This window comes from Oncorhynchus mykiss, chromosome 18 (genome assembly GCF_057628025.1).
Source record: "Oncorhynchus mykiss isolate SJ-2025 chromosome 18, ASM5762802v1, whole genome shotgun sequence".
NCBI lineage: Eukaryota > Metazoa > Chordata > Actinopteri > Salmoniformes > Salmonidae > Oncorhynchus > Oncorhynchus mykiss.
This window is the reverse complement of record NC_143039.1, coordinates 23,057,514-23,187,500: the sequence shown is the minus strand read 5'-3', so window position 1 is coordinate 23,187,500 and position 129,987 is coordinate 23,057,514. Positions and strand designations below refer to the sequence as shown.

The following is a 129,987-nucleotide window of genomic DNA, read 5'->3' as shown; positions in this document are numbered from 1 at the left end:
CTATATAGTACATATATTTACATTGCCAAAGCAAGTCAAATAGATCATAAACAAAAGTAAAATAAACAATAAAAATGAACTGGTTATTACATTTGTCTCTCTCTCTCTTGGGATTTAAAATGCACACACACACACCTGCAGAGGTGGGGGAAATAACCTGTAGCAGGGGCTCCCCAGGAGAAAGGCTGGCTCCCCCTGGTATAAGGTACTTCATTTTGAGCTGTCCATTCAACACTCCCAGTTTTCTAATGGCCCTGGTCAGCACCATGGATAGCGGCTGCCAAGAGCTACTTCACACACAGAGACAAACAAAACAACAAGTACAAGCTATTGAGGCCGGGTGTATTTAGCAAACAAGTGCTAGGCCCTCTACCAAGCATCCAGGCAGCTATAAGCCAGAGCAGGATGTGAACGTATAACCATCTGCTGGGAGTCTGGGTCAGAAGCCTGTAGAAGACAAGCTGACACAGTCTTTCTCTCTCGCTCTCTCTTCATCATTTTCCTGCCTCATGATGCCATCTATATCTATAAGTGCACCAGTCCCTCCTGCAGCAAAGCAGCCCCACAACATGATGTTGCCACCCCCGTGCTTCATGGTTGGGATGGTGTTCTTCGGCTTGCAAACCTCCCTTTTTTTCCTCCAAACATAACAATGGTCATTATAGCCAAACAGTTTCATCAGACCAGAGGACATTTCTCCAGAAAGTATGATCTTTGTCCCCATGTGTAGTTGCAAACCGTAGTCTGTTTTTTTATGGTGGTTTTGGAGCAGTGGCTTCTCCCTTGCTGAGCGGCCTTTCAGGTTATGTCGATATAGGACTCGTTTTACTGTGGATATAGATACTTTTGTACCTGTTCCCTCCAGCATCTTCACAAGGTCCTTTGCTGTTTTTCTGGGATTGATTTGCACTTTTCACACCAAAGTACGTTCATCTCTAGGAGACAGAACGCATCTCCTTCCTGAGCAGTATGATGGCTGCATGGTCCCATGGTGTTTATAGTTGTGTACTATTGTTTGTACGGATGAACGTGGTACCTTCAGGCATTTGGATATTGCTCCCAAGGATGAGTCAGACTTGTGGAGGTCTACAATTGTGTAGACCTATTAAAAATAAAGGTGTATGCATGGTTCTTTATAGATCTCTAATAGATTCTGTACAGTACGGTTCATAATAATGCCTGGAATGGAGTGAATGGAATGGTATCAAACACATGGAACAATATGTGTGATGTGTTTGATACCATTCCATTAATTCCATTCAAGCCATTACAATAAGCCTGTCCTCCCAAATGAAGATGCCACCAGCCGCCTGTGAATTCAGTGGTAGATTTCCCAGTGTGCCTTCGAGCGAATTGTAGTGTTACCACCCATGACTTGTTAGTGACAGAGAAAGGGTTGTTGCATTCATTAATTTTCAATCCTGTGGCCTTCACCAAGTAGAGATACTAAGTGAACATGTTATCTTTAAAATGTTATTATTTTAAACAATACAATACATATTACATAATGCCTTTTTATACAGTGTCCTGAAACTCAAGGTTACATGTCACGACAGACCTGCAAGTCATTTTATGCTGTTTTGCACCAGCAAATGTCATTCTTATTGGAATCCATTAAAAGTGGGGATATCCAATATTTGCAATGTTTATTCACCCACAACGTGCATTCAGAATGACTGCTAGGTTTGGGAAGACTAACGTATGAGACTACCTTAAGCATCTAAACTGGAACAACCATTTCAGTAACAGGTTCAATAAGTCCAAATAACAAATTAAATTAGTTTATAAAAATGTATGCTATTTATATTTGAGTAGCATAAGATTAAATAATCAATCAATGTACATGCAAAACATATAGATATTTAGTATTTTATAAGGATCACAATGAGCTAGTGCTAAAGCAACAGCTACTTTTCCTGGGGTCCACATATTGAAACAAAAATCTACCAGCAATAGAGAATGCTGGGAAATATGATAATGATGGGCACAATTTTGTTACAACTCTGGTTATTAACACAAACAATGTGATTATTTTTCAACTCTTCCTGTGTTAATTTAACTCTTCCAGTGTTAATGTAACTCTTCCAGTGTTAATGTAACTCTTCCAGTGTTAATTTAACTCCCGAATCAACACTAGAAATGTTACACTGAAAAATAAACACTATTAACACTGGCCAATTTGCTGTGTGCTATGAAAGGGACACATCTGGAGGCTTCCATACATTTCAAGAACCTTTTAGAATTCTGAAGAACTGTAGATGCCACATCAAGAAACCCCACTTAACTCAAAGGCTATTTATCAGTCTAGAGTTCTCCAAGGAACCTTAAAGGCATAGTTCGTGATTTTGGCAATGAATCCCTTTATCTCTTTCAACAGAGTCAAATGAACTCATGGATACAATTTTGATGTATATGCATCCAGTATGAAGGAAGTTAGAGGCAGTTTCATGAGCCAACGCTAACTAGCGTTAGTGCAATAACTGGAAGTCTATGAGAACAGCTAGAACAACAAATGTCGCTATTGCTAGTTAGCAACTTCCTTCACACTGCAGCACAGACATAAAAATGGCCTCCACGAGTTAATCTGACTCTGGGGAAGTAGATAAAGGGCATCACTGCCAAATATCGAACTGTCCCTTTAAGAGCTGGGGAAGAACTATTTAAGAACCTTATTTTTTTCAGTGTAGGCCTACTAGAAAAATAACCTATTTGGGGAAGTGAGAAAAGACGTGGTAGGCCTTGTGTAATTCAAAGTTGGCCTAAATGTTCCATTGTTGGTGCAGCATATGTCGCATTGCTTTGCATGAGATGCTATAGGCCTTTGTGTTGGAATATCTGATGATGTTATTTATAGATCAAAATAAAAAAAAATGCTGTGTATATCTCAGCGTGTATTTACAGTCATGGCAACGTATCTAGGTGAGCTGCATCAACAGCCTTGATGTCCAATTCGTATGCAGCCTTAGTGAATTCTTAATATCGACGTAAAGGGGAAACATTGCGTTTAGGTTTAGGGCCGCAGAGTGTTTGACTGGGCCAGTACTGAGCTGAGCCCGTGGAAGTGTTGCAGAAGTGAGCATTACTGCAGTGATACAAACCCGAACAACCCCGAGTGAGAACAGCGGCAGCCACAGCACAGCGAAAAGACGCAGCCTCGAGACAGTCTGCAGCTAAATAGAATTGGCATAACAGGCCCTACAATCACCCGAAAAAAGTTCCGCTAGAGCTGAAATCTATGTGTTGCTGTGTCGTTGCGTTTGAGGGATTTGTTTTTGTGTGTTGGCTTTTTTCCTGCTGCGCTTCTGGCACGCGCGCGCTCAACACACACACACACACACACACACATACACACACAACACCAGCAGCAGCAGTGGGGTCTGCGCAAATAAGTTATTCACCCCCTCCTCTCCCCCTGCGCTCACTTGGTGCACAATTGCGATTGCAGCTACAACACACCAGCAACCACAAGCTTGCGCCTAACAGTGCAGTAACAGGGGAGAAACACACACACACACACACACACACACACACACACACAGGGGGGTCACTCTTTCAGTCTCTCACTCACCAGTTGGGTTCTTGGTTTTCTTGAGACTCTTGCCACAAAGACACTGCAGCATATGCGATCCTTTGCTGTAAATGTTCCAAAGAAACCTCATCGATTTGGTCGAGGAGCGCTCCAGCAGCCTAGACACCCTCATGGGGACTCGCTCCCCCCGCTTGCATAACAGCCAGGTCCCGTTGGGCTTAGCTCTGCGACTCGGCCCAACCAGCTGGACCATAGAACAGAACAGATGAATCCCCGGGTCCTTCGCGTTGGCGCTTAGCTGCAGAAACGCTTCGTTATACCTCAGAATGAAGGCGAATGCTGCAGTTTCCTCCACTTGCTCCTGCTCCTTAACGGTATCGCTGTTGCGGGTACTGCTGCTGCCGCCTGGCCGGCGCGTCAGAAGCCCAAATAGACTCTTTAGATCGCATCTGCCGCACAGGGGGAGCGGTGCGGCAGACAGACATGCGGAGCTAGCGTGCAGTCGGCGAAACGCAGGGGATTTCTGGACAAAAAACCATTGCATATTAGTTCGTACGTTCCCGGGGTGAGGGTGGATATGGGATCGGTCCGTTAGTGAACCCGTAGGGGTGCCATCCCTATGCGAACACTGCAGCGGAGCTTCCTAACCAACAACGCATAGCCAAACGCTGGAGCCCCGAATCCAAATCTAGTCGCGTCGTCACGTTGGTGAAGGCTACTCGCTTTTACTGTAAATCCCAGCAGGAATCAATCCCTTCGTTCCTGCGTCTTTAAAAAAAACGTGTTTAATATTTAATAAAGCCTAGGCTTTTTAAAATTAATAATCCATGCTTCTCTGATAGAGTCCCAGTGCACTGCTACTGCTCTCCTATCCGGGTAGTTTCTGTTTTCTCTTTCCCCCTCTTCTTTTCCTCTCTTTCTCACCTTGTTGATGAAAATAAGCTGACTATGGCCCTCCCTTCTCCCAAAAGTATAACGCATCCGGTAGGGATGTGTGTGCGTGGTCCCGTACCCCTGCGCTGGAGAGAGGCGGGCGCGAGGAGGAGGGGGGGGGGGGGGGGGGGGGGGGGGGGGGGGGGGGGTGAGAGGGAGGAGAGGGAGGAGGGGTTCAAGCCAAGATATCCGCTTTCCATTACGTAGACACGTGGTTTCCACATCATCACCTACGAACGAGACGCTCCCCCAGTTTTGGTAAAAGTGACTCGAGATATCGTCACTTCACCGGTAGGCTCGCGCTCTCCCGTCTTTTCCAGTCACTTCCAAACTGTGATTGGAGTTTTCCATTGGGGGGAGAACATAGGCTGAGGCTCACGCAGGTGGGTAAAACGTCCAGTGCGTTGTATGTAAAATAATAGAGCAACAATTATCCTGTAGTTTATTGATAAGTGCTTTCTAGCTAGAAATCGTAATGTGTGTGTGTGTGTGTGTGTGTGTGTGTGTGTGTGTGTGTGTGTGTGTGTGTGTGTGTGTATGTGTGTGTGTGTGTGTGTGTGTGTGTGTGTGTGTATTCCAGCAGATACATTGAAGTGCAGCGCTGCAGCATTGAGCAGCATTTTGTTGGCTATAACCGCTCTCCGTGGACCTGACCTGCTCCACCCGCATAGCACCAGCTCGACATCCGGTGCTGAAAGGACAGCGCCAGGACCAGCATCATATCAGTGGTGACGCATTCTCCCATTTTCCCTGCATGTTCTGCCATATATAATTAGTTTCGATTCTAACTTTCGACAAGAGAGCCATATTGCCCAGCCTTGAACCCCCAAGAAAGGTAAAAATAATAGCAATAGAGCGGGTGATAACTCTATTCATGCAAGGCACTACCGCTTTATTTGAACAACGTTGTTTAGTCACTTCTCAGTGTTCAAGGCCAACGCTTAGCGCTATTACACAACACATAAACAGCTCAGAACATGGCAGCAGACGAAGAGGTAAAATATTGCATAGGAGGTCGGCTGTGGTGTGTATAGAACTACCACAGTCAAAACTCTTTTCCATTTTCTTAAAATGTGTTTCTAAATATAAGGTTATAATATACAGTGCCCTGGGAAAGTATTCACCCCCTTTGACTTTTTCCACATTTTGTTATGTTACAGCCTTATTCTAAAATGGATTAATAAAAATTAAAAATCTACACACAATACCTCCATTGATCATCCTTGAGATGTAACTACAACTTGATTGTAGTCCCTCGCGGTAAATTAAATTGATTGGACATGATTTGGAAAGGCACACACCTGTCTATATAAGGTCCCACAGTTGACAGTGCATGTCAGAGAAAAAAACAAGCCATGAGGTCGAAGGAATAGTCCGTAGAGCTCCAAGACAGGATTGTGTCGAGGCACAGATCTGGGGAAGAGTACCAAGAACACAGTGGTCTCCTCATTTTTAAATGGAAGAAGTTTGGAACCACCAAGGCCAAACTGAGCAATCAGGGGAGAAGGGCCTTGGTCAAGGAGGTGACCAAGAACCCGATGGTCACTCTGACAGAGCTCCAGAATTACTCTGTGGAGATGGGAGTACCTTCCAGAAGGACAACCATCTCTACAACACTCCATCAATCAGGCCTTTGTGGTAGAGTGGCCAGACAGATGCCACTCCTCAGTAAAAGGCACATGACAGCCCACTTGGAGTTTGCCAAAAGGCACCTAAAGACTCTCAGACCATGAGAAACAAGATTCTCTGGTCTGATGAAACCAAGACTAAATTCTTTGGCCTGAATCTCAAGCTTCACGTGCGGAGGAAACCTGGCACTATCCCTGTGGTGAAGCATGGTGGTGGCAGCACCATGCTGTGGGGGTATTTTTCAGGTACAGGGACTGGGAGACTAGTCACGATCGAGGGAAAGATGAACGGAGCAATTGTACAGCGAGATCCTTGATGAAAACCTGCTCCAGAGTACTCAGGACATCAGAATGGAGCAAGGGTTTACTTTCCAACAGGACAGCGACCCTAAGCACACAGCCAAGACAACATAGGTGTGTCTTCAAGACAAGTCTCTGAATGTCCTTGAGTGGCCCAGCCAGAGCCCAGACTTGAACCCATGTCTGGAGAGACCTGAAAATAGCTGTGCAGCAACGCTCCCCATCCCACCTGACAGAGCTTGAGAGGATCTGCATAGGATAATGGGAGAAACTCCCCAAATACAGGTGAGCCAAGCTTGTAGTGTCATACCCAAGAATACTTGAGGCTGTAATTTCTGCCAAAGGTGCTTCAACAAAATACTGAGTAAAGGGTCTGAATACTTATGTAAATGTGATATTTCTGTATAGTTAAAACATTTTTTTTTTTTTGCAAAAACTAATAGAAACCAGATTTTGCTTTTTCATTTTGGGGTATTGTGTGTAGATTAATAAAAAAACAAAGATTTAATACATTTTAGAATAAGTCTGTAATGTAACAAAATGTGGAAAAAGTCAAGAGGTATGAATACTTTCAGAAGGCAATGTATATATATATATAAAAATATATATACACTGCTCAAAAAAGGGAACACTAAAATAACACATCCTAGATCTGAATATTCTTATTAAATACTTTTTTCTTTACATAGTTGAATGTGCTGACAACAAAATCACACAAAAATGATCAATGGAAATCAAATTTATCAACCCATGGAGGTCTGGATTTGGAGTCACACTTAAAATTAAAGTGGAAAACCACACTACAGGCTGATCCAACTTTGATGTAATGTCCTTAAAACAAGTCAAAATGAGGCTCAGTAGTGTGTGTGGCCTCCACGTGCCTGTATGACCTCCCTACAACGCCTGGGCATGCTCCTGATGAGGTGGCGGATGGTCTCCTGAGGGATCTCCTCCCAGACCTGGACTAAAGCATTCGCCAACTCCTGGACAGTCTGTGGTGCAACGTGGCGTTGGTGGATGGAGCGAGACATGATGTCCCAGATGTACTCAATTGGATTCAGGTCTGGGGAACAGGCGGGCCAGTCCATAGCATCAATGCCTTCCTCTTGCAGGAACTGCTGACACACTCCAGCCACATGAGGTCTAGCATTGTCTTGCATTAGGAGGAACCCAGGGCCAACTGCACCAGCATATGGTCTCACAAGGGGTCTGATGATCTCATCTCGGTACCTAATGGCAGTCAGGCTACCTCTGGCGAGCACATGGAGGGCTGTGCAGCCCCCCAAAGAAATGCCACCCACACCATGACTGACCCACCGCCAAACCGGTCATGTTGGAGGATGTTGCAGGCAGCAGAACGTTCTCCATGGTGTCTCCAGACTGTCACATGTGCTCAGTGTGAACCAGCTTTCATCTGTGAAGAGCACAGGGCGCCAGTGGCGAATTTGCCAATCTTGGTGTTCTCTGGCAAATGCCAAACGTCCTGCACGGTGTTGTGCTGTAAGCACAACCCCCACCTGTGGACGTCGGGCCCTCATACCACCCTCATGGAGTCTGTTTCTGACCATTTGAGCAGACACATGCACATTTGTGGCCTGCTGGAGGTCATTTTGCAGGGCACTGGCAGTGCTCTTCCTGCTCCTCCTTGCACAAAGGCGGAGGTAACGGTCCTGCTGCTGGGTTGTTGCCCTCCTACGGCCTCCTCCACGTCTCCTGATGTACTGGCCTGTCTCCTGGTAGCGCCTCCATGCTCTGGACACTACGCTGACAGACACAGCAAACCTTCTTGCCACATCTCGCATTGATGTGCCATCCTGGATGAGCTGCACTACCTGAGCCACTTGTGTGGGTTGTAGACTCCATCTCATGCCACCACTAGAGTGAAAGCACTGCCAGCATTCAAAAGTGACCAAAACATCAGCCAGGAAGCATAGGAACTGAGAAGTAGTCTGTGGGCACCACCTGCAGAACCACTCCTTTATTGGGGGTGTATTGCTAATTGCCTATAATTTCCACCTGTTGTCTATTCCATTTGCACAACAGCATGTGAAATGTATTGTCAGTCAGTGTTGCTTCCTAAGTGGACAGTTTGATTTCACAGAAGTGTGATTGACTTGGAGTTATATTGTGTTGTTTAGGTGTTCCCTTTATTTTTTTGAGCAGTGTATATATACAGTGCCTTGCGAAAGTATTCGGCCCCCTTGAACTTTGCGACCTTTTGCCACATTTCAGGCTTCAAACATAAAGATATAAAACTGTATTTTTTTGTGAAGAATCAACAACAAGTGGGACACAATCATGAAGTGGAATGACATTTATTGGATATTTCAAACTTTTTTAACAAATCAAAAACTGAAAAATTGGGCGTGCAAAATTATTCAGCCCCCTTAAGTTAATACTTTGTAGCGCCACCTTTTGCTGCGATTACAGCTGTAAGAGGCTTGGGGTATGTCTCTATCAGTTTTGCACATCGAGAGACTGAATTTTTTTCCCATTCCTCCTTGCAAAACAGCTCGAGCTCAGTGAGGTTGGATGGAGAGCATTTGTGAACAGCAGTTTTCAGTTCTTTCCACAGATTCTCAATTGGATTCAGGTCTGGACTTTGACTTGGCCATTCTAACACCTGGATATGTTTATTTTTGAACCATTCCATTGTAGATTTTGCTTTATGTTTTGGATCATTGTCTTGTTGGAAGACAAATCTCCGTCCCAGTCTCAGGTCTTTTGCAGACTCCATCAGGTTTTCTTCCAGAATGGTCCTGTATTTGGCTCCATCCATCTTCCCATCAATTTTAACCATCTTCCCTGTCCCTGCTGAAGAAAAGCAGGGCCAAACCATGATGCTGCCACCACCATGTTTGACAGTGGGGATGGTGTGTTCAGCTGTGTTGCTTTTACACCAAACATAACGTTTTGCATTGTTGCCAAAAAGTTCAATTTTGGTTTCATCTGACCAGAGCACCTTCTTCCACATGTTTGGTGTGTCTCCCAGGTGGCTTGTGGCAAACTTTAAACTACACTTTTTATGGATATCTTTAAGAAATGGGTTTCTTCTTGCCACTCTTCCATAAAGGCCAGATTTGTGCAATATACGACTGATTGTTGTCCTATGGACAGAGTCTCCCACCTCAGCTGTAGATCTCTGCAGTTCATCCAGAGTGATCATGGGCCTCTTGGCTGCATCTCTGATCAGTCATCTCCTTGCATGAGCTGAAAGTTTAGAGGGACGGCCAGGTCTTGGTAGATTTGCAGTGGTCTGATACTCCTTCCATTTCAATATTATCGCTTGCACAGTGCTCCTTGGGATGTTTAAAGCTTGGGAAATCTTTTTGTATCCAAATCCGGCTTTAAACTTCTTCACAACAGTATCTCGGACCTGCCTGGTGTGTTCCTTGTTCTTCATGATGCTCTCTGCGCTTTTAACGGACCTCTGAGACTATCACAGTGCAGGTGCATTTATACGGAGACTCGATTACACACAGGTGGATTGTATTTATCATCATTAGTCATTTAGGTCAACATTGGATCATTCAGAGATCCTCACTGAACTTCTGGAGAGAGTTTGCTGCACTGAAAGTAAAGGGGCTGAATAATTTTGCACGCCCAATTTTTCAGTTTTTGATTTGTTAAAAAAGTTTGAAATATCCAATAAATGTCGTTCCACTTCATGATTGTGTCCCACTTGTTGTTGATTCTTCACAAAAAAATACAGTTTTATATCTTTATGTTTGAAGCCTGAAATGTGGCAAAAGGTCGCAAAGTTCAAAGGGGCCGAATACTTTCGCAAGGCACTGTATATATATATATATATATAAATATATATACTTTTTTGAATATATATTTTTTGAATATACAATATACACAGTTTGGACACACCTACTCATTCAAGGGTTTTTCTTTATGTTCACTTGTTGGCTGCTTTTCCTTCCCTCTGCGGTCCAAGTCATCCCAAACCATCTCAATTGGGTTGAGGTCAGGTAATTGTGGAGACCAGGTCATCTGATGCAGCACTCCGTCACTCTCCTTCTTGGTCAAATAGCCCTTACACAGCCTGGAGGTGTGTTGGGTCAATGTCCCACTAAGCGCAAACCAGATGGGAGGGTGTATCACTGCAGCCATGCTGATTAAGTGTGCCTTGAATTCTAAATAAATCACAGACAGTGTCACCAGCAAAGCACCCACACACCATCACACCTCCTCCTCCATGCTTCACGGTGGGAACCACACATGCGGAGATCATCCGTTCACCTACTCTGAGTCTCACAAAGACACCGCGGTTGCAACCAAAAATCGCAAATTTGGACTCATCAGAACAAAGAACAGATTTCCACCGGTCTAATGTCAAGTGCTCGTGTTTCTTGGCCCAATTAAGTCTCTTCTTCTTATTGGTGTCCTTTAGTAGTGATTTCTTTGCAGCAATTCAACCATGAAGGCCTGATTCACCTGGTCTCCTCTGAGCAGTTGACGTTGAGATGTGTCTGTTGCTTGAACTCTGTGAAGCATTTATTTGGGCTGCAATTTCTACTGGTAACTCTAATGAACTTATCCTATGCAGCAGAGGTAACTCTGGGTCTTCCTTCCCTGTGGTGGTCCTCATGAGAGACAGTTTCATTACAGCGCTTGATGGTTTTTGCAACTGCGCTTGAAGAAACTTTCAAAGTACTTGAGATTTTCCAGATTGACTGACCTTCATGTCTTAAAGTAATGATGGACTGTCGTTTCGCTTTGCTTATTTGACCTGTTCTTGCCATAACATGGACTTGGTATTTTACCAAATAGGGCTATCCTCTGTATACCACCCCTACCTTGTCACAACACAACTGATTGTCTCAAACTCATTAAGAAGGAAAGAAATTCCACAAATGAACTTTTAACAAGGCACACCTGTTAATTGAAATGCATTCCACGTGACTACCTCATGAAGCTGGTTGAGAGAATGCCAAGAGTGTGCAAAGCTGTCATCAAGGCAAAGGGTGGCTACTTTGAGGAATTTCAAATATAAAATATATTTTGATTTGTTTAACACTTTTTTGGTTACTTCATGATTCCATGTGTTATTTCATAGTTTTGATGTCTCATTATTATTATACCATGTAGAAAATAGTAAAAATAAAGAAAAACCCTTGAATGAGTAGGTGTGTCTGTATATATATTTTATTATTATTTATATTTCATAGGCTACACCCAGGCTGTAAAATCCGTGCTACTTTCTGCATTCCATTCCAAAATCATTTTTCCTTCGACTCTCCTTGCCAGAGAGAGAAGGCTTGTTTTTCACAATGCAATTCCACCCTCATCTACTTCAGTTTTCAGAATGGATTTCGGCGACCCTCTACCAGAGCGAGAGAACAGTTGGAGTGTGTGAGAGAGAGAGCTCCTCATTCATTGATCTTTGTCACAGTACTGAATGGGCAGGCCACTCCTGGGACTATCATATGGTTGCCCTGTCAGCCACCATTAAATAGCTCTCAATGACAGACCTGGCTGGTACTGGTCCTTTCAGATACTGTCTGCTTCCTAAATGGCACACTTCTCCATACAGAGTGCACTAGTATATGAACCCCCCCATTTCCTTGCTCATTATCTCTCTACCTCTCTCTCTCTCTCTCTCTCTTTATTTCTCTCTCTTCTCTCAGACAACACCTTTTACTTATTTGCAAGTCTTTAAAAACACATATTACATTCCAAAAACAATTCAAAGATGGGCACATCCCCATGGCAACAGAACAACTAAACTCAACCTTGGATAACTGCAGTGATTGCTTTACTCTATACAATCATTGTGGTCCATCAATTGTCAATATGCCCCAAGAGAACTGTGGTGTGGTGTGGTGTGGTATGGTGTGGTGTGTGTGTGTGTGTGTTTGTGTGTGTGCTGCATCACTCAGAGAATGTAATTTTATTACAGCTGAGTCTACACACCAGAGGGGGGTCTCTAACATAATAAAGCCTAAGCAGAAAGCCTCTACAGTACTATAGGCTTTAACCTCTGGTGGTTAGAGAAGACTAGAGCACTCAGATGTGCGACCAGTATATTCAATCACATGCATTGGATTAGGACTTCCAGACTGTCTGCAGTACATTGGAGAATACAAGATGGTCCTTCTATTGATGAACTACTGTCTATATGTTTGATTCATCACAGACACAATGTATAGGTGATTGTGCCGTATGTTCTTTATTCTATCATTTGAGACCAAAAACACAAACAACATTAGCAATGTATCATTATAACCATTAAAAGGTTTTGGAGTAGCAATACCTCTTCCCCTAGTTGAGCACACATGTTCTACAGCAGGCTACCAAACACCTATTAGTGAATCAAAGAGGTTTATGAGGCGCTGATTTCTGCTTAATATCACCACCTGCTGGCCATTCAAAACACTGACAGGCAGCTACACTACATATGTAAACTAACTCTGCCATATGTGCCTAACATAACTAGTCAGGTCATGGAAATGTAATAGATGATAATAAAATATCTTGAAAGTGGTTGAGAGACACGGACAGACAGACAGACAGACTTTGCTCCTCTGTCCCTCTCACATGTATTCTGGTGAAATCTGCCTGATCGTGCGATAGCTGACATTCTGTTGAAGTAAAACGAAACGAGAGCGCTGCGTGACCAGGCTAACTCTCTCACAGATGCCAGACACTGTTCTTCCTCTTGCTGTGCTGCTGCTGCTGGGCCAGACGGGAGAGCACCTGTCTTCTGTGAAACACCACCAGACGGCGCTGTAGAGTAGGGCTCACACCCTCCATAGTGACCTCACTCTGCCCGTACCTGGCCCCAGCTGTCCCCTGCGCCCAAAACCCCTCACTGCAGCATAGCTAGGGAGAAGGAGAAAGAGGGGGATGGGAGGGGGAGAGAGGGAGAAAGGAGAGGAGCAGCAGAGGGAGGGGGAGAGCTCATAAATGTTGAGCATTTTTCAGTCTGAAAAAAGTACTACTCAAAGTATTACTATAAATCATTACAATTATGTAATCATGGTTAGCCCACCTGTTGGAGCCTCTTGCAGGTCTGGGAGATATTCTTAATATCTGCCCACTCCAGGAAGGACAGGATGTTCAGGAGCAGCCAATCAGGGAGCCGGACCAGGTAGTCATAGCGATGCCAACACAGGTTCACCACATAGTCCAGAGTGTGTGGACCAAACACTCGCCCTATGTGACCTGTGAAGGAACCCCCCCCCCCCCCACACACACACACATTCTCATTCAATAAAATGTTATTTGAAATAGTAAGTTTATTGGCATATATTCTAAATAAATCATATGATCCTTGGAATTGGACAATACAAGCATTTGAATGTGTATTATTGCTATGGACAATTAAAAGGATATTGTGGGAGTAGGCTCTCTCCTTCCATGTCTAGACTTGCCCATCGGGTGACAGATTGATTGTTCGGTTTTATATAAAATAATTATTTATGGAGGGTATGCATTTGTGTGACCTAAAATAGCACTTTATCTCTAACGCACGCACACACACACACTACCTTGTGCGTGGCTATCCTGTAGGAAGTCTGTGTGTGATTTCTTGTTTTCTGCAGGTTGTGGTTTCTCGTGTCGTAGAGGACAGGACACTCTCCACACCTTGAAAACCACCTACGACCAAACCAGGTCTACATGATTACAAGTTATTAATAGCCTAACAGCTTACAAATGTAGCCAGTTAGTTACAAAACACACTCTATTCACTTGACTGTGTAAATGACTATTCCCCATTACTGTGGCATTTAAATGGGAAGTTTTGTTCTTTATCATTTTTATATTTCATTAAAACTCTACCATGTGTCTAGCCCAGAGACTGATCCACATCTGTAGCAGAGCCCTAAAGCTGATGATATTTCCAGGGTTGCATTCCCTCTCTCCCCTCGTCTGACATAGTTTATGAAACAGCTTTGAAATGCTGCACCTAAAATACATCCCGAAGTCAGTGCAATAGACTAAGCTAGGTGTTTGTACTGTTCCTGTTCCTGTAGGTGTCTGTACTACACCTGTAGGTGTCGGTATTTTTCCTGTAGTTGTCTGGACTGTACCTGTGTCTGTAGGTGTCTATACTGTTCCTGTAGGTGTCTGTACTGTACCTGTAGGTGTCTGTACCGAACCTGTAGGTGTCTGTACTGAACCTGTAGGTGTCTGTACTGAACCTGTAGGTGTCTGTACTGAACCTGTAGGTGTCTGTACTGAACCTGTAGGTGTCTGTACTGAACCTGTAGGTGTCTGTACTGTACCCGTAGGTGTCTGTACTGAACCTGTAGGTGTCTGTACTGTTCCTGTAGGTGTCTGTACTGTTCCTGTAGGTGTCTGTACTGTACCTGTAGGTGTCTGTACTGTACCTGTAGGTGTCTGTACTGTACCTGTAGGTGTCTGTACTGTACCTGTAGGTGTATATACTGTTCCTGTATGTGTCTGTACTGTACCTGTAGCTGTCTGTACTGTGTCTGTGGTTGTCTGTACTGCTCCTGTGGTTGTCTGTACTGCACCTGTGGTTGTCTGTACTGTACCCGCGTCTGCTGGTGTCTGTACGGTACCTGCAGGTGTCTGTACTCTTCCTTTAGTTGTCTGTACTGTACTTGTAGGTGTCTGTGCTGTACCTGTAGGTGTCTGTGCTGTACCTGTAGGTGTCTGTGCTGTACCTGTAGGTGTCTGTGCTGTACCTGTAGGTGTTTGTACGGTACCTGCAGGTGGCTGTACTGTGCCTGCAGTTGTCTGTACTGTACCTGTAGTTGTCTGTGCTGTACCTGTACTGTGTCTGTCTGTACTGTACCTGTAGGTGTCTGTGCTGTACCTGTAGGTGTCTGTGCTGTACTTGTAGGTGTTTGTACGGTACCTGCAGGGGGCTGTACTGTGCCTGCAGTTGTCTGTACTGTACCTTTAGGTGTCTGTGCTGTACCTGTAGGTGTCTGTGCTGCATCTGTAGTTGCCTGTACTGTGTCTGTGGTTGTCTGTACTGTACCTGTAGTTGTCTGTATCATGTCTTTAGTTGCCTGTACTGTGTCTGTGGTTGGCTGTACTGTACCTGTAGGTGTCTGTGGTTGTCTATACTGTACCTGTAGTTGTCTGTAGTTGCCTGTACTGTATCTGTTGTCGGCTGTACTGTACCTGTAGGTGTCTGTACTGTGTCTGTGGTTGGCTGTACTGTACCTGTAGGTGTCTGTACTGTGTCTGTGGTTGGCTGTACTGTACCTGTAGGTGTCTGTACTGTGTCTGTGGTTGGCTGTACTGTAACTGTAGGTATCTGTACTAGAGGTCGGCTGATTAATCTGAATGGCCGATTAATTAGGGCCGATTTCAAGTTTTCATAACAATCGGAAATCTGTATTTTTGGGTGCCGATTTGCAGATTTTAAAATATTTTTTATACCTTTATTTAACTAGGCAAGTCAGTTAAGAACACATTCTTATTTTCAATGACGGCCTAGGAACAGTGGGTTAACTGCCTCGTTTAGGGGCAGAACGACAGATTTTCACCTTGTCCGCTTGGGGGATACAATCTTGCAACCTTACAGTTAACTAGTCCAACACAATAACGACCTGCCTCTCTCTCGTTGCACTCCACAAGGAGACTGCCTGTTACGCGAATGCAGTAAGCCAAGGTAAGTTGCTAGCTAGCATTAAACTTATCTTATAAAAAAACAATCAATCATACTCACTAGTTAACTACACATGGTTGATGATATTACTAGATATTATCTAGCATGTCCTGCGTTGCATATAATCTGACTGAGCATTATACAAGCATCTAAGTATCTGACTGAGCGGTGGTAGGCAGAAGCAGGCACGTAAACATGAATTCAAACAGCACTTTTGTGCGTTTTGCCAGCAGCTCTTCGTTGTGCGTCAAGCATTGCGCTGTATATGACTTCAAGCCTATCAACTCCCGAGATGAGGCTGGTGTAACCGAAGTGAAATGGCTAGCCAGTTAGCGCGCACTAATAGCGTTTCAAACATCACTTGCTCTGAGCCTTCTAGTAGTTGTTCCCCTTGCTCTGCATGGGTAACGCTGCTTCAATGGTGGCTGTTGTCGTTGTGTTGCTGGTTCGAGCCCAGGGAGGAGCTAGGGACGGAAGCTATACTGTTACACTGGCAAGTGCCTATAAGTATTGTTGTAATTGTCATTATTAGAAAAACATTTGTAAAAAAGTGGCCGATTAAATCGGTATCGGCGTTGAAAAATCATAATCGGTCGACCTCTAATCTGTACTGTACCTGTAGTTGTCTGTGATGTACCCGTGTCTGTGGTTGTCTGTGCTGTACCTGTAGGTGTCTGTAGTTGCCTGTACTGTGTCTGTGGTTGTCTGTACTGCACCTGTAGTTGTCTGTACAGCACCTGTAGTTGTCTGTACCACGTCTTTAGTTGCCTGTACTGTGTCTGTGGGTGGCTGTACTGTACCTGTAGGTGTCTGTACTGTGCCTGTGGTTGTCTGTACTGTACCTGTGTCTGGGTGACTGTGAGTTGGTGGTAATCCTTACAGGGAGGTGCAGCCTGTTGACTGATCTCATACAAACACTCTGAGAGGAGAGAAGACATGATCTCTATACTACTAACACACACAGCCTCAGAAACTTTCATATGATATTTTGTGTGCGTGTGTGAAGGTGCTGGCAGACAAGGAGGGTGTGGGAGTGGGTGTCATGTGTGCCAACACTGTTTTCAGGACCTACTGTTTGCCAATTCAACTATTTGCTGAGTTACGAGGTACAATAAGTACATAGCCATGGGTTTGTCTACGATTGAGTGCGTGTGTGTGTGTGTGTGTGTGTGTGTGTGTGGTTGAGGGGAAGGATGAGAATTATGGAGAGTGACGTGTGATATTACCCAGCACTCATTTCCTGACGACTCAAACTGAATTCTTCCACTGTTCTATGTTCGCTACATACTTCAATCTGAGACTGCCATCGTTGAAGTCGTTAGTGGTGACGTCAAAATGAAAGGTCATGTACAACACAAAGTTGTCAGTGATTGTATTATCTCTAACCAATCAGAGTATCAAAGCCAATGACAAATTTTCACAACACTACTTTACCCACGTGTTCTGGCTTTGCTCCAACCCATCGGTTTCTGGGACCAATCAGAGCGCTTAGAATGCGTTTGCGTTCTAGAAATTGTCAGGGAGGTACTCAGATCCAGACTAATTGCAGAGAATAAACTTACATCCATGGACGTGGCGTAGCGTTTGGCCGGAGCAGGGAGTTTGGGTTGCCAGGCAACAGCATTCATTGTTTACAACAATGTCAAGGCACCATGCTCCTTCTGTTCAACTTCTCCTAGCCAGTCTCTCAATCATAACTCTTTCTGTTCCACCTTCCACACGTTTTTACTCTGTATCCGGGCCATTTCTACGTTTTGAGGGGAAGTGAGGGGGAAATAAGAGGCTTCTGGTCATAGTGGGTGTCATATGTGTCAACACTGTTTTCAGAACCTGTTTGCCAGTTCAACTCTTTGCTGAGTTACGAGGTACATTAAGTGGCCATGGATTTGTCTAGGATTGAAAGTGGAGTAGATGTGTGTGTGGTTGAGGGGTAAGCTGAGAAATCTAGAGCTTAAATGTGTGATATTGCCCAGCACTCATTTACAATAATGTCAAGGCACCATGCTCCTTCTGTTCAACTTCTCCTAACCAGTCTCTCAACCACAACTCTTTCTGTTCCGCCTTTCACACATTCTTACTCTGTATCTGGGTCGTTTCTCACATTTGAGAGGAAGTGATGGGGAAATAAGAGGCTGGGAAATACCAAAGACTACACTACTACTAAAGACTACTACTACCTGTTTGATTTTTGTGATATTTAGTTGATACAAATTTTATTGGAGATTTACACATTTGGAGCAAAATGAATCACAAGCTAAAATCAAATCTACATTTCATTCCGAAAACCTGTCCCCTCTGTTCGTCCCTCTATCCTTTGCACAGTTGACTATTTCAAAATGTCTAAAGTACTGAATGGCACTGCCCATGCTAAAAGAGCTTTTGGGCACTAGAGTCCTCTATCTCTATGAGAAAGCCCTCAGTGGCGTGTCAAAGCAGCCATTAGTGCACATACATAAAGATGAGTTAAAGATTTTCTACCTTCATGGTGGAAACCTAAATATCACTTGAGCCGTGTTCGAATACTCATACTAACCGCATTAACCGTACTATTTGTGACGTGAATTGAGTATATAGTAGCGTATTGGTCATAGTATGGATATAGTTAGTATGCCAAAAGTTCCCAGATGTCATACTCAATTCACCAAAATATGAAGTATACACACAGAGGACACTATTTCTGTACTTTAGGGCCCCTAATGCAATTCTTCAGGAAATGGGCATGGCTTCACATCGTTTTCCGATATGAAGATAATGGCGGAAAATATGCAGCCGAAGTACGAGAGCGGATAGAAATTCATTGTTTTAACTATTTAAGACAAATGTTAAGCAACGTAATAAAGTAATGATTTTTCAAATAAGTTACTTTACACGTTATGTTGGCTGACAATTTGTTAGCTATGCTGTCCTTACGAACCATATTGCATATCATTACAACAGTATGTATGTTAACTACCTACCTAACCTTAGTTGGCTACTAACTTATACATCAATATAGGCTAACTAACTAACTACCCAATGTTTATTGACGTCATTCTTAGCTTAGCTATATGGTACAGTCGTTGTGCGTCCTCAATGGACATTCGGGTGCTTTCGTGAATTCGCTCTGGCTATCTACTCTGACTTCAAAGGATCCTGTCTGAGTGGTGCCTAGTGTGCTTATGTCTGCATAACGAGGAAGTAGGAAAAAAACATGATTAAAATGGTGTCCAAATAAATAAAAAAAATCTAAATATACACATTACGAGATATTTGACAAAATACAGTGCCTTGCGAAAGTATTCGGCCCCCTTGAACTTTGCGACCTTTTGCCACATTTCAGGCTTCAAACATAAAGATATAAAACTGTATTTTTTTGTGAAGAATCAACAACAAGTGGGACACAATCATAAAGTGGAACGACATTTATTGGATATTTCAAACTTTTTTTAACAAATCAAAACTGAAAAATTGGGCGTGCAAAATTATTCAGCCCCTTTACTTTCAGTGCCGCAAACTCTCTCCAGAAGTTCAGTGAGGATCTCTGAATGATCCAATGTTGACCTAAATGACTAATGATGATAAATACAATCCACCTGTGTGTAATCAAGTCTCCGTATAAATGCACCTGCACTGTGATAGTCTCAGAGGTCCGTCAAAAGCGCAGAGAGCATCATGAAGAACAAGGAACACACCAGGCAGGTCCGAGATACTGTTGTGAAGAAGTTTAAAGCCGGATTTGGATACGAAAAGATTTCCCAAGCTTTAAACATCCCAAGGAGCACTGTGCAAGCGATAATATTGAAATGGAAGGAGTATCAGACCACTGCAAATCTACCAAGACCTGGCCGTCCCTCTAAACTTTCAGCTCATACAAGGAGAAGACTGATCAGAGATGCAGCCAAGAGGCCCATGATCACTCTGGATGAACTGCAGAGATCTACAGCTGAGGTGGGAGACTGTCCATAGGACAACAATCAGTCGTATATTGCACAAATCTGGCCTTTATGGAAGAGTGGCAAGAAGAAAGCCATTTCTTAAAGATATCCATAAAAAGTGTTGTTTAAAGTTTGCCACAAGCCACCTGGGAGACACACCAAACATGTGGAAGAAGGTGCTCTGGTCAGATGAAACCAAAATTGAACTTTTTGGCAACAATGCAAAATGTTATGTTTGGCGTAAAAGCAACACAGCTCATCACCCTGAACACACCATCTCCACTGTCAAACATGGTGGTGGCAGCATCATGGTTTGGGCCTGCTTTTCTTCAGCAGGGACAGGGAAGATGGTTAAAATTGATGGGAAGATGGATGGAGCCAAATACAGGACCATTCTGGAAGAAAACCTGATGGAGTCTGCAAAAGACCTGAGACTGGGACGGAGATTTGTCTTCCAACAAGACAATGATCCAAAACATAAAGCAAAATCTACAATGGAATGGTTCAAAAATAAACATATCCAGGTGTTAGAATGGCCAAGTCAAAGTCCAGACCTGAATCCAATCGAGAATCTGTGGAAAGAACTGAAAACTGCTGTTCACAAATGCTCTCCATCCAACATCACTGAGCTCGAGCTGTTTTGCAAGGAGGAATGGGAAAAAAAATTCAGTCTCTCGATGTGCAAAACTGATAGAGACATACTTGGGGTAAAAATATATATATATTTTACAAAAGAGGGCAACTAAGTTGTGCTTCAAATGTGTAGTCATGGCTCAGAATAGCGTATTATGAATCAGAATTTGTCATAGCTATAAGCTATATTAGCAGACTTACAGCTGTAATCGCAGCAAAAGGTGGCGCTACAAAGTATTAACTTAAGGGGGCTGAATAATTTTGCACGCCCAATTTTTCAGTTTTTGATTTGTTAAAAAAGTTTGAAATATCCAATAAATGTCGTTCCACTTCATGATTGTGTCCCACTTGTTGTTGACTCTTCACGAAAAAATACAGTTTTATATCTTTATGTTTGAAGCCTGAAATGTGGCAAAAGGTCGCAAAGTTCAAGGGGGCCGAATACTTTCGCAAGGCACTGTAGAAAGACACACATCTCTCTCTCTCATATATATATATATAGGAAACAATGGGGCGACTTCAGAGTTCCATGAGTAATATTTTGTTGTTTACATTTTAACTACAAACAACGTGTCTTATTGCCAACAATATCAAAACACGCATTGTGACGTAGAACATTCGGAAGGCGAGTTGATGCTCAATAGAACTAATAGGAGCTGGCAGGGTGAAAAATGCCCTAAAATTAGGCCTGTTTTTTTCGTGATTACTTCAAAACTATGGCAAGAAGCTGGGGCATATGGAAATATTACGAAACTGGGCTCCATGACGGATGTGATGAACTAGTTTTTATCAGAAAAAAGCATTGTTAAAAATGTCATGTGTCCGGCCTATTACAGTCACCAACGCTCTGGATAACATGAACACTGACAAACCAGGTCTGCTAGGGCGAGTAAAATGGTCAGTGGGCTCATTTGAGTCTGGAAGTAGCTAGCAAGCTAGCCAACGTTAGCTTGGGTGCCATTGTAAGGTCAGAACGCTCAAATGAAATGAAATCAAAGTTTGTCACATGCGCCAAATACAACAGGTGAAATGCTTACTTATAGGCTCTGACCAATAGTGAAAAAAAGGTATTAGGTGAACAACAGGTAAGTAAAGAAATAAAAACAACAGTAAAAAAACAGTAGCGAGGCTATATACAGACACCGGTTAGTCAGGCTGATTGAGGTAGTATATACACATGTAGATATGGTGAATGTAGATATGCATATATGATGAACAGAGAGCAGCAGTAGAGTAAAAGAGGGGTTGGCGGGTGGCGGGACACAATGCAGATAGCTCGGTTAGCCAATGTGAGGGAGCACTGGTTGGTCGGGCCAATTGAGGTAGTATGTACATGAATGTATAGTTAAAGTGACTATGCATATATGATAAACAGAGAGTAGCAGCAGCGTAAAAGAGTGGTTGGGGAGGCACACAATGCAGATAGTCCGGGTAGCCATTTGTTTACCTGTTCTGGAGTTTTATGGCTTGGGGGTAAAAACTGTTGAGAAGCCTTTTTGTCCTAGACTTGGTACTCCAAGTGCGAAACGCTCTGAATTTACGAGCGAACTCTGGCACTCCAGATGGAATTTAAGAACGCACCCAAATTCGTAAAATGTCTAACTAGTAATTTGTTAAGGTTGCATAGCAACAGCATCAACTTCTGGTAGACATGCGAAGAACTTGTACACTCAACAGGAAACAATGGGAAGACCTCAGAGTTCCATGATAGCCTGAGCAGAACCGAAACTTCTTCTTCTTAGCCAAAAGGACGAGAAGGATACTGTTCGTTTACAGTATGCTAAAATGAACTAATAGTATATACTCATTAAGTATGTAGTACACAGTATGTTAGTATGGGTTTTCGAACACAGCTTTAGTGCTTGCCTCAGTTTACTCTATTTAACACGCCGACAAGGTGCATTGTCCTGGGCTGCAAACCACCAGTTTCCACTCTTTTCCAAAAGACTACATCGTATTCCGAAAATTGGTGGGATTCGCCTCCTTACACGAGAATGGCGTGTTGAACGGCACTCAGATACGCGAGGCTCATTTCAGCAAAGAATGTTTTCGACTCCATACACCGAGAAAGTGATTGTTGTGGGATGACGCGGTTCCCACGATTTGTCCCAGCGATAGCCCGAGCAGAACCGATACTTCTTCACCATATGTTAGCCAAAATGACGAGAAGAAGCAACACAGACCGATCCAAGAAGTTCAGGATAGACCACGCGTGGATTATTCTGTTATCCAGAACAGCAGGGAGCCGAAACGGTGAGTAGAGAGTTAATGATGGAGGCTACGTCACGTCAACGTACTGAGCGTCACTTCTGATAAACCAAGGAAAGGCTCCCGAGGAAAAACTGTTACATTATAGCAGATATTTGCTATTTCATCAAATTAAACGAACAACAATCAGGCATAATCTATATTGTCACGGAAATATGGAATGTGTGTTTCATTGGCTTTTTGAGAATTGATAGGTGAGTTAAAATGTACATTTTCGAACGAACTATGTGCTATTGTTTACACAGTAAGCTAGCTTGAGTTCGGCTAAATCTATTTGGGAATGAACTAGCATACTTTCATTCTGTGAACATGGTTGGAATTATGCCTCTACAATGTCGGATGTGAATCTAGATTAAACTAGTGTCAAATGTTGACACCTGCACACTCAACGTTGTTAGTGATATAGATTTCCTGATGTACAGATGTGCTACAATGCTAGCTTGTAAATTTGTATGCATTTGGACAACTGTTAAGTTACGTTGTCATTACTAATGTATTACTAACAACACTTATGTATTACATACATTCAGTCTTATTCAAATAAACAACAATCCATAATTAAAACGGCAAGTTTTTCACTCCCCTCTGTGTCCAGTGAGCTCCAGTCAATGGATGCCGTGGTGGAGGTTAAGGAGTCAGAGACAGCCATGGCGGGTTTTAAGGAGTCAACGGAAGCCACAATGGACGTTAAGAAGTCAATTTCAGCCGTCATGCACGTTAAGGAGTCCATGCCAGTCATAATTGAAGTTAATGAGTCAGAGTCAAAAGAAGCCGTTGTGGACATTAAGGAGTCACAGGGAGCTGTTATGGAACTCAAGAGGCAGTCTTCCTCCTCTGGCGGCCAGGGGCGGGACAGAGACCGGGAGTCGGACAGCTATCTCCAGCACCTCCAGTGTCCCCACTGTCTGCTCCAGTGTAAGAGCCACTGCAGCTACCTCATCCACATCGCTAAGATCCATCCAAGCCGCCTGGATGACACGCCTGTGGGTCGCCTGGGCAACGCCATCTTCTACCAGCGCACGGCACGGCTGTTCCACTGCAGCTTGTGTTTCCACACGGCCAGGGAGTTTCCTCGCCTCTACGACCACCTGCTCACCTGCCACTGCCTCTCTGGGAAGGGCCAGGGTGAGGAGGGAGAAGGGGATGAGCGTAGGGGGGAGGGGGGAGAAGAACAGGAAGGTATCAGTGTAGACGTGCTGTCAAAAGACAGTAGTCATCCTCTCAGTGAGCCCAAGGCAGAAGAGGAGGATGAGGACAAAGGAGGAGTGAAGCAAGAGGAGGAAGGTAGGAAAAGAGGACTAGAGGAGATGGAGGGAGGCGAGGACAATGAAGAGGACTCCCGCTCAGCCGGCAGCCCCATGAAACGAAAAAGAAGCTCTACGGCAGGCAGTGAGGAAGATGATCATGATGAAGAGGAAGAGGAGCTACAGACCAACAACAACAAAAAAAGTGACAAACACAAAAAGCAGGAAGAGGCCTTCCTGACCAAATATATCCAGCGCCAGGGGGGTCGCTACAACTGTCGCCTGTGCGGCAAGCGCTCCAAGATGAAGGGCCATGCCATCTACCACGTGAGCTACAAGCACGACGTGCCCAAACCTTACTGCTGTAAAGAGTGTAGCAAGGCCTTCATACTAGAGTATTCGCTACTCAACCATATCTACCACAACCACAGACAGGGCATGTACCGCTGCCTCTTCTGCCCCTTCAGCTCTGACGTGGTGTGGGGCATAAAACGTCATGGCAACCGCTGCAATGCCCGAAGCGGGGAGGGGGAGGAGGGGGAGGGCAGCAATGGAGAAGAGTGATTGGTTAATGGTTGCTAACACATACTGTACCTTCGTAATCAGGAGAAGGGACTCCAGGCCTACATTATCTAAGTTCTAGAATCTCTTTGCATTGTGCATCTACTAGGCTAGTAACCCTAGGTACAGTAGATTCCACTGTCACAGAGGTGTAGATTCTCAGTGAAGTATGTATTTACTTCCTCTGTACACACAGTGATGAAGAATGAGGTACTTTGTCATTCTGTAGACTTTTCCTGATATACTGGAGCTGATGGACTCAAATATAGAATATGTACTTTGTGAACTCGAAAAACAGCGTTAATATGTACATGACAGCTGTTGATGACTCATAATGCTACACAATGAAACTAAAAACACGTTTTTTTTGTGTGTTTTTTACCTGCCTTTGTATTGTCTTTATTACATGGGATGTGTTCGTCTCTTTGAAAACAATACAATAAAAAGAATACATCAATTTTAGGTACAATTTAGCCGACTTCCTCTGTTATAGAAGTCTTGACACACACCCACACCTGCAGCACAGGAGGTGTGAAACAGTTTGTTTCCTGTCCTGCAGGTGTGTGTGTGTGTTTTGGGGCTGTTCCTTACCTCTCCACTGTGGTTTCCTCAACTAACAGTTTTTTTGTTGTGAGTAGGCTACAGCAGTGTCTCACAACCCATTCTGGTATTTCATACACTGAACAAAAATAAATGCCACATGTAAAGTGTTGGTCCCATGTTTCATGAGCTGAAATAAAAAAAAAATGCAGAAATGTTCCATATGCACAAAAAATGTATTTCTCTCAGATTTTGTGGACAAATTTGTTTACATCCCTGTTAGTGACTATTTCTGAGGAATATTTCTGTCTGTAATAAAGCCCTTTTGTGGGGAACAACTCATTCTGATTGGCTTCAGCTTGGCTCCGCAGTGAGTTGGCCTGGCTGCCAAGTGGGTGGGCCTATGCCCTCCCAGGACCACCCATGGCTGTGCCCCTGCCCAGTCATGTGAAATCCATAGATTAGGGCCAACTGAATATATATCAATATACTGATTCTTATATGAACTGTAACTCAGTAAAATCTTTGAAATTGTTGCATATTGCAAATATATTTTTGTTCAGTATATATTTTATATAAAAGTACTATATTGGTGATATGAGAGGAAACTACTATTGCATAGTAGTAAGATGTTTATTTCTTAAGAACAGGGAGTAAATGGTAGCTGGTTTTCTTTTTGTCACCACCAATTGTAGTGTTCAGCTACAGTATTTTCCTTTGCAGTGACACAGATAGTACCTTTTCACCACGTGTCAACAGCATGCAACCTGATACACTACAGGCACATGTTCGGTTCCTTAGTGGTGAGGAAGAGAGGGAGAGCGAACAAACTTCATTGGGCAAGACACAGAACAAATACTTTCTACCACATTTCCTGTGTGAAATTGCAGATTACACACTTGAATGTAGCAGCACTGACAGTGCGCATCACATGTGCATAAAGGTAAGTCACCAACAATACATTTCATTAATCAGTTTAGATTTTACAAATCAATGTTCTTCCATGGAGATGTTAGTTGTAAGTGTTATGTTTAATTATTGGTCACAGTTTTATTTCCATAGTTGTTAAATCACTGACACTAGCTAGTTTTCCATCCCATGGGTGACAGATTTTTATGTGAATATTCGAAACTGCGCATAAAAACTATATGCGCAGTTTCCCACCATAGATGTTTCCATCAAATTGACTTGTTGCAGATAAAAGGCTGTGCGCTATGACGTGGTCCACATAAAAATACCATTTGCAGTTAAATTCCCATGAACCGAATAAAAAATACAAGAGAAATAGGGTTCCATCACATTTTTAACTCTACTGGTGGGTTTCTCACACACAAAAAATGGACTTATATAGCGAGTGTCTCCGCTCTGGTTGTCACATGCGCTTTATCCAACAGCAAGCAGTGCGCAGATAGCGGTGTTGTCTAGAGCGCATGTATAGCCTACTTGGTGAGATTATTATGGACAAAAAAGATCTACATTATTTTTATTTGTCAAACGGCAGAAAGGATCATGTTCAAAGCACTTAAAAAAAAAAATCGGTGCTGGGTTATGTTGATATTGTCTATATGCTGGCCTCAGCAAGTACCTTTAAAACTCTGGACACAGTGTATCATGGTGCTTTTACGATTTATTTCAAACGCTAGATCACCCTACGTCATCACGCACTGATTTATATCCGCCAAGAAGTCCCTTTGTTGGAAAAGCGCATATTTTCTGTATGTGGGTTTTAGAATACTAGTATGAAAATCTGTTGCCAGTTGGATGGAAACCTAGCTATTGAAAGCAGAGTGATGTTTCATCTCAATGACCGCATACATAGCCTGGGAGATTTTTAAAATAATTCATAAATTTCACAATGCTGTTTCACAGCGCTACATCGACTTGAATCAAATCAACTTTTTGTTGTTGTTGACATATGCACAGGGTGCAGCGTAAATGGTGCAAATTCTTATCAATAAGCTTCAGCAGAAAAAAAAGTGCTAAAAAGTAAACCACTACAGTACCAGTCAAAAGTTTAGACACACCTACTCATTCAAGTTTCCTTTTAATGTTTTGCTATTTTCTACATTGTAGAATAATAGTGAAGACATCAAAACTATGAAATAGCACATATGGAATCATTTAGTAACCAAAAAAAGTGTTTAAAATATAAAATACATTTTTATTTGTTTGACTGTTCAAAGTAGCCACCCTTTGCCTTGACAGCTTTGCACACTGTTGGCATTCTCTCTCTAAACACACATACGTGTTTAGCATATGTTATTGCAGGTGAAGTGAAACACTGCACCCTGTGCATATAACACAAAAAAATTTATTTAATTTGATTTAGATTATTTTACTTGAACTCTGAAGCATTTATTTGGGCTGCAATCTGAGGTGCAGTTAACGTCAATGAACTTGTCCTCTGCAGCAGAGGTAACTCTGGGTCTTCCTTTCCTGTGGCGGTTCTCATGAGAGCCAGTTTCATCATAGCGCTTGATCGTTTTTGCGACTGCTCTAAGACATTTTCTTCAAATGTTCCGCATTGGCTGACCTTCATGTCTTAAAGTAATGATGGACTGTCGTTTCTCTTTGCTTATTTGAGCTGTTCTTGCCATAATATGGACTTGGTCTTTTACCAAAACAGGGCTTTCTTCTGTATACCACAACTGATTGGCTCAAACGCATGAAGGAAAGAAATTCCACAAATTAACATTTAACAAGGCACACCAGTTAATTGAAATGTATTCCAGGTGACTACTTCATGATGCTGGTTTAGAGAATGCCAAGAGTGTGTAAAGCTGTCATCAAGGCAAAGGGTGGCTACTTTGAAGAATCTCAAATATAAAATATTTTGATTTGTTTCACACTTTTCTGGTTACTACATGATTCCATATCTGTTATTTCATATTTTTGATGTCTTCACTATTATTCTACATTGTAGAAAATAGTAAAAATGAAGAAAATCCCTTGAATGAGTAGGTGTGTCCAAACCTTTGACTGGTACTGTAGATATGGTCTCTCCAACCCTGTTCCTGGAGAGCTACCGTGTTGTAGGTTTTCACTCCAACAATGTTCCTGGAGAGCTACCGTGTTGTAGGTTTTCACTCCAACAATGTTCCTGGAGAGCTACCGTGTTGTAGGTTTTCACTCCAACAATGTTCCTGGAGAGCTACCGTCTTGTAGGTTTTCACTCCAACAATGTTCCTGGAGAGCTACCGTCTTGTAGGTTTTCAATCTAACCTCTAGCGCACCTGATTATAATTATTAGCTAATTGATTAACTAAATCAGTTTAGCTACAAATGGGGTTGGAGTGAAAACCTTTCGAGGGTTGTTCTCCAAGAACAGGGTTGGAGAGCCCCTGTACTCGATTAGTGTTTCCCAAACTTGTTCCTGGCCCCCTGGGTGCACATTTATTTTTTTGTCTAGCACTACACAGCTGATTCAAATAACCAATTAATCATCAAGCTTTGATTATTTGAATCAGCTGTGTAGTGCAAAAACTACAAGGCCCCCTGGACCGAGTTTTGGAAACTCTGTACTAGAGCAATAGGTCAATAGCATGTAGAATACATGTAAAATAGAAATAATATGTAAATAGGAAAAAGTAACTAACTTCACCTCAAGCTGTTTATGACAGGACAGTTCCTGTTCCAATTTGTATTTCCACATACACAGATGTGAAATAGGCATGATGGAAAGTCCCATGTGAGCATTACAATAACTTCACCCCTTAAGGGAACATCAGGGGCTTTCTCCAGTTGTAGTCACAGTGTGAATAGTGAAACTAGTGTAACGTTAGTATAGTGTGAGGGGAAAACATTGTTCGTCTTTCACATGGATGAATTAGCGTCACACTGTTTCTGTATTCGACATCACTACTCTCTTGTTGCCTAACCAATATATTTCACTTCCTCTAACATAGTGTGGTTTTGGTGTATTCAAATGAAATATATAACACTCTCTTTTCTTCCCTTATCATTCCCAGTGATGCTTGTACACCAACCGAAGTGACAGGACCGGTCACCCTGGTCAACTCCCCCTGTTGCTGTGGTCAAGTTACTGTTGTGGTCTGTCACAATGAACATCTCAGTAGAGGTGGCCAGAGGGGTCAACAATGCCACCCTGGAGATGCTGGTCAGTCCTGTGATGACCGTGGCTGTGCCTGTTATTTACCTGTCTGTGTTTGTGTGCAGTACCCCCTGCAACCTGCTGTCTCTGGTAGCGCTGCTGAACGTCCATTACAAACGCCACACTCCCACGTCTGTGTTTGCCATCAACCTGTCGCTGGCAGACCTGCTCTACAGCGCCTTCCTGCCCCTACAGGTGAGTCACTGACACTACAGGTAACACACATCGCATTCATAAGTGCCATGTACAAGGTTGTCTCTGACACTCTGGCCCCGGTTACAACTAATCTGCACTGTTATTGCTGTCACATGTTACTAAGTTTCTACAGAAACGTTTCCCTTCCAGTTGGACATAGCTAATATTTGATGACCACTAAGCCCGTCTCTCCCTCCCTCTCTCTCTCTCTCTCTCTCTCTCTCTCTCTCAGGTGTTGTACCACCTGTGGGGTAATGACTGGCCGTGGGGCGCTGCCCTCTGTGGCCTCACCACCACAGCCCTCAACTGCAACATGCATTGCTCCGTCCTCACTACCTGTGCCATCGCGCTTGAACGCTACTGCGGTGTCGTACGCCCACTACGCACCAAACACTGGCGCACCGCCCGGAGAGCCGCCATCGCCTGCGTCTTCATCTGGGCATTTGTTCTGATTACTCAGACGCCCTTGCTCCTCCGTGACCTCACCCTCCGGGTCGTCGAGCTAAACATCACGACCTGCTTCGATATACTTCCACGTAAACTGTTCATTCAAGAATCAGTAGCCTATCTCTACTTCCTAGTAGTTCTGCTGATGTTCTACGTGTTGCCTTTAGTCGTCCTGGTCAGCTGTTACGTTGCCGTGGCCAGAGGCCTGCACAGGTCGTTGCCGACGGCAGCTGAAGGCAGTGACGGTAAGAGGGAAGTGTTGTCAAGGCGACGGGCTCAGACCACAGTCGCCTTAGCAACCCTGTGCTTTGTGGTGTGTTACCTACCAACCATCACCCTTCATGGCCTGCACGTAGTCTTCCATGCCCAGGGCAAGAGCCTGTACAGATACTATAAACTAGCGCTGAGCATCAACAGCCTCAACTGCTGCTTTGACCCGTTTGTGTACTACTTTGCGTCGAGGGAGTTCCGTCTGGCTCTGAGGAGGCTGCTGGGGCGGTGTGTCCCACTGGGAGAGGGGGAGGAGCTTGGGACCTCTGAGCTGGTGTCCATGACTGGGGAGCCTAGGGAATTTAAGGGCCACTACTAGGCTGTAGTTGATCACTAGATAGTCATGCTGGAATGGACAAAGTGTGCAAATGACCCAAACTGTAAATACAAAAAAAATCTACTTTGTTATTTTATGCACAGACCCTGTGCGGTCTTCATTATAAAGCTGTTTATGCAATTGTTGTCAATGCAAATTTTTATAGTTATTCTGACTTCATTTCCTTTGACATTTATTATTAAATAAATCTTAGACATGCATCATCTTGGTATCAAGTGAGTTTATTACTTAGGCATTGATAAGTGCACAAAAAGGCAGACTAATCACACTACTGTAATATACTGACGTAATCAACACAAGAAATGCCCGTTTCAAAAGCCTGAATGCCAGTTAATGTTAAATGAATACGGACAGTAGAAATACACTACATTACAATGAAATAAATACAAGGAAATACATTCAGTGTAGGCCACTTTGAAAAGGATGGGCCAGTGGGGTCTGTTTTGTCTCTGAGAAATATTATTACATACTATACTTTATACAATTCTCCAACGGTTGAAACATCTTGTTTTTCATAACCATCATCAGTGGCGACAACAACAACAACAACATGATCAGCATTCAATCATTTTAAGCTTCATAAATCATCGCCGCATTCGTCAGGTGTATAACTTGCGCTGCTACATTTAGAAGGTACAAGTTGCTACGTCGTCAAGCTTTTTACACCCCGGATCACATTTGAACCTATTCATCGCACCAAAGCTAACATACAATAATGTAACAAACCTCCGAAGTAAAGCACATACACTAAAGCTTGGGTTTATGAATAGCGACGATGGCTCAAAAAAACATCTTTCTTCACTCTGAGAAGCATTCTCATTCTCTCAGAACATTTTTTGTCGCAGTTGCTGAGAAAGGATAGGACGATGTATGCATACATACATAAAAATACACGATCACACATACTAGATCATATGCATGAGTATGTACATATCAAATAAAGCTATTCATGTACATTATTTATCCTCATACACACTGAAGGACTGGCGTGTGTGATGTCACACCACGAGGAAGACTAAATATGGGCAAAATATGAATGTCGTTTCAAATTTAGCAGCAGGACGACTGATATCGCTGGTCAGATCATTTTCAGGAGGAGATTGTGTGCTTCACCAAATGTATCAGTCCATCACAGCAATATGGTTTGTGTTCATTTGAAATACCACCTCACTTTTTACAAAAAAAAAAAAAAAAATTGTTGTTGAGTGCTTTCCTTTATTTGAGTGTTTTATGTTTCTCTTATTACGTTCTCATTGCAGTGGGTTCTAACCAATCAAATTATATTATGTGTATCGTTCCCAGTTGTGCTCCAAAGCATCACAAACAGTCAAATGAAAGTGTTCTGTGCTTTTTAGACTGAACAATAAAAGCTTAAACTGACCACCTCCCCATACTCCATCTGTATGTAAGGACAGCGATGTGTTGTGTAAGATCTGCTCGTGGGACAGGAATCATTGAACATCAACAGTAACTATTTGAAGAAGAATATGTTAAAGTAACACATGACTGGATTAGTATCCCTCAGACTTAATGTCCCTAAGAAGAGACATCATTTCCATTGTCTTCACACTACACGTCAAATACACATACTTTCCTCTTTTCATACACAACATTTTACTTTATACCTTTCATGCATTCTCAAAGAAATAATGGTATTTCCCCCTTAATAGGTGTAAAGATGACCTCTAAAAGGGACAGCTGTGAATCAGTGTCTAGTTTATAAACAGAGCGATAGACAGATGGCTGGGTACAGCCAGTCTTAAACACTGTGAGCAGAGCAGGCAATGGTGTTAATATCGATTTCCTTTAAAGGCAGGCAATCACGGTGGATAAGTGTCAGTGTTCTGTACAGGAGGACTGTATCCCTGTCCGTCTCTGCTGGCAGATCCCAATACAGCCCTCTATCCTCTCTAATTACCCTTCATTATCTCTCTATACAGTATCTCTAACTCCTCATCGCAGGCAGTGTAAAGAACGCATCTTCTTTGACGCAGATGCCAGGAATGAGATGATCTGAAGCCATACTACTGCCGTGTCCACTGGCATCTATCTAACTATTCCTTTTAGAAGTTGACCCCTATAGGGGTCAACATACGACTCCTATAGGAAAACTATAAACAATAAACTCAATCCCTTCTTGACAGATTCAACATTTCTGTAACCATCACAGCCAATTCAGGAAAAAGCACTGACCATGCAACTGGACATGAAACATGCCCATTAACTACTGAATGCCAATAATGTCAATACACTTCCAGAATTGACTGGTAATGAAACAAGTCCCATCCCAGTCCATCTCTGGTGAGCAGTGCCTTAGCTCCGTTTGACCAGAGGCCTCTCTTCTCTGACATGGTGCCTGGCGCTTCTCTTCTCGGCCCTCCCCTTCTCCCTCACCTTCCTCAGCCTGCGTGGGGGTGGTGTCCCCCTCGACTCACTGTCCTCCTGTGCACTGGACGTGTCCATTCCGTCCCGCTCCTCCGGGATATTGGGAATGGCCCCGCTGCTCCCGTCCAGAATGTTCCTCAGGTAGGGGTCTTCAGGGGTGCAGGTGGCGGTGGTGCCGCTCTCACTGCTGCTCAGGTCCTGCTCCTCGCTGTAGCGCCCTCTGCTGTGGTGGTGGAACGAGCCCCGCATGGAAGGCCTCTCTCGCTCCGCCTCCCTCACACTCTGCTGGGGCTCATTCATGTCCACGCCAGAGTCCAGGCTGGTGTCGTTGCTGCTGGGGGGCCGTGGGTGGCGTCCCTGGAGCTCTATGATGGAGTGGCGGACCGAAGCGGCTGGTTTCCCATCCAGGGAGACGAACCAGGCCCTGGGGTGAGGCGACAAGGCCTTGCCTCGGGTCAGCTCCAGGAGTGTACGCTCTGATATCCCCTGGAGTTCACTGGGGCCCCCCATCCCACTGCTGAAGGCCCTCATTCCAGCCGCCTCGTTCAGAGTACCGGGGACGGAAACGGAGGACTCCGGGAGACTGCTGTAACGGCCCCACGCCCCAGTATTAGAGGCTGGGCCTTGGGGAGTGGTCTCCTTGGCCTGTGGCTGGTCCTGGCCGCCCTGCTGGGGGTTGGCTCCCTGGGCATGGTGGGGGTTCTTAGGGAGGGTCTGGGTGTAGCTGTCATGACCGCCCTGCTCAGAGTGGGAGTGGGTGTCATAGGCTCCTCCGTTACGGGGGAAGGTGGCCGACTTGCAGCCTGATCCTTGCTGCTCCCCACCCTGGCAGCTGAAGCGCTCCGGGGCCTGGAGGTTGGCTACAGGCTGGTTGTAAAGGTGGAGCAGCTGAGTACCTCCACCCAGGTGGGCTCTGTTCCGCTCCTCTCTGGACCTCTCCCTCAGCCTGGCCACCTCCTCACTGTTGATGTAGTGGTGTGATGCCTGGGGTCCCTTGGCCCCGCTCCCCACATTTTCATACAGGAGGGCGGACCCACGCCCGGGGTCTTCCACATAGATGTTGTAGTTGGCTTTGTTGTGCCTGGGGGTGGAGGGGTCACACTGGACGCTGCGCGAGGCCAGGCTGTGGGCTCTGTCACCGGGGTGGAAGGACATCATGGCATGGCCCTCCTCCATGTGGGTGGAGGTGGTCTGGTCCTTCTTCAGAGCGGACCGCTTCGAGAACCGTGCTCTCCTCCTCGGCCCACGAGAGGAACCTGAACCTCTGCAGATGACAGTCAACACAGCAGGTTGATTGAGAAGCAGAGAAGGTAGTCAATACCCAGTGGGTCTTTTGGGGGATCTTTGTTATGTGTACGTTTAACTTCATATAATCAGCATTTGTGTCAACAATTAGTAGAACAATCCTGGCCATTCAAATGTTTTAAATTGTATAACTTACTGGAAACATTTTGTACAACCCCCTTCGCCCCACACACCCCCATCTGTGATATTTCCAGCTGCAGTTGACACACAATCAGTAACGTTAGTTAATTAGGTTGGTCTCTTACCCACATTGACACAGCAGCACAGCCAGAAACCCTAAGACTATAACCAGAGTCCCACCCAGTATTCCTACGAGCAGGTAGGTGTGGTAGGAGAGGAATTCCATTGAGCTGGCATGGCCCATATAACCTAGACAGGTACAGACAGAGATGAGTTGACTATACAGTGCCTTGCGAAAGTATTCGGCCCCCTTGAACTTTGCAACCTTTTGCCACATTTCAGGCTTCAAACATAAAGATATAAAACTGTATTTTTTTGTGAAGAATCAACAACAAGTGGGACACAATCATGATGTGGAACGACATTTATTGGATATTTCAAACTTTTTTAACAAATCAAAAACTGAAAAATTGGGCGTGCAAAATTATTCAGCCCCTTTACTTTCAGTGCAGCAAACTCTCTCCAGAAGTTCAGTGAGGATCTCTGAATGATCCAATGTTGACCTAAATGACTAATGATGATAAATACAATCCACCTGTGTGTAATCAAGTCTCCATAGAAATGCACCTGCACTGTGATAGTCTCAGAGGTCCGTCAAAAGCGCAGAGAGCATCATGAAGAACAAGGAACACACCAGGCAGGTCCGAGATACTGTTGTGAAGAAGTTTAAAGCCGGATTTGGATACAAAAATATTTCCCAAGCTTTAAACATCCCAAGGAGCACTGTGCAAGCAATAATATTGAAATGGAAGGAGTATCAGACCACTGCAAATCTACCAAGACCTGGCCGTCCCTCTAAACTTTCAGCTCATACAAGGAGAAGACTGATCAGAGATGCAGCCAAGAGGCCCATGATCACTCTGGATGAACTGCAGAGATCTACAGCTGAGGTGGGAGACTGTCCATAGGACAACAATCAGTCGTATATTGCACAAATCTGGCCTTTATGGAAGAGTGGCAAGAAGAAACCCATTTCTTAAAGATATCCATAAAAAGTGTTGTTTAAAGTTTGCCACAAGCCACCTGGGAGACACACCAAACATGTGGAAGAAGGTGCTCTGGTCAGATGAAACCAAAATTGAACTTTTTGGCAACAATGCAAAACGTTATGTTTGGCGTAAAAGCAACACAGCTCATCACCCGGAACACACCATCCCCACTGTCAAACATGGTGGTGGCAGCATCATGGTTTGGGCCTGCTTTTCTTCAGCAGGGACAGGGAAGATGGTTAAAATTGATGGGAAGATGGATGGAGCCAAATACAGGACCATTCTGGAAGAAAACCTGATGGAGTCTGCAAAAGACCTGAGACTGGGACGGAGATTTGTCTTCCAACAAGACAATGATCCAAAACATAAAGCAAAATCTACAATGGAATGGTTCAAAAATAAACATATCCAGGTGTTAGAATGGCCAAGTCAAAGTCCAGACCTGAATCCAATCGAGAATCTGTGGAAAGAACTGAAAACTGCTGTTCACAAATGCTCTCCATCCAACATCACTGAGCTCGAGCTGTTTTGCAAGGAGGAATGGGAAAAAATGTCAGTCTCTCGATGTGCAAAACTGATAGAGACATACCCCAAGCGACTTACAGCTGTAATCGCAGCAAAAGGTGGCGCTACAAAGTATTAACTTAAGGGGGCTGAATAATTTTGCACGCCCAATTTTTCAGTTTTTGATTTAAAAAAGTTTGAAATATCCAATAAATGTCATTCCACTTCATGATTGTGTCCCACTTGTTGTTGATTCTTCACAAAAAAATACAGTTTTATATCTTTATGTTTGAAGCCTGAAATGTGGCAAAAGGTCACAAAGTTCAAGGGGGCCGCATACTTTCGCAAGGCACTGTATTATGTTGATTGTGGTCAATATGTTCTCCAGGATAGTAAACCATGTTTGAAGACAATACTGAGAGTGAGACTCCATCATTTAGTTCATTCGTAAGATTCAATTCATGAAAATGTTCATTTTGGACCGTTACAATAGTTATACCGTTGGAGGAGGGTAGGGGTGCAGCGATCCAGTAACCCAGGTGAGAAGCAATGTAGGTCCAGACCAGATGATCTCCAACCAACTTCACTATCCCCAGACCCTGGTTCTCCCAAGCACCTGGAGGACGAAACGTTGTGAGGAAAATGAATTAAGTAAAACTTGGAAGACACAGGCAGATACTTCCAGTTCCACAAAGTAAGTGAACACAGGAAGTATTTTGTAAACAAAGCCTTTGAACAAGTTACTAAGGTAGTTCCAGTCCTAGTCCTTCTGTTGCTCTAATAGCTATATTCGCAAAGAACAGGAAGGCCTGGACACTGTTTATGCTCCCAATTCTCACCTCTTTATTGACAACGTTTTGATCCAAACCGGATCTTCATCTTCGTTTTGACCAGACGAAGAGCCGGTTTGGATCGAAACATTGTCAATAAAGAGGTGAATTGGGAGCATAAACAGTGTGCAGGCTTTCCTGTTCTTTACAAGTATTCTTTATTAACCCAGCGCCTGCTGTATGTTTTTAAGGACGTGCGTATGACCACAAACTTCTCTAGTAGCTATATTCCCCACCTGTCTTGGTGTTGAAGTCCCAGGCAGGGAGGGTGTCCGAGGGCCTCAGGTTGGTGGTGTGTGCCAGGGGCAGGGAGATCTGGATGGGGCCTTTCACCTGGACCTCCTGACCACCAGAGTACAGCAGAGTGCTGACCGCTGCCATCGCCCGCAACTCAACACTCCTGAACACTGAACACACATACAACAGTGGAGGCTGCTGAGGGGAGGACGGCTCATAATAATGGCTGGAAGGGAGCAAATGGAATGGCATCAAACACATGGAAACCATGGAAACCATGTGTTTGATGTATTTGATACCATTCCACTAATTCTGCTCCAGCCATTACCACCAGCCCGTCCTCCCCAATTAAGTTGCCACCAACCTCCTGTGACATACAAACACACGGGAGAGAATTACAACATGTCCAACGTTTAAAAATATGCAGGCTCTACAAACACTACATCATTAAAGAGGAATAGTTTTCAGCAGAAGTATTCCTCAATCTTGGAAGTGTTCAACGCTTACTTCCATTTATCAATACCACCTCACATTACCATTAGTTGGTGCACTGCACTCCATGTATTCGATTTGCTGAGCCCACCTGACTTGTTGTGAATGATGCCTGGGGTGCAGTTGACACAGTCCTTGCCTAGGTGGCGCTGTGGCACGGTCAGGTAGGCCATCACTGTGGAGGTGTTACTGCCGTCAGAGAGCATCAGGTGACTCTTGGGGAACTGAACGCTGGGCTGGTAGGAGATGTCTGTGGAAATAATAAGAAAAAGATCAGATGGAGTTCATTCCCTCTACCAAAGCACTTCTGCCACAGTAGACTAAAATGGTTCAAAGAGTAAGATGTTGCATCACATTTAGGGTTATGTTGAAGTGACAGTTTCCAGATGTGTGCACATACCAGGTAACTTCCCAGTGATGAGCACGGAGTCGTCAAACAGCCAGATGTTGCCTTGGTTTTGAGGGAGCAGCGATAAGGTCACTGAGGAGAATACTGTATACACATGAGGTCAGGTCAGGTGACATTCCAGTCAGGAAATCACTAGACACTATTGAGATGTACCTTCAAAAGGGTCCCTTTGTAGTGTCATGTTCCTGTACTTCTACAAAGACACCAGTAGATGGCGACATTGAAAAGGGCTTTTTATGGTCCTGCGTGTAAGACTAGAGAGAAGGGAAGTGGCTTTTGATGACGCAGAGCATAGCTTGTACCACCAGTCATCTCTATCTCAGTTCTTTCTTTGCCCCTCTCTCTTTATCTTTCTCTGTTCTCTCTCTCTCTTTATCTTTCTCTGTTCTCTCTCTTTCTTTCTCTCCTTTGCTCTGCCTTATTCAAGAGAGAGAGAGAGACAGAGAGAGAGAGAGTGTGAGAGAGAGAGAGAGAGATAGAGACAGAGAGAGACAGAGAGACAGAGAGAGACAGCATCCCTAAGAGCAGCAGTCTCCTCTTACTAAATACAGCATGTCTAAATGGTGGTCAGAGTCCCCTTAACATCTTATTCAATACAGCTGCAATTAGCTGACACTAGATATGACATGGCATTATGGTGTTACATTTCAGCACAAAACGCTTGCCTCAGACTCGCTGGCTACACGTTCTATACATAGTGAGTGCATCCTGCTTCTGACAGTAAGAAATCAATACAATTAATGCAGTGTACGGCATTAAATTGTGCTTTGCTCCAACGCAAAAACAAAAACAAACACTGATACTAATGTGCTATGTGACACAGTAGGCGAACACCTTATTTTGCTAATTGTGTCAAATCAATGCTTTAAAGGGAAAGGAAACAAACAGCTATATCATTTAGTAGTTTGGGTGAACTATCCCAGTTTAAACTCTAGAATTTAGCCACACGCGACACCTATAGGTCAGCTGGTTGGGTGCTTCTCAGGGACTCCTCCAGGTGGGGCCAGACTGTCACAGTGCTACTCACTAGGTCTCTTGGTGGTCCTCCAGGGCAACGGGGTGAGGACGTATCCCTCCATGCTAGCTACAATGGTGAGGCTGAGTCCCAGGCTGTAGGGGACCCTGAGCAGCACCTCTCCCTTCTCCCCAGTCAGGGCCTGGCTACTCAGGGTGTGGTTGACAAACACCCCCACCTGGGCCCCGCCCAGGCGCCGCCGGGTCACCTGATCCTTCACCAGGACCCTCAAGGCAAAGGGCGGCTCTGGGGAGACACAGGAAACAGGAAGTGAAACACAGGAAGTGAGGCAGTTTGTGTATTGCAATGACAAAGTAATATTAAACCTTTGTTTGTATGGCTGATTTTCTACACTAGAATTGCAGAACACTAATGTATGTTCATAGAATGTACCAGTGCAGAACACAGCCTTTGTGGTGGAACAAATCATTTACAAAGCCACATACAAAGAGACAAGACTACACTAAAAGACCAAGGAGGTGCATTTAAAGGTGTTTTCGAAGGTTTATCTGAAGGTGTATGCCGGTGTGTGGCTTTGTGAATGCAGGGATCCCATTTAAACAGTCTCTCCTCAGATTCAGTGGCAGCTCTATGAATGATCTCAGGAACCTTAACTGCACATGAACATGTGATGAGAGCTGAATCTGTGAGAGGTAATGAAAAATGGATCAAAGTGCTGTAGCATCTGTGAGAGGCCTTGTGCGGTGTCAGACGACGTTCCCTGCCCTACAACACACACACACACACACACACACACTATAGGCCAGGCCCTATTTAGCATACAAGGCTGCCCGGACAAAACTGCTTCACAACAGCAACAATGAGGAAATGTAGCCTATTTATAGACTACAATCTGTTTACTAATCTAATCTGATCATAGTTACTTGTGATAATAACTCTAACTAATATGATGAGGCTTAGTCAATTAAATAAAAGACTTCTGAAACAAGGCAATGGTGAAAAAGATATGGTGCGAGTGTGCTGTACTAAAGGATTAAAACCCTGATCATTACAGGCACAGTTTCACACTGGCCATACTGATAATCCCCTAATCTCGAAAACCTTCAAATGAAATCATAACACTAAATCCGATTAGGTGCCAGGGGAATCTGAGGGGACAGACTATTAGATTGCAGTGTAAAATACTTTATATTGAATGCGTAGGATACTCTACAATACGTGAAGACAACGTTGGTAAAACCGGTGAGCATAGGTTTACTGATAACGGTTCAATCATTGTGTACATTGTTTTAAAACATCATTGTATTCCTGCGAGTCATTTGTATGTATTATTGTTGTAGCCTATGTTTAGTGAGATAAATACACAAAATATCATATAGGTTAATATCATCATCCTATATCGTCCTATATGATATTATCAATGAGAAATTATTATCAGTTCCGTTATCATGCCCAATGTTTTATTCTCTCCACACTGAACATTTTCTCCCCACCATTTTAACATGCTGGACAGGCCCTCAAACCCGCAGCCCAACCCAAATATACCGCAAACATGTCCTGTACCTGGTGTTAGGACAGACGGAGTCTGAAAAAGAGCCGTCTGGCCGGTGATGGCTCCGTCTGGGACAGTGGCGATAGCATTGTCCTCCGCAGTCTGCAGCGTGATTAGGCCGCCGAGGACACCACCCTCAGGCGCCGCCCTCACGACACCATCCCCGCAGGAGATCACCACCAGCGAGAAAAGCAGGTACAGGCGGTCCGCAGGCATGGCGAGAGGGAGCCGCGAACCAAAGACATAACTGCGCGAAATGAGACAGAGAAGGAGGAATGGAGGCCTAGTCTCGCCGCTTTCTTTGTCATGGAAACCTCATGGTGGAACGGAGGCAGGTAACCTAAGTATGCACAGAAAGCAGGCAGGCTGGTGTTGTTGACGCGCTGGTGCTGATGCTGTGTTTTCGGGGCGTACAACAACAGAGACGGGAGATGGTGCTGTTACATCATAGATACAACTCTACAATGCCCTCTGTCGGAAATGTATTTTTGTACATAAACAAAAAGATGGTAGCCTACACGTTATAAATTGATGCCAATTAAAGCCACACTCTGTCAGATGCGCACAATCAAATTGTGCCCAACGAGCGGAACAATTTAAATAGAGCAAATACATCACATGACATTTTCACATGCAAATAGCAGAATATTTATATGTAATGTCTCTATTGCTCAGGGAATGATTTTCCATGACTGCAACATTACCTTAAAACAATATTATTTGAAGATATAGCCTAACCTACATTGTATACAAATACATTTTATGAGGAAAAACATATCCCTAAACATTGGAGTAGGGGCTCCCGAGTGGCGCAGCGGTCTAAGGCAGCATTGGATCTCAGGGCTTGAGGCGTCACTACAAACACCCTGGTTCAATTCCAGGCTGCATCACTACCGGCCCTGATTGGGAGTCCCGTAGAGCTGCGCACAATTGGCCTAGTGTTGTCAGGGTTTGGCCGGTGTAGGCCATCATTGTAAATAAGCAGTTGTTCTTAACTGACTTGCCTAGTTAAATAGCCCAGGTCATTTTCTGATGCCTTTTCTCAGAACTGAGTCTAAGAAAAAAATGTGTTCATATCTGTGTGGGAAATCGAAAGGGGCCATTAATATTTTATTTGAAGCACCACAATTCTAGAAAGATAACCTGTATTTTTACCTGTCTTGGTTTAGCCTGGTAACAGTTGAAGAATTGACCACTAAGTGGCGACATTGTATCGTTTCCCAACACTGTGGCAAGCAAGATGGTTGAACTTGAGTTCCATATCTATCTTCACAAGAGAGCAGGGTCAAGCTCAACGAGAAAAAGCCGCATCAGAATCTTTTCTTTTTCAATAATGGATATTTCTATTGGTAGTCTATATGGCTGTGGAATCTTTGAACGGAAGACATAAGCTCTGTGCAACTAGTAGCCCTAGAAAAAGTGATACCATCTCAATCAGTGTCAGAACTATGGCCAATTTCACCCTCTCCTCATATATGGAACAGGTTAAGATTTAAAGAAGTCTATTCTAATATTCTGTGTGTTGTTTTGTTATTGTTGTCATTTAGCAGACCATCTTATCCAGAGCGAATTACAGGAGCAATTAGGTTTAAGTGCCTTGCTCAAGGGCTCATCGCTAGATTTCTCCCCTAGTCGCCTCGGGGGTTCGAATCAGCGACTTTTCAGTTATTGGCCCAGCACTCTTAACTGCTAGGCTACCTTCCATCTTAAGGAGACAGCCCACTAGAGGGAAGACTGAATGAACATCCACAAAATCCCAGTCTCTTCTCCTTTTAGAATCTCTCCCAGTGTGCTGCCATCCTCTTCTGTTTGAGGGATTGTGTCCCAAATGGCGCCCTGTTCCCTATATAGTGCACTACTTTTGACCAGGGCACATAGGGTCCCATATGTAGTGCACTATATAGGGAATAGGGTGCCAACAGTGTGCCATTTGCGACAGAACCAGGCAGTGTCATGTCCGTCCACAACAGTAGCCTAATCAGTGAAGAGGATGGCAGTCAAACAACTATTATGGGTTAAATGAACAGCTTCTCCAAATGGCTCAGTGATTCATGTTTTTAATGTCCCTCTCTCCCAGTTGCAAATTGCTTTGAATGGGACATGTTAAATGAAATACATTTTTTTCAGATATGGACGATCCAGGGGGGATATTTGTATTTTCTAAACAATGCATAGCATAGCATAGCACTCTGTCATTATTGTGGAAACACAGTCCTGTTTGATAAATAGCATCAAGGTAGTTCTGCTGATGCTGATATTGTTGTTGTTGGGGACATTGGAACTTTTTTTTTGCTCATTCAGCAGTGAGGCCCATGATATTTATGGGCTATAACTTGGACTATAAATGTTATGCTACTATAAACCAAAAAGGATTTGCTCATACAGTTCAGGTCCTTTAGACTAATTGACAGTGTTAAAGGAACTTAAATCAGAACCACAAGGGGTTTCCATTACAACATGCTGCAACATTGTGTAGGTCTATAGTGTGTGTATGGTCCATGATGTACGACCATGACACTCTCAAAAGAAAGCCAGGACTGTCACCAACCACAGCAAAATTCTCCCCTTGCCCCCCCCCCCCACCTACAATCTCCCTCCCTTAACTCCTAACCATGCCTTTATCCCCATTGAACAAATCCAAGCTGCCTCTGCCTCACCTCCCCTCTATATCTGTCTGATGAATGGCTTTCCCCTCCACTGGCTTTAATGGGTTGCTGTGGGCCTGCTGCAGTCCAGACTGGGCCCAGGCTCTGAGGCTCTGAGGCCAACGCTACGTGTCCTCTTATCTGTGCTGCGGAGAATCTAAATGGCTGTTTAGATGATGGATACAGACACATAACCTGAATACTGATAAAGAAAAAACACCCCACATTACCCATTATTACCTTTAGGCCATAGTGTTACAGATGGAAGTTGTCTGTCATGAATCATCTTAAAGTCATGCTGGTCACCACCATGTTTGGTTTTACCATTGGGTGTATCATACTGCATTTGAGGTTGGTTTAAATAATACAATTTTGTATGTGTGTGTATGTGTGTGTGTCCTAGAGGTGCCAGTCCTTAATATACCATAGTGGTATCTTGTTATTTCCTCTATTGGAAATCCAGAGGCTGAGTTGTTACAGACTGTGTATTGGATGATAAATAAAGTGTTGATCAATACGGATGTCACCACAGTGCTGAATAACTGACAACCCAGTCTCACCACAGTGCTGAAAACTGACAACCCAGTCTCACCACAGTGCTGAATAACTGACAACCCAGTCTCACCACAGTGCTGAAAACTGACAACTCAGTCTCACCACAGTGCTGAAAACTGACAACCCAGTCTCACAGCCGTGCTGAATAACTGACAACCCAGTCTCAACACAGTGCTGAATAACTGACAACCCAGTCTCACCACAGTGCTGAATAACTGACAACCCAGTCTCACCACAATGCTGAATAACTTACAACCCAGTCTCACCAGAGTGCTGAAAACTGACAACCCAGTCTCACCACAGTTCTGAATAACTGACAACCCAGTCTCACCACAGTGCTGAATAACTGACAACCCAGTCTCACCACAGTGCTGAATAACTGACAACCCAGTCTCACTACAGTGCTGAATAACTGACAACCCAGTCTCACAGCCGTGCTGAATAACTGACAACCCAGTCTCACAGCCGTGCTGAATAACTGACAACCCAGTCTCACAGCCGTGCTGAAAACTGACAACCCAGTCTCACCACAGTGCTGAATAACTTACAACCCAGTCTCACCACAGTGCTGAATAACTGACAACCCAGTCTCACCACAGTGCTGAATAACTGACAACCCAGTGTAACCACAGTGCTGAATAACTGACAACCCAGTCTCACAGCAGTGCTGAATAACTGACAACCCAGTCTAACCACAGTGCTGAATAACTGACAACCCAGTCTCACAGCAGTGCTGAATAACTGACAACCCAGTCTCACAGCAGTGCTGAATAACTGATAACCCAGTCTAACCACAGTGCTGAATAACTGACAACCCACTCTCATAGCAGTGCTGAATAACTGTCAACCCAGTCTCAAAACAGTGCTGAATAACTGACAACTCAGTCTCATCACTGTGCTGAATAACTGACAACCCAGTCTAACCACAGTGCTGAATAACTGACAACCCAGTCTCACCACAGTGCTGAATAACTGACAACCCAGTCTAACCACAGTGCTGAATAACTGACAACCCACTCTCACAGCAGTGCTGAATAACTGACAACCCAGTCTCACAGCAGTGCTGAATAACTGACAACCCAGTATATCCACAGTGCTGAATAACTGACAACCCACTCTCACAGCAGTGCTGAATAACTGTCAACCCAGTCTCACAGCAGTGCTGAATAACTGACAACTCAGTCTCACCACAGTGGTGAAAAACTGACAACCCAGTCTCACCACAGTTCTGAATAACTGACAACCCAGTCTCACAACAGTGCTGAATAACTGACAACTCAGTCTCACCACAGTGCTGAATAACGGACAACCCAGTCTAACCACAGTGCTGAATAACTGACAACCCAGTCTCACCACAGTGCTGAATAACTGACAACTCAGTCTCACCACTGTGCTGAATAACTGACAACCCAGTCTAACCACTGTGCTGAATAACTGACAACCCAGTCTCACCACAGTGCTGAATAACTGACAACCCAGTCTAACCACAGTGCTGAATAACTGACAACCCAGTCTCACAGCAGTGCTGAATAACTGACAACCCAGTGTAACCACAGTGCTGAATAACTGACAACCCACTCTCACAGCAGTGGTGAATAACTGTCAACCCAGTCTCACGGCAGTGCTGAATAACTGACAACTCAGTCTCACCACAGTGGTGAATAACTGACAACCCAGTCTCACCACAGTTCTGAATAACTGACAACCCAGTCTCACAACAGTGCTGAATAACTGACAACCCAGTCTCACCACAGTGGTGAATAACTGACAACCCAGTCTAACCACAGTGCTGAATAACACAACCCAGTCTCACCACAGTGCTGAATAACTGACAACTCAGTCTAACCACAGTGCTGAATAACTGACAACCCACTCTCATAGCAGTGCTGAATAACTGTCAACCCAGTCTCACAGCAGTGCTGAATAACTGACAACTCAGTCTCACCACAGTGGTGAATAACTGACAACCCAGTCTCACCACAGTTCTGAATAACTGACAACCCAGTCTCACAACAGTGCTGAATAACTGACAACTCAGTCTCACCACTGTGCTGAATAACTGACAACCCAGTCTCACAGCAGTGCTGAATAACTGATAACCCAGTCTAACCACAGTGCTGAATAACTGACAACCCACTCTCACAGCAGTGCTGAATAACTGACAACCCAGTCTCACAGCAGTGCTGAATAACTGATAACCCAGTCTAACCACAGTGCTGAATAACTGACAACCCACTCTCATAGCAGTGCTGAATAACTGTCAACCCAGTCTCACAGCAGTGCTGAATAACTGACAACTCAGTCTAACCACAGTGGTGAATAACTGACAACCCAGTCTCACCACAGTTCTGAATAACTGACAACCCAGTCTCACAACAGTGCTGAATAACTGACAACTCAGTCTCACCACTGTGCTGAATAACTGACAACCCAGTCTAACCACTGTGCTGAATAACTGACAACCCAGTCTCACCACAGTGCTGAATAACTGACAACCCAGTCTCACCACAGTGCTGAATAACTGACAACCCAGTCTCACAGCAGTGCTGAATAACTGACAACCCAGTGTAACCACAGTGCTGAATAACTGACAACCCACTCTCACAGCAGTGGTGAATAACTGTCAACCCAGTCTCACGGCAGTGCTGAATAACTGACAACTCAGTCTCACCACAGTGGTGAATAACTGACAACCCAGTCTCACCACAGTTCTGAATAACTGACAACCCAGTCTCACAACAGTGCTGAATAACTGACAACCCAGTCTCACCACAGTGGTGAATAACTGACAACCCAGTCTAACCACAGTGCTGAATAACACAACCCAGTCTCACCACAGTGCTGAATAACTGACAACTCAGTCTAACCACAGTGCTGAATAACTGACAACCCACTCTCATAGCAGTGCTGAATAACTGTCAACCCAGTCTCACAGCAGTGCTGAATAACTGACAACTCAGTCTCACCACAGTGGTGAATAACTGACAACCCAGTCTCACCACAGTTCTGAATAACTGACAACCCAGTCTCACAACAGTGCTGAATAACTGACAACTCAGTCTCACCACTGTGCTGAATAACTGACAACCCAGTCTAACCACTGTGCTGAATAACTGACAACCCAGTCTCACCACAGTGCTGAATAACTGACAACCCAGTCTCACCACAGTGCTGAATAACTGACAACCCAGTCTCACAGCAGTGCTGAATAACTGACAACCCAGTGTAACCACAGTGCTGAATAACTGACAACCCACTCTCACAGCAGTGGTGAATAACTGTCAACCCAGTCTCACGGCAGTGCTGAATAACTGACAACTCAGTCTCACCACAGTGGTGAATAACTGACAACCCAGTCTCACCACAGTTCTGAATAACTGACAACCCAGTCTCACAACAGTGCTGAATAACTGACAACCCAGTCTCACCACAGTGGTGAATAACTGACAACCCAGTCTAACCACAGTGCTGAATAACACAACCCAGTCTCACCACAGTGCTGAATAACTGACAACTCAGTCTAACCACAGTGCTGAATAACTGACAACCCACTCTCATAGCAGTGCTGAATAACTGTCAACCCAGTCTCACAGCAGTGCTGAATAACTGACAACTCAGTCTCACCACAGTGGTGAATAACTGACAACCCAGTCTCACCACAGTTCTGAATAACTGACAACCCAGTCTCACAACAGTGCTGAATAACTGACAACTCAGTCTCACCACTGTGCTGAATAACTGACAACCCAGTCTAACCACAGTGCTGAATAACTGACAACCCAGTCTCACCACAGTGCTGAATAACTGACAACCCAGTCTAACCACAGTGCTGAATAACTGACAACCCAGTCTCACAGCAGTGCTGAATAACTGACAACCCAGTGTAACCACAGTGCTGAATAACTGACAACCCACTCTCACAGCAGTGCTGAATAACTGTCAACCCAGTCTCACAGCAGTGCTGGATAACTGACAACTCAGTCTCACCACAGTGGTGAATAACTGACAACCCAGTCTCACCACAGTTCTGAATAACTGACAACCCAGTCTCACAACAGTGCTGAATAACTGACAACCCAGTCTCACCACAGTGCTGAATAACTGACAACTCAGTCTCACCACAGTGGTGAATAACTGACAACCCAGTCTCACCACAGTTCTGAATAACTGACAACCCAGTCTCACAACAGTGCTGAATAACTGACAACCCAGTCTCACCACAGTGGTGAATAACTGACAACCCAGTGTAACCACAGTGCTGAATAACTGACAACCCACTCTCACAGCAGTGGTGAATAACTGTCAACCCAGTCTCACGGCAGTGCTGAATAACTGACAACTCAGTCTCACCACAGTGGTGAATAACTGACAACCCAGTCTCACCACAGTTCTGAATAACTGACAACCCAGTCTCACAACAGTGCTGAATAACTGACAACCCAGTCTCACCACAGTGGTGAATAACTGACAACCCAGTCTCACCACAGTTCTGAATAACTGACAACCCAGTCTCACTACAGTGCTGAATAACTGACAACCCAGTCTCACAGCCGTGCTGAATAACTGACAACCCAGTCTCACAGCCGTGCTGAAAACTCACAACCCAGTCTCACCACAGTGCTGAATAACTTACAACCCAGTCTCACCACAGTGCTGAATAACTGACAACCCAGTCTCACCACAGTGCTGAATAACTGACAACCCAGTGTAACCACAGTGCTGAATAACTGACAACCCAGTCTCACAGCAGTGCTGAATAACTGACAACCCAGTCTAACCACAGTGCTGAATAACTGACAACCCAGTCTCACAGCAGTGCTGAATAACTGACAACCCAGTCTCACAGCAGTGCTGAATAACTGATAACCCAGTCTAACCACAGTGCTGAATAACTGACAACCCACTCTCATAGCAGTGCTGAATAACTGTCAACCCAGTCTCAAAACAGTGCTGAATAACTGACAACTCAGTCTCACCACTGTGCTGAATAACTGACAACCCAGTCTAACCACAGTGCTGAATAACTGACAACCCAGTCTCACCACAGTGCTGAATAACTGACAACCCAGTCTAACCACAGTGCTGAATAACTGACAACCCACTCTCACAGCAGTGCTGAATAACTGACAACCCAGTCTCACAGCAGTGCTGAATAACTGACAACCCAGTATATCCACAGTGCTGAATAACTGACAACCCACTCTCACAGCAGTGCTGAATAACTGTCAACCCAGTCTCACAGCAGTGCTGAATAACTGACAACTCAGTCTCACCACAGTGGTGAAAAACTGACAACCCAGTCTCACCACAGTTCTGAATAACTGACAACCCAGTCTCACAACAGTGCTGAATAACTGACAACTCAGTCTCACCACAGTGCTGAATAACGGACAACCCAGTCTAACCACAGTGCTGAATAACTGACAACCCAGTCTCACCACAGTGCTGAATAACTGACAACTCAGTCTCACCACTGTGCTGAATAACTGACAACCCAGTCTAACCACTGTGCTGAATAACTGACAACCCAGTCTCACCACAGTGCTGAATAACTGACAACCCAGTCTAACCACAGTGCTGAATAACTGACAACCCAGTCTCACAGCAGTGCTGAATAACTGACAACCCAGTGTAACCACAGTGCTGAATAACTGACAACCCACTCTCACAGCAGTGGTGAATAACTGTCAACCCAGTCTCACGGCAGTGCTGAATAACTGACAACTCAGTCTCACCACAGTGGTGAATAACTGACAACCCAGTCTCACCACAGTTCTGAATAACTGACAACCCAGTCTCACAACAGTGCTGAATAACTGACAACCCAGTCTCACCACAGTGGTGAATAACTGACAACCCAGTCTAACCACAGTGCTGAATAACACAACCCAGTCTCACCACAGTGCTGAATAACTGACAACTCAGTCTAACCACAGTGCTGAATAACTGACAACCCACTCTCATAGCAGTGCTGAATAACTGTCAACCCAGTCTCACAGCAGTGCTGAATAACTGACAACTCAGTCTCACCACAGTGGTGAATAACTGACAACCCAGTCTCACCACAGTTCTGAATAACTGACAACCCAGTCTCACAACAGTGCTGAATAACTGACAACTCAGTCTCACCACTGTGCTGAATAACTGACAACCCAGTCTCACAGCAGTGCTGAATAACTGATAACCCAGTCTAACCACAGTGCTGAATAACTGACAACCCACTCTCACAGCAGTGCTGAATAACTGACAACCCAGTCTCACAGCAGTGCTGAATAACTGATAACCCAGTCTAACCACAGTGCTGAATAACTGACAACCCACTCTCATAGCAGTGCTGAATAACTGTCAACCCAGTCTCACAGCAGTGCTGAATAACTGACAACTCAGTCTAACCACAGTGGTGAATAACTGACAACCCAGTCTCACCACAGTTCTGAATAACTGACAACCCAGTCTCACAACAGTGCTGAATAACTGACAACTCAGTCTCACCACTGTGCTGAATAACTGACAACCCAGTCTAACCACTGTGCTGAATAACTGACAACCCAGTCTCACCACAGTGCTGAATAACTGACAACCCAGTCTAACCACAGTGCTGAATAACTGACAACCCAGTCTCACAGCAGTGCTGAATAACTGACAACCCAGTGTAACCACAGTGCTGAATAACTGACAACCCACTCTCACAGCAGTGGTGAATAACTGTCAACCCAGTCTCACGGCAGTGCTGAATAACTGACAACTCAGTCTCACCACAGTGGTGAATAACTGACAACCCAGTCTCACCACAGTTCTGAATAACTGACAACCCAGTCTCACAACAGTGCTGAATAACTGACAACCCAGTCTCACCACAGTGGTGAATAACTGACAACCCAGTCTAACCACAGTGCTGAATAACACAACCCAGTCTCACCACAGTGCTGAATAACTGACAACTCAGTCTAACCACAGTGCTGAATAACTGACAACCCACTCTCATAGCAGTGCTGAATAACTGTCAACCCAGTCTCACAGCAGTGCTGAATAACTGACAACTCAGTCTCACCACAGTGGTGAATAACTGACAACCCAGTCTCACCACAGTTCTGAATAACTGACAACCCAGTCTCACAACAGTGCTGAATAACTGACAACTCAGTCTCACCACTGTGCTGAATAACTGACAACCCAGTCTAACCACAGTGCTGAATAACTGACAACCCAGTCTCACCACAGTGCTGAATAACTGACAACCCAGTCTAACCACAGTGCTGAATAACTGACAACCCAGTCTCACAGCAGTGCTGAATAACTGACAACCCAGTGTAACCACAGTGCTGAATAACTGACAACCCACTCTCACAGCAGTGCTGAATAACTGTCAACCCAGTCTCACAGCAGTGCTGGATAACTGACAACTCAGTCTCACCACAGTGGTGAATAACTGACAACCCAGTCTCACCACAGTTCTGAATAACTGACAACCCAGTCTCACAACAGTGCTGAATAACTGACAACTCAGTCTCACCACTGTGCTGAATAACTGACAACCCAGTCTAACCACTGTGCTGAATAACTGACAACCCACTCTCACAGCAGTGCTGAATAACTGACAACCCAGTCTCACAGCAGTGCTGAATAACTGATAACCCAGTCTAACCACAGTGCTGAATAACTGACAACCCACTCTCATAGCAGTGCTGAATAACTGTCAACCCAGTCTCACAGCAGTGCTGAATAACTGACAACCCAGTCTCACCACAGTGGTGAATAACTGACAACCCAGTCTAACCACAGTGCTGAATAACACAACCCAGTCTCACCACAGTGCTGAATAACTGACAACTCAGTCTAACCACAGTGCTGAATAACTGACAACCCACTCTCATAGCAGTGCTGAATAACTGTCAACCCAGTCTCACAGCAGTGCTGAATAACTGACAACTCAGTCTCACCACAGTGGTGAATAACTGACAACCCAGTCTCACCACAGTTCTGAATAACTGACAACCCAGTCTCACAACAGTGCTGAATAACTGACAACTCAGTCTCACCACTGTGCTGAATAACTGACAACCCAGTCTAACCACAGTGCTGAATAACTGACAACCCAGTCTCACCACAGTGCTGAATAACTGACAACCCAGTCTAACCACAGTGCTGAATAACTGACAACCCAGTCTCACAGCAGTGCTGAATAACTGACAACCCAGTGTAACCACAGTGCTGAATAACTGACAACCCACTCTCACAGCAGTGCTGAATAACTGTCAACCCAGTCTCACAGCAGTGCTGGATAACTGACAACTCAGTCTCACCACAGTGGTGAATAACTGACAACCCAGTCTCACCACAGTTCTGAATAACTGACAACCCAGTCTCACAACAGTGCTGAATAACTGACAACCCAGTCTCACCACAGTGCTGAATAACTGACAACTCAGTCTCACCACAGTGGTGAATAACTGACAACCCAGTCTCACCACAGTTCTGAATAACTGACAACCCAGTCTCACAACAGTGCTGAATAACTGACAACCCAGTCTCACCACAGTGGTGAATAACTGACAACCCAGTGTAACCACAGTGCTGAATAACTGACAACCCACTCTCACAGCAGTGGTGAATAACTGTCAACCCAGTCTCACGGCAGTGCTGAATAACTGACAACTCAGTCTCACCACAGTGGTGAATAACTGACAACCCAGTCTCACCACAGTTCTGAATAACTGACAACCCAGTCTCACAACAGTGCTGAATAACTGACAACCCAGTCTCACCACAGTGGTGAATAACTGACAACCCAGTCTAACCACAGTGCTGAATAACACAACCCAGTCTCACCACAGTGCTGAATAACTGACAACTCAGTCTAACCACAGTGCTGAATAACTGACAACCCACTCTCATAGCAGTGCTGAATAACTGACAACCCAGTCTCACAACAGTGCTGAATAACTGACAACTCAGTCTCACCACTGTGCTGAATAACTGACAACCCAGTCTAACCACAGTGCTGAATAACTGACAACCTAGTCTCACCACAGTGCTGAATAACTGACAACCCAGTCTAACCACAGTGCTGAATAACTGACAACCCAGTCTCACAGCAGTGCTGAATAACTGACAACCCAGTGTAACCACAGTGCTGAATAACTGACAACCCACTCTCACAGCAGTGCTGAATAACTGTCAACCCAGTCTCACAGCAGTGCTGGATAACTGACAACTCAGTCTCACCACAGTGGTGAATAACTGACAACCCAGTCTCACCACAGTTCTGAATAACTGACAACCCAGTCTCACAACAGTGCTGAATAACTGACAACCCAGTCTCACCACAGTGCTTAATAACTGACAACTCAATCTCACCACAGTGGTGAATAACTGACAACCCAGTCTCACCACAGTTCTGAATAACTGACAACCCAGTCTCACAACAGTGCTGAATAACTGACAACCCAGTCTCACCACAGTGGTGAATAACTGACAACCCAGTCTAACCACAGTGCTGAATAACACAACCCAGTCTCACCACAGTGCTGAATAACTGACAACCTAGTCTCACCACAGTGGTGAATAACTGACAACCCAGTCTAACCACAGTGCTGAATAACACAACCCAGTCTCACCACAGTGCTGAATAACTGACAACCCAGTCTCTCATTAGGAGGGGAACTAAAAAGTCAGTTGTCCTTTATCAGATCAGAGCCGATGCAAATCTCATTTGACATTTTAGATGTTGATTATTCCTATCTGTTGATGTGCGTTGAAGTGAGTCATACTGGGGGAATGGAATGGTAATGAACGCTGTCTTATCGACATATTAATGGATTGAATACGACATGAGTTGATTGGTGGTTCTAGAAAACTGAAATGTACATTTTAGATTCATCCATCTGTCAAACGTTGGCAGACTTTTCAAATAAGTGTTTGAGTGAACACCTAACCGTTCATACAACTTATTATCAGAAGTTTATGGAACAAATATGTTAAAAAGACAGAAATAAAAAGAGCTGGAAAGACAGAGGGATTGGGCTGTTTTGGTCTCTCTGGACTGGGTCCTGTCACCACTTAAGACCAATGAACACTGCTCCTCACCTCTCTGGGCAGGAAAGTCATCCAATCAAAACAAGGTCCACTTTTACTCAAGTGGGAGAGAGAACAGATTTGAATCTTGGCGAGGATTGAACCCGTCACAGTGATCCGTGAAGGTGAGGCGTTATGGAATAACTCTGACTGATGAAGATGAGAGAGAAAGAGAGAGAGAGAGAGAGAGAGACAGGGACAGGGACAGAGAGAGAAATATAGATAGACTAGAGAGAAAAAGAGAGACAGAGAGAGAGAAAGAGAAAGAGAGACAGAGAGAGAGAGAGAGAGAAAGAGAAAGAGAAAGAGAACGAGAAAGAGAACGAGAGACAGAGAGAGAGAGAGAGAGACAGGGTCAGAGAAATAGAGAAAGAAATAGATAAGACAAGAGACAGGACGGGATACAGAGACAAAGACAGAGATGAAGAGATAAAGAGAGAGAGAGAAAGACAGAGCGTGAGAGAAAGAGAGAGTGAGCGAGAGAGAGAAGGTCAAGTTATCAGTGTAGGAGCGTAGTGCCGGTGTGAACACAGACCAGTTAAAGGTCAGGATCGCTTGTTGCTGTCAGTTGTCTGGGAATGTGTCTGCGATATGAGACAAGCATTTGTGACACATTGTCAGGGAGATGCACCCTAACAAACCTGGACAGGGTGTACAGGCCTCAGTCAATGCTAAATTAAACCAACACTCAGTCTGACAATATACTGTGTCTTACATTTGAGTCATTTAGCAGACGCTGTTATCCAGAGCAACTTACAGGAGCAATTAGGGTTAAGGTGCCTTGCTCAAGTGCACAGATGCACAGATGTTTCACTTAGTCAGCGCAGGGATTTGAACCAGCAACCTTTCGTTCACTGGCCCAACACGCTTAACCGCTAGGGTTTACTGTAACCTTGTGAAAAGTCCCAGACCGTCATCTCAAATGAGGTAAGCATACTGTAACACATCTGTGCTAAGAAACTCTTAACCTACCAGAGAACGAGAGAGCCGGCTTGTGGATGAGATGAAGAACCACTGGCTGTGAATAACTACAGGGGAGAGCGCTCTGAAAGCATTCCACTTTCCCTCCACTCCCCTCCTGTTCTCCAGGTGACAGGAGAGGAGGAGTATAGGAGGAGTCATTTAATTAAATGAGTAACCTTATGGTGGTGTATGAACTGTGACCACAATAGTTCATAAGGAGTGGACTGTGTGTGAACCTTGCTTCTCATAGCAGAGGTCAGAGGTCAGCCTCAGAGGTGACTTCATTCACAGACGCTGCCCAGAGAGAACCATTCGCCTCCCAAAGTAACGCAGAACTAGAGGTGACAGATTATGAAAAGCAAATGTATTTCTTGTCTTTGTGAACTATTTTTAAATGCCCAAAACAGGGGAATTTGAAGGACGTGCACAAATTAAGCTTATCTGAACATAAGTCCACAACGGGTAGGACAAGCAGAAAATCAGGTTGGTCACAGCTGTCAGACCAAATAGATATGACAAGCATTACTTTTTTTTGCACAAAAGCATCATTGACTTTCCAGGCCACTTTTGCACCTGCTCTGGTGTAGCAATGAAAGTACTGTAGAACTTTCCTTGTGTTGAAAACATGTATCCCTGATGAAGCCTGATGAAGACCTTTGGACAAACAATGGGAGCATTCAGCAGTGTGTGGTTATCTATGACTTATTTCCTGCTTTTTATTTAACTAGGCAAGTCAGTTAAGAACAAATTCGTATTTACAATGACAGCCTACCCCGGCCAAACCCTCCCCTAATCCGGACGACGCTGGGCCAATTGTGCATCACATTATGGGACTCCCGTTCACAGCCGGTCGTGATACTGCCCGGGATCGAACCCGGGTCTGTAGTGACGCAGCTAGCACTGCGATGCAGTACCTTAGACTGCTGCGCCACTCAGGATCCCGTATGCATGTACTCATGGGACCAGCCTGTTTCCACTCAGGGCTTATTCCACTTCTATGAAGTCGAGAGGTCAATCCCTGACAAATAAATCCACATTTTCAAAATCAGCCAGGAGTCACAGTTGGCTGACAACGTCACGAAAATGATGTGCATACAGCAATGAGGCAGAAGGCCGTGTGGTCAGATAGCTGTAGCAACAATGACAAGAAGCTGCCATGTAGGGAATCGATGAGGACAGGGAGTACTTCTCAATGTTCCCCTAATCTCAGAGGAATGGGTAGTGATACACAGTGGTGAGAACTATGGAGAAGGATACAACTCACCTACTGTTTGTGTGTATGTATGTGCGTAGGATATCTACTGTTTGTGTGTATGTATGTGCGTAGGATATCTACTGTTTGTGTGTATGTATGTGCGTAGGATATCTACTGTTTGTGTGCATGTATGTGCGTAATTAAGGGGCATGGTATAACATGGATGTCTTTGTATTCTTGACTTTTGAACGTTCTCTGAATAAACTGTACTAACCTTTTGCATAAGCAGAGTTTCACTAATCACTAATTGATGTTGTTAAATTAGTTTCTTCTCACTTTTGTTTATTATTTATTTCACTTGCTCTAGCAATGTAAACAGACGTTTCCCATGCCAATAAAGCCCCTTCGAATTGAACTGAGAGAGAGAGAGAGACAGAGACAGGAAGACAGAGGGACAGAGAGAGATGGGGGCAGGGGGGGGGGGGGCTTAGGTGCGTTCAACAAGGGAAATAGTTTGGCGAAAGCTGGCTAACATTAGCTAACATATTCCATTTGTTTTGTGCTAGCCGCGACCGTCAGAGAAGGTAGTGTGCAGCGAACGTAGGTGTCAGTTTCAGGTCTAAACTGCTGCCAAAAAGAATCAAGTGGCTATGTAGACTTTCTACTACATTTAGAAGTCATTTCCAGTTTGAATATAGACTCTAAAAAGCCACAGTAATCCTTAAAAAAAAGTATCTGTGTGATGTTTCACTGGAACATATTGGAATGTTCATGAAATTGTTACCCTGGCAACACGTTTGCGCGCAAACAAAAGCCTTGTTGGACGCGCCTCTAGTCACTTGTAGTTCTGTACCAGATATTGAAGATGTTGGGTTGCCATGACATCAGAGAAAATCTAGAATATTCACTGTCATTATTTACTGGCCTGGTTTAGGTGATGGACAATAGAGTAAAGCCTGCATCACAACATGTCCCTTTTACCATCTGTCATGTGTGTACAGACCCATATGGTTGACTGTTGATAGACTGGTTGTGAATGATGTACTAAACCTGAAATAGGTTCAACAAAGGTGAAATAGCTTGCTTCTATTATAATGATAGCATACTGACTCTGCTCTCCCTGTGGAATCCGTCCTCTGCTCTCTCCTAGGGGTCTATCCACTATCCAGTGTCTTAAGGAAATGGAGAGACATCATGGCCAGGTTGAAATATGGACCTGATGGCAATAAGAGACAGATCATTAGATCCCCAGTGATAAGTGGCTCTGTACTGCTTCAGGCTACTGCTTCAGGGTCTAGTTGTGTAAGTAGCTGTGCAATAAGCCTCCATATCTCTCTGCCTACACTCTTTAAAAAAAAAGGTGCTATCTAGAACCTAAAAAAAGGTTCTGCAGCTGTCCCCATAGGAGAACCCTTTGAAGAACCCTTTTTAGTTCCAGGTAGAACCTTTTTGAGCTCCATGTAGATCCCTTTACACAGAGGCTTCTACACGGAACCCAAAATAGTTCTACATGGAACCAAAAAGAGTTATCCTATGGGGACAGCCGAACAACCCTTCTGGAACCCTTTTTTCTAAGAGTACTCAAGTAAGTCTCTGACCTTTACCTGTGTGCACTGCACACCCTTTGCAATGTGTAGTCTGCCAAGTTCATCTACATTCATGAAAGCAAGGATGTTGATGGAAATCCTCATTGCTTGCCAGTGAATGAAGCAACAATCAATGGACACATTTTTATTTTTTTATTTTAGGACCCAGGGCTAGTGGCAATAATTTGAGTGCAACAGAACTTGAATAAAATAAACGTCTCACGTCCTCATTGTGGCGTTGTGGTATTCCGTGCTCTGCGCCGCTAGCCTGCTACCTAAATGAACACGGTCTTGGTGTTTTCCATTCAGTGAAGGTTATTGCTCATATGGGTGTGAATGTGGAATTGGGAGTGGCTGTTCTGGAGTGAATTAGAGACACTGCACAATCTTTCAGAGGCGAGCCAGACAAAGCTGGAATTCACTGTAAGGAGAAATGATCCCACCTTTCTCTGTGATTTAGCTCGGGCAACCAGATGAAATGCATATCTTAAATCATGCACGTCGGCTGCAATGGAGATAATATTTTTGAGAACACACCTTGAACTCTCCTGATCTACTGTTGATATCGTTGTGCTAGAAACCTGCAGATTTATGATACATCTCTACACAGCTAACACTTAGTTTATCTCAATTGACACATTCTTAAAGCCATTTTACACCAAGGTGCAGCCCTTTATCAATGTCGACGTATGACACTCAGTATTCAGAAAGGGTCTTCAAAATCAATATATCATCTTTTTACTCTCTCCTTAGCAAAAGTTCATAAACATGTCTTCAGTATTTGGTGGAAAGTCTATTATGTGGAACACAGGCATCATTAGTGTGTGTGTATGTGTGTGTGTGTGTATGTGTGTGTGTGTGCGTGTGTGTGTGTGTGTGTGTGTCAATATGAGGACTGGCCACCCCTCATAGCCTGGTTCCTCTCTAGGTTTCTTCCTGGGTTTTGGCCTTTCTAGGGAGTTTTTCCTAGCCCTTAAAAAACGGCACCTTAAAATACAGTACGTTGTCCCTTCTAAGGCCCCAAACCACCTATGAAGCTAGCAGAATTCAACTTTTAAAAAAGATGGGGGCACCCTTCCACGTTACCAACAGAAACAGATGGAGCTCCGACAGGGAGAAATGCACTTGGCTACTGTGAAACGACACGAGTGTTCCCAACCATCTGTAGCAGATGTCCAACATGGAGGATGGAGCACAGAGGTCTGTATACCTGGAAAAGCCAGATGGGCATTTGGGTCTGGCCCTGTCTATCTGTTCTAGGATGAACCAGGAGGACAGGACTAATGTTCACTACGGCGCTGCAGTGTTGTAACATCCCATTCACTTCAGATGAGAGTGCAGGTCACTGAGGCATGCCTTGTCAGTCTGACACCAGACCTCACAATACATTGAAACAGGTAGACTCCAGTTGTTTTCGACACATTTGTGCCCTGAACCATTTATAATCCTGTATGTGCTTTTTGGGTATTGGATTTAGCATGTAACTGTAGCCTTGCCCACCGAAATATAGCATTACAGTCTACCAGTAAAGTGTAAACCCACTGCTCTGTAGGGTGCCTGGTGTTGACTAGGAAGTAGGTTTGCTTCCTGTTGCCTGTGTTTATTTCCACCAAGGTCATTTCTCATAGGTGAGAGAGAACGTATGTGGGGGAGTGAGTGGGCAGAGACCAAGGGATGTCATTCATCACATGCTCAACCAAACGCTCTTCTCCATGGTTACACCAGGAACAAAGCAAACGGCATGTTGATATCCTAATCATCTGTCCAGTTTACCTACTTGGTTCAGCAGGGGGTACTTGGTTCAGCAGGGGATACTTGGTTCAGCAGGGGATACTTACTGTAGTTTTTATACAGTCATTGATTCAGTAATTGATTGAGTAATTTGCCTTAGTGTTCCACTGACGTCTTTGTCTGTTTAATCAATATTCTGAGGCTTTAAGCATCTCTCTACTTAGAACCTTTTACTGTGGGCTTGGATAGACAGGTCAGGGCCTCCTTGACTAATATACCATAAGGAGAGACTAATATGGTAAAACAGCAGTGTGTATCAGTCATTGGGCCGTTGTACCTGCCATGAAGCTGAGCAATGGAACTAATCGTCCCTTTTATAGCTACAACCTGTTGTTGTTGTAACGAAAGGGGTTTGGTAGTGGATTGATGCTAATGGACCAAGAAGACAGGTTCCCATTGGCTTCATCAGTATCTTTTAATAGCAGCCATAGCAACTTGTTTGTAGCTGTTTACTCCCATGCACTGGCTAATGCAGCCTTAGATGCTAGTTCAAATACATGAGTAATGGCTCTGCTCCCACGCAATTTAACTAGTGAATTTGTGGGGGTGTATTGTACAAATACTCAAATGCAGTTCTACACTCTTAGGAAAAAAGTGCTGTCTAGAACCTAAAAGGGTTCTTCAGCTGTCCCCATAGGAGAACCCTTTGACGAACCCTTTTTGGTTCCAAGTAGAACCGTTTTGGGTTCCATGTAGAACCCTTTCCACAGAGGTAGTTATACTTGGAACCAAAAAGGGTTTTTACCTGGAACCAAAAAGGGTTCTCCTATGGGGACAGCCGAAGAACCCTTTTGGAACCATGTTTTCTAAGAGTGTATAGGGCCTAGCCATTAGGAAGCAGACATATGTTGCATGCAGACCAATGCATGTGCACACACACACACACACACACACACACACACACACACACACACACACACACACACACACACACACACACACACACACACACACACACACACACACACACACACACACACACACACACACACACACAGTCCCTCCAATGCCTCAATATGAGCCTTGATATGGGCGACAGTCTCTAGCCGAGACACCTCAAAGGTGTGGAGAGTCTGAGCACGCACAAATAGCTGCATGGTCAACCAAAGTCTCACAGTTGCAGTGTAACAAGCGTGTGTTTCGTCTGTAGAATGAAAACAGGAAATGTCAAGAACACGAAAGGTCTAATTCAATCACCTCAGCTATTCAGGATTCATGATTAGAGCTAAACACACGACAATGTTCTCTCGGGGGCCGGGCTATTGCTTATTTCCATAAATATACAGACAGGTTTCTCCTTTGCCTGAACATAACCTAATTAATTAGATCAAGTCAAGCAGGCGTTGGTGTGTTGTTGTGGTTCATGCGGTAAACATGCACATAACAGATGGTTAGATTGAATTAAGATCTGTTGCAGGCAAGAACATCAAGAGAACATTGTGAATTAGCGGTCTATCGTTTACCACGTAACCCTCCTCCTGTCTTCCTCCCTCTATCAACCAGTCCCTATACGTGTGTGGGGTCCACATGTACTGCTTAACATTGCCTCAGGGGTCCACATCTAACATCAAACCCAACTCTGGTGTGCCTGCCTGATGCCCAAATCAACTTAGTTAGATATCATTAGGCACATAGTCCCATTTTATGGTGTTGCAGGACATTTGCTTTGCTAGCAGTTGAGGGAACCATCACCATTTAGACACAAACTCTGGATTATAATCAAATAACTCACCCTTTTTCCTCTAAATCAGACCGGATAGGTGAAAGCAATGGGTTGCAAACTCTACCCAGCCATTATCCAGGCCCTCTGAGATCAGCGAAGAGGGAAATTCGACAAGGTCAGAGGAAAGGAAGAGAGGGAGCAAGTTATCCAATTGGAATGTAGCCACAACGTCCGTCCGTGGAGCTGAGATATTGATTAGATCCCAACATTGCTCCTGATTTAGCCCCTGATTTAGCCCCTGATTTAGCCCCTGATTTAGCCCCGGCAGGCACAGCTGTAGCACCCATGTTAGACTACTGACAGGCCATTAATCTGACTGTGAGAGCCTCAACGACCGCTGGTAGATCAGGCAAATTAATAATATTCCATTAATAATTGTCTATGCTCTCCCTTCTCCATGTTTCATCCTCCATGTATCCTCCAGGGCTAGTAGGACAAAGTATCTGAGAGCGAGCCCGGAAATAAAACACTGGTTAAGAGTTCTGACAGACACAGACAGTTGGTTTGTCTCTTTGGCTGTCAGGTGCTACTGAGATTGACCTAATAAACTATAGTCAAAGTCATGGGAACCAGTCCAAGTCGTCAGCTCCAGACATATTGTATTGGTGTGTTCAAGACAACTGGGAACTCTGAAAAATCATGACGTCAGTGATATTCAGGTTGGAAAGTTGGAGCTCTAGAAAGAGGCCAGAGTTCCTGACTTGGAATTCCAACTTAGATGACCATTCAAACTATTTTTCCCAGTCAGAGCTAATTTTTTTCAGAGTTCCCAGTTGTCTTGAACGCCCTGAAGTCTGAGATTTCCGAGTTCCCAGTTGTCTTGAACGCCCTGAAGTCTGAGATTTCCGAGTTCCCAGTTGTTTTGAACGTGGGTTCTTGGGCAACTTGGGTTCTGATAATGATGGTAATTAACGTTTGAACGTTGAGGATTTTACACATTACTTTGAATGTGTAAATGTGTGAATGTTTGTGTATATGCATGAGAGAGAGAGATAGGGAGAGAGAGAGAGAGAGAGAGAGAGAGAGAGAGAGAGAGAGAGAGAGAGAGAGCGAGAATGAGAGCGATGTCAATCATTCCCAAGCCTCTCAAGCATCCCCTAAATGTAATCTGTGGTCTGAAGACATTCTCCTCTCTCGATCACTACACCATCAGCACACCTGACTGCACTGGCTTCTAGATGGTTCTGTAAATGTTAGTAGAGCTATTTTCGTCACTTTTTAGTTCCATCCCGAATCTACTCACTAGGGGCCTCATCATTTTTTGGAGCATACATGCATGTGACAGTTTTCACCCCAAAGTTTGTATTTATAAAAACTGAACTTGACATGACTATATGCTTATCCTCCAGTGAACTTTAGACCATGCATACGCACAGTTTCTATTGGTTGAAGTCTTGCATTGCAAGATGGCAAAAGTATTCTAGTAGTAGTAGTAGACTTTTACAAATCGGGAATAAATATATGATGTCACTCTTATTCATAACAACCAACAAAAAACATGTAGGCCTAGCTAAATATAATAACAATATGCAATCATTTGCCATAGTCAGAAAAGTGAAAATCGATTTATATTTGCATTCTAAAGTAAATAGAAATAGACATATTTCCTATTATCTATTGCAGAATAAATGTCTCACCTTTTCTGACTGATGGTAGCCTACAGGCCTACAACAAGTTGGGACAGACTAACATTCTTCATCTCTCATTTAATTGGACCCACGTTACAGTAGTAAAAAGATAAGCTATTTCAAGGATTCCTATTTTGCTCCATGCGATCCGATCCGAAGCGCAGTTTAACGGTTGAACAGACGGTTCACCTTTTCCATTGACGTTTGTATGCTACGTCGAAGTACTGTAATGTGACGTTTGTAGCGTATACAATATTTTATTTATATGCTCAACAAAGATAAACACAACATGCAACAATTTTTATGATTTATAAGGAAATCAGTCACTCAAAATACATTAATTAGGCCCTAATCTATGGATTTCACATGACTGGGCAGGGGCGCAGCCATGTGTGGGCCTGGGAGGGCATAGGCCCACCCACTGAGGAGCCAGGCCCAGCCAATCAGAATTCGTTTTTCCCCACAAAAGGGCTTTATTACAGACAGAAATACTCCTCCGTTTCATCAGCTGTCCGGGTGGCTGGTCTCAGATGATCCGGTGAAGAAGGCCGGATATGGAGATCCTGGTGTAGCGTGGTTACACGTGGTCTGCGGTTGTGAGGCCGATTGAACGTACTGCCAAATTCTCTAAAACAACGTTGGAGGCAGCTTATGGTAGACAAATTAACATAACATTCTCTGGCAACAGCCCTGGTGGACTTTCCTGCAGTCAGCATGCCAATTGCATGCTCCCTCAAAACTTGAGACATCTGTGGCATTGTGTTGTGTGACAAAATTGCACATTTAAGAGTGGCCTTTTGTCCCCAGCACAAGGTACACCTGTGTAATAATCATGCTGTTTAATCAGCTTCTTGAAATGCTACACCTGTCAGGTGGATGGATTATCTAGGCAAAGGAGAAGTGCTCACTAACAGGGATGTAAACAAATTTGTGCATTTGAGAGAAATAAGCTTTTTTGTGTATATGGAACATTCCTGGGATCTTTGATTTCAGCTCATGAAACATGGGACTGACGCTTTACATGTTGCGTTTATATTTTTGTTCAGTATATAAACACAATACATAGTGTATCAAACATTGCAGAATAAATTCCTAATCTTTTCTGGCCAAGTTTATGCACCCAGTACTGTAGCCATACACCAAATTACCATATGCATTTAGCTGGGACTATTAGTTAGGCTATTATAATTTCACAACTTTGCTCTATGCATCCAACAGGGTGAGCGGTTTATAACATACAGCAGAATTTAACATATGAACACAGCTGTAACGTTCTGGGTGTCGTTAGTGGGATGTCAGGCGCAGGAAACAGAGTTCAATATAGTGCTCTGTTAATGCACACACGGTGAACAACGACCACCCCACGAAACACTGTGTGCTCAAAACAAATGCCCCAGACACGGGGGACGAAAACTGTCCCGCAAACTCCACGAACATAAACCAACACGTTCGTCTACACCAAACACAAAGGTTTCAATAATTAATCCCGCACAAAGAAATGGGCGGGCCGGCTGACTAATAAAGCCTAAAATAATTACAACCAACTCAAAACAGGTGTAACCAATAAACACATAAGGAGGGGGAGGAAAGAATCAGTGGCAGCTAGTAGGCCGGCGACGACGACCGCCGAGCGCCACCCGAACGGGAAAGGGAGCCACCTTCGGTCGGAGTCGTGACAACAGCTGATATTTTGCTTTGAAGTGTGTACGCTACCACTCTTAACTAGACCCACTGTAGTTCTCATTTTTACAATAAAAAGTACACAATATTTCAGAATTCGCAGGCAGTGCAGCATATTTAGGTTCAGGAAAAGTTAATGGCATTATTGCTTTCAAACGATCTGTTTACAGGTCCATAACAATTTGATATGTTTTTTTTTTCCAGAAATGGTCAGATACAAATTTCACTGCAAGAGAGAACTGCAAACCCTTCCAAAGACATGTGATCCAGATCACCATTGATATTTCCTTTAGATACGGTCTTAGCCTAATTCCAATACTGTACATCCAAACTATACAGCAAATAGGGCGGACCTGAAAAGAGTGGAAGGGGCAAGAAGTTAGAGAAAGGAAGGCCCAACCCCCGGTCCTGGACCAAGGTTGTGCTGAACCCCCTACATGGTAGGGTCAACCCCCAGTTGTTAACTGGGGTTGTGCCAGACCACCCAGCACAAGGAAAGGCCTTGGACCAATGTTGTGCTGGACTGGCCAGTGCAGGGAAAGGCCCTGGTCCAAGGTTGTGCTGGACTGGCCAGTGCAGGGAAAGGCCCTGGTCCAAGGTTGTGCTGGACTGGCCAGTGCAGGGAAAGGCCCTGGTCCAAGGTTGTGCTGGACTGGCCAGTGCAGGGAAAGGCCCTGGTCCAAGGTTGTGCTGGACTGGCCAGTGCAGGGAAAGGCCCTGGTACAAGGTTGTGCTGGACTGGCCAGTGCAGGGAAAGGCCCTGGTCCAAGGTTGGGCTGGACTGGCCAGTGCAGGGAAAGGCCCTGGTCCAAGGTTGTGCTGGACTGGCTAGTGCAGGGAAAGGCCCTGGTCTAAGGTTGTGCTGGACTGGCTAGTGCAGGGAAAGGTTGATGTGGAGAGGGAGGTATGGTAGTTCTTCTGGTAGTTGATCCAGGAGCCGGTGAATATCCGCAGTCTTTTGTCAGGTTATCCTCTGGGGCTAACTCTGTCGTCATCTTTAGCATCATCTTGCGCTGAGGTTATCTTCAAAACTGTGGGTTCATGTCCCCCAGTTTGGTGCATCTTTCAATGGATTACCATGTTGGTGGAATGAGTTAAGACTCACAAAGGTTTAAAAAGTTAGTTACCTCCAAAATGATCCAAGCAGACAAAGAGTACAGGTCATGGCTGCCGGAATTGTTCACCTGGAGAAGCAGGGAACTGCCAGAAGGAAAGAGGGGCTGCAGGGAAGGAGTGGTGCGGTCGCCGTGGAGGTAGGTCAGGGAGGGACGCCGTGAGGAGGAAGGGGCTGTACCGTGTCGGCACACCATGGAGGGGGAGAACACATTTCAAACATGAATTTTCACTCTGTGACGAGTCATAAGGTGGGAGCAGTCTGAGGATGGCTGGAGATCTGCCCCTAGCATGTGTGGTGGCCGAGGCAAGGGCCGCAGTAAGGGTCGCTTGTCCAGCAGACAGGGACCTGATTGTTTCTGGGACAGCTGTGTCAGAAAATTCCTCCCAAGGCAAACAGTCCATGTCTTACAGTTGTTGACCGAGGGCAGATGTACAAAGGAAGGACGATGGATTACGTTTAAATACTATGAGGGTGATTGATTAAGCAAGGGAATTCAGGTGACTGAGGTGGGCTTGTGGATAATGAAGATTGGAATCAGGTGTACAAATTGGCATGGTCACAGCTCTATGTCCATATATGGAGTTCTTTGTTAATAGGCAGCATTCCAATATGGGTGTCGGTGCCCATGTATGGAGTTCCTGCTCAAAACCACATTCCAATATGAAAGTATGCTCTAAAGCTGCATTTCAATATGGAAGACAATGCTCATATATGGAAGTTCCTGTTGTGGATTAGCTGTATCCTCCTCCAGAAACTGCGTTATAACCTACACATGGTGCTACTATATAGTAGGGAAAGTATGCTATATAGCACCCTGCTTATACACACACTATAGGCCTATCATTCTTAAACTACTTGGCTCTGAGATCAAGAGGGAAGAGTGGAAAAGACAGAGAAAGCTGAGGAGACAAATTGAAGCAGCTATTAGGACAGCTCAGAACACTCTAGCTATTCTAATTGTCTGGTCTAATGGGATATGCAGACAGAAGATCCTTTATTAAGTTCTGATTGTGTCATTGGAAAAGCTCATTTGGAAAATGACCTCAGAAAATAACCTTTAGATTTGGAGATGGACAAATGGTATAACTTCCCATTGGGCTATCATCATAGACAATAGTTGCAATATCAAGAAATGTCACAATTACCACAAGGACTAGAATTTAAGTATGCACTTCCACTTCTTTCATATGCAGAAAGAATGGATTGATTGCCCTTAAAGTTCTTATTTGAATCTTGTAAGTAATATAAATTACTACTCTGCATTGAGTCATAGACAGCTAAAATCCCACATTATGCAGATAAGTCAAATGTAAACCAAATATTGATTAAAATGCCCCAAATGATTAATACAAACGTCTATATTGCTTTGGCCAGAGTCATTTACGCCAATTCACTGAACCACAATGAATCTTGATGTAGGGTAATCTTTAATTTCTCTCCATCTATTGATATTTCTATTACTCGGCATGTTATACTTTCCCTTAGGAAGCACCAGACACCAGGCCACTGAGTTTGACATGATAAACTAATGAGCCATAGGGCTCTGGTCAAAAGTAGTGCACTATGTAGGGAATAGGGTCCCATTTGGGACGCTCTGCGGAGGCTTCCTACTGCGCACGCACTCCAATTCCACATCTATGACTCCATCCATAAATAGTATGTCTTTTCTAGGTAACGCTACTCTCATTCAGGGAAACACAAAGAGTCTGCAGTCAAATCTCTCACATAGAAATCCAACTGAGATTTACACCGGCTCAGATATACATAGAATATCAAAGATGGGACAAGAGCAATCATGTTGGTAAAATGTCACATTGTTGATCAATAAATTATTGTCCCTCAACATACAGGATTTGCTGTAAATGTTTTGTGTATTCTCTAGTGCATTTAGTGATAATAGTAAACAAGTTATACATAACTCAGTTTGAAGGTTCTGTACTGTTGGGCTACAACTAGTCGGTTATACAATATGATGGTGAGAATCCTCTCAAGATTTATAGTTAAGCAATAAGGGGGTGTGGTATATGGCCAATATACCACAGCTAAGGGCTATTCTTAGGCATGACGCAACTCGGATATACCATGGCTGTCAGCCAATCAGCATTCAGGACTCAAACTGCCCAGTTTATAATATAACTTAGGTCACATCAGTGAATGTTGGTGAAAAGGCACATCATTGATCAATAAATAGCGATGCCTCAACATACGTCTTGTACACTAGTGAATTTAATTATACTATTATGATTATACCAGATATACATTTGACCTTTATATACTGTTGGGGTAAAACCAATAAACAACATTTGTTGGGTGAGATTTAGTCCAGATTTGGATTGCATCAGTGAGAGGATTAACCTATTTTGGGTTTGAGTCATTCTTTGTTCCATGTCTTGCTCCTATAATAAATGGGGGAAAAATGTATTCCATGTTCAGCATGTGCTGTATAATTCATAATGATGTATGTTCTGTGGGAATAAATAGGAAATCTCATTATAAAGCCATACTTCAGATTTGAGTTTAGCCTCTGCAGGTCAGATAGGGTCAGAGTAGTGAGATTTCCTTTTGAGGCATTCCACCACATCTCATTTTTAAAACCACACTTGTTTCCTAGAATACCTTCACAGCCTCCAAAATGGCACCCTATCCCCTATATAGTGACCTATGGCTCTGGTCAAAAGTAGTGCACTATGTCGGGTATAGGATGCCATTTGGGGTACAGACCTTATGAATAATAACATGATTTCTCTGAAACGGGAGAAGGCAAAGTAGCAGCACAAACTGCAGTTGCAGAGAGGAATATAATACAAGCGTAAGAGCTCAATCAGACACAGTACATATGAGATGAGAGAGAGACAGAGAATAGAGAGAGAGAGAGAGAGAGAGAGAGAGAGAGAGAGATGAGACCAATAAAAACCACACACCACACTAAAGTGCACTCAACCATGTCCTCGGAAAGAGAGAAAGAAGATTGGACAACCTCATCATGAATTCAGTCATAAAAAGGAAGTGTAGGAATTCTCTTCCATATGCAAAGTAAAAAGTCAAGGTATTCAGAAACGACTACCTTTCTGTTTCTGACTGAAACAAAACAGGATTACTAGTAGTTAGAGCCCTTTTTATTTCAGATATAAAAATGACAACGCTTGATTCACAACCATTTTGCTAAGAATAATTAGAAACAGAGACGAGTGCAACAAGATCAAGACATATCCCTGGGGCTACACGACAGACAAAGACAGATTTCATGGTCAACGTTTCTCCGTTTCAACATAAGTCTCAATAAAACAATAGAAAGTCTCCTTTTCTCACTTTCCTTTCATCAGTTCCTCTCTCCTAAACATAAACTACATCCCATACCATTAAAGGGACAAAACATACAAACCAATAGAGACAAAACAATACAGAACGGATACACTACTGAGGAAGTATAGACTACTTCCAACTGTTGGTCATCATAGACTTTCGGACGCAACATTAGCATCGATCAAAGTCTGTAGAAGGGTGTTTGACAGTTTGGGAACTAAATCCGATATGAGTATTTAAAGATTTATGTCCTGAAAGTGGCATCACATTGATTGCCAAAATGAGTAATGGTAAATGATTCATAACACCCTTGACAACAACTAAAATATTTAACATGACATATTAAAGCTAGAATCTTCAGCTAAAACAATAACAATGTGGTGCCCCTCTGTTTAGTGAAAAGCCTGGAGAAATGTAACCACTGTCAAATGCATAGACATAGCTATGGACATAATCAAACAAATGACCGTTTTAACCATGTTTTAAAGCTATACAGTATTTGTTTACATTTACCTTGTTTGCAAACATTGAAGCAAAAAAAGCACATATCTGGGGTTCTGATTGGGTACGACAGTTGAACTAAGCTCACGAGGCATTTATACATTATATTCTTTAAGAAGCAATGGGTATGTATCATTCATTTATAAGTCAAAAAATGGATCTAACAACTCCCACTGGGCAAAAATGGATTGAATCAACGTTGTTTCCACCGTCCTTTAAAATCCTAAATCTATGTGATGATGTTGAATCAATGTGGGAAACGGATTAGATTTGAAAAAAGTCATCAACGTAAGGGAATGTCCTATTTTTTTCAATGACATGGTGAAATGTTTTGTTGATTTCACATCGAATTGACGTTAGTTGACAACTCAACCAAAATTAGATCAAAACTAGACATTGAAATGACATCTGTGCCCAGTGGGTAAGGATTCTAGCTTTTAAGGGATTTTGTAGTTCGACATTTGCTTTCACAGTGCCTTGGTTGAGTTACTGTTTACTGTTTCTAGGCACTTGAAGACACAAGATGAACATTCAGTCCAGTGTAACAGCCAATCATAATGACTAGATCAATAGTACTGTATAGCACTGCAACCAACCAATCACAACAACCAAATCAATATGGAGACACTCACAGAGACTTATACAATATCTTTCTCATGAAATCCTACTGTTGGGAAAACATATGACGATGAGAAGTAGAGGTCATGTTCCTTTCCAATGAAAAATAAATACAATAAAAACAGTCGACAAAAAAGTAGGTCGGAATTGAGTCAGAAATCTCAAAAGGTATTGACCCATGACTTCATAAACAGTCGACACAAAAAGGTTCACGTTGATTGCACTGACGAACCCGAGGCCCACTGCGAGCTGGTCAGGCACGTGCAGACGGGCAGGTCCAGTCCAGTGGCTCGTCCAGAGGCCCGTCTTCACATTCAAAATAGTTACATACACCTTGCAAGTTTGCCACTGTGTGAACTATCCCATGGACATGTAAGAACCCCCATCGCTGTCACTGCCACCACACATACACCACTGCTAGAGCACAGTACTGGCTGTGTCAAAGTCCTTGCTGGTCTGGGAGGAGCTGGGTAGAGACTTGAGGTACTCCATGTGTCTCCTCGCATCCTCCTGGTTGTGCCTGACGTAGTAGATGACGTAGGCGATCACCATGGCGAACCAGCAGAACATGGTCACGAACATGGCCACGTCGGTGGTCTTGTGGTGGAAGTTACAGAAGTTGATGCCAGAGTCCAGGACCTGAATGACGGGCCGGCCGGCGTACTCGTCCTGGACAGAGGTGTGGCAGCTCACCTCGTTGACCGTCTCAGGATCCAGCCTCAGCTCCCTCAGTACCTCCTGGAGGGCACACTCGCAGTGCCAGGGGTTGTTGGAGAGTCTTATACGGGCACTCAGCTTGGTGAAGGCCTCCTTGGGGACGCTGCGGAGCTGGTTGTTGGAGAGGTCCAGGGAGCGGAGTCCCTCGGAGACCCCCAGGAAGGCGCCTGCGTCGATACTCTCGATGTGGTTATGCGACAGGTCCAGCTCCTTGAGGCGGCGGAGGTCCTTGAAGGCCTGGTTGGGGATGTGGCTGATCCGGTTGGACGAGAGCAGGAGGGTGACGGTGTCTTCCGGTAGGTCCGGGGGGATCTGGTCAAGGCTCCGGGAGACGCACTGCACCACCATGCCGTTCCTCTCCGAGCAGTGGCAGCTCTTGGGGCACGGTGTCACCATGACAACCATGAGGGCCGCCACGAGACACAACGTCCTCACGGGGGAAGTGGAGACACAGAAAGAAGAAGGGGACAGGGCTTGCCAACGTGGTTGAGGAGGCCCCATTAGCCCAGCCGGTAAAAGACCTGACTATCCCTGCGGTTCCAGAGCAGGTTTCAATGATTATTGATGGTACATAGCAGCTACTCATATACATTTAATTTGATCCTGTACCAGATTAATAAGCCTCTATCTTCATCCCCATATCCATCCATTGGAGACTAGTGCAGTGACTGTAGTTTGACCAAGGACAGTCCGGAGGAATACAAAAGATGGGTTCCAACTAGACAGAAGAGGAAAGGAGTGGGCATATCATTTCGATAAAGACATACTGTAGCACAAGTTTCAGGACAGCCTATCACTCAGTCCTCTGAAGGCAAGGGATCTGAAATAGAGAGAGAGAGAGAGAGAGAGAGAGAGAGAGAGAGAGAGAGAGAGAGAGAGATAGAGAGAGAGAGAGAGATTAAAGGAGAGAATAAAAGAGAGAAACAGGCCATGGCTATTTCTTTAATGATCCATTTAGTGGAAAATTGTTTATGTTGTAAGTCAGCATTTCGCTACACTCGCATTAACATCTGCTAACCATGTGTATGTGACAAATAAAATTTGATTTGATTTGATTTGATTTGAAGTCTGTGAGGTTCTGGGTAGATGAACATTACAAAGCATGTTTGAGTTGTAGTAGTGAGACAAGTCAGTGTTTGAGATGTAGTAGTGAGACAAGTCAGTGTTTGAGATGTAGTAGTGAGACAAGCCAGTGTTTGAGATGTAGTTGTGAGACAAGCCAGTGTTTGAGATGTAGTAGTGAGACAAGTCAGTGTTTGAGATGTAGTAGGGAGACAAGCCAGTGTTTGAGATGTAGTAGTGAGACAAGTCAGTGTTTGAGATGTAGTAGTGAGACAAGCCAGTGTTTGAGATGTAGTTGTGAGACAAGCCAGTGTTTGAGATGTAGTAGTGAGACAAGTCAGTGCTTGAGATGTAGTAGTGAGAGAAGCCAGTGTTTGAGATGTAGTAGTGAGATGTAGTAGTGAGACAAGTCAGTGTTTGAGATGTAGTAGTGAGACAAGTCAGTGTTTGAGATGTAGTAGTGAGACAAGTCAGTGTTTGAGATGTAGTAGTGAGAGAAGCCAGTGTTTGAGATGTAGTAGTGAGATGTAGTAGTGAGACAAGCCAGTGTTTGAGATGTAGTTGTGAGACAAGCCAGTGTTTGAGATGTAGTAGTGAGAGAAGCCAGTGTTTGAGATGTAGTAGGGAGACAAGTCAGTGTTTGAGATGTAGTAGTGAGACAAGTCAGTGTTTGAGATGTAGTAGTGAGACAAGTCAGTGTTTGAGATGTAGTAGTGAGAGAAGCCAGTGTTTGAGATGTAGTAGTGAGATGTAGTAGTGAGACAAGCCAGTGTTTGAGATGTAGTTGTGAGACAAGCCAGTGTTTGAGATCTAGTAGTGAGAAAAGCCAGTGTTTGAGATGTAGTAGGGAGACAAGTCAGTGTTTGAGATGTAGTAGTGAGACACGCCAGTGTTTGAGATGTAGTTGTGAGACAAGCCAGTGTTTGAGATGTAGTAGTGAGACAAGTCAGTGCTTGAGATGTAGTAGTGAGAGAAGCCAGTGTTTGAGATGTAGTAGTGAGATGTAGTAGTGAGACAAGTCAGTGTTTGAGATGTAGTAGTGAGAGAAGCCAGTGTTTGAGATGTAGTAGTGAGATGTAGTAGTGAGACAAGTCAGTGTTTGAGATGTAGTAGTGAGACAAGTCAGTGTTTGAGATGTAGTAGTGAGACAAGTCAGTGTTTGAGATGTAGTAGTGAGACAAGCCAGTGTTTGAGATGTAGTAGTGAGATGTAGTAGTGAGACAAGCCAGTGTTTGAGATGTAGTAGTGAGACAAGCCAGTGTTTGAGATGTAGTAGTGAGACAAGTCAGTGTTTGAGATGTAGTAGTGAGACAAGTCAGTGTTTGAGATGTAGTAGTGAGACAAGCCTGTGTTTGAGATGTAGTAGTGAGACAAGCCAGTGTTTGAGATGTAGTAGTGAGATGTAGTAGTGAGACAAGCCAGTGTTTGAGCTGTAGTAGTGAGACAAGTCAGTGTTTGAGATGTAGTTGTGAGACAAGCCAGTGTTTGAGATGTAGTAGTGAGACAAGTCAGTGCTTGAGATGTAGTAGTGAGAGAAGCCAGTGTTTGAGATGTAGTAGTGAGATGTAGTAGTGAGATGTAGTAGTGAGACAAGTCAGTGTTTGAGATGTAGTAGTGAGACAAGTCAGTGTTTGAGATGTAGTAGTGAGACAAGTCAGTGTTTGAGATGTAGTAGTGAGAGAAGCCAGTGTTTGAGATGTAGTAGTGAGACAAGTCAGTGTTTGAGATGTAGTTGTGAGATGTAGTAGTGAGACAAGCCAGTGTTTGAGATGTAGTAGTGAGAGAAGCCAGTGTTTGAGATGTAGTAGTGAGACAAGTCAGTGTTTGAGATGTAGTAGTGAGACAAGTCAGTGTTTGAGATGCAGTAGTGAGAGAAGCCAGTGTTTGAGATGTAGTAGTGAGATGTAGTAGTGAGACAAGTCAGTGTTTGAGATGTAGTAGTGAGAGAAGCCAGTGTTTGAGATGTAGTAGTGAGATGTAGTAGTGAGACAAGTCAGTGTTTGAGATGTAGTAGTTAGACAAGCCAGTGTTTGAGATGTAGTAGTGAGAGAAGCCAGTGTTTGAGATGTAGTAGTGAGACAAGCCAGTGTTTGAGCTGTAGTTGTGAGACAAGCCAGTGCTTATATCTTCAGTAATTCCATCTGGTAGAAATCATATCTATTGATTTCTTGATGCACAAAGGCTTTGAAAAACAGTACATTGAAAAAGCATCCTTTAAAAGAAATCCGTCATCAATGACACTCTGCAAAACAAAAACTATTTTGATCTGTTAAAAATAGGTATTGATAATGCATAAGGGGGAAACATTGTTTATCCAATTTGAGCACCAATTTTCCTAAGCTAAAAAATAACTACACGACAATGTGGTCTTTTTGAATTTGATTGATACTGTACTGCATGGTGTGCGCCTGTTCTCCTATTTCTTACAGTGCTGACCGCAAAGAGAGTATCTCCAGTCCTTTGCCCTGACAGTATAAATAGAAAAGATACATTACCCTAGTAATAATAGATTGCTCTGATAGTTCCAGATGGTTACTCCCAATTCCGGACCATGGAGATTCACAGCAGCAAGCCTACTGTAAAACTCTTGAGGAACGTTCCCAGAATAATTGAAATCATTGAGGAATTTTTCCCTGTGATTTGTTTTCTATTGAACACTTCAACATAGACCAAACAGAAACTGTGACTCAACATTCCCTTTTATGTGATTAATATTTGCTGACAACATTCCTGAGACAGTGACTTTTTGCATTCTCCAAATGTTTGCGCAGCATTCATTCATGTCAAAGGTGGTCTATAACCTCACAACAAGCTCAAGGGAAACCATAGCATTCAGCCAACATGTCCTGCTCTCTGTCTGCCTGTTTGAAGTCCATGAACCCTCACAGATCTACCACCACATTATTAGCTAGACACCACAGCTTGATTTAGCCAGTTAGTCCACATGTCCGACTGAAAACAAACAATTAAACAGTATATAGCCTATGATCACCCGCGGACAGAGGGCTTTGTCTCTGTAACCCAGGGCGACACAGAAACCTACATGTTAGATTTATCCTTCTCATGACATACAGTACTTCCATAGGTACAATTAGGCTACCAGGGGTCCGCAAGCAGCAAAACATATGCAGTTTTTAGAAGGCGACTCACTTTTCAGAATGCAAGAGGTCATTCAGGTGGAGAAAGTACGTTCTAATTTTTCATTCTGAATCGTCACATGCATGGTAGAGGCACTATTTTATTAGTGTCACTGTTAATATAGTCTAATGGTCATCATTAAGGTGGTGGTGGTGATGATGATGAAGAACCGAAGGTAGTATAATTTATTTCAGGTGTTATTGTTACATGCACACGAACAATGAAATGGTTAATTTGCGAGCTTAATTTCCCATCCAACTCAATTGATGATTTCTGTAGTCTAAAAAGTAATAGGAATGTACTTTTGAATGACCTAAAAAATACGTATAAAAATATCTAAAAATACTAATCTTCAATAATATCCACCTTTTATAAATAATATCGACCTTTTATAAATCAACTGTCTATAGCACTACTTACCTTGTCTTTTTCTCCCGATTTGTTTTCAGAATGAGAGTATGGTCCAGCTATACGGTTGCTCCATCGACGTAAAGTTAAATGCAAACCAACAAACGAATCAGTATCGAGTAGAGAGAGGGACCGAACATGAGTGGAGAGTGACCGAACATAGAATGAGCGCAGTAGGTATAACTCACCTCGCCAGCGCACCGCCTCCACTTGTTGCTGTCATAATAAAAGGGACTATAAAGTTGCATTTCCTCTACTCTACACTGTATATGTGTACCGGTTGCCTCAAGACTTCTGAACCTCGTTCAGTTTGCGCGCGCACCTATTGGACAGTTTGGATCCATTCGGGACCTCATCCACTTGCTTTCTTTGCGTTATATTGAGGTGTCTCTCCCAGTTCATCATAAATCATCCCTGCAATATTTTTGAATGCTTTTGAAAATGTGACACAACTGTGGGAACCACTGGAGTCAACATGGGCCAGCATCCTAGTTGAATGCTTTCGACACCTTGTAGAGTCCATTCCCTTACCAATTGAGTCTGTTCTGAGGGCAAAAGGAGGTTCAACTCAATATTAGGAAGGTGTTCCTAATTATTTGTACACTCAGTGTATATGGAATGCATTGCTTAGAGCCACCCCATTCAGAAATATCCAATGAATCTGAGGACTTTCAACGTGAAGTCTTTATAGACATTCAACCATAGGGAGATGTCAAGCACATCACTCTGTTAAATATGGGTTTGCTTGAACTAAATCACTCAGTAGTCACCTCCTGGAGGCGATTGCAAGTGCTGTCCATCTTGAGGACTGAAATGAGAGGACTGTCTAGAAAGCCACAATTTCCTCAATTCAATTGAAACCATCAACAAATGTCAACATCCGTTCTAGTTCATCGTTGCAGATAATAGAACCTGTCTCACCGAGATCAACAGAAATGACAGGTTTTGATATTGTCATTCTCCCTCTGAGAGCCTACTTCTATAGACGGATCACCACAACACAGATGCCAATGCCATTACAGGCAGTGAAGTTGTCTTTACTTAGTCTTGTTCTGCCAACCAATTATCAATGTTTCTGCCCACGAGGCAGAGCTGCCCTCAGAACAAGATTAAAGAAGTTAAACTCCAATTGGCTAGAAGTACTTTACTTCTACTGCTATGAACTCTTACTTTAGCCACCAAAACTAAGTTACAGCACTATGGCTGCTACCACTGTGGACTGCAGCTTTCTCACCCCTAGCTGATTGTTTGTGCCCTGTGTCACCAGGTGTCATCCCTCATATCCCAGACTAGTTATTCTCGCTGACTGAAGGGTTCCACACCCAGGGTGTCACATCCACAATGACTGAGGATCTGAGAATGTACCCTCCCTCAACACTCTCTCTCTCTCTCTCTCTCTCTTTCTCTCTCTCTCTCTCTCTCTCTCTCTCTCTCTCTCTCTCTCTCTCTGTCACGTTCTGACCTCTATTTCCTTTGTTTTGCATTTATTTAGTATGGTCAGGGCGTGAGTTGGGTGGGCAGTCTATGTTTGTTTTTCTATGTTTTGGGGCAGTTCTATGTTTTCGGCCTAGTATGGTTCTCAATCAGAGGCAGGTGTCATTAGTTGTCTCTGATTGAGAATCATACTTAGGTAGCCTGGGTTTCACTGTGTGTTTGTGGGTGATTGTTCCTGTCTTTGTGTAGTATTCACCAGATAGGCTGTATTAGGTTTTGAGTTCTCACGTTTCTTGTTTTTTCGTTAGTTTGTTCATGTATAGTGTCGTGAATAAAATACAATGAACAACCACCACGCTGCGCTTTGGTCCGCCTCTACTTCACAAGAAGAGAATCGTTACAGAATCACCCACCACACTCGGACCGAGCAGCGTGTTAACAGGCAGCAGCGAAAGGAGGACGTTATGGACAGCAATGGCATGGAGTATACTACTTGGGAGGAGATCGACAGGTGGGCGGCCGACCCAGGGAGAGTGCCGGAGCCCGCCTGGGATTCGATGGAGCAGTGCGCGGAAGGTTATCAGAGAATGGAGTTGGCGAAGCAGGCACGGCGGCGCGGAAGGAAGCCCGAGAGGCAGCCCCAAAAATGTATTGGGGGGGGGGCTAACAGGGAGTATGGCTACGCCAGGTAGGAGACCTGGGCAGACTCCCTGTGCTTACCGGGGGGCTAGAGAGACCGGACAGGCACCGTGTTATGCAGTGGTGCGCACGGTGTCTCCAGTGCGGGTGCATAGCCCGGTGCGGTATATTCCAGCTCCGCGTGTCCCCAGTGCGTCTCCTTGGGCCGGCTTACATGGCACCAGCCTTGCGCTCGGTGTCTCCGGTTCGCCTGCATAGCCCAGTGCGGGCTATTCCACCACGCCGCATTGGCAGGGCGACCGTGAGCATTCAACCAGGTAAGGTTGGGCAGGCTCGGTGCTCAAGAGCTCCAGTGCGCCTGCACGGTCCGGTCTATCCGTCACCACCTCCACACCCCAGCCCTCCGGTGGCAGCTCCCCGTACCAGGCTGTCTCTCCGGCCCATCCGTCCAGAGCCTTCCTCCTGTCCAGCGCTGCCGGAGCCTCCCGCCTGTCCGGCACCTCTGCCGGAGTCTCCCGCCTGTTCGGCGCTAGGAGAGCTACTCAGCCCAGCGTTGCCGGAGCTTCCCGTCCGCCCAGCGCCATCTGAGCTTCCCGTCTGCCCAGCGCCAGCGCCGCCCGTCTGCCCAACGCTGCCAGCGCCGCCCGTCTGCCCAGCGCCGCCAGCGCCGCCCGTCTGCCCAGCGCCGCCAGCGCCGCCCGTCTGCCCAGCGCCGCCAGCGCCGCCCGTCTGCCCAGCGCCGCCAGCGCCGCCCGTCTGCCCAGCGCCGCCAGTGCCGCCCGTCTGCCCAGTGCCGCCAGTGCCGCCCGTCTGCCCAGCGCCGCCAGTGCCGCCCGTCTGCCCAGCGCCGCCAGTGCCGCCCGTCTGCCAGGAGCCGCCAATGCCGCCCGTCAGCCAGGAGCCGCCAGTGCCGCCCGTCAGCCAGGAGCCGCCAGTGCCGCCCGTCAGCCAGGGGCCGCCAGTGCCGCCAGTCAGCCAGGGGCCGCCAGTGCCGCCAGTCAGCCAGGGGCCGCCAGTGCCGCCAGTCAACCAGGGGCCGCCAGTGCCGCCCGTCAGCCAGGGGCCGCCAGTCAGCCAGGGGCCGCCAGTGCCGCCAGTCAACCAGGGGCCGCCAGTGCCGCCAGTCAGCCAGGGGCCGCTAGAGCCCCTCCGCCCGGAGCAGCTGCCCCTCCGTCCCGAGCAGCTGCCCCTCTGTCCCGAGCAGCTGTCCCTCTGTCCCGAGCAGCTGTCCCTCTGTCCCGAGCAGCTGTCCCTCTGTCCCGAGCAGCTGCTTCACCTCTGTCCCGAGCTGCCCCTCTGTCCCAAGCAGCCCCTCTGTCCAGTGGGGTCATTGAGAGGGGTGGGCATGGTGAGTAAGCCACGGAGGCGGACAATAAGGCGGACTAAGACAATGGCGAAGTGGGGTCCGCGTCCCGCGCCAGAGCCGCCACCGCGGACAGACGCCCACCCAGACCCTCCCCTATAGGTCAAGGTTTTGCGGCCGGAGTCCGCACCTTTGGGGGGGGGGTACTGTCACGTTCTGACCTCTATTTCCTTTGTTTTGCATTTATTTAGTATGGTCAGGGCGTGAGTTGGGTGGGCAGTCTATGTTTGTTTTTCTATGTTTTGGGGCAGTTCTATGTTTTCGGCCTAGTATGGTTCTCAATCAGAGGCAGGTGTCATTAGTTGTCTCTGATTGAGAATCATACTTAGGTAGCCTGGGTTTCACTGTGTGTTTGTGGGTGATTGTTCCTGTCTTTGTGTAGTATTCACCAGATAGGCTGTATTAGGTTTTGAGTTCTCACGTTTCTTGTTTTTTCGTTAGTTTGTTCATGTATAGTGTCGTGAATAAAATACAATGAACAACCACCACGCTGCGCTTTGGTCCGCCTCTACTTCACAAGAAGAGAATCGTTTCTCTCTCGCTCTCTCGCTCTCTCGCTCTCTCGCTCTCTCACACACACACACAGGGGCCAGGCCACTCACACATATCTGGTTGGTGATATGTCATATGACCATAGCTGGAACTGATTACATATCTGTAATTAAATGGAGCCTTAGTGTTGAGGAGGGTGAGGAATGAAATCTAAATGTACAAGGCAAGATATCCAATAATGTCAAATGTGCACCTAAATGTAAAAGGCATGAGATTCTGCAATTTAAACAAGATTGGCAGACCCTTATTCTATTACAGGGCCTTGGAACCCGACTGTCTTATTCTATTACAGGGCCTTGGAACCCGACTGTCTTATTCTATTACAGGGCCTTGGAACCCGACTGTCTTATTCTATTACAGGGCCTTGGAACCCGACTGTCTTATTCTATTACAGGGCCTTGGAACCCGACTGTCTTATTCTATTACAGGGCCTTGGAACCCGACTGTCTTATTCTATTACAGGGCCTTGGAACCCGACTGTCTTATTCTATTACAGGGCCTTGGAACCCGACTGTCTTATTCTATTACAGGGCCTTGGAACCCGACTGTCTTATTCTATTACAGGGCCTTGGAACCCGACTGTCTTATTCTATTACAGGGCCTTGGAACCCGACTGTCTTATTCTATTACAGGGCCTTGGAACCCGACTGTCTTATTCTATTACAGGGCCTTGGAACCCGACTGTCTTATTCTATTACAGGGCCTTGGAACCCGACTGTCTTATTCTATTACAGGGCCTTGGAACCCGACTGTCTTATTCTATTACAGGGCCTTGGAACCCGACTGTCTTATTCTATTACAGGGCCTTGGAACCCGACTGTCTTATTCTATTACAGGGCCTTGGAACCCGACTGTCTTATTCTATTACAGGGCCTTGGAACCCGACTGTCTTATTCTATTACAGGGCCTTGGAACCCGACTGTCTTATTCTATTACAGGGCCTTGGAACCCGACTGTCTTATTCTATTACAGGGCCTTGGAACCCGACTGTCTTATTCTATTACAGGGCCTTGGAACCCGACTGTCTTATTCTATTACAGGGCCTTGGAACCCGACTGTCTTATTCTATTACAGGGCCTTGGAACCCGACTGTCTTATTCTATTACAGGGCCTTGGAACCGACTGTCTTATTCTATTACAGGGCCTTGGAACCCGACTGTCTTATTCTATTACAGGGCCTTGGAACCCGACTGTCTTATTCTATTACAGGGCCTTGGAACCCGACTGTCTTATTCTATTACAGGGCCTTGGAACCCGACTGTCTTATTCTATTACAGGGCCTTGGAACCCGACTGTCTTATTCTATTACAGGGCCTTGGAACCCGACTGTCTTATTCTATTACAGGGCCTTGGAACCCGACTGTCTTATTCTATTACAGGGCCTTGGAACCCGACTGTCTTATTCTATTACAGGGCCTTGGAACCCGACTGTCTTATTCTATTACAGGGCCTTGGAACCCGACTGTCTTATTCTATTACAGGGCCTTGGAACCGCATCAAAATTCTTCTGCGAATTTGAACGGATTCAACTTTTTTTCCCCTTAAGGGTTTGGATAGATTTATGGCTGGTTGTAATGATATTAGACTTGGTGGAAGCTGGCTCTTTAAACATGTAGAGTTGAGTTATTATGCCAGACATCAATAATGATTAGATTACTTTAGAAAGACCGTACTTCACCTTTGTCCCAGCTGGCCCCTTTGGCTGATGGATATTGATGAGAATCCATGACTTGGGAGAAAGAGACCCACTCATGATATTATAGATTGTGTCGTAAGTGTGTTTTTACTATCATAAAGACGCTCTTTTAATGTTCAAACTCTGTTCTGATATTTTACAGTCTATTATCAAATGGAAATGTATTAAAAATATAGTGCTGAGACTGAAAATGTTGACCGTATAGGCATTGTGATATGCCAACCTAAAGCAGTGCTGGAAACAGCCTCCACTAAGAACTTGTTGAGGACTTCTAAGACTTGTCCCTATGCACTAGACTTATCTCCTGGTACAATGCTTGTGGAACAAAAAACGTTGAATCAAGGAACGCAATGCCTATCCATAGCCTCTGTAATCCTCTTTAAGCCGCTCCACTTCTTATCATGTTTTACTCATATCACCTCAAGCAGAGGTGACGAGGGATTCAATTTGGAAAGTTTGCTACCTGAGCTTTGGTAATCCTCTGTCCATTTCTCACATTCTATCTAATGTGATGGAATATAATACCTCAGCCACAGAGTCTAGAATAGAGGAGGGAGGGAGGGAGGGAGGTTGATAACGGCTGCTAAAAAGACATGAGAGAGTGTCACAGCCCTCTGTTTGATTGCTTTAGATTCAGTTTAGAAACCATTCTCTCCCTCTCTACCTCTCCCTCGCTCACTCTTCCTCTCTCCCTCTATAACGGCCAAAGGAAGCTAAGGAGCACACCTTAAATATGAAACACACATCAGATCAGTCGAGCTGCTCAGTGGCGACCTGTCATTCAGGGCAGGTGAGCACCACCTGTTTAGCATTGACATTAATTAATGTCACATATACTTTTGTAAGCAATGTTTTTAACAAAATATTGAGTTAAAGCCACATACAAACATGGTTTATTTTCTCTCTCTCTCTCTCTCTCTCTCTCTCTCTCTCTCTCTCGCTCTCTCTCTCTTTCCTAATGTTTGTGTACGGTTCAAAAGTTAAAACTCATGTTGGCATTCATTATTATTGAAAGACAATGCGGTTCTTATTGACTTAACAAATCCACAAGGATTCATTAGAAACCACATTTGTTTCAGGTAGTCAGCCATATCAGCTATGGTTTTAAAAAGTCAGTAAATGTGGTTGAATGAACTGTTTCACTGCCAGACTCCACTGATAGCCAGGTCAGCAGTGCTAAGGATTCACTCCATGGTGCTGAAAAGAAAGCTCTGCTGTTGGGACAGCTTTATGTAGGCTCTAACAGTTTGTGGGCACCATTTGTCACCGTTATTGTCACGCCCTGACCTTAGAGAGCTTTTTATGTCTCTATTTTGGTTTGGTCAGGGTGTGATTTGGGTGGGCATTCTATGTTCATTTTTCTATGTTTTGTATTTCTTTGGCCGGGTATGGTTCTCAATCAGGGACAGCTGTCTATCGTTGTCTCTGATTGTGAACCATACTTAGGCAGCCTTTTCCCACCTGTGTTTTGTGGATAGTTATTTTCTGTTTTGTGTTTCTGCACCTGACAGAACTGTTCTTTGTCGTTTTGCTCTTTGTTATTTTGTTTCAGTGTTCAGTTTAAATACAGATCATGAACACTTACCACGCTGCGCTTTGGTCCGATCCTTCATACAACGACGACCGTTACAGTTATAGTGCAATTAATGTATTGTTTAGTGATGTGTTGTGGCTTTGCTGGCATGCATCTGCCGATTTTAGATTTACATGCTAAAATTGCCACTGGTGCTGCTTTCGCACAAGGAGAGAGTCCCTGTCTGACAGTGGCTGCTGGAGCAAACCGAGGGTAGAACAATAGAAGGACTGTGGATGTTAGGCTTGAACAATAAAGAGTCTAATTTTCTTCTGGGATCAACCCATTTAGTTTTCAATACACCGGTGATTACTGTATTCTTCCTGCATTCCCTCCTCAGTAAGCTATTTACAGGAAGGAGTCTGTTGAACAGAGGGAGTGATTTTCCTGCCTTTCTCTCTTTGGGTTTTCTTCTTCAAGCATGACTGTGATGAGACAAAGACAGAGAGTGGTCCCACTCCCTATAGGAGGGCCCATTTTTATGTCCTCTAATTAAGCTTCATTGACAATCTTTCAGTCAGAATGTACTCATCTGAAAGCATACAAACATGCATATTGCACCTCTCTCTCTCTCTCTCACACACACACACACACACACACACACACAAACCAAATGTTTGTTGTCAACGAAGGCTGTTGCAGAAAGGAAAATAGCTACAAGGTGTGCTCATGAGATATCATCATATTATATTCAATATTAATCAAATGGGCTCGCTCTTTAAATGGACGTTCCAGAGCCCTTAGACTACTGTGAGGCGCAGTCAACAATTCTTCAGTATGCCCAATCAGTCCTCGGTTGTTGGAGTTTTATCTTGACGGTTTACTCCTAAAGCCTTTATTTGTCTTTGAGGAGAGTAATGCATATAGATGTGACAAACAATAGAAGACGTTCTATTTAAAGTTATACTCATATTGTCCTTGACAACTGACTGTGAGGGGACACCACAGACTGTAGCCTGTAATGGAATTGCTTCATACTGCACCCTGGGAAAGAACAGAGTCATAAGGTTCTCATTATTTCACAAGCCAATCAAAAGATACCTGCGTCAAAAACAATCTCAACATACCACTTCTCTCCCATAATCATGAATCATGATCATCTACAAGCTCTGCATCTGTCTACCTCACCTGAGTCTGAAAATAAATGTATCGTCATTTAAAATGTCATAGTTTCTTTAGCATCTATAAATCTATATAAATACTCTCAATTTCCGTACAGTGGATTGGCTAAGCTCTGAGAGGACAGAGAGAGACTTGGTGACTTTGAGTATCCTACTGCAGTTCACTGGCTGCCTGACTCCAGCAGTAATGATATGTCCCATAGAGAGAGAGCCCCAGGTACAGTGCAGAGGTCTCTCTCCTGGTCTATCTCCTCTAGTAGTCCTCTGGTGTCAGGTTGGACATGAGCCAGAGAGGGCCTGCCTAATGAGAGAGGGATGGGGGAGGAGAGAGGAGTGAGGGAGTGAGAGAGAGACAGAGAGAGAGCGGGCAAGGAATGGAGGTGAATGAGCTATGGTTGAGTGAGCATAGTAGAGAGAATGAGAGCGAGAGAAATAGAGAAGGAGAAAAAGGGCGAGAGAGACAAAGCCAGGAGAGAGGAGTGATTTGGATGTGGTATAGGAAAGGAAGACAGAGAGATGAGGGGTTAGTTATAGGCCTGGTAGTGGTGGGTGGTACAGCAGGGGGTGGACACGGACTGGACAATGTGTGCCTGCATTGAATAAGACCCCAATCACCTCCTGAAAGTGGATCAAGCTTCAGTGAGATCACCTTGCCTGGACCCTGCCTGGACGTGCTTCCCTGAACACCTGATCATTTGTCTGGGTCGAAGACACCCTTAACCCCCCCTCCATTCTATGTTTTCCACCATGCTCAGAGCACAAACCTTTCCTCCCTCGGTCAACAACCACTCAAAAAGTCAATGCATCGCTGTGTGTTTTCACTGATTGTACAAGAGAAGGTGTCACTCCTGTTATGATGAGAGGATTACGACATGGTAAAGATATATCCAAGGGCTTTGTGTAAGATCCATTCCATAGACTTCCGCTGGCATTCATTTCCTTGCCTTGATCACATGGATGGAAGCCAGGGCTAGATGTCCAGAGCATCCTGTAGAACAGTGTCCTGGACTGTGAGTGGGACTGAGGGATGATAGCCAAGACTCTTGTGTGGAAAACTCATTTCTATCCTGCTTTTGAATATTGTGTTAGATTGTTTACAGTCAAAAAGCTTTAACTAAGCAAGGCAGTGCCTGTTCTCCCTGTTACCCTGCCAACCCAAGTCAAGGACAAAAAAGTTGGAATACAGGAAATGTAATTCATTCAGTGTGAATGGTCACTGAGACCTTTCCTCAATGCTTGGTTTACCAATGACACAGGGTGTATGGAGAGTCCATTCTTTATACCACACGTGTCCAAACTCATTCCACAGAGGACCAGGTGCATGTTTTCACTCCTCCCTTGTGTTTGATTGATGAGTTAAGATCACTAATTAATAAGGAACTCCCCACACCTGGTTGTCTAGGTCTTAAATGAAAGGACTAAAAACCTGCGGACACTAGGCCCTCCATGGAATGAATTTGATACCACTGCTTTAGACGTTAATATAGAGCCTTGGCACGCAGACAGTGTATTCTCTCCAGGCATCTGTCACCTGGCCCTCTATCCCTGTGCAACTGTCCTCTTTTATATGACACTCATCTCACACTCATTTAGCTTATAGACATATTAAAATATCCCTATTAGTGTAATATTATTACTGTAAAACCCGAAGGAATGAAATCATGATGGACTACTGTCCTCTATCCTTGTCTGTCATTGGAGCCAGAGACAAAGACCCTTGATGGACCCCATGAAGAGTAGGTGCTGATTTAGCAACAGCTAATGGGGATCCTAATAAAATACTACAATTGTCTTGTTACACAGGTATTGTCACGACTTCCGCCGAAGTCGGTCCCTCTTCTTGTTCAGGCGGTGTTCGGCGGTCGACGTCACCGGCCTTCTAGCCATCGTCGATCCATTTTTCATTTTCCATTTGTTTTGTCTTTGTTTTACACACCTGGTTTCAATTCCCCAATTACATGTTCCTTATTTCCCCATGGTTTTTGTGAGTTGATTGTTTTATTTGTAAGTTCGGTCCGATGTTTGTGGCCTTGGTATTACTTCATGTATTTGGAAATTCTGAGTAAAATGTATTGTGTTACTCATCTCTGCTGTCCTGCGCCTGACTCCTCTGCACCAGCTACACCCAGAACCTTACAGGTATAAAGGCAACTTAAGGTACATTTCTATTGTTTTTCTGATATATTTGACTTGTAATGATGTCCAAAGTAATAATCAATTAACCCCCACTTCTGACATACTGCAGTGATGTAAAGTACTTAAGTAAATATACTTTGAAGTACTACTTATATAGTTTTTTTTGTTATCTGTACTTTGCTATTTTTATTTTTGACAACATTTACTTTTACTCCACTATATTCCTAAAGACAATAATGTATTTTTTAGTCCATACATTTTCCCTGACACCCAAAAGTACTCATTACATTTTGAATAGTTAGCGGGACAGAAAAATCCAACCACTTATCAAGAGGACATCCGTGGTCATCCCTAATACCTGATCTGGCAGATTCACTAAACACAAATGCTTTGCTGGTAAATTATGTCTGTGTTGGAGTGTGCGCCTGGCTAACCGTAAATTTAAAAAAACAAGAAAATCATGTGGTCTGGTTTGTTTAATATAAGGAATATGAAATGATTTATACTTTCCCTTTTGATACTTAAGTATATTTTAGCAATTACATTTACTTTTGATACTTAAGTATTTTTTAAACCAAATACTTTTAGACTTTTACTCAAATAGTATTTAACTGGGTGATTTTCACTTTTATTTGAGTCATTTTCTATTAAGGTATCTTTACTTTTACTCAACGATGACAATTGGGTACTTTTTGCACCACTGACATACTGTATGTTTGTATCTCCTGTTCAATCCCATACAGCAGCTAGTGATGGTTGTGTTTGTTTTGTTGTATGTTGTATTGTGTTGATGTTGATATTTTTCTGTATGTTGTATCATATTGTGTTGATGTTGTTATTTTTCTGTATGTTGTATTGTATTGTATTGATGTTGTTATTTTTCTGTATGTTGTATTGTATTGTATTGATGTTGTTATTTTTCTGTATGTTGTATTGTATTGATGTTGTTATTTTTCTGTATGTTGTATTGTATTGATGTTGTTATTTTTCTGTATGTTGTATTGTATTGATGTTGTTATTTTTCTGTATGTTGTATTGTGTTGATGTTGTTATTTTTCTGTATGTTGTATTGTATTGATGTTGTTATTTTTCTGTATGTTGTATTGTATTGATGTTGTTATTTTTCTGTATGTTGTATTGTATTGATGTTGTTATTTTTCTGTATGTTGTATTGTATTGTATTGATGTTGTTATTTTGCTGTATGTTGTATTGTATTGATGTTGTTATTTTTCTGTATGTTGTATTGTATTGTATTGATGTTGTTATTTTTCTGTATGTTGTATTGTGTTGATGTTGTTATTTTTCTGTATGTTGTATTGTATTGATGTTGTTATTTTTCTGTATGTTGTATTGTATTGTATTGATGTTGTTATTTTGCTGTATGTTGTATTGTATTGATGTTGTTATTTTTCTGTATGTTGTATTGTATTGTATTGATGTTGTTATTTTTCTGTATGTTGTATTGTGTTGATGTTGTTATTTTTCTGTATGTTGTATTGTATTGATGTTGTTATTTTTCTGTATGTTGTATTGTATTGTATTGATGTTGTTATTTTTCTGTATGTTGTATTGTATTGATGTTGTTATTTTTCTGTATGTTGTATTGTATTGTATTGATGTTGTTATTTTTCTGTATGTTGTATTGTATTGATGTTGTTATTTTTCTGTATGTTGTATTGTATTGTATTGATGTTGTTATTTTTCTGTATGTTGTATTGTATTGATGTTGTTATTTTGCTGTATGTTGTATTGTGTTGATGTTGTTATTTTTCTGTATGTTGTATTGTATTGTATTGATGTTGTTATTTTTCTGTATGTTGTATTGTATTGATGTTGTTATTTTTCTGTATGTTGTATTGTATTGATGTTGTTATTTTTCTGTATGTTGTATTGTGTTGATGTTGTTATTTTTCTGTATGTTGTATTGTATTGATGTTGTTATTTTTCTGTATGTTGTATTGTGTTGATGTTGTTATTTTTCTGTATGTTGTATTGTATTGATGTTGTTATTTTTCTGTATGTTGTATTGTATTGTATTGATGTTGTTATTTTTCTGTATGTTGTATTGTATTGTATTGATGTTGTTATTTTGCTTTATGTTCTATTGTATTGTGTTGATGTTCACAGGGCTCCCTTGAGAATGAGACCCTGGTCTCAATGGTGCGCCCCCCTTTCTAAATCAAAGATTTTTAAAAACAAAAGCAAAAAAAAAAAGAATTTGATGGATACTATCTTCTTCTCCTGCATAGCTAGGCCCTCTAGTGGTATTTCCTAGACATACAAGATGAGATTATTCAAGTTGAGACATTCAAGATGATACCATCAGGATGAGACATTCAATGAGACATTCAAGATGAGACATTCAAGGTGAGACATTCAGGATGATATAATCAAATGAGATATTCAGGATGATACCATCAAGATGAGACATTCAGGATGATACCATCAAGATGAGACATTCAGGGTGATACCATCAAGATGAGACATTCAAAATAATACCATCAAGATGAGATATTCAAGATGAGACATTCAAGATGATACCATCAGGATGAGACATTCAATGAGACATTCAAGATGAGACATTCAAGGTGAGACATTCAGGATGATATAATCAAATGAGATATTCAGGATGATACCATCAAGATGAGACATTCAGGATGATACCATCAAGATGAGACATTCAGGGTGATACCATCAAGATGAGACATTCAAGATGATACCATCAAGATGAGACGTTTAGGATGATACCATCAAAATGAGACATTCAGGATGATACCATCAAGATGAGACATTCAAGATGATACCATCAAGATGAGACATTCAGGATGTTACCATCAAGATGAGACATTCAGGATGATACCATCAAGATGAGACATTCAAGATGATACCATCAAGATGAGACGTTCAGGATGATACCATCAAGATGAGACATTCAGGATGATACCATCAAGATGAGACATTCAGGGTGATACCATCAAGATGAGACATTCAAGATGATACCATCAAGATGAGACATTTAGGATGATACCATCAAGATGAGACATTCAGGATGATACCATCAAGATGAGACATTCAAGATGATACCATCAAGATGAGACATTCAGGATGTTACCATCAAGATGAGACATTCAGGATGATACCATCAAGATGAGACATTCAAGATGATACCATCAAGATGAGACGTTCAGGATGATACCATCAAGATGAGACATTCAGGATGATACCATCAAGATGAGACATTCAAGATGATACCATCAAGATGAGACGTTCAGGATGATACCATCAAGATGAGACATTCAAGATGATACCATCAAGATGAGACGTTCAGGGTGATACCATCAAGATGAGACATTCAGGGTGAGACATTCAGGATGATACCATCAAGATGAGACATTCAGGATGATACCATCAAGATGAGACATTCAGGATGATACCATCAAGATGAGACATTCAGGATGATACCATCAAGATTAGACATTCAGGATGATACCATCAAGATGAGACATTCAGGATGATACCATCAAGATGAGACATTCAGGGTGATACCATCAAGATGAGACAATCGAGATGAGACATTCAGGATGATACCATCACGATGAGACAGTCAAGATGAGACATTCAGGTTGATACCATCAATATGAGACATTAAGGATGATACCATCAAGATGAGACATTCAAGATGATACCATCAAGATGAGACATTCAGGATTATACCATCAATATGAGATATTCAAGATGAGACATTCAAGATGAGACATTCAAGATGATACCATCAAGATGATACATTCAGGATGATACCATCAATATGAGACATTCAGGATTATACCATCAAGATGAGACATTCAAGATGAGACATTCAAGATGATACCATCAAATGAGACAATCAAGATGAGACTTTCAAGATGAGACATTTGTCAGGTGCGTGAATGAGGACCCAAAAGCGAATTAACAAAACAGAGTTTCTTTAATGACGAAACACATGTAGGCTCAGATGGACAGGCAGATTCCGACAGGACAGGACAAGGTTAGATGAACTGGCAGATTCCGAAAGGACAGGACAAGGTTGCAGCAAACACGACGATAGTCTGGTTCAGGCATGAGAAACACAAACGAGAATCCGACAAAGACAGGAGCAGGAACAGAGAGAGATATAGAGACCTAATCAGAGGGAAAAAGGGAACAGGTGGGAAAAGGGGTGAACGAGGTAGTTAGAGAAGACAAGGAACAGCTGGGGGAAAGAGGGGAAGAAAAGGTAACCTAATACGACCAGCAGAGGGAGACAGGGTGAAGAGAAAGAACAGGAACAAGACACAACATGACAATACATGACAGTACCCCCCCACTCACCGAGCGCCTCCTGGCGCACTCGAGGAGGAAACCTGGCGGCAACGGAGGAAATCATCGATCAGCGAACGGTCCAGCACGTCCCGAGAGGGAACCCAACTCCTTTCCTCAGGACCGTACCCCTCCCAATCCACTAGGTACTGATGACCACGGCCCCGAGGACGCATGTCCAAAATCTTACGGACCCTGTAGATAGGTGCGCCCTCGACAAGGATGGGGGGAGGGGGGGGAAGACGAGCGGGAGCGCGAAGAACGGGCTTAACACAGGAGACATGGAAGACCGGGTGGACGCGACGAAGATATCGCGGAAGAAGAAGTCGCACTGCGACAGGATTAATGATCTGAGAAATACGGAACGGACCAATGAACCGCGGGGTCAGCTTGCGAGAAGCTGTCTTAAGGGGAAGGTTCTGAGTGGAGAGCCAAACTCTCTGACCGCGACAATATCTAGGACTCTTAGTTCTACGCTTATTAGCGGCTCTCACAGTCTGCCCCCTATAACGGCAAAGTGCAGACCTGACCCTCTTCCAGGTGCGCTCGCAACGTTGGACAAAAGCCTGAGCGGAGGGGACGCTGGACTCGGCGAACTGAGACGAGAACAGCGGAGGCTGGTACCCGAGGCTACTCTGAAAAGGAGATAGCCCGGTCGCAGATGAAGGAAGCGAGTTGTGGGCGTATTCTGCCCAGGGGAGCTGTTCTGACCAAGACGCAGGGTTACGAAAAGAAAGACTGCGTAAGATGCGACCAATAGTCTGATTGGCCCGTTCTGCTTGACCGTTAGACTGGGGGTGAAAGCCGGAAGAGAGACTGACGGAAGCCCCAATCAAACGGCAAAACTCCCTCCAAAATTGAGACGTGAATTGCGGACCCCTGTCCGAAATGACGTCTGACGGAAGGCCATGAATTCTGAAAACATTCTCGATGATGATTTGTGCCGTCTCTTTAGCAGAAGGAAGCTTAGCAAGGGGAATAAAATGAGCCGCCTTAGAGAACCTATCGACAACCGTAAGAATAACAGTCTTCCCCGCTGACGAAGGCAGTCCGGTGATAAAATCTAAGGCGATGTGAGACCACGGTCGAGAGGGAATGGGAAGCGGCCTGAGACGGCCGGCAGGAGGGGAGTTACCGGACTTAGTCTGCGCGCAGACCGAACAAGCAGCCACGAAACGACGCGTGTCATGCTCCCGGGTGGGCCACCAAAAACGCTGGCGAATGGAAGCAAGCGTACCCCGAACGCCAGGGTGGCCGGCTAACTTGGCAGAGTGAGCCCACTGAAGAACGGCCAGACGAGTAGGAACGGGAACGAAAAGAAGGTTCCTAGGACAAGCGCGCGGCGACGGAGTGTGAGTGAGTGCTTGCTTTACCTGCCTCTCAATTCCCCAGACAGTCAACCCGACAACACGCCCCTCAGGGAGAATCCCCTCGGGGTCAGTGGAGGCTACTGAAGAACTGAAGAGACGAGATAAAGCATCAGGCTTGGTGTTCTTAGAGGCCGGACGATAAGAAATCACGAACTCGAAACGAGCGAAAAACAGCGCCCAACGAGCCTGACGCGCATTAAGTCGTTTGGCAGAACGGATGTACTCAAGGTTCCTATGGTCAGTCCAAACGACAAAAGGAACGGTCGCCCCCTCCAACCACTGTCGCCATTCGCCTAGGGCTAAGCGGATGGCGAGCAGTTCGCGGTTTCCCACATCATAGTTACGTTCCGACGGCGACAGGCGATGAGAAAAATACGCGCAAGGGTGGACCTTGTCGTCAGAGAGGGAGCGCTGAGAAAGAATGGCTCCCACGCCCACCTCTGACGCATCAACCTCGACAACGAACTGTCTAGAGACGTCAGGTGTAACAAGGATAGGTGCGGAAGTAAAACGATTCTTGAGGAGATCGAAAGCTCCCTGGGCGGAAACGGACCACTTAAAGCACGTCTTGACAGAAGTAAGGGCTGTGAGAGGAGCTGCCACCTGACCGAAATTACGGATGAAACGACGATAGAAGTTCGCGAAGCCGAGAAAGCTCTGCAGCTCGACGCGTGACTTAGGGACGGGCCAATCAATGACAGCTTGGACCTTAGCGGGATCCATCTTAATGCCTTCAGCGGAAATAACAGAACCGAGAAATGTGACGGAGGAGGCATGAAAAGTGCACTTCTCAGCCTTCACAAAAAGACAATTCTCTAAAAGGCGCTGGAGGACACGTCGAACGTGCTGAACATGAATCTGGAGTGACGGTGAAAAAATCAGGATATCGTCAAGGTAAACGAAAACAAAGATGTTCAGCATGTCTCTCAGGACGTCATTGACTAATGCCTGAAAGACAGCTGGAGCGTTAGCGAGGCCAAAAGGAAGAACCCGGTATTCAAAGTGCCCTAACGGAGTGTTAAATGCCGTCTTCCACTCGTCCCCCTCCCTGATGCGCACGAGATGGTAAGCGTTACGAAGGTCCAACTTAGTGAAAAACCTGGCTCCCTGCAGGATCTCGAAGGCTGAAGACATAAGAGGAAGCGGATAACGATTCTTCACTGTTATGTCATTCAGCCCTCGATAATCTATGCAGGGACGCAGAGACCCGTCCTTCTTCTTGACAAAAAAAAACCCCGCTCCGGCGGGAGAGGAGGAGGGGACTATGGTACCGGCGTCAAGAGCTACAGACAAATAATCTTCGAGAGCCTTACGTTCGGGAGCCGACAGAGAGTATAGTCTACCCCGGGGGGGAGTGGTTCCCGGAAGGAGATCAATACTACAATCATACGACCGGTGTGGAGGAAGAGAGGTGGCCCTGGACCGACTGAACACCGTGCGCAGATCGTGATATTCCTCCGGCACCCCTGTCAAATCACCAGGCTCCTCCTGTGAAGAAGAGACAGAGGAAACAGGAGGGATAGCAGACATTAAACATTTCACATGACAAGAGACGTTCCAGGAGAGGATAGAATTACTAGACCAATTAATAGAAGGATTATGACAAACTAGCCAGGGATGGCCCAAAACAACAGGTGTAAAAGGTGAACGAAAAATCAAAAAAGAAATGGTTTCGCTATGATTACCAGAGACAGTGAGGGTTAAAGGTAGCGTCTCACGCTGAATCCTGGGGAGAGGACTACCATCCAAAGCGAACAAGGCCGTGGGCTCCCTTAACTGTCTGAGAGGAATGTCATGTTCCCGAGCCCAGGTCTCGTCCATAAAACAGCCCTCCGCCCCAGAGTCTATCAAGGCACTGCAGGAAGCTGACGAACCGGTCCAGCGTAGATGGACCGACAAGGTAGTGCAGGATCTTGAAGGAGAGACAGGAGTAGTAGCGCTCACCAGTAGCCCTCCGCTTACTGATGAGCTCTGGCTTTTACTGGACATGAAGTGACAAAATGACCAGCGGAACCGCAATAGAGACAGAGGCGGTTGGTGATTCTCCGTTCCCTCTCTTTAGTCGAGATGCGGATACCTCCCAGCTGCATAGGCTCAGCACCCGAGCCGGCAGAGGAAGATGGTAGTGATGCGGAGAGGGGGGCAACGGAGAACGCGAGCTCCTTTCCACGAGCTCGGTGACGAAGATCAACCCGTCGCTCTATGCGAATAGCGAGTTCAATCAAGGAATCCACGCTGGAAGGAACCTCCCGGGAGAGAATCTCATCCTTTACCTCCGCGCGGAGACCCTCCAGAAAACGAGCGAGCAAAGCCGGCTCGTTCCAGTCACTGGAGGCAGCAAGAGTGCGAAACTCAATAGAGTAGTCTGTTATGGATCGATTACCTTGACATAGGGAAGACAGGACCCTGGAAGCTTCCTCCCCAAAAACAGATCGATCAAAAACCCGTATCATCTCCTCCTTAAAGTCCTGATACTGGTTAGTACACTCAGCCCTTGCCTCCCAGATTGCCGTGCCCCACTCACGAGCCCGTCCAGTAAGGAGAGATATGACGTAGGCGATACGAGCAGTGCTCCTGGAGTAAGTGTTGGGCTGGAGAGAAAACACAATATCACACTGGGTGAGGAACGAGCGGCATTCAGTGGGCTCCCCAGAGTAACACGGCGGGTTATTGATTCTGGGCTCCGGAGATTCGAAAGCCCTGGAAGTGGCCGGTGGATCGAGGCGGAGATGGTGAACCTGTTCTGTGAGGTTGGAGACTTGGGCGGCCAGGGTCTCAACGGCATGTCGAGCAGCAGACAATTCCTGCTCGTGTCTGCCTAGCATCGCTCCCTGGATCTCGACGGCTGAGTGGAGAGGATCCGAAGTCGCTGGGTCCATTCTTGGTCGGATTCTTCTGTCAGGTGCGTGAATGAGGACCCAAAAGCAAATTAACAAAACAGAGTTTCTTTAATGACGAAACACATGTAGGCTCAGATGGACAGGCAGATTCCGACAGGACAGGACAAGGTTAGATGAACTGGCAGATTCCGACAGGACAGGACAAGGTTGCAGCAAACACGACGATAGTCTGGTTCAGGCATGAGAAACACAAACGAGAATCCGACAAAGACAGGAGCAGGAACAGAGAGAGATATAGAGACCTAATCAGAGGGAAAAAGGGAACAGGTGGGAAAAGGGGTGAACGAGGTAGTTAGAGAAGACAAGGAACAGCTGGGGGAAAGAGGGGAAGAAAAGGTAACCTAATACGACCAGCAGAGGGAGACAGGGTGAAGAGAAAGAACAGGAACAAGACACAACATGACAATACATGACAACATTCAAGATGATACCATCAAGATGAGACATTCAAGATGAGACATTCAAGATAAGACATACAAGATGTAACATTCAGGATGATACATTCAAGATGAGACATTCAAGATGAGACATTCAAGATGAGACATTCAAGATGAGACATTCAAGATGATACCATCAAGATGAGACTTTCAAGATGAGACATACAATATGTAACATTCAAGATGAGACATTCAAGATGAGACATTCAAGATGAGACATTCAAGATGAGACATTCAAGATGAGACATTCAAGATAAGACATACAAGATGTAACATTCAGGATGATACATTCAAGATGAGACATTCAAGAAGACATACAAGATGGCATGTACGCCGCCGACAGTAACATTTTAATGGGCAACACAGAAAAACCAAGCCCCTTTTGATATCATTGAAGATCAAAATGATACAAGACAAACCTAGGTTCACAAGAAGAAAAACTTTATTCATTTTCTTACTTACAAACATTTTCAAAAGTAACCTAAATAATGAAATTACTTCAACCTAAGATAGATTTGCTCATTGCAAATAATCCAACTGAAAATATATACCAAGCTCCGTTACATTTTCCTAAATAAGCAAAATATACAGGAGCAAAAACGAAGAAAAAGAATATCTCATGTATTTTTTCAATTTTTGTTGCTGCCGCCGTCCAGAAAGGAAGGAGGTCAAGGAGCAACAATGAGTTGTAAATACATGACAAACTTTCCTTGTATTATATGCACAAGAAAAAATACAAATAATAATTGCACATCATTCCCTTGTTATTGCATCAGTTGCATTTTAGTCTGTTTCAGTAGGTGTGTATACTCTGTCATATACGCCAGTGTAAATACAGTTTCAATACACTGTAACAACATGTGGATATTGAAGTTATTGAAAACACATTGGCATCACTATTTCAACAATTCAATATTCCTGCCTAGTCTGAATGCAATCGATGATGAGAAGCTGAACAGTTCTAAAAAGCGAGCCAAATAAAACAGACATTTTAACTTGCTTAAATGACAAACATTCCATTGAGTTACGAGCTATGACAAAGTTTTAAATTAAACGAATAACACAAACCCATAATGTCAAGGCTAGCACTACCACTTCAGTTTAACATCAAAATGTAAGAATTATTGCAGAATAATAATCAACTATGCATCGTTCAGTACATCAGTACAGCATTTGGTCCATTGACGTATCACCTTTATATGATGAAAGCGGTTGAAATTAGACCCAAAGTCAGGCTCAGCATATTGAAACCAAAACAGGGAGTTGCATGAAACAAACCAGTCTTACAGAATGAAAATCCAGACCAGGATGGTTTTTACTGTACTTGAAACCAGTTGGACAGTGAATGAATGACCTGTGTTGCGAGGATAACATTCAACGGCTGTTCATATGCATCAATGCTGAATATGACCTCAGCCCAGGCTTGCAAACATGCCATGTCACAACCGCCTATACTTTGAATAAGCTTGAGAATTGTTATGAAGGGAACTTTACATGTTTAATCCAAGCAAATATAGCCCAAACCTACCCTGAAATCCAATACAGTACACACAAAAAAAAACCTAGCTTAAATATCATGATCAACCAAAACAGTCATTATGATGCACCAAGAAACAATAAATAGAATTGCAATTTTTGTTTTTTAAATCACTTAAAACGAGCAACATGACTTTGTCATCTAATCTGTTGACATCATCGTAAAAGCATGATGACATTCAAAACCTAAAGCATTAAATAAACAATATTATAATAAAATAACATGATGGATGAACAATCGCGAATGTGGCGGCGTGGGGGTAAACACGTCCGCCCAGGCCCCACGGGTTCCCCCATGAACCCCGGAACATTCCATGGCCCATAAACATTTGGCTCCATCCAAACACCTATGGCCACGTCCCAATAATATCAAACAGCTTCCTCTCCTGGTCTCCTTTCCTTCAAGAGTAGTACATTGAAGCCTCTTTTATCTGTCGTGGACATGGGAGTGAAGGAGACGACGAAAGGAAGCCAACTAAGAGAATTTGGACACAGCAATAGTCTTAAGTCCAACTAATTCCTCACCCACTAGAGGCAGTCCACAGTATAACGAAGAGTTGAATTGTCTATTGCATGAGCGTAGCATAGCTGACTATGTGGTCACCCACAGTAGTCTTGGTTAAGAAATCGAGTAAACAATCATTTTAGTTTTCAGTCAGTTAGGATACAGTTTTTAGCCACTGATGACTCTTTTCTTGAGTAATTTCCTTTCATGCTTCTTAAATACTATAAATAGGGTTCCTGGAGGATGTGAGGGAGAGTTATTCATTTGGGGTGGTAGTAGGACTAGACGTGAATGGCAAAAAAACTCATGAAAATAATTGCGGAAAAGGTTTGGAGCAGTGGAGGCTGGTGGGAGGAGTTATAGGAGGACGGGCTCATTGTAATGGCTGGAATAGAATACATGGAACGGAGTCAAACACATCAAAGAAATGGAAACCACACCTTTGGCTATGTTCCATTAATTCCATTCCAGCCATTACAATGAGCCCATCCCCCAATAGCTCCTCCCATCAGCACTAACATAGCAACACCATAGGAACACTTACACCAAACTGGAATACTCAAATACATACAATACATTACTGAACACATGCAGTATAAGTCATAATGTAAAATACAAGAAATGAACATAGAAAGGAGGGCTCTAGGAGTGATACCATTGGCTCAAAGAGGTCATGTGATGCAGCAAAAAGTTATGGGTAGAGATCGGATTAGTAAGCAGATCAAAATAGAACGATTAAATGTACCTAAAAAGACCTCTTTTCAAAAGAGCATCATAAAGTAATCCTTGGGCTACATCCCACCATACTGTGCCGATAGCATCACCCAGCACCTAGAAAATAGAACAGTAGCATTTTTTTCCAATGTTTTAAAATTTTTACACATTTTTTTTTGTAAATTTTTTTTCAAACTGATATTGAAATCCTATTTTGTAACAGTAGCAGACAGAGTGATAGAGAGAGATAATTCAGAATAACACAATTTGATCCTAATGAACGTTCAACATGCTTCAACACTTGTCTAAAGGTCTAAAATCAACGAAAACAAAGACATTACTTATTTTTTCAGTTTCTCTGAAAGCAACAGCTCTCTTATTAGAGAGCGATCATGGTAGTAAGCTGGAGGGTCAAGGGAGTTGTTATCAGAGCCAGATTTATTAGTCTAGAGGGCATCATCATCAGGAGTTAGGTAGGAACATCATGTCTTCAGTGGTCAGGAGATGGAGGGAGCGGAGCAGAGGGAGTGGAGGCCGGCCGGGCTGGGTCCTTAGGATGTTGTCATGGAGGATGGGTCATTCCACATGGCCGCCACGTCTCTGAACCTGCCACAGGGCATGATGGGAAAGGGAGTGCATTATTGTTTCTGTCAAATTCTTTAGCTGAAGATAATGTAATAACAACAAACAGACAAACAGAGGATCCCTGGGACAACAGGTGAGCTATTGACCCCTTTGTCAATTGTAATGTGTGTGTGTGTCTGCCAGGACTCAGACCTTGCGTTGATGAGGTACTGGGCCAGGCTGATGTTGGCGGGGGTTCCTGTGATGGTGATCTGGCGCTCCGATGACCCTTCCATGGCGTTAGCAATTTTGATCTGCGCCCCAGACATCTGACGGATCTCGTTGATTTTGGTTCCCTGGCGCCCGATTATGCAGCCTATTAGCTGGGAAGAAGAGGCGGAGGGACTTAAAACAGGGGAATAGCAAAGTCTGAATGGAATTCAGACAAAGTCACACGCACCATGACACACTGACCCCTTTTTTCAATTGTTCTATTTTTACAAATAAATCCATGGTGGTGCATGCAAGCATTTGAAAACTGTTTGTTAAAATATCTTAACCATCCCTTACATGACAATAGATGACAAATGTCAAATGAAAAGCTCCATGGTCCCCATACTCACATCATTGGGAATGGTGAGTTCATGAGTACTGGCCTGGTTACTGGCATCCAGACCTGCTATATGGGAGAGAGAGAGAGACCGAGAGAGGGGACACGGCATAAAATAGAGTTTTGCACCGGAAGGGTGGCGTCCGCTGTGAGCGACAGTTAGCTTTGGAGACCTATAGTCGGAACCCTGATTGGAGATGCTTCTGCAGAGGTCTTGAGAGAGGAGCCTGTGGCTTCTCCTTCTCTGTTGGAAAGGGGGTTGGTTCTCAAACCAGAGGAGATTTACCCGCCGACCCAGATAAAACTAACTCGGAAGGACCAAAATCTTCAAGGAGCTACAAAAGCAGATTAAGAAAATAAACCAAATATTTGAAAAACTACAAATAAAAGGTCAACAAGAGCAACCACCAGGTGGCCATGTCATCGGAAGCGCAGCACAAAGAACGACAGGAAGAGAATGAACAGAGAAAGACAGATAGAGGAAGAGAGAGAGAAAGAGGAGGAAGTGTGTGTGTGTGTCTCTACAGGTAAAAAAAGAGAAGGAGATTTGGTAGAGGGTGGTTCTCGTGTAGGTGGGTACGTACCGGGGAAGGCAGGGGTGGTCTGTCCAAGGGGGTTAAAGGGGGTTTGCTGCATAGCCAACTGGTGGAGCTTGGTCAACTGCTGAGGGGGGTAGGAGGGACAGCAGAGCTATGAGGGCATCGTTAAAACACACACACACACACAGGTCAGGTCTGTCACCAAGAAACCGTACAAGAAGAAAGACAGGATTCAGGAGAAGTAGTGACACAGATAGGAGGAGAGAGAGAAAAAGGAAACTCATAGAGGACTTGGCCCGAGTCGGTGAAGAAGGGATGTCTCTGTGTGTTTGGATGGTGCCACGTGAAATGTAGTTCATGGATGTCTGTGTCTGAAACACTTGGACCCAACATGGAGTCTTGAAACATACCATGTCCGTTTGACTACGTTGTGGTATTCCTTGAAATTGACCTCCTCCTCTCTGAAGAAATACTGCACTTAACTTTCACATTCCTCACTTGAGCAACCGGTATCCTTATTATTCTGGGTGATAAGGAAATAATTGTTTTCTTTCTGTGTCCCTCTGCTAGTTTTCCTACAGGCCAAGTCCTATGAAGTTTGGCTCCAAACAGAGGACAGAGGTTGTGAGTAATTTCAGATTTGAAAGAGACAGAAATTACTTTTCAGAATTGGTGGTATTAATATTATGGGTTAATATTAATAGGATTGGACACAGAGAGAGTAGAGAGTAGAGAGAAGACTGCCTTGTGGAATTAGAACTCACGTCAGGGTGAGGGATGGCGTATTGTCCCTGAATGGTGTACGCCTGGAAGGAGAGGAGGGAGAAACATACAACGCTATTAGAATCTGCTGATGGAAGTGGCTAAATCAGAGTTTCCCAAACTCGGTCCTCGGGCCCCAAGGAATGAACTTTTTTTGTTTGTTGCCATAACACTACACAACTGATTCAAATTATCAAAGCTGGGTGATTAGTTGATTACTTGAATCAGCTGTGTTGTGCTGGTGCAAAAACCAAATCGTGCACCCCTTGGGGTCCTGGGGACCGAGTTTGGGAAAGTCCATGTACTTCCACCATACCTCCACTAGGGGCAGTAGTGGTCTACATCCGTGACCCCACATCTATCAGTCATATTCACTGATTCTAGTCACTTGATAACTCTTTCAGTATTCTCTTAGCAGGGTTGGGCCAATTCCATTTCAAATCCAGTCAATGCAGAAAGTAAACCCAATTCCAATTCCACATTTCCTCATTGAAAAGCATTTAAGAGAATTAGAATTATAATTTCAGTGTACTTCCTGAATTGACTAGAATTTAAATGGAATAGACCCAACCCTGTCTTAGTATTATCTTTTATGGCAATCAAGTTAAATTCATGTCAAAATTAAACATACAATGCTAGCAAAAAAAGATCTATGAGCAAACTTGAAAAACAATTCAGATATCATATCCCTTGTACTGAGGTGAATACTGAACATAACTGTCTACTTCAGTCTCTGACCACTTATGTGGCTCCATTTTTTGCAAGTCACCATTTGTGAAACTTGAGATAATGTCATAATGTCATATTACAGGCAATTATTCATAAAGAAATGTGATATAATATCTGTTGGAGGGAGTTGGATAAACAATGGGAGCTTGCACACGAATACTTTGCTGGCATATTAAACATGTTACTGATCATTTCTTGGGTAGTAGGGCAATTTTATTTATTTTTTAGGAGAGGAATGTGGTAGTAATAATAACTGCTCTCTTTAATCATATTGCAAGCTCCTCCATTGTCCTCTAGACTCCCTCTCTAGTTCTTCACCCCTCACATCAATCAGGTTCAGGTTAACTTCACTAGCTGAGAATAGCCAGGTGGGAGTGGCTACGGTGAGGGCTGGGGAGAGATGTGATTGGAGGAAGGAGTCGAGGACCCACTGTCAGGGGAATGTGATTGGACCTAATTGATGTGTGCTCATCGGGGTTCACAGCGTGATAATGGGGTCAGCATTGGGCTGAATTCCATTTCAACACCAGCCAGCACAGCAACTCCATCCAACATCCAACATATTTTTGGATCATGTTTAGGATCAAGTCCTGAGTCAACTGGTGCTGAAATGGCAGCTAGCCCAGTTCTGGTGATGGTGGTGGTGATGATATCATGCTAGCAGAGGCAGTGGCAGTGGTGAGGAGGTGAGTGATAAAACCTGGAAGTGACACTAACAGGCAGTGGCTGGTGCTGCAGTAAGAGGCTGAGGTTGGCAGTGGAGGCCCCCAGCGGGTCGGCTCTTACCTGGCCACCTGAAAAAATGATGGGGGTGGAGGCAGGCTTGGGGCGGTAGGGGATAGTGGCACCTTTCGGTGGGGACTGAGGAGAGGGAGGAGAGGGGAAGAGGGGTAGAGAGAGTGTTAGAGCAGTGGGATGAGGGATACAGTAAAGAGATAGATAGAGAGACAGAGAGAGAGAGAAAGACAGAGACTGAGAGAGCATGAGAGACAAAGAGAGACAGAGAGAGCAACAGAGAGAGACAGAGATACAGAGACACAGAGCGAGAGACAAAGAGAGAGAGCGTGGGAGAGAGACAGAGAGAGAGAGACAGAGAGACACAGAGAGAGAGACAGAGAGACACAGAGAGAGAGACAGAGAGAGACAGAGAGAGAGACAGAGAGAGAGACAGAGAGAGACAGAGAGAGAGCTTGGAAGAGAGTCAGAGAGAGAGAGAGACAGAGGGCGCACGTGAGAGAGAGAGAGAGAGAGACAGAGAGAGAGAGAGAGAGAGAGAGAGAGACAGAGAGACAGAGAGAGAGAGAGAGAGAGAGAGACAGAGAGAGACAGAGAGACAGAGAGAGAGACAGAGAGAGAGAGAGACAGAGAGAGACATAGAGAGAGAGACAGAGAGAGACAGAGAGACAGAGAGAGAGAGACAGAGAGAGCGAGACAGAGAGAGAGAGACAGAGAGAGAGACAGAGAGAGACAGAGAGAGAGAGACAGAGAGACAGAGACAGAGAGAGAGAGACAGAGAGAGAGAGACAGAGAGAGAGAGACAGAGAGAGACAGAGAGCGAGAGAGACAGAGAGAGAGACAGAGAGAGACAGAGAGAGAGAGAGACAGAGAGACAGAGACAGAGAGACAGAGAGTGACAGAGAGAGAGAGAGAGACAGAGAGAGACAGAGAGAGAAAAAGAGGAGAAGACAGGAAGAGGTTTTGTAGACTGAGGGACAGTGCCTTGGGAGAAGACAGTCTGTGACACCCACTACATCACACTATTGTTCTTTACTGTGGATGCATGCAGTGACATGAAATAGGTGTTGTGTCTAAGAGCACACTGACAACTGGAATCACATGATTTTACCTCATAGGTCGGCTATATCATTGCAACCTGGGAAGCCATCATCTACAACATTGTTATAATCATTTAGTCCCATGGTCTATACCGACCAAGATCCTAATTCCTTCCTTAGATGTTTGAGACGGTAAAAACAATTGTACATCCACGTTGTACATTCTAGCTGATTCCTAAGGTCTGTGTGAATGTATTTTTTCTGTGTATTCCCGGGAGGACTGAATCAGACCCTCCTCCTTCATCCCTCCATACTCTACCTCTAGCATGACAACACAGATCTGCTTGACACACTGGATAATGGCTTCCGGGGCTCCTGAGATGGTGACTGCTCGTTCAGTGGAGTTGGGCAGCATGTCCCCTGCGACCTGTACCTGAGCACCTGTGGACTGAAGTGGGAAGACTGTTATTGAACATGTGTACTGTGTAAGGTGCAATGAAAAATAGCTGGTTCTCAAGCCGGAAAGGAACGATTCCTAAACAAACTACTAATAATAATGTAATGGCTAAATGTAATGGCTAAATGTAATGGCTGTATGTGCATTTCTTTGCGAATTAATCATTAACTAGCTAATACATTGTCAAGTAAATTCAATCAATCCTTATCACTAATTATGCCCTTCCTTACCTCTCTCATTTCTTTGATTTTGGAGCCTCCTTTCCCTATGAGGGAGCCACATTGGCTGGCTGGGACAACCAGACGCAGGGTGACAGGAGGCTTGCTGGTGGCTGGACTGTTGCTCATAGAGTTGATTATATCCTGGGAAGAAACCATAAAGATCATATCAGCATAATAGTATTGTATTAAAATATCTGGTGTAACAGAATTGTAAAAACAGCCGTTGTAAAATGAACCACGACCAAGAGGAGATTGAGGGAAATATGTAAGCTAGATACCTCTTCAAACTTGTATGCGATCATGGCGAAGGCCTTGAAGATGGCATCTGTGGGTCCGGTGATGGTAACTATCCGCTCTGGGCAGTTTCCCTCAGAGATGTTGATGCGTGCACCGCTCTGTGGGTCAAACAGTAGACACAGTCAGATAAATAAAATAGATCATGAAGTACTAAATGGAATACTATCCATTTAATATGCATTCTTAAACTGGGTAAGGTGCATTATGGGATACATACTGCACTTACCTCTTCACGCATCTTCTTCACTGTCTCTCCTTTCTGAAAGAACAGACAACAGACAGACAAGAAACAGACAGCAGACAGACAACAGTTAAAACATCGGAGAGTTGTCACATTAAAAAAATGTACTCGTCTTGAAACAGTTTTGTAATATTCATACGATTGTGATGTGTTTATGAACATGATAGTTACCTTTCCAATGATGCTTCCAACCTCCTGCAAAGAAACAGAGGTTCAACAACAGTTATCATCAACGTCCAACCCAATACATGACAGAGACTATCCCAAAAACCTTGAAAAGCAACCTCTCCTCGTCTCCCTCACAACCACAGATCTAAAAACACTTGATAGACAGTAACCTATCCAGCCCATTTAGCCATCTTGAAGGAAAGGAGATAAGGAAAGTAAGCCATATGAGAGTATTGGAACCAAAGTAAAGGAAACTATCTGAGAGTATTGGAACCCAGCCGGTGTGTACTGTACCTTGCCGTGCATCAGAAGCCTGATGGTGAGGGTGACGTTGAGGCCTCCTTCGCCTGGCTGCTGCACCTTAGGTGGTTCCATGTTGGGATTGGATGTGAAGGAAGGGGTGTGGTCACGTAGAAGAGGAGTCCCAGGGCCAATGAGAGTGTGATGCCACAGCCAGCCAACCAGTCACCTGCAAGACAAGAGGGATGAGACACGACCACTCAATATTAGGCCCACTGGAAACAGAGGTACCAAACTACCACTGGATAACATTGATCATCTTTGAATGAACCTGCTCATGAATACCATTCGAGTTCTGTGAGTGGCAGACAGTGCTTTAACTCTGGAGGACAATCTTTAACTCTGGGATCTTAATTTGACCTGTATTGTCACAGCAAAAGAATCCTGCAGCAACAGGATTTGAATGTTTACTCCATAATGTTGCTTGATCCGTGGTTAGGCTATTAGCTGGCCAAAAGTAGCCGACATGAAAAGTGCAATAGTGTTAATATAACTGTGTGTTGGTGTTGGTTTTCAGTGAATTCATGTAAATTACGAAACTCATCCGCATTTCCTGCGGTGCAGGAAAATTTTGAGCAACAAAAGGGTGATCAAATTAAGATCCTACACCTGTACATCATAAAAGTATAGGGACAGGGAAGGCCATAATCCCTGAACCCAGAACTAAATGAGTAGCTCCATTTCATGTTGTGTGACCTTTTTTTATTTATATCCATACAAAGGATACTGATTCATGATTTCCACTGGCTGAGAAAAGATTTACCGTTCTAGATCTATGGATATAGAATGGAAAGTCGTTCATTCTAAATGTTCCGTTGCCATGATGGCTGGCAACGTTCTTATCCATTGCTTGCTAGCCAACTACGGCTAACCCAGTCACGTCAAACCGTGCAGCTAGAATAACAGCAATGTTTCTGCATTCAATTTCTTTGTATAGATCCATAAAAACGATGTTTGATAACGACTGGCTGAGAAAAGATGTCCGTCCTGACACGTTAATTCTTAATAGGACAGTGGAGATCGAATTTCAATATTGAAACAATGTTGCAAATGTCAAGAGACAGACAGTGATGTTTGGACAAACCCCTGTTGTTATAAAACCCAAATGTTAAGCTAGAAACATGGGGGAAAAATGTCAATATGCTTTTTACAGTGGAAACCAAGTTAATGAATTGGCTGGCTGGGCTGATGAGACACTAGATGCGTAGAGATTTCTCAGATGGAACAGAAAACAAGATGCCCATTTCTACGTCATAGGCTTACCCCTGCTAAACTGTTTTATTTTGTGTATGGCTTAGAACACATCTCAACCAATCACAATGCTTGTTTTGACCAACCCGTTGTAGAAAGAAAGAGCGAGAACCAGAGGTTGTATGAGAGGCCAAACGGAGAGAGTGGGAGGCCACCGGAGGTCTCTGAGATAAGGGAGGAAAGGGTTCTGCAACCAGCTGTCTCTCTCCAATCTCCCAGAGGTCAGATTACATAAAAAGCCTTAATCCGGGTTTAAGAGCCAGGCCAGTGGTGCAGGTCTGCCACAGGGCCTGGGCAGGGACAGAAATAAACCCACTAAAACCAAGTGCAAGGGAGGGGGGGGGGGGGGGGGGGCACGTGGGGAGTGGTAGGCTGGCTGGGACCGTAGCACAATGGACTGCTGGAGCCAGGGGTTACCGGGGTTACCGGGGTTATTTGGGGTATTTTGGTGATGGAACTAGATGAGAGGATGTAACCACTCTCTGTGGTATTGTAATAAAAATACTGGTGTATATGGAGCTACCACTTCTGGTCTTCGTGAAGGCATACATGGTGATGGAACTAGATGAGAGGATGTAACCACTCTCTGTGGTATTGTAATAAAAATACTGGTGTATATGTAGCTACCACTTCTGGTCTTCGTGAAGGCATACATGGTGATGGAACTAGATGAGAGGATGTAACCACTCTCTGTGGTATTGTAATAAAAATACTGGTGTATATGTAGCTACCACTTCTGGTCTTCGTGAAGGCATACATGGTGATGGAACTAGATGAGAGGATGTAACCACTCTCTGTGGTATTGTAATAAAAATACTGGTGTATATGTAGCTACCACTTCTGGTCTTTGTGAAGGCATACATGGTGATGGAACTAGATGAGAGGATGTAACCACTCTCTGTGGTATTGTAATAAAATACTGGTTTATATGGAGCTACCACTTCTGGTCTTTGTGAAGGCATACATGGTGATGGAACTAGATGAGAGGATGTAACCACTCTCTGTGGTATTGTAATAAAAATACTGGTGTATATGGAGCTACCACTTCTGGTCTTCGTGAAGGCATACATGGTGATGGAAATGCCTTGGAATTGGTTTGAGTATTTGAAGCATTCTTCAAAAGGCGGCATGCAGAAAACAAATCATATAGACTCCAATCGGGTCCACACCTCCTGAGAGCCATCATGTGTGGCTGAAATGAGAATGTATTTTCTCTCGTGTGCCTGGTGGTGTGTTTGAACAGCTCTCCTACCATCCACCACCTTCTCTCTCATCCACTGCAGCACAATAGAATTAGGTCACAGACTCATGATTCATCCATGCCCCATCCATGCCTTCCAGTCAACTTGCTCTTTATTTCAAGAGTTAAATATTAGGCACCATTCTCAGACGGAACTCTATTTGAGACAGCGGCAGCATAAAAAAAGACATTTAAAATTCAAAATCCTGTTTTATCTTCAAATGTGCCTATTGTGTCCCTTGGTTGAATGATATTTAATTGAACATTTGAATCTGAGCGCAATCAGTTATGTATTAGAATCTATTAGTAGGGTATGCAATTCAGGACACAATACCACTGTAGTCAAGAGTGAGGCAACAGAGTGAAGGTTAATAAATGCGTCCGACCGAACACTACATTATCAAAACCAATTGTCTGCATTTGACCAATAGTGTTTTCAAGTATACTTTCAGTGCTCTGGACAATGTATGTGTTGACCATTCTCAATCCTCTCTGTTAACAGAGTTATTACATCAACAAGTTGGAAATAAAGAAAATGGGAGATAGAGAGAGAGAAAAAGAGAGATAGAGAGATAAAGAGGTAGAGGGAGAGAGATAGAGAGAGAGAGAGAGAGAGAGAGAGAGAGAGAGAGAGAGAGAGAGAGAGATAAAGAGGTAGAGGGAGAGAGAGAGAGAGAGAGAGATAAAGAGGTAGAGGGAGAGAGAGAGAGAGAGAGAAAGGGAGATAGAGAGGTAGAGGTAGAGAGAGAGAGCATGAGAGAGAGGTAGAGAGAGAGAGAGAGAGAGAGAGAGAGAGAGAGAGAGAGAGAGAGAGAGAGGGAGAGAGAGAGGTAGAGAGAAAGAGAGAGAGAGAGAGGTAGAGTGGTAGAGGTAGAGAGAGAGAGAGGTAGAGAGATAGTGAGAGAAAGTGGTAGAGAGGTAGAGAGAGAGAGAGAGAGAGAGAGGTAGAGAGAGAGAGGTAGAGTGGTAGAGGTAGAGGTAGAGGTAGAGAGAGAGAGAGGTAGAGAGATAGTGAGAGAAAGTGGTAGAGAGGTAGAGAGAGAGAGAGCAGTATTTCTCGTGACATCTGATGTAGTTAGTAAGTGGGTCAGAGAGAGCTATGTTGAGCTGCAGAGCTGCTGGCCTCCTCCTCTATGGTGCTCTGCTATTGAATTAATCACGCTTTACGCTCGGGTGGACAACACCGCACACAAAATGGCTCTTCCTTTTCTTTCATCTCTCCCTTCGTCTGCTGCCCTACCTGCCCTCAGCCCAGTGCAGAAAAGACAGCAGGCTGCAGCATCACTCCTGGAGAAGAAGCTTTACATCTGCCTGTCTTTCTTTTCATTCCTTGGCTCTTTAATGTAGAGATAACAATGGAGGATGCCTCCTCTTATGTAGAACCACTGGACTGTGAGTGACCGAGAACACTTGACTAAATATGAAAAGATAGCTGACTTCAGTATCTGAAGAGGGTGGGCAGGAGAGAGCTCTGAGTGAGTACAGTCACGGCCCCCTCACTGAGACAGGTGAGACTTAAATAGAAGTGACGCCATCACTGATCACCTGAAATGATTCTGTCAGCAGTCAGGAAGGAAAGAAGAAATGGAGAGAAAGGTATTTGGGAGAATTGGGTGACTGACAGACAGAGGCCGTCCAGATGCCTTGATTAGTGCGGGGCAAAAGAAAGGAACGCACTGACTGGAAGTGGATCAGCACTGCAGTCTTATCATGCACTGTAGAAATGAGCCAGCAATTTTCTCTGCAGTGTTGCCTCACCTTATCCGGCCTCACCTCTGCCCTTCCCTGCTTCCGGTCAGCTGTGTGTGAGTTGGTGCATGTGCATGTGTGTACTGTATGCTTGCTCAAGCTTAGACCAAAGAGAACATGCAATCAGCATCTTTAAGATTTCCTTATTAGAGATTGGAGATTGTGTTGGAAAATGTGTTTTGTTTGAAAATCTCCACCAAGTCAGAGACTGATTATATGAAACATCAAGCCAAAGGCTCTTACAGCGCACGTGAGAAAAAGACTGAGATCTGGAGGAATGGGAAAATGGAGGACAGATCTTGCAGTATAATCTAGGCCAAAGCCCCGTCATCTGTTCCATTTTAATCCACCGAGCTAGAGATATGCTGTTATGATTTTGATATAAACCCTCTATAAGCATACACTTGTAAGCCAAAGCAGTAGAGGGAGACCACTAAACTGAGGGTGACTCAAGACGTTGGCTCTTCACCAGCAATGCATTCATATTCATATGTTTGCCTGCTCCGACTCTAATTGACCCATATTCTACAAATGACCTTTGAGCTCAATCATAGTGTAATTAATAGAGCATGCGTTAACACACAAGCAAACTAGAAAAGGGAATACATATGTTACGCATGGCACACAAATCGTATCTGCATTCTCTTTGGTTGGCCACGTTTGCTGGCAAAGATAAGAGATGAGTGACGCAGCATTGTAATCTGTTATAAGGAGCCAAGAGAAACGTCAGCCAGGGGATCCAGTCCATTCTACATTCTGAATGCACTAAACAGACTTTTCATTAGGAAAATAGCTGCAGTGAACTACTCACTAAAAGCAAGTCAGCACCCTCAGATAGCACCGATATGCCCCGTCAATCACCGTTGACCTCTCACCTCTAACCTTTTAGACGGCCTATGTTGAGCCTTAAGGATGTCCTATGTATCCTCAATACCATGAGGACGTCACAGAAGGAAACCCCATATGAAGAACTCCATCTACTTTCATGACTCCCGTCTCCTGCATACTACCGTCTCCTGCATGACTGAGCCTGTCACTAAAATCATCATTCTACTTCTAATAGATTGGAATGCTGGATTCAAAATGCCCTGCTGTCAGTAAGTAAGGGCCACAGTGGACAGCAGAGAAGTACATGTTGATATTAGATATTCAAGTTGAACTTGTGTTGCTGTTGGAAAATAAAATAACCAAATATACTTGTTGTCGTACCGAAGTGGCCAGAGACAGAATTGCACCCACCCAAGTTGTCAGATCTTCCTTTGAAAAATAAACTCTTACATGGGGGACAATGAATATAGAATAGAATAGAATATAATGTGTTGTAGATGCAGTACACTGAGATGTGAGCAGCAGCTCTGGTCTCATCTGACGCTAACTAGGCTTTTGTTGCAGTGTGATTGGAGGGGGAAGAAGGGGGGAGGTGGGGAGGGGGCGTCTGTGGTGCTGAGCGAACGGCCTTCCTCTCCTCTACCCGGCTGTGACAGTACACTCTAGAGCTGTCACTCTAGATCAGCCGCCCCTGCGCTGAGACCTCAGCCTACATCACAGTCAAAACAGGGGCGACCACTCACTCCCTCGCACTGAGTAGTGCCCTCACCAGGCCAGGCGACACTGGAGAGAAGAGAGGGATGGGGCATGGGTGGCCCCAAAAACACTTGTCACTGTCCCCTAATTAGAATCCAATCACAAAATGGGGTTGTAAAATGTGCCATTGCCTACGATGGGGATAGAGAATGTAGACCGTTGTAGCATACCATGTTGTACTGTGGCTGTGGTGGTAAAAGAAGAGCGTGCGGTCGGCCATCTTAGATTCCCCACAAATGTACATGAGATCACAGCTTGTCACTAAGTCAAGGCTCCGCTGAATGAGCATGCATGGACTTACAGATCACAGTCATGTTAAATGGGTCGAGTGTAAACACATATCTTTTTTTATCATTTTGAAATTCTATAATATAATTTTTGATCGTAGTAATTTTACTTCCTTGATAGATTACAATGATATTTAGTTTTCTAAATTCTAATACAAATATTAATTTGATCATTTCAACAACAGAAAATAGTTCCAGCCTTCGGTATTGCTATTTGAAGTGTCCATTATGCAATATTTGAACAATTATGTGATCTTTTTAAACCTGTCCTAACCATTACGGAGGAAACGTACATTCCAACGATTTGGTGCTTCCTTAGTTCAATCCCACGGTTCACATGAATTAGTGATAATGCCAAATGACACGTTGACTGTTCCTACAGATCAAGAACACCATCAAGAGAGCTAATTTGATTGTGAGGATGATTGGGATAATGGTCGTGAGGACTAGATACATCCATCTCATGGGCTATCAGGTTCTGTTACCATTCAGTGTGGACAAGGTCAGCGGAACCTATCGCAAAAGAACGACGCCACTTCTGATCTGCAAAACATCACAATGTCATTAGAACCCACCTTAAAGGAACAATTAACCGATAATTCCATTAAACAATTAGCCCCAATGTATACGATCACAAGGGTGAGTCAATCGCAGGGAACATGGAGGGACCACAAAGAGAGGGGTCCAACCAACCAACAAGCTAACCGGCGATTCTCAAGGGAATACAGAAATACTTTCACAGCACACACATGGGGTCACAACACCCTTTGTATTTGCCTAATGAAGGACACACTAAGAGCAACGGCTAAAACAATGGAGTCAGATCGATGTCCACTGTATTACAAAACAACGGGGTTTCAAATAACGATGGGATTGAGATAATAAACTCGCAACATGTCAACGGCTGTTGTTCCCGCGCCACTTAACGATAACTCTACAGACATTCATTAATTATTGAAGACATTTCCCAACTCAACATTGGCCAATATCTCCTGCTGCCAGTTTAAAGCCAGGAGACTACCCATGAAGCCTTTTTTACATATGGTTTAACACTAGCCTACTGTACAGTCATATGATACAGTCAATTGCACTATTTTACATTTCCACCACATGTGTTTATAAAAATAAATGCATATTTGAATAGTAACAATATGACCATTGGACTCATCAGAGGCCTTCCTCAAACCTGATCTAGAAGCTGAAAAATAGGCATTACCTTCGTGCAGCGTAAAACAGATGGCGACCACTTTCGACGTTTCGCAAAAGATTAAAAAAACACAGAATGAAAATGATTTTTTCCCTCTCCCCTTTGCTATGCCCAGTCTGGATCGGGATATCTGATTGGTTGGAAAGGCCAAATCACATGGGCGAGACAGCGAACCCGTGACCCCTCTGTAAATAAAATGACGAAATGAAACAGCCTTGCATCCTAGTCGAACAATTTGTGGCAGTGTGATACCCTGACTACACTGACGATGTTGTGGTCTACTGTAAATAGGCTGTATGATGAGGCGGGATGGGGTCACCATCCCCCCCTCCCCTACCCCCAAACAGAAAACAAAGGGGGTGCCTAGTGAGGCACACTGGCATTGGGGCATGTCTACGGAGGCGGGGTGTCAAAGTCTGCATAGCCACCCCCAGGCACTCGCCTGTCCTGTAGGTCAATTGTTCCAACCCACCAACCGACCAACTCATCAACCCACCAACTCACCAACTCACCAACCCACCAACCCACCAACTCACCAACCCACCAACCCACCAACTCACCAACTCACCAACCCACCAATCCACCAACCCACCAACTCACCAACCCACCAACCCACCAACTCACCAACCCACCAACCCACCAAGTCACCAATCCACCAACCCACCAACTGACCAACTCACCAACCCACCAACTCACCAACCCACCAACTCACCAACCCACCAACTCACCAACCCACCAACTCACCAACCCACCAACTCACCAATCCACCAACCCACCAACCCACCAACTCACCAACTCACCAACCCACCAACTCAACATCCCACCAACCCACCAACTCACCAATCCACCAAACCCCCAAACCACCAACTCACCAACCCACCAACTCACCAATCCACCAACCCACCAACTCACCAACTCACCAACCCACCAACCCACCAACCTACCAACTCACCAACCCACCAACCCACCAACTCACCAATCCACCAACCCACCAACCCACCAACTCACCAACTCACCAATCCACCAACCCACCAACCCACCAACCTACCAACTCACCAACCCACCAACCCACCAACTCACCAACCCACCAACCCACCAACTCACCAATCCACCAACCCACCAACTCACCGCCTTCTTCTCTTGCTGATTATGAACACAACACCCAAAGTATTTTCAGATACAACAACCGCCAAGGAACACCAGCACAAACCCACAGACCCCCAACGTCTGTGACAAGGGACTACCAGGGTTAGTGGTTGGTTTGTGGGTTGGAGTGGTGGTCTGTGTGCCCTGGAGGATGAGGCTGGTAGAGAGATGGCGATGCAGAGATCAAAGCCCAAACCCCACATCACATGTCTGTTGTAACATCCAGCCGCCCTCGAACCAACCTGGCTCCTCCCAGCTGGCTTTTAATCTGTGTGTGTGTGTGAGTGTTTGTGGAATTACAGGGAGCTTTAGAGGCATCCCGTCCAGATTATCCAATCCAGCTAAAATCCAACCCGGTGTCAGATGGACAGTTGTGCAGGGACCCCAGCAGCACAGACAGAATGTAGGGTTTAGGGGGTGGAGGGTTTAAGGGGGGGCGATGTGGGGGTACAGGCATTGGATTAGGGGCAACACAAACAATGAGGAGCGTGTCCCACCTAAATTTGAATTGTTCAGAGGGAAGCAAGAAGCATATCTCGGTTTATATATGTCCTCTTAAACACTCAACGTCTATCTATCTATCTATCTATCTATCTATCTATCTATCGATCTATCTATCTATCAATTCAATTCAAGGGGCTTTATCGGCATGGGAAACATGCGTTAACATTGCCAAAGCACTTGAGGTAGATAATATACAAAAGTGAAATTAACAATAAAAATTAACAGTAAACATTACACATACAGAAATTTCAAAACAATAAAGACATTACAAACGTCATATTATACATATATATATATATATATATATATATATATATATATATATATATATACACAGTGTTGTAACAATGTACAAATGGTTAAAGAACACAAGGGAAAATAAATAAGCATAAATATGGGTTGTATTTACAATGGTGTTTGTTCTTCACTGGTTGCCCTTTTCTTGTGGCAACAGGTGACAAATCTTGCTGCTGTGATGGCACACTGTGGAATTTCCCCCAGTAGACATGGGAGTTTATCAAAATTGGATTTGTTTTCGAATTCTTTGTGGATCTGTGTAATCTGAGGGAAATATGTCTCTCTAATATGGTCATACATTGGGCAGGAGGTTAGGAAGTGCAGCTCAGTTTCCACCTCATTTTGTGGGCAGTGTGCACATAGCCTGTCTTCTCTTGAGAGCCAGGTCTGTCTACGGCGGCCTTTCTCAATAGCAAGGCTATGCTCACTAAGTCTGTACATAGTCAAAGCTTTCCTTAAGTTTGGGTCAGTCACAGTGGACAGGTATTCTGCCACTGTGTACTCTCTGTTTAGGGCCAAAGAGCATTCTAGTTTGCTCTGGTTTTTTGTTAATTCTTTCCAATGTGTCAAGTAATTATCTTTTTGTTTTCTCATGATTTGGTTGGGTCTAAATGTGCTGCTGTCCTGGGGCTCTGTGGGGTGTGTTTGTGTTTGTGAACAGAGCCCCAGGACCAGCTTGCTTAGGGGACTCTTCTCCAGGTTCATCTCGCTGTAGGTGATGGCTTTGTTATGGAAGGTTTGGGAATCGCTTCCTTTTAGGTGGTTGTACAATTTAACAGCTCTTTTCTGGATTTTGATAATTAGTGGGTATCGGCCTAATTCTGCTCTGCATGCATTATTTGGTGTTCTACGTTGTACACGGAGGATATTTTTGCAGAATTCTGTATGCAGAGTCTCAATTTGGTGATTGTCCCATTTTGTGAAGTCTTGGTTGGTGAGCAGACCCCAGACCTCACAACCGTAAAGGGCAATGGGCTCTATGACTGATTCAAGTATTTTTAGCCAGATCCTAATTGGTATGTTGATGTATGTATGTATGTTTCTTTTGATGGCATTGAATGCCCTTCTTGCCTTGCCTCTCAGATCGTTCACAGCTTTGTGGAAGTTACCTGTGGCGCTGATGTTTAGGCCAAGGTATGTATAGTTTTTTGTGTGCTCTAGGGCAACAGTGTCTAGATGGAGTTTGTATTTGTGGTCCTGGCGACTGGACCTTTTTTGGAACACCATTATTTTGGTCTTACTGAGATTTACTGTCAGGGCCCAGGTCTGACAGAATCTGTGCAGAAGATCTAGGTGCTGCTGTAGGCCCTCCTTGGTTGGTGACAGAAGCACCAGATCATCAGCAAACAGTAGACATTTGACTTCGGATTCTAGTAGGGTGAGGCCGGGTGCTGCAGACTTTTCTAGTGCCCGCGCCAATTCGCTGATATATATGTTGAAGAGGGTGGAGCTTAAGCTGCATCCCTGTCTCACCCCACGACCCTGTGTGAAGAAATGTGTGTGTTTTAACCGCACACTTGTTGTTTGTGTACATGGATTTTATAATGTTGTATGTTTTACCCCCAACACCACTTTCCATCAATTTGTATAGCAGACCCTCATGCCAAATTGAGTCAAAGGCTTTTTGAAATCAACAAAGCATGAGAAGACTTTGCCTTTGTTTTGGTTTGTTTGGTTGTCAATTAGGGTGTGCAGGGTGAATACATGGTCTGTTGTACCAATTTGACATTTGCTCAGTACATTGTTTTCGTTGAGGAAATGTATGAGTCTGCTGTTAATGATAATGCAGAGGATTTTCCCAAGGTTACTGTTGACGCATATTCCACGGTAGTTATTGGGGTCAAATTTGTCTCCACTTTTGTGGATTGGGGTGATCAGTCCTTCATTCCAAATATTGGGGAAGATGCCAGAGCTAAGGATGACGTTAAAGAGTTTTAGTATAGCCAATTGGAATTTGTTGTCTGTATATTTGATCATTTCATTAAGGATACCATCAACACCACAGGCCTTTTTGGGTTGGAGGGTTTTTATTTTGTCCTGTAACTCGTTCAAGGTAATTGGAGAATCCAGTGGGTTCTGGTAGTCTTTAATAGTTGATTCTAAGATTTGTATATGTATATGTTTTTGCTCTTTATTCTTTGTTATAGAGCCAAAAAGATTGGAGAAGTGGTTTACCCATACATCTCCATTTTGGATAGATAATTATTTGTGTTGTTGTTTGTTTAGTGTTTTCCAATTTTCCCAGAAGTGGTTCGATTCTATGGATTCTTCAATTACATTGAGCTGATTTCTGACAAGCCTTTCCTTCTTTTTCCGTAGTGTATTTCTGTATTGTTTTAGTGATTCACCATAGTGAAGACGTAGACTCAGGTTTTCCGGGTCTCTATGTTTTTGGTTGGACAGGTTTCTCAATTTCTTTCTTAGATTTTTGCACTCTTCATCAAACCATTTGTCATTGTTGTTCATTTTTTTCGGTTTTCTATTTGAGATTTTTAGATTTGATAGGGAAGCTGAGAGGTCAAATATACTGTTAACATTTTCTACTGCCAAGTTTACACCTTCACTATTGCAGTGAAACATTTTACCCAGGAAATTGTCTAGAAGGGATTGAATTTGCTGTTGCCTAATTGTTTTTTGGTAGGTTTCCAAACTGCATTCCTTCCATCTATAGCAGTTCTTAATGTTACTCAGTTCCTTTGGCTTTGATGCCTCTTGATTGGGTATTGCTCTGTTCAAGTAGACTGTGATTTTGCTGTGGTCTGATAGGGGTGTCAGTGGGCTGACTGTGAACGCTCTGAGAGACACTGGGTTGAGGTCAGTGATAAAGTAGTCTACAGTACTACTGCCAAGAGATGAGCTATAGGTGTACCTACCATAGGAGTCCCCTCGAAGCCTACCATTGACTATGTACATACCCAGTGTGCGACAGAGCTGCAGGAGTTGTGACCCGTTTTTGTTTGTTATGTTGTCATAGTTGTGCCTAGGGGGGCATATGTGGGAGGGAATGCTGTCACCTGCAGGCAGGTGTTTGTCCCCCTGTGTGCTGAGGGTGTCAGGTTCTTGTCCGGTTCTGGCATTTAGGTCGCCACAGACTAGTACATGTCCCTGGGCCTGGAAATGATTGATTTCCCCCTCCAGGATGGAGAAGCTGTCTTCATTAAAGTATGGGGATTCTAGTGGGGGGATATAGGTAGCACACAGGAGGACATTTTTCTCTGTTAAGATAATTTCCTTTTGAATTTCTAGCCAAATCTATCTATCTATCTATCTATCTATCTATCTATCCCCCCAAAAACACAGAATGATCCCCGCAGCCGCCCTACCGCCCCGCCTGTCGATTGGCCCATGGGAGAATACCACAAATAGAGCATTAAATTTGCTCCACATTGAATCACAAGAGGCTGAGAGAGGCACAGTGTCACAGGGAATCTGCTTTATATTCAAATAACGCTGTTGGCTCTCCTTCAAAACCAAGAGTACATGGTGGAAGCCCCACAGACACAGACTTTAACTTTTTGAACCGTTTTTCCTCAAGTTATTACCATGTAAGGCCTTGTCCCCATAGTTTTAGACAGCGTCCTCTCCTTGTCTCCTTCCCTTAGGGCCCACTGATCTGAAAGGACTTGATAGGTGAAAGTGATATTGTGGAACTGGAAAACCTGTCCCAGTCGTTGCACCTATCAGTACTCATGAAAGAAAGGAAATAAGGAAATAAATACATTTGAGAGTATTGGGGCGTGGCCAATGTATTCCTCCATATCCCAAGGCAGTCACAGTGCATGTTTTGCAACAAACATATACAAACCCCTATAGCATCCACACATACTAGTTATGCACTTGAGATGGCAAGGATATTTACATCTCAAGTCCATGCAAAAGGTCCAGAGTGAGTCTTGTAGAAGACCTCTTTACCTAGTAGTATTCATATGGTCAGGCAGTATACAGTATCTTACCGGTTCAGATGAAGGGAAAGTTCCAGAGGAGGAGATGGAGGTTCAGTTTGGGACCAGACAAACATGGAGGGCAACGGACACTCTGAGGTATGGGCTGGCTGGCCTGCTTCTATATGTAAACTTTCCCTCATAGCCTCCAGCAAGGTGACCAGCCCAGTCCAGCCCAACCCAGACTAGCCCTCGTGGGAGAAGCACCCTCCCCATAGCCACCCCAGTCCCCTGTCAGGTACAGGCAGGCCTGATGGAGGCAGAAGGGCGTGAAGGAGAGAGGGAGCGAGGGAGAGAGGGATCAGGAGGAACAGCCGATCCCGCTAGTGATTGTTGACGTGGTGACTGAAGGAGGCGGGGCTGACCTCACTGAGGTACCAAATAACGAGTGTTGTGTGAGTGTGTGTGTGTGTGTGTGTGTGTGTGTGTGTGTGTGTGTGTGTGTGTGTGTGTGTGTGTGTGCGTGTGTGTGTGCGTGTGCGTGTGCGTTTGCGTGTGTGTGTGTTTCACGAAGGGACTTTTGTGGAAGTGATTATCTAAGCACTTCCCCTGACCCAATGAACATTTTATATCAATACTTTTTATGCAACCAACTGACGTATCCTGGGCTGCATGTCATTATTGATTGCGGAGAAGCCACAAGCCACATGCCCTTGGTCCCATGCATTGTCTACAGTACCTAACAAACAGACACTGAATAAGATTTGTCTTACAACACACTTTACAGACAGGCAGAATGGTGCTTTAACAAGTTTAACAAGAGCCCAGTTTTTCTAAAGTTATCTGGATTTTGCCTATCGGATAGGATTAAATGCATAGAAATAGAATGAATAGGACGGACGTATCATTGACTTGAATGTGGACTCCCGCTCTATTCATTCTGTTTCTAGGCATTTTATATTTCTGTGCATCGCTTTTGAAAAACTGGGCCCTGATGTCCGGTTTTGATCATAGAATAGAGTCGTGTAATCTTTGACCATCTTTTCATCCCAATGACCAGCATTATACACCCGTGGGGATAAGAGTGCACGGCACTTCTTTCTGTCTCAGGCAAAACAACAGACCTCCTCTGCCGGGCTGCTTCCTCTCCCCTCCCCTTCTAAAAGCCTCCCCTTCCCCTCTGTGCCCCCACAGCCCCATAATCCACACCAACAATCCCAGCCCCTAATGGAAAATATGGCCTGACCCTCTCCACTGATGTGGTCAATGCAGCCAGTAATGGGTCCACATTGCCTTGCAGCTAAAACCAATAATGAATGGGGTGAAATGGAACTTTAACCGTGTTGGTCTGTCTCTTGTGTCACGTGTCGTATGTGGTCTTCCTTTAGTAATGCCAGCGTCCATATATACAGAGGAATGGTCCTTTCAACTTCTAATCAAACGCAACATTCACTGACGCTATTCACCTCCTCAACAGATTGTTGTTTTTGCGACGTCATTTCTCAACGCGCGATTTGTAGATTTGTCAGTGTTCTATAAGTCATTATAAACAGGGTGGTTTGAGCCCTGAATGCTGATTGGCTGACAGCCGTGGTATATCAGACAGTATACCACTGGTATGATAAACCATTTATTTTTAATGCTCTAATTACGTTGGTAACCCATTTATAACAGCAATAAGGCACCTCAGGGGTTTGTGGTAAATGGCCAATATACCACGACTAAGACCAGCCCTTAGCCGTGATATATTGGCTATATACCACACACCCCTTGGGTGTAGTTGCTTAAATAACATATCCTATACAGTACAAGTTACACTAATCAAATCAAATGACCACATTGATGGAAAATCCATCCATGGTTAGAATTAGTGATGATATCAGACATGTGGGTTATACGGTTTAGTGCTATGTGATGACATCAGACATGTAGGTCAGGACAGAGACTATAACCAGCCAGAGTACAGCACCACCATGAATACAGGACAGGGATTATAACCAGCCAGAGTACTGCATCACCATGGATATAGGACAGAGATTATAACCAGCCAGAGTACTGCACCACCATGGATACAGGACAACAGGACAGAGATTATAACCAGCCAGAGTACTGCACCACCATGGATACAGGACAGGGATTATAACCAGCCAGAGTACTGCATCACCATGGATATAGGACAGAGATTATAACCAGCCAGAGTACTGCACCACCATGGATACAGGACAGAGATTATAACCAGCCAGAGTACTGCACCACCATGGATATAGGACAGAGATTATAACCAGCGAGAGTACTGCATCACCATGGATATAGGACAGAGATTATGCCCAGCCAAAGTACCGCACCACCATGGATATAGGACAGAGATTATAACCAGCCAGAGTACTGCACCACCATGGATATAGGACAGAGATTATAACCAGCCAGAGTACTGCACCACCATGGATACAGGACAACAGGACAGAGATTATAACCAGCCAGAGTACCGCAGCACCATCGATACAGGACAGGGATTATAACCAGCCAGAGTACTGCACCACCATGGATACAGGACAGAGATTATAACCAGCCAGAGTACTGCACCACCATGGATACAGGACAGAGATTATAACCAGCCAGAGTACTGCACCACCATGGATACAGGACAGAGATTATAACCAGCCAGAGTACTGCACCACCATGGATACAGAACAGAGATTATAACCAGCCAGAGTACTGCACCACCATGGATATAGGACAGAGATTATAACCAGCCAGAATACTGCAACACCATGGATACAGGACAGAGATTATAACCAGCCAGAGTACTGCACCACCATGGATACAGGACAGAGATTATAACCAGCCAGAGTACTGCACCACCATGGATACAGGACAACAGGACAGAGATTATAACCAGCCAGAGTACTGCGGGGTGCAGCTAGTGGAAGCACTAGTGGTAGTCTGTAATATCTGTCTCTTCCATTAAGGATCTGCAGAGGGCACAGAAGAGAGAGGGGACTTTGTCTCCCTTTTTGTTTAGATTGATAAAGCTACATGTACCATGCTCTAGGGTCTCTCTCTCTGTGTTCTACTCTCTCCTTTTCCTCCTCTCTCGCTTTTTTCTCCTCCCTCTCTCTCTTCGACTGTCTTCTCGTAGGGTATCTGAAGCATACATCACTTGTTTTGAGATGATTAATGACTGTGTACATTTTGCTGGTAGTTGAGGGAGATGTGTGTGTGTGTATGTGTGCCTGTTTATACTTGCACTGTTGCTCCTGGGGTCAATAGAAACACTTTGTCTAATACTGCCGACACATGAGTGTGATATAAATTGAACTTGACCACGTCAGTTGAACTGGCACCCGGAGCATCTCACCCACATGTACAGAGGGAGGTGGCATGTTCTCCCTCGTAGGTCTTCAATCTCATAGCTTGGTGACCGGGACGACTATACAAACACTGTAGAATACATCACAGAAGGGCCCAAGTAAGAGGCTTCTAATCACATTGTATGTATCACCATTCACCACCCACTTGTGTGGGTGGCACGGTGAGCACTTAAAGCTTGGAGACTGGGACACATTTTTATCCCTGACAAGTAGGCTACAGACCACACACACAGACACCAAATGCACAAGAAATGACACACAAATGCCTGCACTTGCACACTCCTGCACTGACTGGCTGTAAGCTAAAGCTGCCAGTGTGGCAGAGCTAGTTGTGGTGACAAAGGACACAAGATACCCAGGGTGTCAGAGGGAGAGTGGCCTTAGCCCCACATGTGTGTGTGTGTGTGTGTGTGCGTGTGTGCGTGTGTGCGTGTGTGCGTGTGTGTGTGTGTTGACAGTGGCACATCAAGCATTACAGAGGCGAGAGGCAAAGAAAGTCACCAGACCCTCAGAGATGGCCCTTTGCAACCCTGGCACTACACATTAAACTCTGCAGCAGCTTGGTTGTAGGCCTCGGGTGTAGGCCTATGGACTGCACTGGGCGTCTTTAGTTAAGCATAGACTTAATGTGCTTTTAATAGAAAAAAAAACTAAAGAGGCGAGGGTAGGGCAGGGGAGGGAGGGCAGGGGAGGGGTAAGGAGGGACTTACCACAGACAAGCTGGACCACTGGGATCAGGACATGGGCAGTGGTTGTGTTTGGAGGAGGGGGAGCTAGGTGGCTGACAGACTGGTTCAGATCATCAGCTCCAGCAGGACCAGCATCAACCCATTCTAGAGAGAGGAGGAAAACATAAGAACCATTAAGAATACATTTCAAACTGTTACCACTTTTTTCTTTATTACAGAAAAATGTGAATATTCATGACTGAAACGCAGTACTGTAAAATAAATCATTTCAGCCCACATGAAAAAATGCTTCAGTTTACTAGTACTTACTACATAATTTTGTAGTAAACTGTAGTATTGTCACGTTCTGACCTCTATTTCTGTTGTTTTGTATTTATTTAGTATGGTCAGGGCGTGAGTTGGGTGGGCAGTCTATGTTTGTTTTTCTATGTTTTGGGGCATTTCTATGTTTTCGGCCTAGTATGGTTCTCAATCAGAGGCAGGTGTCAATAGTTGTCTCTGATTGAGAATCATACTTAGGTAGCCTGGGTTTCACTGTGTGTTTGTGGGTGATTGTTCCTGTCTTTGTACCAGATAGGGCTGTTTTGAGTTCTCACGTTTCTTGTTTTCGTTAGTTTGTTCATGTATAGTGTCTTCATTAAAATACAATGAACAACCACCACGCTGCGTTTTGGTCCGCCTCAACTTCACAACAAGAGAATCGTTACAAGTATACTGTAGAATACTATACCACACACTGAAGTATGCCTCGATCATGTGTAGTATTACTATATCATGTTGTAGTACATCGTAGAATACTATAGTAAATACTACAGTATACTATATTCAGCAAAATCACTACAGTAAATACTACAGTAACTACAGTACCACATTTGCATACAGTATAACCTGCCCATTCCCCTCCCCATGTCTCAATTTGTGCCAACCATAAGTAAGAAACCTACATGCCAAGAATAGACCATATATAGTGTTTCTTACAGGTTATAGAAAAGAGCAGAAGTGATGAACTATCCGTTCAGAACCACTCCTACCTACCTACAGGTTATGGAACATCTAATATTTTAGTATTTCTGCAGTAGGTGAAAGCCTCCACTTCTAGGTCAAATATAATAAAACTGGGGCCCGGAATCGGCTCTAGCATTTCTAACATATTGGCCCATATTTTTCCTTGAGGCCCCCATGAAGGCCCATTTTTTTTCTTTTTCTTGAGGCCCCTCAACGGCCCATTTTATTCCTTGAGGACCCCTATATTATTCAGATAAAGATAATTTTGCACAACAAACCCAAGTTAGACAGGCCCAATGGGCTAAAACTGGACCAGCCCATCTGGCATTTGCCCGAAATGCCAGATGGTCAGTCCGTCCCTGGCTAAAAGGCAGAACAAACACCATACAGTATGTGGACCTACACCATTAGTGTATGCTTAAATGGCTTTCATCATTAGTAAACCCAACAAAAACTCAAATTAGTAGCATTCTCTTCTGCTGCTGAAAATAACAGCCTCCTTATATTGTGTGAAAAGGTGTATGCGTGTATTTGTGTGTGTGTGTGTGTGTGTGTGTGTGTGTGTGTGTGTGTGTGTGTGTGCGTGCGTGCGTGTGTGTGGGTGTGTGTGTGTGTGTGTGTGTGTGTGTGTGTGTGTGTGTGTGTGTGTGTGTGTGGGTGTGTGTGTGTGTGTGTGTGTGTGTGCGTGCGTGTGTGTGTGTGTGTGTTGATTATCAGCCTAATGGGTAATGTCAGAAGATCATGCTGTTCTTACCAAAGAGGGGTCCAGGAAATCTCCTTGCTGTTCTCCTCCATGTCATGGGACCCTGTCTTATCCCACATTCCAGAATAACATGGAAGATTCCACCTCTCCACTTCTGATCCACCCGGAGACTAGAGAAAGAGTCAAACATTTGCAGGCCGGGGTTAAATGTGAGTTTTGATTGAACATTGATTATCTCAATCAACCGCTTTTCCATGATTATTTCTGATTTCCCCTGTTGGACCCCCTGTTGGACCCCCTGTTGGACCCCCTATTGGACCCCCTATTGGACCCCCTGTTGCCGCTGAAACGCTTTAGATAGAATTGACCATAATATAGATGATGACATTGTCTCTAGATCTTGATTAGATAGTCGGCTAGACAGTGGGATGTCAGCGGATGTCGTCAACATCAATGGCACGTAGCGCAATGATAACCTGCCACTCTGAGGGTGGTTTAGGACAAGTCGTATGTGTTCAATGTGCTTGGCCTGCAAAAGGAAAGGAGTAATTTTACCGCTGTGGCTGCTGTTTCAACAGGATAACAGTGCCCTCTGTTGGTCGCTGTGTTCAAATACAACTCACTGTTGGACTGAGGACAGAAATGCTCTGAATGCAATATGCTATTACATCAGAACGCTTCTTAGCAAAGCCTACCACGATGAATCAGACTGTTTCATATTTTATGACTTCTAAAAGGAATTCCTGTGCTGTCTTCTGCCCCTTCCCACTTTCTCCACCTTAAAGGGGCAATCTGCAGTTGCTACATACAGTTGAAGTCAGAAGTTTACATACACTTCGGTTGGAGTCATTAAAACTTGTTTTTCAACCACTCCACAAACGTTTTTGTTAATGAACTGTAGTTTTGGCAAGTCGGTTAGGACATCTACTTCGTGCATGACACAACTAATCTTTCCAACAATTGTTTACAGACAGATTATTTCACTTATAATTCCCTGTATCACAATTCCAGTGGGTCAGAAGTTCACATACACTAAATTGACTGTGCCTTTAAACAGCTTGGAAAAGTCCAGAAAATGATGGCATTAGAAGCTTCTGATAGGCTAATTGACATCATTTGAGTCAATTGGAGGTGTACCTGTGGATGTATTTCAAAGCCTACCTTCAAACTCAGTGCCTCTTTGCTTGACATCATGGGAAAATCAAAAGAAATCAGCCAAGAAAAATAATTGTAGACCTCCACAAGTCCGGTTCATCCTTGGGAGCAATTTCCAAACGACTGAAGGTACCACGTTCATCTGTACAAACAATAGTACACAAGTATAAACACCATGGGACCACGCAGCCATCATACCGCTCAGGAAGGAGACGCATTCTGTCTCCTAGAGATGAACGTACTTTGGTGCGAAAAGTGCAAATCAATCCCAGAACAACAGCAAAGGACCTTGTGAAGATGCTGGAGGAAACAGGTACAAAAGTATCTATATCTACAGTAAAACGAGTCCTATATCTACATAACCTGAAAGGTCGCTCAGCAAGGAAGAAGCCACTTCTTCAAAACCGCCATAAAAAAAGCCAGACCAAGGTTTGCAACTACACATGGGGATCGTACTCCTCTGGTCTCATGAAACAAAAATAGAACTGTTTGGTCATAATGACCATCATTATGCTTGGAGGAAAAAGGGGGATGCTTGCAAGCCGAAGAACACCATCCCAACCACGAAGCACGGGGTGACAGCATCATGTTGTGGGGGTGCTTTGGAGCAGGAGGGACTGGTGCACTTCACAAAATAGATGGCATCATGAGGAAAGAAAATTATATGGATATATTGAAGCAACATCTCAAGCGTCAGTCAGGGAGTTAAAGCTTGGTCGCAAATGGGTCTTCCAAATGGACAATGACCCCAAGCATACTTCCAAAGTTGTGGCAAAATGGCTTAAGGAGAACAAAGTCATGGTATTGGAGTGGCCATCACAAAGCCCTGACCTCAATCCTATAGAAAATTTGTGGGCAGAACTGAAAAAGCGTGTGCGAGCATGGAGTCCTACAAACCTGACTCAGTTACACCAGCTCTGTCAGGAGGAATGGTCCAAAATTCACCAAACCTATTGTGGGAAGCTTGTGGAAGGCTAGCCGACACGTTTGCCCCAAGTTAAACAATTTAAAGGCAATGCTACCAAATACTAATTGAGTGTTCTGACCCACTGGGAATGTGATGAAAGAAATAAAAGCTGAAATAAATCATTCTCTCAACTATTATTCTGACATTTCACATTCTTAAAATAAAGTGGTGATCCTAACTGACCTTTGACTAGGATTAAATGTCAGAAATGGTGAAAAACTGAGTTTAAATGTATTTGGCTAAGGTGTATGTAAACTTCTGACTTCAACTGTACATTTTTGGACATAGAAATGTATGATATGTACCCATTGATTGTTGAATAACATAACTTATAGATTCCCTATGAGCTCAGTTCAACTACCGTACTCCATCAGAACCCCAAAATATCAACTTGTTTTACTCCAATGTTTGTAAACATTGTACTTGTAAACAAACAGTGCATAGCCTCAAAACATGCTTATAACTATAATGTTGACATCTTGGTTGGTCGATCCTTGCATCTATATCTCTGTCTATGAATTTGAAAGTGGTAACATTTCTCCAGGCACATCCCTCAGCCTTTTACCAAACATAAGTGGAGGAAACGCTTTATTATTTCAACTGTGGATTGCCCCTTTAAAGTAATCATCTACCTCTTTATTTCATCCCTCCATTTTCTCCCTCTTTCAACCTCTTGCTGAGAGAAATATCACTGCTCTCTAATTGTACGTTGCTTTGACATCAACACCGTAAAGGCCACTAGTAAGAGTATATTAGTGATGAAAAAAAAACATGTTGGTTTAAGTACTGAAATTATGGCTGTTAGTATGTGTAACTTTACCCTGTGAACCACACAGTCATAAGGGCTGCAGTATAACTTGACACTGTTTAACTTCCAGGGCTTTCTGACAACAACAGTCACAAGGGCTGCGGTATCAACCAAAATGCGATGCTTTGAAATGAGACTGAGTTCCATAAGACTAAATAGTATGCATAACATGATTTCCATGTCAGTCTGAGGCGAATGCCCTGTTCCGGTCTACTCAGCTAATTCTATAATACAGGCAGAAATACAACAGCTCAAAGAGAGTACTGAGATGTCTGCCTTCGTCTCTGATCCTATTCTACATCTATAGGTGTGTATAGTTAATATGTACTGTAGCTAACCTGGAAGTGCAGATGGTTTGCACAAGGTTGTTTCAACAACAGCTTTGCCATGTGCGTGTCAACCGAGACGGCCAGACAATCCATTCTCTCCAGAAATGCTTGTGTACCAAACAGGGACAGACAATGCTTGCATAGACACATGACAAAACAGCATCACGGGTTGGATGAAGACAAATGATATTTTACACATCCTCGTCCCCTGAGTATTCTGTGCTTCGTACTCATCTTTACGCCCTCCTTCCCAAAGAGAGAGCGATCAGGGAGAGTGGCTCGGCTTACTGTAAGACGCTGCAGTGACAATCATCAGTTGCTCTTTCAACTCCGTGTGCTGCACCTGCAGACGATTAGGAGGAAATGTGTCTAAAGGAAACAGTGAGCTCACAGTGAGCCGTCTATAATCCTCCCGTCAACATCATAAAACTGACTAATGGTTGTCAAACCAGGTTATGGAGGGAAGGAGGGAGAGAGAGAGAGAGAGAGAGAGAGAGAGAGAGAGATAGAGAGAGAGAGAGAAAGAAAGAAAGAAAGAAAGAAAGAAAGAAAGAAAGAAAGAAAGAAAGAAAGAAAGAAAGAAAGAAAGAAAGAAAGAAAGAAAGAAAGAAAGAAAAAGAGAGAGATCGAGAGATGACAAAGAGAGAGGAAGAGAGAGAAGGACAAACAGAGAGAGATAGAGAGAGAGATTGTTTTTCTCTGAGACAAAAATATCTCTATTTCCCAGGCCATAACTCTCCTCTGTGTGGCCAGTGAACAGAGAGAGGACTCAGGTTTCTCTCTCAGGCCTGAGTATCACTTACACTACATCCTGTTATGAGTTATGGTGCAAATGGGTGCAGGAGGACTTAGAATAGAATACAACCTAATGAGCCTATTGAACACAGAGGTGTGGTAATGAGAAGCTATGGTATCATCCCTAACGTCCATCAATGGGTAAGTAAAGTCCTTCCTTCCTTATTGTTGACAGGACAATACACATTTACACAAGAAGGTGCTAGCACGCACACACACAACCACTTACACGTCAGATCTGTCAAAATGTCCTCCAATTTCCATACGGCTGTGTATTCTGTTCCATTTGGGGCCCTGAGTTCTATAAGCCATCATCATCAGTTTTCCTCCTTACACCTGATGAAAACAGCTCATGTCAGCTCCTTGTTGTAGAGCCATATGGGAGTAAATGGAACTGCCAAAACCCTGAGGCATGTACACAGCAGGTCTGTTTCAGAGCTGCAGTACTATGGATGCATAGAGCAGATACTGAACATAGATTACAACATGATACGGCTCCACTGCTAACACCTGCACACTTCAGAGAGTTATTATGATAATTGAACTACTCTTACGATTTCAATAAATGTCACATTATTGAGCTGCATTTCCCACACTCGTTAAAAAACATGAATCCATCCTATTGAGAGGTTGACAATGGACCAATAAGACACAGTACTGCCTGAATGGCAGGTTCTGGATCTTGAATGTCTTTTGAACTCTGCTGTCCTACTGTGCAGACAGAGGGTAACTGAGAAGTCAAGGATACAACGTTAACAGCACTATTGGCGAACCGTTTCGTCTCTCCACTTTTCAAGCCATATACACCGCATCCTTGTGTTCTTACTCCAAACAACAGTCGTTGGACTGTTAACAAAGACATGTGAAGCTTGTAAGGGGGAAAAATGTCCACATTTATTTGACTCTGTTTGTTTCTAGTACAGGTAGCTATGCATCTAATAAAACAAGATGCCATGAGAATATTTGTACAATCACCACCAGTTGATATATGTTTGAAATTAGTCAAGATGACCCCAACAAACCGGTATCACATGCAGGTCACAGTAGTTACAATGTGCCGGTTCTAACTGGCTAGTAAAAGCACAGTCGTATGTATACAGAACAATATTTATTTGAGGGACTACATCAACACACTCAGCCCTCCCTCCTAACTAGATTCAAAACAGGAAGTCCAATCAGACAGAGCACACCCTGTCCATCCTCAGTACCAGTCAGCATGCCTTCCCTCTAAACCCTGTTTACAGAAGGGAATGCAGTGAGGCCATGACTTTGATTCAATTTAGCAGGTAATTACACTATCTGGTAAGGCAATTATCCTGTGTGCAACATAATTCCATTTGCTAGCTAATGGTGCTCCCACAACCTCCACAGTACAGGAGACAATGCATTTCTAAGAGGGGAAGTAGGGATACTGTTTTGTACCTACTGTTGGAGCATCTGTGGGCTAATTAGGTCAAAGCCTATGAAAACAACAGCCTAAAAGAACAACAAAACACGTGTCAGCCTGGTACAAACAACCACCACTGCATCCGAGCATGAATTTACTTTTTATTTTAAACTTTCAAATGAGGTGAGACGGCCATGCCCAGAGAGCAGGATACCCATGTTTCAAAGACCAAAAAAGAGGAGAGAGATAAGGGACCTCTTTTAGACTGAGCTTAGTCTGGGTAGATGAAATCCATGTGGCCTTGCTGGCTGATTTTAATCCCCTGCTTCATTCTCTCCCTCCCTGCCTCCCTCTGAGCAGACTCACCAGAGCCATGGTCTGCATGGAGGAAGAAGGGCCCGGCAAGCAGGCGTCTTTGAACAGCAGCCAAGGAGGAAAAAGGGAAGAGAGCTTCTCAGGATCACTGGGCTGTATGCAATGCCAACTGTCTTGAATATCTCTGACCTGAGATTGATTAGAAAACTGCAATATGGTGTAAACTTATCCAGGGTCGTAATTCATCAGACGTCGGAAATTAGAGGAAGCTAGATAAAGTCCCATTCTGAATACGAAAGAGTGGTGCTTACCTTGACCTGGGAGAGGGAGGGATGGAGAGATGAGGAGAGTCAAAGGGATGGAGAGTGGAGGGTCCAGGCAGGGAAGGGGTCTGGGTAGGTCCCAATGGGGTAGTCCAGGAGAGGGAACGAGAGAGGAGTAGAGAGGAGAGGAAGGACAGGGAACAGGGAGACAGGGAGGTGAAACATAAACGCTACTCTCTCCCTTTCTCTCTCTCACACACACACCCAAACACACACTCACACAGCCTACAGACAGGAACTAACACACGCAGTTACTCCCAGGATGGGAGAGAAAGTGTCTTTACCCATCCACAGACACTCAAACACAGAGAACAAGAGTAAGACCCGGCCCACTCTCTCCTACTGGCCCAATGAGAGGCAGCTGTAAAACTGCACGACCCAATGAGAGACGTTGAAGGCAGGGCCAATAAGTGCAATGACTCATCCAGCCAATCATAGAAATTGCCTTTGGACTCTTAGAAACTCCCTCTCTCTTAGTGACAGATTTAGGAAGGTGCACTTAGCCTGTGTGAGTGATTTAAGACCCTGACCTGGGACACATTAGAGTGATTAGATTCTGATGCACCTAAACCAGTGTGATAACACAATAGGCAGCATGCTCCCAACACTACAACACTAGCTGAGATCCAGTCAGGTGCTGTACTGCATGCTACAGTCATTCTCATGTACGGCTACCCTCTTAAAGGAGGTTACGCATGACATGTTGCATTATTTCTGAAAACAGAACACACGCAGTAGTGCACACACAGACACACACACAGGAATACACGTGCATACACACGTACAGAGTTGATTGTTAAAGAGGGAGGAGAGGTGAAACCTCTGATTCAGCAGTATTTCAGCCCTCTAATAAAACACAGCTGACAGGCTGTGCTGTAGAGGATGTACCTCCTCTATACTGGACAGGAGATGGCTATAAAAGATTCATAGAAAATGGGAGGGGAAAGA

The 129,987-nt window shown here is 44.2% G+C and overlaps 6 protein-coding genes and 1 pseudogene across 58 annotated transcripts in view; 2 read left to right on the top strand and 5 right to left on the bottom strand.

The window, feature by feature from the left end:
• Positions 1-4,550, bottom strand: part of LOC110495637 (fibroblast growth factor 14) — a 56,559-nt gene extending 52,009 nt beyond the window's left edge. Inside the window, exon 1 of the mRNA XM_036951979.2 lies at positions 3,569-4,550. Coding sequence (XP_036807874.1) covers positions 3,569-4,073 — 505 coding nt within the window. The 5' untranslated portion in view covers positions 4,074-4,550. The remainder of the gene's footprint in view (positions 1-3,568) is intronic.
• Positions 4,551-12,543: 7,993 nt separating this feature from the next.
• LOC110495451 (F-box only protein 36) lies at positions 12,544-22,787 on the bottom strand. 2 transcript variants are annotated; one of them, XR_005037384.2, is made up of 4 exons: positions 21,983-22,787; positions 13,890-16,907; positions 13,391-13,563; positions 12,544-13,221 (listed from the first exon to the last, which is right to left on the bottom strand). XR_005037384.2 is itself a non-coding variant. In XM_021570719.3 (4 exons), the coding sequence occupies exons 1-4, from the start codon at positions 16,966-16,968 to the stop codon at positions 13,030-13,032; spliced, it is 612 nt and encodes a 203-aa protein (XP_021426394.2). In that variant the 5' UTR covers positions 16,969-17,183; the 3' UTR covers positions 12,544-13,029. The 2 variants fall into 2 exon arrangements, 1 of the variants encoding a protein (XP_021426394.2); XM_021570719.3 differs by lacking the exon at positions 21,983-22,787 and having other exon boundaries at positions 13,890-13,998; positions 16,831-17,183.
• LOC110495443 (uncharacterized) lies at positions 21,347-25,317 on the top strand. The gene is given in 4 exon segments (XM_021570685.3): positions 21,347-21,424; positions 22,407-22,455; positions 22,458-22,788; positions 23,399-25,317. Coding segments are annotated over 4 exon segments (1,671 nt in total). The 3' UTR covers positions 24,612-25,317.
• A 473-nt stretch (positions 25,318-25,790) lies between these two features.
• Positions 25,791-30,709, top strand: LOC110495447 (S-geranylgeranyl-glutathione receptor P2RY8). The gene is made up of 3 exons (XM_021570713.3): positions 25,791-26,091; positions 29,117-29,454; positions 29,687-30,709. The coding sequence occupies exons 2-3, from the start codon at positions 29,209-29,211 to the stop codon at positions 30,488-30,490; spliced, it is 1,050 nt and encodes a 349-aa protein (XP_021426388.2). The 5' UTR covers positions 25,791-26,091; positions 29,117-29,208; the 3' UTR covers positions 30,491-30,709.
• A 4-nt stretch (positions 30,710-30,713) lies between these two features.
• On the bottom strand, positions 30,714-40,880 carry LOC110495441 (protein FAM171B). Its single transcript, XM_090207868.1, has 8 exons — positions 40,379-40,880; positions 38,867-39,100; positions 37,831-37,923; positions 37,522-37,680; positions 36,938-37,108; positions 36,371-36,487; positions 34,444-34,567; positions 30,714-34,157 (listed from the first exon to the last, which is right to left on the bottom strand). Exons 1-8 carry the CDS (start codon positions 40,581-40,583, stop codon positions 32,822-32,824), a joined length of 2,439 nt encoding a protein of 812 aa, XP_090063994.1. The 5' UTR covers positions 40,584-40,880; the 3' UTR covers positions 30,714-32,821.
• Positions 40,881-68,425: 27,545 nt separating this feature from the next.
• LOC110495448 (leucine-rich repeat-containing protein 3 pseudogene) lies at positions 68,426-75,535 on the bottom strand (annotated as a pseudogene). 2 transcript variants are annotated; one of them, XR_016488195.1, is made up of 2 exons: positions 75,084-75,535; positions 68,426-71,283 (listed from the first exon to the last, which is right to left on the bottom strand). The product of XR_016488195.1 is annotated as a leucine-rich repeat-containing protein 3 pseudogene, transcript variant X1 (transcript). The 2 variants fall into 2 exon arrangements; XR_016488196.1 differs by lacking the exon at positions 75,084-75,535 and adding an exon at positions 74,676-74,796.
• Positions 75,536-95,052: 19,517 nt separating this feature from the next.
• LOC110495446 (poly(rC)-binding protein 3) lies at positions 95,053-129,345 on the bottom strand. 50 transcript variants are annotated; one of them, XR_016488321.1, is made up of 15 exons: positions 129,028-129,326; positions 123,012-123,130; positions 121,274-121,396; positions 104,041-104,215; positions 103,750-103,773; positions 103,564-103,596; positions 103,319-103,435; positions 103,050-103,181; positions 102,682-102,810; positions 101,305-101,448; positions 99,861-99,902; positions 99,142-99,220; positions 98,571-98,626; positions 98,161-98,323; positions 95,053-97,989 (listed from the first exon to the last, which is right to left on the bottom strand). XR_016488321.1 is itself a non-coding variant. In XM_090207847.1 (15 exons), the coding sequence occupies exons 4-15, from the start codon at positions 104,119-104,121 to the stop codon at positions 97,935-97,937; spliced, it is 1,068 nt and encodes a 355-aa protein (XP_090063973.1). In that variant the 5' UTR covers positions 104,122-104,215; positions 121,274-121,396; positions 123,012-123,130; positions 129,028-129,345; the 3' UTR covers positions 95,053-97,934. The 50 variants fall into 50 exon arrangements, 35 of the variants coding, with proteins under 35 accessions (XP_090063973.1, XP_090063976.1, XP_090063986.1 ...); XM_090207847.1 differs by having other exon boundaries at positions 98,161-98,330; positions 99,142-99,217; positions 103,555-103,596; positions 129,028-129,345; XM_090207850.1 differs by having other exon boundaries at positions 98,161-98,330; positions 129,028-129,345.
• Between the last annotated feature and the right edge of the window lie 642 nt (positions 129,346-129,987).

Bases quoted from the DNA above. Each gene is read 5' to 3' on its own strand.
- LOC110495451 (XM_021570719.3), bottom strand. From the start codon at position 16,968: ATGAAAGTTTCTGAGGCTGTGTGTGTTAGTAGTATAGAGATCATGTCT. The intron at 13,999-16,830 runs GTACAGTACAGA...GTTTGGTCGTAG, and splicing joins TCACAGTCACCCAGACACAG to GTGGTTTTCAAGGTGTGGAG. The intron at 13,222-13,390 runs GTGGGCTAACCA...CCTTCTCCCTAG, and splicing joins CCTGCAAGAGGCTCCAACAG to CTATGCTGCAGTGAGGGGTT.
- LOC110495441 (XM_090207868.1), bottom strand. From the start codon at position 40,583: ATGCCTGCGGACCGCCTGTACCTGCTTTTCTCGCTGGTGGTGATCTCC. The intron at 37,924-38,866 runs GTGAGTAGCACT...ATGTGTATACAG, and splicing joins GAGGACCACCAAGAGACCTA to TATTCTCCTCAGTGACCTTA. The intron at 36,488-36,937 runs GTGGGGAATATA...TTCGTCCTCCAG, and splicing joins GGACTTCAACACCAAGACAG to GTGCTTGGGAGAACCAGGGT.
- LOC110495447 (XM_021570713.3), top strand. From the start codon at position 29,209: ATGAACATCTCAGTAGAGGTGGCCAGAGGGGTCAACAATGCCACCCTG. The intron at 29,455-29,686 runs GTGAGTCACTGA...TCTCTCTCTCAG, and splicing joins GCGCCTTCCTGCCCCTACAG to GTGTTGTACCACCTGTGGGG.
- LOC110495446 (XM_090207844.1), bottom strand. From the start codon at position 104,121: ATGGAACCACCTAAGGTGCAGCAGCCAGGCGAAGGAGGCCTCAACGTC. The intron at 103,774-104,040 runs GTACAGTACACA...GTTTCTTTGCAG, and splicing joins GGCTTCTGATGCACGGCAAG to GAGGTTGGAAGCATCATTGG. The intron at 99,903-101,304 runs GTTAGTGTCACT...CTCTCCTTCCAG, and splicing joins TGCAGCACCAGCCACTGCCT to GCGTACACCATTCAGGGACA.